General features: G+C 39.0%; 11 protein-coding genes and 3 long non-coding RNA genes across 18 annotated transcripts in view; 10 read left to right on the top strand and 4 right to left on the bottom strand.

The window, feature by feature from the left end:
* LOC127142401 (uncharacterized) overlaps positions 1-532 on the top strand; it is a 14,986-nt gene extending 14,454 nt beyond the window's left edge. Inside the window, exon 3 of the long non-coding RNA XR_007813141.1 lies at positions 413-532. This is a non-coding gene — a long non-coding RNA (uncharacterized LOC127142401). The remainder of the gene's footprint in view (positions 1-412) is intronic.
* A 784-nt stretch (positions 533-1,316) lies between these two features.
* On the bottom strand, positions 1,317-5,644 carry LOC127142397 (uncharacterized). Its single transcript, XR_007813093.1, has 3 exons — positions 5,336-5,644; positions 4,209-4,272; positions 1,317-3,991 (listed from the first exon to the last, which is right to left on the bottom strand). It is a non-coding gene; the product is annotated as an uncharacterized LOC127142397 (long non-coding RNA).
* A 19,740-nt stretch (positions 5,645-25,384) lies between these two features.
* tpt1 (tumor protein, translationally-controlled 1) lies at positions 25,385-29,765 on the bottom strand. The gene is made up of 6 exons (XM_018682031.2): positions 29,598-29,765; positions 28,882-28,949; positions 27,358-27,542; positions 27,117-27,222; positions 26,697-26,813; positions 25,385-25,864 (listed from the first exon to the last, which is right to left on the bottom strand). The coding sequence occupies exons 1-6, from the start codon at positions 29,623-29,625 to the stop codon at positions 25,862-25,864; spliced, it is 507 nt and encodes a 168-aa protein (XP_018537547.1). The 5' UTR covers positions 29,626-29,765; the 3' UTR covers positions 25,385-25,861.
* Positions 29,766-30,125: 360 nt separating this feature from the next.
* Positions 30,126-53,727, bottom strand: LOC108886906 (alsin). 3 transcript variants are annotated; one of them, XM_018682027.1, is made up of 41 exons: positions 53,512-53,727; positions 52,341-52,538; positions 51,356-51,516; positions 50,865-51,089; positions 50,452-50,642; positions 50,169-50,201; positions 49,877-50,071; positions 49,535-49,659; positions 49,187-49,422; positions 48,531-48,618; positions 48,195-48,376; positions 46,618-46,786; positions 46,105-46,201; positions 45,929-46,006; positions 45,449-45,676; positions 44,744-44,915; positions 44,446-44,641; positions 43,847-43,912; positions 43,526-43,685; positions 43,122-43,253; positions 42,586-42,714; positions 42,175-42,198; positions 40,691-40,761; positions 40,161-40,227; positions 39,888-40,066; positions 39,625-39,690; positions 39,295-39,393; positions 38,783-38,947; positions 38,263-38,374; positions 37,816-37,893; positions 37,581-37,717; positions 37,302-37,457; positions 37,084-37,198; positions 36,034-36,191; positions 35,441-35,539; positions 35,069-35,248; positions 34,837-34,882; positions 34,592-34,653; positions 34,277-34,426; positions 34,056-34,152; positions 30,126-33,599 (listed from the first exon to the last, which is right to left on the bottom strand). In XM_018682027.1, the coding sequence occupies exons 2-41, from the start codon at positions 52,358-52,360 to the stop codon at positions 33,561-33,563; spliced, it is 4,983 nt and encodes a 1,660-aa protein (XP_018537543.1). In that variant the 5' UTR covers positions 52,361-52,538; positions 53,512-53,727; the 3' UTR covers positions 30,126-33,560. The 3 variants fall into 3 exon arrangements, with proteins under 3 accessions (XP_018537543.1, XP_018537544.1, XP_018537545.1); XM_018682028.1 differs by having other exon boundaries at positions 37,302-37,454; XM_018682029.1 differs by lacking the exon at positions 42,175-42,198.
* A 12,908-nt stretch (positions 53,728-66,635) lies between these two features.
* On the top strand, positions 66,636-71,731 carry LOC108886905 (frizzled-7-A). Its single transcript, XM_018682026.2, has one exon. It carries the CDS (start codon positions 67,562-67,564, stop codon positions 69,266-69,268), a length of 1,707 nt encoding a protein of 568 aa, XP_018537542.1. The 5' UTR covers positions 66,636-67,561; the 3' UTR covers positions 69,269-71,731.
* A 4,992-nt stretch (positions 71,732-76,723) lies between these two features.
* LOC108886917 (olfactory receptor 10H4-like) lies at positions 76,724-77,891 on the top strand. Its single transcript, XM_018682041.2, has one exon. The coding sequence runs from the start codon at positions 76,947-76,949 to the stop codon at positions 77,889-77,891; it is 945 nt and encodes a 314-aa protein (XP_018537557.1). The 5' UTR covers positions 76,724-76,946.
* A 694-nt stretch (positions 77,892-78,585) lies between these two features.
* LOC108886916 (olfactory receptor 6N1-like) lies at positions 78,586-84,528 on the top strand. Its single transcript, XM_051070246.1, has one exon. The coding sequence runs from the start codon at positions 78,996-78,998 to the stop codon at positions 79,941-79,943; it is 948 nt and encodes a 315-aa protein (XP_050926203.1). The 5' UTR covers positions 78,586-78,995; the 3' UTR covers positions 79,944-84,528.
* Positions 84,529-84,541: 13 nt separating this feature from the next.
* LOC108886915 (olfactory receptor 4S2-like) lies at positions 84,542-85,567 on the top strand. Its single transcript, XM_018682039.2, has one exon. The coding sequence runs from the start codon at positions 84,585-84,587 to the stop codon at positions 85,455-85,457; it is 873 nt and encodes a 290-aa protein (XP_018537555.1). The 5' UTR covers positions 84,542-84,584; the 3' UTR covers positions 85,458-85,567.
* Positions 85,568-85,587: 20 nt separating this feature from the next.
* On the bottom strand, positions 85,588-96,610 carry LOC108886904 (uncharacterized). 3 transcript variants are annotated; one of them, XR_007813165.1, is made up of 5 exons: positions 96,411-96,610; positions 95,647-95,718; positions 92,656-95,342; positions 87,867-88,063; positions 85,588-87,784 (listed from the first exon to the last, which is right to left on the bottom strand). It is a non-coding gene; the product is annotated as an uncharacterized LOC108886904 (long non-coding RNA). The 3 variants fall into 3 exon arrangements; XR_001961515.2 differs by having other exon boundaries at positions 87,867-88,068; positions 92,660-95,342; XR_007813170.1 differs by having other exon boundaries at positions 92,660-95,342.
* Positions 96,611-97,946: 1,336 nt separating this feature from the next.
* LOC108886912 (olfactory receptor 6N1-like) lies at positions 97,947-98,876 on the top strand. Its single transcript, XM_018682036.1, has one exon. The coding sequence runs from the start codon at positions 97,947-97,949 to the stop codon at positions 98,874-98,876; it is 930 nt and encodes a 309-aa protein (XP_018537552.1).
* Positions 98,877-101,010: 2,134 nt separating this feature from the next.
* Positions 101,011-101,907, top strand: LOC108886911 (olfactory receptor 13F1-like). Its single transcript, XM_018682035.1, is given in 3 exon segments — positions 101,011-101,292; positions 101,294-101,381; positions 101,384-101,907. Coding segments are annotated over 3 exon segments (894 nt in total).
* A 1,606-nt stretch (positions 101,908-103,513) lies between these two features.
* On the top strand, positions 103,514-104,464 carry LOC108886910 (olfactory receptor 52E8-like). The gene has a single exon (XM_018682034.1). It carries the CDS (start codon positions 103,514-103,516, stop codon positions 104,462-104,464), a length of 951 nt encoding a protein of 316 aa, XP_018537550.1.
* Positions 104,465-105,527: 1,063 nt separating this feature from the next.
* LOC108886909 (olfactory receptor 11H6-like) lies at positions 105,528-106,472 on the top strand. The gene has a single exon (XM_018682033.1). It carries the CDS (start codon positions 105,543-105,545, stop codon positions 106,470-106,472), a length of 930 nt encoding a protein of 309 aa, XP_018537549.1. The 5' UTR covers positions 105,528-105,542.
* A 526-nt stretch (positions 106,473-106,998) lies between these two features.
* LOC108886914 (olfactory receptor 142-like) lies at positions 106,999-110,327 on the top strand. Its single transcript, XM_018682038.2, has one exon. The coding sequence runs from the start codon at positions 108,924-108,926 to the stop codon at positions 109,905-109,907; it is 984 nt and encodes a 327-aa protein (XP_018537554.1). The 5' UTR covers positions 106,999-108,923; the 3' UTR covers positions 109,908-110,327.
* The last annotated feature ends 1,247 nt before the right edge of the window (positions 110,328-111,574 follow it).

The raw sequence follows: 111,574 nt of genomic DNA, 5'->3' as shown, positions 1-111,574 counted from the left end.
GGCGTCAAAAACGCTCAAAAAATGTCATAGTATAGCATGGCGTCAAAAACGGTCAAAAAATGTCATAGTTTAGTATGGCGTCAAAAACGCTTAGAAAATGTCGTAGTATACTAAGGCGTCAAAAACGCTCAAAAAATGTCATAGTATACTAAGGTGTCAAAAACGGTCAAAAAATGTCATAGTATACTAAGGTGTCAAAAAACGGTCAAAAAATGTCATAGCATAGTAAGGCTTCAAAAATTGTTAAAAAATGGCCAAAAAATTTCATAGTTTAGTATGGCGTCAAAAATGGCCAAAAAATGTCATAGTATAGTATGGCGTCAAAATTGCAATATTTTGTAATATTTGTAACAAAGTTTCAGGACTTGAAAGTTTGGAAGGTTTCTGTGATTAGCATGTTCTGTCTCTGCAGGAGGGGGACGAGAGGACTGCATTGCTTGAAGAGGACAATAAAAGTAATAAAAAAGTAGAAATGTTCTTAGAGATGTATTAATGTGTCATCTGTCATTGTTGTGGTTTGTTAAATCTTGTCTGGAACAGAATTAATAAAATTTTGTAGCTTCACTTTTGAGTTGACTTTCTCTATTTTTGAATTAATATCACAAAAATGATTTTGTAATGCAGAAATGCCAACTCTATTTTCACCTGGCATTTAAATTTTATAATTGAGGTTAGAAAGTCTAATCTAAAAGTGGCTAGAAAGCCATAACCCTAACCCCTAACCCTAACCTCTGATTAAAGACCATAACCCTAACCCTAACATCTGGCTAAAAGTGGCTAGAAAGCCATAACCCTAGCCCTACCCCCTGGCTACACGTGGGTTAAAAGAAACCTGTAACCCTAACCCTAACCTCTGGCTAAAAGTGGCTAGAAAGCCATAACCCTAGCCCTACCCCCTGGCTACAAGTGGGTTAAAAGAAACCTGTAACCCTAACCCTACCCCCTGGCTACAAGTGGGTTAAAAGAAACCTGTAACCCTAACCCTAACCTCTGGCTAAAAGTGGCTAGAAAGCCATAACCCTAGCCCTACCCCCTGGCTACAAGTGGGTTAAAAGAAACCTGTAACCCTAACCCTAACCTCTGACTAAAGGCCGTAACCCTAACCCCTCTGGCTAAGAATATTCACTTTCATGCAATATTGATAACAGACCAACAAAATATTCAGTGTTCAGAAGTATTTATTTGAGTAAGGCTAACAACAGGAAAATTCAGTGTTGCAGCAGCAAAAATAGAAAAAGGCATGTTACAAACAAGAAAAAATACAAAGTGAGTTCACATATTACAATATATGCAAAGTATAAACAATAAGAACAGTATAAACAGGACTACATAGTATTATTTATAGTATATAGTACAGCAAAATACCAAAATTAAATGGCAAACACAAAATCAAAGATAATCCACACTGTGTAGACGGGTGTGTGTGTGTGTGGAAAACAAATGTAAGATGCTGTTTTAAGACAGTTCCTTTGTCTTCAGCTGCATGTCACAATAAAGTAAGGCGTCAAAAAATGTCATAGTATAGTAAAGGGGTCAAAAATGGTCAAAAAACATCACGGTATAGTAAGATGTCCAAAACCATCATAAAATGTCATAGTATAGTAAGGGGTCCAAAACCATCATAAAACGTCATAATATAGTAAGGGGCCAAAAAATGTCATAGTATAAAAAGGCATGTTACAAGCAAGAAAAAATACAAATTAAGTTAACATTACAATATATGCAAAGTATAAACAATATGAACAGTATTAATAGAACTATATAGTACCATATATATTATATTGTACAGTATTAGATTGGATTTGAGTACTGATCTTGCACTGTTTGAAAAAGCAAAATACCAAAATGAAATGGCAAACACAAAATCAAAGATAATCCACACTGTAGAGGGGTGTGTGTGTGTGTGTGTGTGAATATGCGTGTCTGTGGAAAACAAATGTAAGATGCTGTTTTAAGACAGTTCCTTTGTCTTCAGCTGCATGTCACAATAAAGTAAGGCGTCAAAAAATGTCATAGTATAGTAAAGGGGTCAAAAAACGTCACGGTATAGTAAGATGTCCAAAACCATCATAAAACGTCATAATATAGTAAGGAGTCAAAAAATGTCATAGTATAGTAAGGCATGAAAAACTGTTATAGTGTAGTAAGGGGCCAAAAAATGTCATAGTATAAAAAGGCATGTTACAAGCAAGAAAAAATACAAATTAAGTTAACATTACAATATATGCAAAGTATAAACAATATGAACAGTATTAATAGAACTATATAGTACCATATATATTATATTGTACAGTATTAGATTGGATTTGAGTACTGATCTTGCACTGTTTGAAAAAGCAAAATACCAAAATGAAATGGCAAACACAAAATCAAAGATAATCCACACTGTAGAGGGGTGTGTGTGTGTGTGAATATGCGTGTCTGTGAAAAACAAATGTAAGATGCTGTTTTAAGACAGTTCCTTTGTCTTCATCTGCATGTCACAATAAAGAAAGGAGTCAAAAAATGTCATAGTATAGTAAAGGGGTCAAAAATGGCCAAAAAACGTCACGGTATAGTAAGATGTCCAAAACCATCATAAAACGTCATAATATAGTAAGAAGTCAAAAAATGTCATAGTATAGTAAGGCATGAAAAACTGTTATAGTGTAGTAAGGGGCCAAAAAATGTCATAGTATAAAAAGGCATGTTACAAGCAAGAAAAAATACAAATTAAGTTAACATTACAATATATGCAAAGTATAAACAATATGAACAGTATTAATAGAACTATATAGTACCATATATATTATATTGTACAGTATTAGATTGGATTTGAGTACTGATCTTGCACTGTTTGAAAAAGCAAAATACCAAAATGAAATGGCAAACACAAAATCAAAGATAATCCACACTGTAGAGGGGTGTGTGTGTGTGTGTGTGAATATGCGTGTCTGTGGAAAACAAATGTAAGATGCTGTTTTAAGACAGTTCCTTTGTCTTCAGCTGCATGTCACAATAAAGTAAGGAGTCAAAAAATGCCATAGTATAGTAAGGCATGAAAAACTGTTACAGTATAGTAAGGGGTCCAAAACCATCATAAAACGTCACAATATAGTAAGGGGTCAAAAAATGTCATAGTATAAAAAGGCATGTTACAAGCAAGAAAAAATACAAAGTGAGTTAACATTACAATATATGCAAAGTATAAACAATATGAACAGTATAAACAGGACTATATAGTATTATATACATTATATTGTGCAATATTAGATTGGATTTGAGTACTGATATTGCACTGTTTGAAATAGCAAAATACCAAAATTAAATGGGAAACACAAAATCAAAGATAATCTATAGAGGTGTGTGTGTGTGAATATGTGTCTGTGGAAAACAAATGTAAGATTCTGTTTTAAGACAGTTCCTTTGTCTTCAGTTGCATGTCACAATAAAGTAAGGTGTCAAAAAATGCCATAGTATAGTAAGGCATGAAAAACTGATATAGTATAGTAAGGGGTCAAACACCATCATAAAACACCATAGTATAGTAAGGAGTCAAAAATGTCATAGTATAGTAAGGCATGAAAAACTGTGAAAATTTTAGTAAAATAATCTATTAAATTATCCTTAATAAAGTCATTTCAGTAGAATAAGAAATATTAGGAAAGGTAAAAACTGTCTCTCATATGTTTGAAGTTTCAATTTCATTGAAATTGGGGGCAGAGACAGAGAGAGGAAGACAGGGAGCTGATGTTTAAATTCTACATTTTCTTTGAACTATACATTCATGAACTATGAAAATATATTTGAATAATGAGTTATGTCTTTTTGTGACAAATTAAACTATTCAGACTTCAGATCAATTACTGAAGATATATAATTTCATGTCAGTGCTCTGTGTTGGACAGTTGATGTTAAACTGTTTGTGAATTACCTGGAAGCCTCAGTCCTGATCTCAAATAACTTCTTCATTGTACAAAGACTCTCTGTGATCGAGGATAAAGTGGTGAACCTGGAGGAAATAAAAAGAGAAATATACAAAGGAAAAATATCAATACATCATGTACACTACTGTGAAAAGCATAATAAAAACTTTAATTAGTTATTATTATATTCAATTCTAAACTTATTAAATACCAAGGATTTAAACAAGAACACTATTACTAGCATTCATAATTCAGCTCATCAACACATTTTTCTCAGACTGGGTAAATCTTTAGGACACATACCTGTTTGGTCTGAAAGGTGAGAGCTGGTGTTCCTGTCCAGGCTGCAGCAGCTGAAGGAGTAAACCTGGAAAACACAAGTACAACACTTGAAAAACAAATAACATTACCAATAAAAAAAGTGCACCTCCAAAACTTGAGCACTGTAGAAGAATACAACACTGAAAACCTAGCACTAGAACCTTGACAATCAGAGTTTTGAGGTGAATAAATTGTTACTAGAATATGACTTTATTGATCTCAGAGAGATCTAGTTTTCAAGCTTGTGTGTAACACAAAATTGAGCTCAATAAAGTCTCAAGTTATCACCAACAAATGTCTAATCAATAATATATACAATAAGGGAGCAATGGGTGGCTATGGACGGGCAGATTGCTACTACATAGATACAAAGACACACAAAACGACAAAGAGACTAACTGAACCGCAAGATGATCACAATGAGAAGCTTAAATGCTACACTGAAACACAAAATGGCCTACAAGAAACGTTAAATGCCCCGGAATAGACACAAAACAACAAACATGCAATACTATGTTGAACAACCACAAAGAAGCTGAACATAAGTTGATGTAAAACAGTCACCCAGAAACGTAAAACGATGCCATACCACCACAAATAGACGCAAAATGATCACATCGACATCATAATCGGCCATAAACTGACTTAAAGAAAGCCCCAAAGACAGACAAGGCTAATGCTAACGCTCAAAGCTAATGCTAGCGTTCGAAACTAATGCTAATGCTAACATCCACGTGTAAAGTACACAAGCAGAGATGCATAATTATATAAAATGACCACAAACAGCAAAAAGCCGATGACAAAGACGTGTTAAACCACCATAAACTGATTTAAAATGATAAGGATGGAACACAAAATGAGATGTAAAATGTCGGTAAAGTGAAAACAAATACTAACAGGGATTTACACCGATTATCAGATGTCCATTGTGTTCTCATCAATCTACAACTCATGCCAGGGACGCCTCAGTCACAGAAACACAAACAAACTCTTACCCACGCGGTATAAAGGACTGAAATTGAATCAAACATATCATTGCAAGGTAATGCTAATGCTAGCGGTCGCCACTGATGCTAACGCTCTCCGATAACGCTAACGCTAGCCGCTACCTGTTTGCCTTATTTCGCGCTGCAGGTGTGTTCGGCGTCCAGTCTCACTCGTGTTAAACAAAAACTGCAGCTCCTGTGTTTGTTTTAGCATCCAGACATCTTCATTAACGTGAAAAAACTGCTCCAGAGTTTGTATTAGCATCCACACCTCTTCGGTTACGACGTTTTCTAACAGTAGTAGCAAACAGAAGCAATGATTCAAACTTGGTTTAAATCTGTTTACCTACTTCCTTTCTCCGCCTCTCTGCGCTCCCCGGAAGTCTATGGCCAATGAGAAGACACGTCGCGACCAGTGACGACATACGTCAGCTCGCATTTGTAGGAAAACGCTGATTGGCCGGCCCATTCTGGTCCGCCTAGCAACCGCCTCTGATTGGTCTTAAAATACATCCACTGTTTCCTGTCAAACTGGACATGAGCCACACGTAATTTGTAAAAGCCAAGCTGATGAGCATGCGCCTGTAACACATATGTTTAATGTTGTTAGCTACAGCAGCTTTATAGCCCGTGATAATTTGTTTAAGGGTCTGAAACATACTTTTTTACTCGATTTATTTAACTGTCCCGGGTTAACAGTCCTCCACTGGCGCCTGTGGGAAAAATCACCTATAGTGTCATATCAGTGAATCCTTACAACTAATATAGTGATAAAAAAATACGTACGAGAACAAGGGACTGACGACTGACTGATGAATGCAACGCTAAACCACAAAAGAAAATGAAGGCCCGGCTTTCAGTCGTTTATTCAGTTTTACCCTTAATATCACACATCACACAGCGTCTGCTATAAGCTAGCAAGGATCCTCGTTCCCGATATACCACATGACCGCGTGTACAGTGCGCGCGCACGGCCTGACGTCACTCAGAGAACTTTTCTGACTTTTGAAAAGTTTCACAAAGATTAAAACTCCATGGCTTAAAAATATAAAATACAAAGAATACTAATTGAAATTTTGAGAGTTAGGCTCATCCAGTTGAGAAACTGTATGTTATAGTGTTAATTGTTAAAATCTGGATGAGGGATGTTTGATGTTGTTTTATTTTTCATCTTTATTTTTCACTTTTCTCCCTGAGTGACTGCAACCATTGCATGGTCGGGGGGTGGTGGGTGGGGGTGGTTGTGTACCTCAGTGACCTTAGGAGCTATTCCAGCAGAAGCTTAGTCTTCAGGTGGGACACCCAGGCTGGACCGGTTGTAGGATCGAGGCCTGACACAGTGCAATCCACTTCTCCAGGTCTGGGTTTGGGTACATAGATAATAACCCAGTTCCATGGAGAAAACAAACATTCCCTCCACTAAATGTCTGTAAAATACTCCCCCAGAATATTGTTGTTGTAACGTGTACCCATGATACTCCCTTCACATTTCACAAGAATTAGTGGAAATATGCAGCACACTCATTTTAGTCCACAGAAGGTCAAATGCACAGACCAGACGTGCAGAAGTTCTCCACCTGTTCAAATACAGTGTTTTAAATTTACACATGAAGATAACAGAACGTGTCAGTAATAACACTGATGTAAGTACAGAGTGACCTACATGTTTTCGCTCTTTGTTGGACAAAACAACACACAGACAGGGGTGGGGAAGACGTTTACAGCTCCTCCATGCAATAATTATGCAAGAAGTCTGCAGGAGGGCAGGCAGACATGTTAACATGAACACATGTGTGATACAACAGCTGTCGTTGACTTTAACAGGGGAAATACCTCAGATGTCATTCTTGTATCAGGGAAGCCCATTAAAGGCAACATTTATGCACAAATACAACGTAGAAATACATGTAGGAGATGCACAAAGGCCATGTGGAAATGTGAACTGGTGTAGAGCAAAGCTCCCAGTTGTCTATTGTCACTTCAAAGCATCTCCACTGGAAGAAAAACCCATCCACAGTAGCCCTGTTTTTGAGTGTAACATTGAGAATATTTGACCTAAATTCTGGTTTGTTTACCTCAAACCTGCTCCCCTAATTATAGTCGAAACGCACCCTGTGGAGCAGAAACATGTACTTCAACCACCGCATGAGAGAAGAGTAAACAGAAGTTAACGCTAGCAAAACAAACGTGAAACGTGAGACATGAATTCAGGTAAAGAGAGACGAGGGTGGAGCGGCGGTGGTGGAGAGATGGGGAAGGAAATGTTTGATGTCTGCATGTGAGGGTGTGACATGAACAAAATAAGCTCTGTATGAAAACATATAGGTGGGTCGCCGGGTTGAGGCTCATTACATCCAGAACAAGCTCCCTACTTTTTTCTTTTTGATTGCCGGGCTCATTTGCTCGCCACGCTCCCTGCCGGCCTTGATGCTGCTGAGCCAGACAGAGCTTCATCTGTAATTTTATATACAGTAGCTCACACACACATCTAAACCTGACATAATCCACACACACACACACGTTCTGTCTATTTTATGTCAGCAAACAGCAGTAATGTGCTGCTGTCATGAACAGGAAACAGCACTGACACTTTTCCTGCCACACTAGCACAAGTCTTGTCCAGTGCCCAGGATAAGCCATGATGGCTTCCAGGCATTTTTTTTCTTTTTTCTTACACAGGTAGCTTGAAGGACTTCCACACCCAAAGGGAAACCTGTTGTGAAAAATATTTACTACTAACAGCAACCAGAATATTCCAGTGAGTTCAAAATACCCACCATACTCTGAGGCCATAATTTTTGCTTTTTAGATCGGTTTTTCAAACTGCTTCACACCATTTTATCAGGCGAGGACGACACTGACTGTCTGACATCTGCTTTCTGATGAAAGACTTTTGTTCTATTCATATAACAGTGTAACCTTATAAAGAGTGCACAGAGGACAGAAATGAAAAGTCATTCATTTAACGACATGATGGTCACCTTGGCTGAAAGCAGCCAAAGTTGCTTTGGTGAACTGAGTGACTTATTACCCGATTGATGATTTTGTAGAGACAAACAGAACATAATGCTAACTTAATGGCTTCTAAAAAAAAGAGGGATTTCATAGTGAGTCACTGGTCTGGCCTGAGATAAGAACAGTGAGGCATGGCGAATGAGGAAGCAAAAGAGAAGAGAATATCTGTGATTTTAATAAAAATAGATCAATGTGAAGGTTCTGCTTTGCACACACACACATACACACACAATTCCTGACAGGAGGTGATGTATCTTTTTTTATTTTTATGTTTTCATTTTCCAAAAAGGTGATGGGGAGTCCAGTCACTCCTCCAAAACAAAGAAAACCAAGAGGAGCAGGACACACTCTGGCATCACATCATTTGATCAGTTCACCTCCTCTGCAACTGTGTGACCCACTTTGAATGCCCTACTTGAGGACTGTCTTGAGTTGTGTGTCTGTGTCATATAGGCTACTTTTAGGGACTAATTTCAGACTAAAGACCAGTGTGTATGTGTCTGTGTGAGTGATTGCACACTCAGTTTTTCCACATTAGCAGTTTAAATGCATGTATATTAAAACAAGAATCACAAACACACACCTGTCAAAGAGCAAATATCAACTAATAAAATCATAGAAGCAGAATATCTACAATATAAATACAAAATACATATTAAATAATCATGCATGATAAATAAATAAATAATATGCAAAACTTACGTAGACATTTCTAAAATTAGAACATTTTTGTTCTTGTACGATTTACATACCACTGTTCTTTGGAATAAGCAGGTTATTTTAGTTATTTGAATACATCCTGTGTGGCTCTTAACCTGGATATCCAGCATCTCCAGCCTCATTAAGCAGGATTAAGGATCTCAGTTTTAGATTAATTCATTCATGATTTAAGCAAGTTAGAATGTGTTAATGAAGTGGCTTTGTATTTTTGGTAATGTCTTCCTGCTTCTAGGCTTTGAAATGATGATGATCTTCTCCTCTGGTTGAGGGTTTGACAAAACAAGTATTTACATAAATGTTCGATTGGTGCTTTTGAGCTCTGAGACTAAAGCAGTAATTTAAAGACACTCTCACATTTTCCTGTTTGATTTTCAAACACTTCTGAATAACCATGACATTTTAGGCAAATTAGTTTGAGATGCACCACAAGAGACAACAGAGTCACGGACTATGTTAAAACAATTACGTTTAGTGCTGCAAACACTTCAGACCTGGAACCAAACCTGAATGTGACGCCTGCAGGTGAACTTCTTGAGTTCCTAAAAAGATTCCTGGAGGTTCCTGTGGTCTAAAATAGTAATCTGAAACCAGATTGATACACAAACATACACCCACATGCACCTGCTCATGCCAAAGTGTGGAGTCACCTTGATCGGTGGCCCCTGATTTGCACTCTGCTTTTCAAACATGACTTTAATCTGACACCAATGGTTCGCTCTATAGGGTGTTAATCTGCTCTCACGGTGACCTCACACATAATCCAGCCAATGACAGACACCGTGATGACTCAGTATCGCTTCCTCTCACTCATCCATCTTTCAACAACAGCCACTCATCAGATGAAGGTGCTAAAATGTGGGTATGTGTGGTCTAGGTATTTCTCAGGTTGTGGGGATCTAAATCTGGTTACACAGGTACATTACTGGGGACATAAAACAAGTCCCTGTAATGTAAATTACGGTAAAGACTTTTAAAAGTTAGATTAAGGTTAGAATAAGTCTCCAGGAAATAAATGGAAGTCATTATACTGTCCACTGAAGTCATGACTGGTGATGGTTGTGACAACAGGTTGTTAAAAGTGGAAGAGGGCTCCACTACATTACTGTCCAATTATCCTTCATTGCATTAAGTGACTGCTTGTCTGTCTTGTCACTCAGACAGTGCATGAAGCTGTGCACATTGGGTTCATCTTTCTTATCAGTGAATTTAGAGTGGTTTAAACTTGTGTTGATGTGATATTGGTATTTCAGCCAGAGGCCTCACCTGGCCCCTGCAGGAGACGGGTTAGGGTGTTTTTGGTGATGGAAGGGTTCCTCATCCCTCTTTGTCCTGACGATTAGTGCTCCCAGCACTTCTTTGTTTTGGGTCTTCTGGTGGTTATGTGGCTTCAGCTCACTCTACATTGTCCTGCTGTATTGAGACACAAAACCACTGTGCTGGTTTAGCAGCTAACCGCTGATGTTTTACTGACCAACCACTGGGAAAACAAAGCAGCTGCAGACAAAAGCAGCACAATAACTGCAAGCCTGAAAACCCGAGAGAGCACAAGAGCAAGGGGCAGAGGGCACACACACACACACACACGCATATACACACTTACAGTATGTATGTGAGGGCAAAGATGCACACACACATCTCACATGCACATGTACTGACATGTGGGGACAAGCCCCAAGTGTACACATGAAAGCCAGCGAGGACAGTGAAGGGCCTCATAATACTGAACACAGGCGAGTCAGTAGCACTCTGTTAACAGCCAGCATCATGATAGATACTTTATTTTAATTCCAGAGCCCAAAGTTTCTGTTGATGGTTTTAATGTCAAATTATCAGCAGATAGTGAGGATCCATCATAATGTTGTCAGACAGTGTGTGATAACGCATCTGGTGCCCACAAATCAAAACAAGCACCAAGGACATACAGTACACTGATTCCTTAGCAAAAACATATTTTCATTTTGCTTCAATAACCTCGACAGAGCCTGAGAGGCCCTCCAAAAGTATTTCTCCCCTGATAGTAGTTTTCTCACTGTAGATACTTGTAATTAGATTACAAATAATGTAATCTAGTTTTTAAAACAAGTACCTTGCAGATTCAAACACAGCTTCAATTGCTCAGTTTCAATACGTTTGACCAGAACAGATTTGTATCTCACTGACAAATAAATGGCAACCCACTGAGGTGAAGACATTTTTTTCATCAACAACCCAATATTTATCATATATGTGCATATGTTACATAGACAAACATAAATTAAGCAAGCCAGAACATAATAACTGAGTGTTTCTTTTTCTTTTTTTTGGCTAAGTGTGTATTAAAGCTGCTGTAATAAAGTGATACATGTGACATGTGATACAAACTTTAAACAAATGATTTTATAAATCTGTTTTATTCTTTAGTGAATTGAAATAATTGAACAAACAAATCATACTGGAGAAATACAGGCCTGTGTGTAATGCTACACCCTCATTGGATTTAACATTTTAGATTAGGTTTCAGTGAATTTATGAGCATCACAACCTGGGCTCTCCTCCATGTTAATGTCCTCCCTGATGAGAGGCATCTGTGAAATGGTTTTGCATTTTAATGTGGAATAAAAAGACCTTTTATTAGTTGATCTTCCTACATCATTTGAATATTCCTCCTCTAGGAATTCCATCATGAATATGCAAATGCCTTGCACACACACTCACACAAACTGTAGTCAGGAGTAACATAGTTATTCTGCACAGATATTCTTTCATCTGTGTGTGTTTGTGCAGATTTAGCCCTGCACATGTTTTTGCAGCCATGAATCAGACAACATACATGAGCAGGACGCTTCAACAAAAGTCAAACTGAATCATCATCACCGACTAAAGAGCACACGCTTGTTTTTATCATGAGAAACTGTGTGTGTGTATGTATGTTTTGGATAAACATGCTGGAAAATCTCCTTCCAGGACCAAGGCCTGCCGCAAAATAGTCCTAAATCTGTTTAAAGAACGCTGAGTCCCTGTTTTAGACAGCCAAGGTCAACACACACACATACACACACACACACACACAACAGAAAAATGCCAGTAGCAAGTTTCTATGGTATCCTTCACTTGTGGATGTGCAGATTCAAACACAATCACATTGCTGCTTTTTGGTTTGTGAGTGTGTGTGTGTGTGTGTGTGTGTTTGTGTTTGCAGTTGTGTGTGAATGACTCTGTGTGCACCCGATTTTTGCTCACAGGTGATGCCAACCCAACGCAGAGAAACTGGGTCAGCACTTAGCGCCCCCCCCCCCTCGTCTTTTGAGTATTTTCCTGAAAATCCTCTGCGAATTTCATAGAAATCTTTCCAGCAGTTGTTGGGTTGTTGTTCTCTGAACTCGTCTTTTTAGGAATCCTCCAGACAGACTTGATGAATGTTCACCTTTGAGCTTCATTCAGGAGTTCGTGGTAGAGGCCTCGTCCTTGTCACACTAGGTAAATACAATGTGGATTGTTTGCTGTAGCTCATTATTCTCCTCGCCAACTTAACACGTGACCACAGCTGTAACAACACCCCCTGGGAAAACAACTGACGTGTAGTCAGGAAAACACAACCTCAGAGAGGTGTGTGTGGTGAACTTGGTTCACTTGGTGCGTTGTGGATGTTGGACAGTCGGTGAGAAACTGCAACGGAAACACAAAGGACACTGTTTGTCCTGATGACATTACTGTCTTCCTGTCTCGTTACATGAGGACAAAATTTAATTTACCAGTAGCATGAGTGCATACATGTTCAACAGCAAGACAGAAACAAAGGCGAGAGAACACATGGCACAAATTTTCAAACATGTTTGAATGAAAACAGGTTACTATAACAAAATGTGGCATGTCACAACGGGAGAAAACACAGGTGTAAATAATAACATTAAGTTGGGCTCAATTCCATTTAGCTGCTTCAGTGTCAGAGTCCTGGTATTGTTCCTGTTGGCTCAGTGTCACCCTGATCAACACCCGCTTCAGGCAGTAACTGACCAACTGTATGGATGTAAGAACTGCAGTGGCATTTTGTGCGAAAAACCAAATGCAACACAGCGAGAGACAACCCAGAATTCTGTGCTGTTACTCTTAACAACCTGATGAACACTTTTAGCTTTAGATGTGGTCAGATGACAGATTCAAGCATACTAGCGAACAAAAGGTGACCAAAAGGTGATTTTAGAGGAATTTCAACAGTATCCCTGTTGTGTACACTCCCTGGTCACTTTATTAGGTACACCTGTACAATCCAAAGCAATTCAGCACAACAGTTCTGCCACATTTTTTCTGTTTGGTGTTAATTAAGCTATATCATTATTAGTGAGGCTGTAGTCAATGGTGGTGTTATACTACTGTTGTAAATGTCTTTTTAATAGTCTGGCCCCCTCATGTTTGTAAATGTGGTGGATAAAACATAAATAAAGTTTCATATCCACACAGCTGTAACCTACAAGCTCAATGATGAACAAACAGAGAGATTAATACCTGCTCAAAACCAAACATTAGGGTCTTTGAAAAGGTAAAATTTAAAGCTGAGCTGTTGTACTAGACTGCATTAGATTTCACAGATGTAAAGGTATACAGCTGAGGAAACACCAAAATACAGAGCTCAGAAGTCCAAAATCACTTTATAATTTATGCACATATTCTGCTCTGTGGTATAAATTACTATATAACTGGATGGAAATACTGTCAGTGTAACAAAAATAGTTTTATTACTGATGCTCTTTTTAAGTCACAGAGTGAAAACTTCAGGTGAGTTTAAGTTGTAATATTGTTAAGATGTTAAGCAACAGCGTGGTAGAGATTCCCCCTGGAGCGTGATGGTGTACGTAGAAACATGCCTCCGTCAGCAGCTACATTTGTAACAGTGGCACCTCTGGGGTAATATTTAGCTTGATCATTTGTGTGTGTGTGTGAGTCAGTGTGTGGGTAATGATTAAATCAAACATTCCTCATCTGGACATGAAAGAGGAACCCCCGGGTATTGTGACATTTCAGGGGGTGGCTCTGCTCAGGAATGTACACTCCATCTCCTCTTACAGCGTTTCATTTCTGTAGATGTTGTGAGACACAGCTTCCCGTCAGACCTCTGCGTGACAGAGACAGTCGTGTAATTAATTAATGAGCGTTGTCTCCCTGGAAATGCTCAGTTGACGTTTTTCATGGAAATGAAAGGACTCACCACAGCAGGATGCTGCTCAAAACAAACTGTAGATGTAGAGCAAAGTGTTTTCTGCTCAACTTTTATAAAGGCCACATTTCATTTTGTGCAGCAAAAGAATATCTTTGATCATCAACATTACTACACACAACAAAAGTTCAAAGACCAGCTCTTCTTGTCATCAGCTATCAGTAGCCAGTCTCTTTGCTCTCTTGTTTTTCCGTGGGTTTGACCTGGCTGTAAAAGTAACACCGCCTGTAGCTGTTTCCCTGTTGTTTTATTGTTTAATGTGCTCAAAAACTACTTAAGGAAAACATGACCTTTATCTACATTCATTTTAATTCACAATACTTTATCAGCGCTTGCTAGCGAGCTCCGTTTGCGTGTTAAAACTATCAGGTCCTGCCAAGCACTGGCAGATTAAGCACACTGTGAGCTGCCCACCATTTCTCAGAAAAGAGTGACTCAGGCAGGTGAGCAGAATGAACATGTGTATGTGTCAGGAAAAAAAGGTGGCAGGGAAAGAAAAATCTACTTCATATACTCCAAATGTTTTTGCCGTCAGCTGTTTAAAGTGTAAGATCTTAATCAACATACAGAATAAATACAAGGATGAAAAAATGACATTAAAAGGGTTCCCTAGGTAGTATTAGCGTTGTGAGGCAGGTGAATATGTTCAAGCACTGTACAGGTAGTGATGAAATGAACAGATCCAGAAGTCTAATGGTGCATTCAGATGGAACGAGAAAGTCAGAGGATGCACAAACACATCCGAAAGCAGTGTTTACTGTAACAACACAACATGTTGTCACAGTAAACTGCAACATCAGTTTTCCTCCGCCATTTTCTTGGCTCCTGCAGAGACATGAAACTTCCTGGAGATACAGTAGACAATTGCAAAAGTAGATAAACTGCTGCTGGTGTGTTGAAGGACGTTCTGGAAACAGATCTTGTCAAGTCAAGTCCCCAGGTATGAGAAAGACAACATTGCAAATACACAGACTAAGTCAAAAAGTAAATAGTAATAATAATAATAATAATTATTATTATTATTACTATAATAATTATTATTATTATTACAATTTACTTTTTTACTTTTTTATTTGCAATGTTGTCTATAGCTAAAAGAATAATAATGACACTAATAAATGTCATAATAAATTGTTGTAACATCATCAGTTGAGCTGGATCATGGGAGCAGCAGAGACTCTACAGCTCCGGAGGCAGAACCCTGTAGTAAGAGACAGTAGAAGAAAGGGAGAGAGAGAGAGAAGCACAGCCTGGGCACTAATGTGCTTGAGGGAAGAAACACACAGTTAGAGTGACTCAGGTCTTCAAATATCAGCTGGTGAACCAAGGACATCATCTTCATTTGTTGGTAGTCAATCATAGTGAAATATCCCTCCACAGGCTTTAGCGCCGTTAGCGGTGCAATTTCAGATGTGAGTTACCAGCAGTTTTGTTCCGATTCATGTTTCAACCTCAAATAAATTTAAAAAAATCCTTCTCCAAAAACAATTGTCTCTGCACATACAGTGTATGGCTGACCACACATAAACAACAATAACAAGACCTGCCCTACTTCATGCTGTCCTCATGACAATAATCAAATCTGCTAAAAAAAAAAGAAAAGAAAAAAAGGTCACCAACAACTTAATGGTGTTTACAATCTGCATAAGACAAAAGTTTCCTTCAGCCAGTCACAGTAAGAAATGTTACACATGGTAACAACAGTGGTGGATCAGTTTAGTGTTGCAGCAGCTGACACTCTTTGACAAAGCCCATTAAAAAACCCACTCAGATATTAGCACGCAGTTAGCAGTAAAATGAGAACATGTGTTCCTATAAATAGATGCTTATGGTCCATGAAAGTGCAAGGTGTTGCCACCTGTTACTGTAGATGTTAATATTCTTGATACACACATTTTTCATCCTATTTATTTATGACATGCTCTTTGTAAAAAGGTCTTTACTCGTAATATTGTTTTGTTTGTAAAGCTAAAGCACTTTTGCGGTTACAAGATTTTTGTCTGAGCAAAGCAATGTGTTTCCTACTCGAATGACAATCACCAGCCAACCTGCACACACACAGACACACACACACACACACACAGAGCTCTGCGAGGGCCACCTCGGGCTAAGCTTTCATGTGATGTTTAGGTGCTTTGGTTTCACTCGGTTTCACTGGACAAAAAGCTATTGTGATCACAGAGTGTCATGTAGATGACACAGCTCAAAAAATCAGCTCTTATCCAGTAGCTCATAAGGCTGCCGTGTGTATGTGTGTGTGTTTGTGTGAGCTTGTGTATATGTGTCCTTTGGGAATGATACACAACACCATGAGTGATTACTGAAAGAAGCAGTAATGAGCACATGGCGTGGGAACAGCTAATTAACGCACAGCCACCAGCTGACTCTTCTTTGTCTCTCGCTCATCTCTTCTAGTCACTAATGTCATGTGAGAAATAGAAAACTTGTGCAGACATACTGCAATAAAAATAATTATCTAACTTAATAAATAATCAGCAGAATACATTTAAAATACTGTTTGTATAAAATATAAAAAACCAAGAACCAAGCCAAAAAATATCAAGATTACCCTTCAAAACAACAGGACTTTGAGTTAGACAATTTGAAGCAAGACATTTGGTTGCATATTGAACCTACTGACTATTTATCAAGCTGTAGCTGTCCAGAGCTGAAAGGGAAAACTAACTGCAATATGTTTTGCATTTTACAAAACACTAGTATCACATCTCCTCCAAAACATTTAACAACAATGCAGTTGTGTTTGTAGTGCCACCTCTTGATATTGTTACACAGAGCTGCTGTGCTTAATGAAGAGTTAAGAGTCAAAATACCACAGCGATAAGTCCGAGTGCGTCTGTCTCCCATGAGCATTCACACTGTCACGTAGCTGCCAAGGTGTGGTGTCTGACCTTTACATCTTTACACAGCCCTGATTTCCTTGGCCTAGAAAAACACTGAACCCTGATCAATATGAAGGCAAGGTGTCCCAGTGGAGCGAGGTGATGCCAGGGCATGGCGACACTGAATACAACTTTTACTTTATCATAAACACACAAATCTTACTTATATACTGCTTTTTGTAAACATATTAAATTTGAAATTAAATATGAAATTTTAAAGTGTAGTTTTAAATTGAGAGTTTCATTAAAACATAACCGTAACCCATAACAACTTTAACTGCTTGGCTGGTTTGACCCAAGTGATGGGTTTTTACCAATTAGCCAGACCTAAAGTAATGTAAAGAGACATTTAACTCCACCTGGTTTTGTGATCACCTTTAAAACTCTACAAACTACAGGCTGCCGAGGCCTCACTCTGTTGCTGTGTTATCCTTCGAGGTGCGGTGGTGAGGTGAGACAATGTGTTAACTCTGATGACGTGTGACTCACAAAACTCTACATATCCCGACACCTCCCTTGCTCTTTTCTTATTAGCACGTCACATGCTTGAATGTGCTGAGTCCATCTGCAGATGTTGAATTAAATTTACAGAAGGACAAGAGTTGACTTTGTGCTTTATTCATCAGACTGTGCCACCACACTGTGTATTTCAAGCTGTGTAAAGCTCTCCACGTCTCCAACATCCAAAATGTAGAACACCTCATGACGTCTGATTAATGTTAGTCACACTGCATCACTTAGCTTTGCTCTCCACAAGTAAACAGCTAATGTTATGGAAACGTTTTAATTTTATCTTACGATTTAATGATACCATTAAATTACCATTATGGACACCTAAACATTATTTCTGTGATTTTAGAATTATCGTCATGTTGATTTTCTGTTCAGGTGGCAGGTAAAATAACTGACTTTCATTTCATATCAACATTAAATTTGTGATGGCCACTTTAGGAGCTAATGTTACTGTCACATCAGATTTGTGGAGGCCAATGTTAGCAGCTAAAATCATTTAAAAGTTCATTCATTTTAATTGGCCAAACTTTTAATGACCCAACCATAATGAACCTCTTACGAACTCTTTGCCCAAGCAGAAACAACCCAGCACTTTTTAAAGTTTATATTCCTTGTGGTTCCTTTTCCGATGACATTAAAACTTGAAGTTAAACTTGAAATAATAAACTAGGTTAGGGTGTGGGCCGCCTCTGTCACAAATTATATATGGTGGATGACAGGCAGCAGCCAATATCTGATTTTCACCAAAATCTAATTAGTTTTTACTTGTATGTAAGTGCCCACATCACGTGCATTTTATTAACATTGGTTTGGGTAGACATTTTTTTTGTATTGTCACTGTTTGTATATAATTTGATGTGCATCCAGCACAGCGTAGGCCCAGACCAAACAGAGCTGCTCGAATAAACACAAAGACACTCTGTTTAAGGTGTTGTGCACATGCACATTCCTCTAAACCTTCCACAAGCACTGACTCACATTTCAGATACAGCAGCACATATATAATGTACAGGATGTGTGTGCACAAAAATACAAGATACACAAGCAGATTAATGGATCGGGCTGAGAGAGGGGAAAAGTGAAGGCTCTCTGCTCGTAGTAATGACGCCCCGACAGCGCCAAAGTGAGAAATTTGAGTTGGTATCAAATGAAAATCTTGGTGGAGGTTAAGAGCTAAACTTCACTGTGAGGAAAGATCAGTTTGCATTTCAAACTAAGCCTGGAGGCCGAGACAACAGACTGTTTCCACCTGGATGGAAAATGTTGCAAGAAGCTCCTTAGAGCAGACATCCTCACATCTATGTGACCAAAATAAACTGAATGTATTTGTATATATATCAATGTTACTATGGTAAATAACTGCCAACTTACTAAACCATGACTGCCCTCTTATTAAAAATATCTGATATTAGCCAAGCAGTGTTACTGCCTCTGATATAAATGACTGTGACGTGTGTGTGTGAGGACCGACTGCAGATTTGTGTTTCTCTGTGACCAGTATAGGCCAAAGGAACAACTAAAGCAACATGTGCTTAATTTTTTAGGACGTTTTAAGACATTTCTGCAGTGGACTTTTTTAAATGCACAAACTGAAAAAACAATGTGCATCATTGATCTTTCATAGGCAGCACTTAAGGAGTGGAGGGTCCAGTGTGCCTGAGACAAACTATGTTATATGACAAGACAACTATGACTAGGTTTTGCATCCAAAATTGCTTCTATACAGAACCTGTTTTGAACTGCCACGCTTGAAGGAATGGCAAAATGTCTGCTCCTAGTGAGATGTAGCACACTAAGTTCCTGATCTTGTGCTTCAAGAACTCTGTATCTTTGACATCTCCACGCAATGAGTTGCACAGATGGGGATAAGGGTGCACACTTTCATTAGTCTCATGGTGTTTGAATGCATTAACAGGGACGAAGTAGCGGCAGACTTATTTTTTTCTGTTTAATGCACTCACTGTATTTGCACTTACACTAATCAACAGACTCCCTGAAACTGGCTCCAAGACTTTGTAATTTCAGCCTCATGTTGGAGCAAATGTTCTCCCCCAAACAGAGATGAACAACACCACATTTTAGTTCCTTATTTTGACGTGTTTTATTAACCTCCTACCTAAATAATCCAGTTTGACTGGAGATACTGTATGAGCTTATTTAATCAATTTCTCTTGTGCCTCTCTCTAAAATTAATTTGTTTAAAAAAAAAGATTAAGACATTTGAGTCTTTAAAAGAGTCATGTATTTCTGTTCAAGCTGCATGGTAAAATGGATTGCTAAATGTAATTTCTAATGGACATAAATGGCCTCATTGGCAGCTTCACTCTAAAATACACTGGCATTACACCTCAGCAACACATTGATTTACCTCAAAGTACATATTCTCATATGTGTGCTCTGTGGAAAGAACTTTGCCTTTTAGGTTTTTTTACCTTGTAATTTATGTCCCTGGCACATTCATCTACACTCATTTCACTGAGATGGAAAGTGTTGATAGGTGCATGAATGGTGATGGCAGAGTTACTGTATGTACAGAGGTGCAGTCAGCTGTGCCAGCTGTTTAGTCACGGGAGGTAAATGGGTCAACAACAACCCATCCTTCAACTTGCTCCTCCATTCCTTACCCACTGCTGGATCTCTAAGACAGAATGAGGGCCAGAGAGAAACAGAAACAGAGAGGAGAGAGCAGAAATAAGCCTTTTATAAGATTACTTCTCAGCAGCATCAGCTTTGCCTACAGAAGTCTCCTCTGCTTTTCTTTCTAGCTTCATTCCTAACTGGCTTACTGCTGACCCTTCCTCCCTCCTAAAATCAAACATGTTTGGAGCCATTTTCTGTTTCATGATTCTGAATTCAAATGGAAATTTTCCGGCATGTTAACCTCCATTGGAGCATCTAACGTGTGAAGATGTCTCTGTTAGACGTTACACTTCCTCTTTTTTAACATGTGGTTGAGGCTATCCATTTCTTTGTCAGATTCCAGGGATGAGCTACTGCTGGATTACAGTTATACCTGGTATTTAGTCTTTCTATTAGATGGTTACTTACACACACACACACACACACACACACACACACACACTTTTCTCCTCTTGGTGCTGGCAGCATTCTGCTAATAGAAGGATTTTCAACTTGAGGAGTAAGAAGGTTAACGTGATGAGACTGTATCTTTTTCTTTCTTTCTTCTTTGTATTCTCCCTGTGCCCTCCCTGTCTGTCTCTCTTCCGCCTTACTTTCTCTCATCCTCTCTGCAGACACAGCTGAGACACGGGCACACGACCAAAATGTGTGTGTGTGTGTGTTAGAGACTCTGCCAACCTGAACCTGCTGACCTGCAGCCTCCGACAGACTCTCAGCTCTCTCTCTCTCTGCAGATGAGCTGGATGTCAGGACTCACTGTATGACACAGACAGAAACATGAGCAGGCCTCTTTGTTTTATTGTCCTGCCTTATTTGATTTACATAAAACTTAAACTTAAGGCTTAATCAGATCAAACTGGTGTCATTTTTTTCTCCCATATCGACTGTTTCGGCACAAGATCCATCTGACGCTGCTCAAGTTGCTCTTGTTGACAAATGCACACCGGGTGATTTAAGAGGTGTTTTGAGAAGATTCACATTAATGTTTCTGAAACTCCATAACAGTTAACACCAGAATGGAAAATACATAAAACCCAATATATCAGTTAAAGAAATAAACTACACCCAGTGTGTGAAGCATCCTTTTTTTCCTCACAAACACACAGTAGCAGGAGACATCAGCTCTTCTGCATTCAAACACAGCAGAATGCAACAGTTTTAACCTGCCCATAGTTTGTCAAATGCCCGTGTCTCCTAAATATTGCAAGCAACCACATATGGGGACGATCAAGCCTATAACATCAGTAAATTGCGACAACAGACTACAGAGACCATTGATTTTCCTCTAACCCTCAGTTTAAAGATGCTACCAGTGTTATTTCCTTTGGCTGCAGATGAAAACTGTAAACCTGCAACAGCCAGGAGCTCTGACTGTGACTTCTGCTCCTGAAGGTCATAAACTGCATGTGTTTCCACATCCACTAATAACAGCTTCCAAGGCTTTCCAAAACAAAAGGCAGCAGGTTTGATGTTTTTTAAACACTCTGCAGTTCCTGTTTCTCTACGGAACAACCTCCGGCTTTGACACCTGGTTACAGGTCACTGACACTGAACTGAGAAAAGGTTTAAAGAAGTAATATTTGTTGCGTCACCATTCATCAAGTTCATTTTCGGCTTGTCAAAGTACTGTTGCATGTTCAACTGTTTTTGCACCTTAAACGGAGTCCATGATGTCCCCTTAAGCAATGACAACTTTCTTTAAAACATGTATATACTGCACATAAAACTGTATCTGTACATGTTGTTGTTGTGCCGATTTTGATTTCTTTCGAAAACTACTTCATGTTCAAAGACGCGGTTTAGTTTTTATACTTATCAGGTACAACTAATCCATAAAAAGCGAGGAGAAATTAAAAATCAGCACTCGGCTATCACAGGAACATCACATCACACACATCTTCACCTACAACACATCAGAGAATAGCTTCTTACACTCACTATTGAGAAGCAGTAGATACACCCAGAGTCAGCTGCCCAAATTAAATTCTACTCTTAGATTGATCAGTATTAGTTGTTGAGATTTTAGAGGAAGATACAACGTCAGCATCTAACTCAATGTTCCTGTATCAGTCCATTTTATTAAATCAAACCACCAGCAAAGACCCAGAGACTCCTGACCTAAAACTGAAATGTAGAACATTAGATTAAACTGCCCTCATATTCTGCTCAGACCTACATGTAACAGACATAAATGCACTCTGAGAGCCTTTGGATGTCAGAGGTCCAGCGGTAGAATAAGGATACGTCTCATTATCTTTGTCACACACATACAGGTGATGTCATTAAGAGAGTAACAAGAGCATATATTAATAATGAAGACCTACTCCCGTTACAACACAGGTGCTAATCTATGATCGCGCTCAGACAGGTGTAACATCAGGCTGTTCAGGTGACACACTGAAGGTTTTGATGGCACCAACATCTGTTGTTTGTGGAGATGTGTTGCCAAAACAGCCCTGCTGATTGGGGGCATGGAGACCTTTGGAGGTGTTCTGTGGTGTCTGGCACCAGGACATCGGCAGCAGATCCTGGTGGGTGGGTCCTCTGTGGATCTGACTTGCTCCAAATCATCCCACAGAAACTGGATCAGATTTTGTTTGGAGTCCAGGTCAACAAATTGGACTCTTTATTTGTCAAGACATTTCCCAGCAGTTTTTGTGGTGTGGTGGGAGCATTGTCCTGCTGGGGGGGTGTGCTTGGTCTACAACAACGTTTAGGTGGGTGGTACATGTCAAAGTAGCATCCAGATGAATGAAGGACTCAAGGTTTCGTATTGTAACGAAATGATCAATGTTATTCAAGTAAGACATCTTGTACTTTTTAAGTCATGGCAAAGCAGAATGATGTACGCACCTGCTGTGAGTTACCAAGCAGACAGCTCAGTAATGATTACTTGGCAACACCTGGGCCACTGCTGTCCCACCATGATTCTGGATAGTCTGCAATTACACACCATCAGTGTCTACACACTAATATAAAAGCAAATGGCTCCCTCTTGTGTCCATTTTGTGCCATTACTTTACCCCATGGCAACTTCGCTGAGATGCGGTGTAGCTGTGTCTGTAAATCTTACCTGTTTATGGATTTTTGAGGGTCAGCATCCACCGAACTGGAAGATGGTCTGACCCGGAAACACACCACCTGTGGGATCTGTAAACAGAAAATAAACACCAATGAGTGTACTGGCAGTATTGGCAATACAGATACTGACTGATCCTGTCATAACTCCTTTTAAGTAATTTGTTAATTCACATTTAAATGTGCAACTAAAACAGGCATGAATACAGGTGAATGAGATTTTAAAAATTGTATTATTTTATTAAACAAAAAAGAGTAAACAATATCCCCTTTTAAGAATGACTGAGAGTACTGACAGAAGTATCGATCAATGTGAAACTCACACATCTACAGGCTGGGACTCCTGCTCACAGCTCATCATCACCGTAAATAGAGATTTGAGTTACGCCGCCACCCTGAACCAAAGTAATCAACGACTGTCAACATTTTGTCTTATTTTCTCACTTCTTCACTCCAGTGCATTCAGAAGTGAACCACATTTGTCTGATCAGCCACTACTACGGTTAATGCATTTATTTAAAAATTAAGCATTAAGAATTGTATTCTTGTTTTTGTTAAACCAGAGGTATATGACTGAAATTAGTAAAAACAAAAAAAAAAATTGTCTGTGTAGCTCCGGCACAGACACAAATCACTCTGCACTTGTGTATTTTGTTAATTTGACATTTGTCTGTGAATAAAACTGAGATCGTGCTAACACCAAACTGCAATGGCTGCTGTTTGTCGCAGCCTTTCAGTCTCAGTCTGAGTCAATAAACGCAGTTGACTCAAAGTGATGACTTCAGATGTGATAACTCAGCTAGTTAGCTTTCATAAGGGGGTCCTTCGACTGTTCCAGTGGGGGTGACTTGAGGTTCATTAAACTGTGAAGTTAAAATGTATTATATGAAAGTAAGAACAGGAACAAAGGAACCAAACTCTGGAGAGCAGAGATTCAGGTACAGGCTACAACTAGGAACAAATAAAGTTACTGACAGAAATAATTGCATGCACATCCACTAACTTTCTAACCATAAGTAAGCATCATAATCTCACCTCTGTTCAGAGCCATTGAATGCAGAAAAACCTGAACAAGATACAAGTTTCTGTGCAGCCCCAAAGTGAGCACTGACCTCGACCTGACCACACTGTCAGAAACCGTCTGGCAACGTTTCGGAGTATTAAAGGAGCAGGTGAATTTCTGTTTAGATTCCACCACCATTTTGTATCCACTAACAATAACAACCTTTCACGTGGCTTGCTTCACCGGTTTAGAGAAGGAAGATTGTTTTCAATAAATACTCTAGTCATTCAAGGACCAAAAGCCACATCTGGACAGAGAGTTCTTGAGGGAGTGGTTAGTTCAGATGTCTGCACAACTGGAAAGATGAAAAAATGATCAACCTGTAACTGCAGCTTCTCCTGCTACAACCAGACCAGGTATAAAACCACCTCTTGATCTTCACTGCAGATATAAAACCACTGAGCTTTGACAGTCAATGTGTTTGGTGTGGGTCTGCACTGGTATGTTAAATCTGAGAAAGAGCTGTCTTAGTGTGAATGTTCCTGCTTTATAAACAACTCTCAACAATCAATCACCTAAAAACCACGACGATGAGGAGGGCAGTGGTGAAGAGGAGGCTCCTAATAATGTGGACGTTCACTTTGAATCCGTTTCTAAACATTAAATTGAAGTTTAATGATTGAGGACCACAGCTCATCGTGTCTCACAGGTGGAGACAAAAGTCTCGAGAGGAGGACGAGGACGAACAATCAGTTTTGATTCAAACTGTTTTAACTGTGCACTCATTTCCTGCAATTTTCTCAGACCAGCTACCTGAATCTCTTACTTTCTTTTGCATAAATATTAGAAACCGCATGTTTGGCATAGCTGTGGATTCAAAATAATCATCATTTAGCAGTAAGACCAAAATATGCATGCACGTTGAAAAAAATGGTTATACATTTCTCTTCACACGGTCATGTGTAACCACAAACAACTTTTGTTTGCAAAAAGCATCAACAATCACATATATTTAAGGTTTTTGCATTTCTGATTCATAGCTGTAATTCTTTTTTCTATAATTGAAGTGAGGGCTTTCTCAACATCCCACGAAAATACAACAAAACTGAAAGTGGTGGTACTACATTTTATTTTCAAATTAAGTCTTCACTGTAGATGGAATCTTATTTAGTGCAACCATAAACACAGAGGTCTGAGGAGGTCAACCTTTATGGATCATTGCTAAAACAGTATACAGACAGAAGAAAAAAAATTGTCTTCTCTCAGTCAAGAGCTTCCACACTGTCCTGCCTTTTACTTTAAATCGAAAAAAGTGAGCCAATCCTGAGGAAAAAAAAAAAGAAAAAAAAAAAAAGAATTTCAAGATACTGCAAAAGCCAAAAAGAAAAAGTTAAAAACTGTTGTCAGTGACCAGTCACGTTTGATTCACCCAGTCTTGGGAGTGGTACTGTGGGCTATAACGGGAATATTTAAGAAATTGTACAAGAATGTTTCTGTTCAGGCATGATGCAAAATAGTGCTCTTCAGTCTGCTCTTGGGGCCATTTTGGAAGCAGCAGTCATTTGAAAAGCAGATGTAGTTCCAGGTAGTTACTGCAAGAAAGAGAAACACACATCAATATAATCTTATCAAGCAACAATTACTTGGGGAAATAAAAGTCAGGTTCTGTCATAGCTTATTGTTAATACAGCTCATTGCGTAAAAACAGCTGTATAATGTAGGAATCAGGACTGTCTGATGGCAAGCCATGTGGCAAATTAAAAATACAAAAAAATTAAGTGATAATACCAATTTTACCTAAGTTGTGAATTAAAACAAACTGCTGGTTATCATATTATATGATATTATGATCATATGAAGTGGTTCTATTGAAGCTCAGCCTCCTCTTTAAGCTGCTGAGTTGACGTTAGTGAATGCAGACTGAGCAGACTTGTTCTGCCAAAGATCCTGAATGAAGTGATTAAACATATTCATGTGATTTAAAGTACAACGTTTGAACTGTGACCATGATTTTCTATCTGCTAGTGTGAGCAGTTAATACAGTTTACAGACCTCAGACTGAATTGTACACAGTGGAAAGCAGTGGAATGACCTGGTTTTCTGCATTAATTGGTCATAAAATGTGACCCGATCTTCACCTGAGTCACAAGTAGCAAAAAATGCAATATGCTTAAGCCGGTCAGAACTCGTATGTTATGTAACAGCCAGTTTTACTTTGCAGAACTCACAAAATAAATGATACAGCTCATAAAACCTAAAAATGAGAGGCCTGCTAACAGCTCTGATCCTGCCTATGATTTGAAAGCTAGGGAGGGTCTAATCAAAGACTGGATAAATGGGACTTAGCCATCACTGATGTTTATCTATTTACAACTGTGCTTTTCCCACTGTGACGTGTCAGAATGAACTCCGCTAAGTACTTACACATTTCTCAACCTCCAGACCATCCTTGAAGAAAAGCATGTATGGTGTGATGCCGTCCTCACGGTAATCCAGCAGACCCACCATGCCCTCATGGTTCATGGACTCTCCCGTGAAAAACTGCGAGGAGACAAAAGACAACGTGTCAGAAAACAGCGGCCGAAATTCAACAGGAGATGCAGGTCTTTCATCTGTGACCGTGATTCTCCTCTTGGAGAGTCATCCAAATGGAACTGTTTGGATGATTCTCCAACTTCTCACAGGTGTAGTGGCTGGTTTCAGTGTTAAAATGCTTTGTGAATTTCTCATAAGAAACTGAAGTCAAACTGGCATGCTGTCTCTCACAACTTGGCTAACTGGGACTTAACTTTACACTTAATATGTTTTGTGAACATGCAGTGTAACTCAGCTCTGTATAGCTACCTGGTAGTTATTGATGTTTCCCAAAATCTTCTTAACTTCAGATCCGGCACCAGTTGTGAAGGCCTCCACTCTCTTTGGATTGGTCTCTTCCAGCTTGGCTTTAATCCTGGACATGCAAACAGAGTTACGTTCTTGAGTATTTCTGTGTTGGGGGAAACTAAGTACGGATCCAGTATCTTTGATTCAGGTATTTGGATCTATGCTTATCTAATCTTTTAAAATCTGAATGTTTTGTACTCACGCCTTCATGTAATCCTTAATGTACGCTGTGTACTGCTTCTTGTTAAAGCTTGTCTCCTGCAGCTTGTGGTTGAGCACGATGTCCACGCCGCTGACGGAAGATGTCTCGTTGACCTCAGTCACTTCCTCAGCAGAGGCGTTGGCCCCAAATAGAGAATCGTCCAAGTCCTCTGTCCTGATGATTGTCTAGGAAGCAGAGAAGACAGCCATAAAGGGAAAGAACATCAGGTAGAGGACTGGCTTCATTTCACTTCTTAAATTAAACAAAAACTCTCTAGCAATTAAAGTCAACTCAAATTCCTGAATCCACCTTAACTGGAAAAACATACAACTGTGGGGCAATGTTACAAAGTAGAGCTTCTTTATCTATATTCTTAAGGCCTTTTCACACTGAGGGTATTTTTTTCCACGCAATTAATTCGCAGGTGACAAAAAAAGCGCAGACAGGAGGTTGATTTTTCTGCACTTTTGCACTGCGAATAAAGGCATCACAAGCACACAGACTGACAGAGGCTGGTAGTTGGTCCCCTGCCTTCTCAAATGAGAGTCGCATCCCTAACAGGACCTCAAACTGTCTGCAACTGGCTGTGCTTCAGCTTCTGTATATTCACAGGCAAGTGTCTTGCATTTTTGCATTTTAAATTTGTGTCACACTGTATGCGAAGGGGCCTTTAGTCTGAGTAAAGACAGAGCATGTTAACCAGAACACTGCAGAGGTTTAGTTTTAACTTTCAGTCAAGTTATCAATGAAATTGAACCAGTCAGGGGCTGATAACAAAACCTGCACTGCTCATACTGACAGAAGTGAGGATAAATATTTTTGAATGAGAGACCTGCTAACGTCAGAGCTTCACAAACCCTGGTGCTTTGTCAGGGATGATTCATTCCCCGCCCACTACATCATCATCATCATCATCATCAGTGCAGTAATGTCATGTCAAAACAATGCCATTCACATCAACGTGGGCACAGTGGGTCACATGACTCAGAGATAAACCCATATCTCAGGTGAAGAAGGAATAACAAGTGTGATTTAGGATTAAAGACAAAGCCACACAGGCCAGCAACCACAGAACTTAACTTATCCCACCACTGCTGGGCTGTTTACATCTTTACACTTTGTTTCTGTGTCTTAATTAACTGTATCACTTAAATAGGCAACTACATCATGATCAAGCCGCTCGTTTTTCCACGTCTGGTGAGTAACAGTTGAATAGCCTTTAGCCAAACATACACCGCTCTCATCTAGCTACTGTATGGACTAGAGTGACAACTAATGATTATCTATTAGTTTTTTTGCAACTAATCATTTAAAAAAAAATGCCTGTCAGGGCTTCAGAGCTGAACATTAAGTTCACAAATGTCATGTTTTGTTTTGGACCATAAGTGCAAACATATAAAAATAGTTTACGGTGAAATGTGACAAAGAGGAGCAGAAAATCCTCTATTTTGGTTTCAATAATGAATAAAACATACAATTAATCACCTCACAAATTAATCGATTAATAGTTTCCGCTCTACTCACCTTTCCTTCAACCTCGTAGAAGAAGTCGGATTCTGTTACTTTATAGATGTCTGAGAACATCTCATCACCTGGAGAAAGAAACAGTTATGACTGTGATGAATACAAACCACATCTCCAGGATACCAGGTACATATTCACTGAACGATAATGGAACTTGTAGACAGAAGCTGACATCGATGTAGCTAATGCTAACTCTAGAAAATTCTACTCGTCAGGACATCTCACCATAAATAAAACTACAGCTAGCAGCTACATGATGCGGAGAGGCCACATGCGCCACGTTTCTCTCCCATGACTGACGCTTCATTTATATCCTGGACCACCGTCCGCCCCGTATCACATACACCCGGCCGAGAGCTCCCGCGGCAGCCACACTTTCTCACCTATTTTTAAGCCAAGTTACCGGCAGCTGGACCGCGGCCAGAGCTCAATCTCTGCCGGGCTATAGCATTGGCGGCTAGCGGAAAGGGTGGCTAACACTTGGCAGACTCGTCGGTTATCATTATAAAGTTCTCCGTTTTGTTTGAGAGGGGGGAGAAGGGGGGTGATGGGTGGGGGTTGGGGCTAGCTAGCGCTGGCATCAGAATAACACGAGTTAGCGCGCTAGCCTGGCTAACTCTCTCTCACCAGAAACAGACTAACACAGCCAAAATAACCGTCGCGACCGAGATGCCACCTGAACGACACGAAAGAGGGCAGGAAACACGTTTACTTACCGCTGATGATGCACTTGTAGATGATCATTTTGCTGCTTCGGTGTTAAATCTTTCCAGAGACAGAGTAAAGGCCTGCCGCCCTAACAGCACGGGAGAGGTAAAAGACCGATCAGGCCGCGAGGCGGTGCATTTACAGCTTGCTGACGTCACCGTGCGGAGTCGGTCGGAAGTAGAGGAGGAACCAACGTTTATAGAATCCTGTTTTTTCCTGATAGCGTCACCCAGCGGATTGGATGACTGCAAAAACTACAACCAAGGCAGTTAGGTAAGGAGTAAGGTCTAAACCTGCTCTATATGAGTGTGTCGAGATAACTTATGTGATTTTGCGTTATATAAATAAAAACTGACTTCACTTGAAGACATTTTGACATGTTGCAACAGCAGAAGCACGTGTAAATACTAAAATTCAGTATCACTCTTGAACAGAAAAGAGTCAGTGTCCTGCTATGACAACTCAAAATGTCTTTTTTTCTATTGCAGTCTAGTCATGAATCCAAGTAATAAAGAAATAATTTTCACCGGGAGAGATTTTTCAGAATTAAAATCAAATTTATTGATCCATTATAAGCACATTTATTAAGTTGCTATTTTTTTCAAAACTAATTGACATTCTACAATCAGTTCCCCTGATCACCACTTCACACAAATGCATGAAGTTACAAAAATAGATTTAGTTAGAAAAATTATAAACTCAAGTCATAAATTCAATCTGTTTAGTCTGCAACTGGCTGACTAAACAGTTTAATTTAATTTGCTTAGCCTGAAACCTCCATTGAAATTCAGGTTTTTACAAAGGATTATAACATGTTTTAGTCTTTTAGTTACAAACTACATGGACCTGACCATTTAAGAAATCAAAACTGTTTTTTTTAATTGGTTTTACTTCATTTCAGTAACAATATACCAAGAGGGATTCCCTCCTCAAACTGCATTTTCATATAAAACAATAATGTGATTAATAATAAAGGAAATAAATCTACTTTGCATGATGTATTTAATAGAAAATAACTGGCAATCCTGAAAACTGCAGGCAATTTGTAGTTTTGAGCTAGGACATGAAAAACATTTATCTTGTCCTTTAACCTGGTATTACTGGAGGCCAAATGCTTTGATGTTACATCTGTATTATACTACATGGCAGTGGTTTTAATAGCAAGAAGAACAAAAAACATTCAATGCACTGTCCCAACACATTCTGCAAAAACATGAGTGAGAATAAATACAGTACAAACACAATTCGGTGACAGCTGAAATGCTAGAAATTAGAGAAAAGAATCCAACAGCTGCTTTTCTGTCATTTTGGCAAGTTGTTGTTTGTTGCATTCTGAAGTTCATCCTGAGTGTTTTACAGTCTGTTTTATTCCTGACATCAACACAACAAGCTCAGTTAATCAAGTCAGTAACATGATGGCAGTGCTGTAAATGTAGTTAATGTCATTTTATGAGTCTAGATATCAAACAATATGTAATATGACTGTGACTCTGTGGGGAGAGCAGGCCTCATTACGCAGAGGTGGTCTTGGAAAATTTAGAATATAATGTTCTTTGATATATTTCTCATTAATAATTTCATTTACATTTTAATGATAAATAAATAAATTAACATAATTAAATTATCACTGATTTGGAGGTTTAGATGTGCTAACACACATCACAACTCTACTGGTTAGGGTTGTATCGATTCTGGGACTTAAAAATGTTTTTGTTTTTGAATTAAAAATAGAAGATTATTTTGATGTCCCAACAGGCCTTTATAACACATACAGATGGATTCAGAGGATCAATGCATTTGATGTTGGAATTTTCTTTTGCAGGCTTGTTAATTAGCTATAAAACATAGAACAAATTCAGTCTGGCTCTGCATTAAAACACAGTGATAGACAATCATGTGGCATATTCTTTCCTTTATGTGAGTGCAGTGGTTGATTTTTATAATAGTCTCTCATAATGCAAAAATATTCCTTTAAAAATGAGTGGATACACATCAAATAGTCAACTCTTTTAGGGACTAACCTTCCACCACATTTCATTGAAATATATCAGAAAGTTTTTTTTATAAGTCCTCTGTACAAACAGAACAAAATATAACCTCACAGATGGAGATAATCTATATATACATCTATATACTTTCCTTTTATACAGAAACTAACACTTTCCTGGAAACTGCAACATTAAAACTGTTATCTGTCAGATTTGTTCATAATATGTTCATTCTCTCTCTCTCTCTCTCTCTCTCTCTCTCTCTCTCCCTCACACACACACACACATATACACAAAACACTAAATGAAATACCATTAGAGGAGGAAACATTTCTTTTACACGTGGCTACACTGTGTTAACTCATCAAATTAAGTCAAGCACAAATCATTTCCCAGAGTAGCGACGTGTTACCATCCGATGATGAGCTAACTGGATATTAGTTATGAATATCAGAGGACCAGACCTGAGACAAAAAGCTTCAGGGTTTGTGTTTTAACATGCCGGTGCACACACAGGTTGGATTTGTATTACAGGAGGGTAGAGGTCTTAATAAATACGTAATAAATAAACGGTCAGAAAACTGGAAGTCTGTTTAGTGTGATGTTTTGACGTCTCCTGCGTTTAAAAGATATAACACAACAACGAATAACAACACTTTGAGGAGTGAGAAGGGGATGTTATGAGCAAAGTAAGTTAATTGCATATATGTTTTGCAGGAACATACTGTTACAAGATAAATAGCATTTTTCCCTTTCTATTACCTACAGTTTTCTGAACTGGTGATTTTGGTTTGACCTATTAAACAACGACTGAGACATAAAGTGCCTGAAGCAGTTTTGTCTCTGTTTTCACACAGAGAATATAACTCAGCAACTTTGTAAAGTTCATCTTGTTGGAAAAGTCAAACTTCTCATCCAGTCTGCTCTTCAGCTGCTGCAGCTCAGGAGGCGAGTTTGTCACTCTGAGATCAGTACAAACTAATGAAAACACAGCGCTCACGTCACTATGTAAAATGCTATGAGTGCTGAAAACGTAGTGAAGTGCAAGAAAATATTTTCAGTTTTGGTTTTACAAAACACCAACCAACAGTATAGCGAGCTTCTGTCAGTCTGTCTTGACAACCAGCAATCTCAACTGCTCATTTTTAAGAAAACAGAAGTTACCACATTGAGTTAACTACTGTACACAGTTATAATCGTTACCTACAGGTGGGCTTCATTAAATTTGGACACATCAACAGTGTATTACTGTGATAAATGCACTGTTAATTGCTACTACTGACCCATTAGAAACATATTCAAATTTTACTTATTAGCCTGTGATTTTCCCTTTAAACTGTGACCATGTTTCAGACCCAAGAGGTTAGTTACCTTTGCCTGGAGTGTTAGAAAGTTCTTGTAAAAAGTAGATGAAAAAGGAAAAATATACAGTACAACACTTTACTGTTTATCCTAATGAATTACCTTTTAGGAAAATATTTGAATACTGTACATAGTATTGAGAAGTAAACTGCACTGTTGTTACCTTTGTCTTTGCAAAGTTTTTCATGAAATACTTCCAAAAATGGAAACTGAGCTGATGTATTAGAAAGTGTTACTGAAATCTACAGCAGCAAAATGTTACCATGTTATGAAGATGATAATGCAGTTGTCTAACATGTCCACAAGATGGCGACATGCTACTGAATTCTGTCTTTGAATGAACACTGACTTCAGTAGAAGAAAAAGAACTCTGGAGTGCTGTAACATACCAAAAGGATCAACAGTGAACGAGGCGTCAGACATAATTTCCTGTTTGTGGACAGAAGGTGAAGGTGTTACAACTCTCCCCTGCCTCTCTGTGCAGCCTCAGTACAGCTTCCACCAGAGGAATACTGCTGGTTTGAGTGGCTGGTTTGTTCTGGCAGCTCCTGTGTGCGCAGCAATGTGCCACCTCTGCAGTCTCCATGTCCTGTCGACCGCAGGGTATCCTCCCATTCACTCCTACATAGTCGACTCATGCTGGGTCTGGATATAGCAGGCCTATGGCAGAGAGATGTGGACATGTTTAAAGGTACTGAAATGAACAGACCTATCATTTAAAAAAGATGAATAAACAAGTGAATTATTAAGTACATGAACAGATACAGGAATAACAAAGCAAACTGGAGTAATGAGTGAACTTAGTGAAACAACTAGTGATTAGTAATAAATAGAAATAACTAGAAAGCACGGCATGTCCTCCTGCACAGTGTCCAAAATTTCACACTTCTGAATTTGAATCTGCACCAAAAGACACAGCAGTAGACAACCAGGTGATGTGGAGTGTGAATTCAGGAATTATGTTTATTATAATATTAAGTTTATGTAAAGCAAACAATACCAATAGAATTTACTGGTGAGATGATAAAGTGAATAAATTAATGAATTGCTTCAAGTGTGATTTATTTTCAAACACACTGTGTGTGTGTGTGTGTGTGTTGGGGTGGCGGTTCCCACCTTCAGTGTTGTGAACATGAGTCCCATCTCTCCGTACTGAACGTTGGGATCCATCAGATCTTCTATCAGACTGACCTCAGCTCCCAGGTTCCTGATCCTGGAGAGCAGAGCAGTTAAACAGTCTGCAGCCTCTACTCAAATATGTGTCATGACACCAAAGCTTCTCAGCTTTTACATCTGCTAACAAAGTATGTGTGTGTTTGAGTGTGCAGATAACTCACCTGGCTCTGAGAACCACATAGAGGAAGAGAGGGAGCAGGTCATCCATGCACCAAAGGAAATCACTATCCAGCATAGGTTTTACTTCCTGTGTCAACTCCTCAAATGTTTTCTGGATGACCAGGAGTTTATCTGATGGGGTGAAGGTGGTGCTGCATGTACAGGAGGACAAATATGTTAATGTTTAACTCATTATTCTACATATGAATGTTTTTAATTGTGTTGCATGATTAGTGTTAGAATAATCCAGTCATGTTATATCAAGTCAGTCATTTAATATGAGGTCTTATCATGTTGTCAATTCACATGGCAGCAACCTAATTTGTTGGAGTGTCTCCACAGCAGAAACAAAGCAGGCATCTTTACTGCTGGACACAATCTGAGACAGAGGCAGAGAAAAAGTGTTAAAGATGACATTACAGCATATGCAACTGTAAACAAATACAGCATATCTTCATGTGTTAAAGTAATGGACAGATGGACTGAAAGCTGGTGGATGGAAATGACTGAACATGAGTGCAGAAAATGAGAAAAGATACATGAGGAGAAAACAGTATCTGACCTGCTTTTTCTCTCCTAATATTGACATCCACACTGGCCAGAACTTCCTACAAGAGGAAAAGAAATTATGACGGCTACAACAAACAATTAAAAACTAATTTTTGCATTAAGGTATTCTGAAAAACTCAATAAAATATAAAGTTTCAGTGGAAGGAAACTTGTGTATCTGAGATTAAAGTTATCCAATAACCAGAACAGATCACTTCTCTGTGTGTGTGTCTGTATAAACTCACTCCTGCACTCCCAGGAAGCTGAGCAGCGCCTGGTCGGGCTGTTTGTTGAGTCGGAGGATGCGCTCCCAGTACTGGGCCTCCTCCTGCTCCTCCTGCAGGCAGTACAGCGTGAAGAGAGGAGGGTAGAGTCGAGGGAGCAGCAGAGGGAGAAGCAGTGAGGAACAGCTCACCACTACAACACTGGAGCACAAAAGTGGAGGAAGAGGAGAGAGAGAGAGAGAGATGAAGATTTAATATACAACTTGTCTCTTTCAGCATCACAGAGACAGATGAGCTGACTAGCAAGCAGCTAACCACTGTATCTGCTCAGATAACCATGACTACCTTCAGGTCTATTCTTGTGTGTGTGTGTGTGTGTGTGTTGACACTCACCCTTGTTCTGTTGTGTTAGAGTTGTGTCTGCTTTTGGATGGAGAGGTGGGAGGGTCTGGGATAATGCCACCATCATCTGGTAACCCCGGAAACAGAAATCTGCAAGCAAAAATGTGTGGTACTTAGTGTAGTTTTTAATTCTGGGCTGTACATATCTAAGATTTTATATTCTTTTATACTTTATTTAAAATGTCCTTCTTGTTCTTTGATGCCTCTGGTTTCTCTATCATGACAACGTGCTGTACTTGTGTTTTCTGCTTGTAACTCATTAGTTGTAGACTAAAATATCAGTGTCAGCATGATATACTGATAATATCAATACCAACTCTGAGGGCAAACAGCAGCACACAGCTGTGTAGGCTCCTAACTGTTCTTAAAGGTGTGTTCTTCTCCTCCTCCTTTTCGTCTGAACCTTGAGCCAGTTCATGACAAGTGCAGTGAGTTGTTTCCACCAACCTCCTTTAGCAAACATGAAATAGCTCGAGCCAGCGAGAAGACTACAGCTGTTTTTTCACACCCGAACCAGGTGAGTTTCTCTTGGCTTTATGTTCAGATACCCTGCTGAAAGCAAGAAAGACAGGAGCTGAATCTACCTGACGATGCTGTAGTAATGTGTGAGGTAAGCCTGGACCTCCTGGACAGCCTGCCTGAGCAGCCTGCGGTTGGATCCCACACCGACGTACGTCATCCTGTAGACTGTCACCAACGTCTCCACCAGCCAGCCCAGAGGGTGGAGGGGAGTCTCACATGCCTGATGTAAATCCACAGAGACATAAATACTTAACATCAGTGGGTCAATACAAGTCAGCGTGTGATGCCAACTTTTCTAACAAAGGTAACCTGTTCCCAGTGACTATAAATCAACACATCCTGCAGCTAACAGCAATAATCAGGTCTCATCACTGGAAGGTTTTCACTGTGCAGCAGCTGCAGGGCATTCTGATGTTACATTAACAACATAATAATTACTATAATAACTATAATAATGTGAAAGGTTAGGGTTATTCCTCTCATTCCTCTCATTCTTAAGCAACGCTGTGTCCCTATGACATGTTGTACACACAATCAGCTCAATTTAAAGAGTTAGAAAAGAAAAAAAGGATCATATAAACAAGGAAACAAAAGACAAGAAACATTTGGGTCCTTCTGAAGATCCAAAACTATACTAAAATCGCTGCTCTGGAAATGTCAGGAAAGATCAGACACTTTTACAAAGTGATTTCTTTCCAAGGTGATGTGATTGGGTTATAGATACCATGAGTGTAATAGGCTTTCAGGTGACATACAACTCCCTCTAATGCTCTTTGGTTCAACAGATTATAATTGTAAACATATGTGCTATGATTGAGTGATTTTCTAGATAAAACAACCAGACATGAATAAGAGTTATCAGCAAATCACTTCACAATCACTTTACTGTAACAAACACCTGGTAAACAATATGGTTAATGTTCTGAAGGTTGACAAACTGCTCTTGTTTAACAGCAAACAGTGCATCACCACATCGCCCAACCCTATTTCTTCCTGAAACACAGGCTGTTGTGACCTATTCTACTGGATACTCTACTGATATTTACTGTTCTTTATTGTGAGCTCTCAGTCAGATCATTACAGTGACAGAGGCACAGAAAATTCATTTGTACCTTGGTGAGATATCTTCGTATGTTGTCGTAGTTTGCAGTGGTGACAGGTTCTCCATGCTGAGGAATAAACTCCAAACACTCCAGGACTTTGGTCTGAGACCTACTGAGGTCTGGGCTACAGACAAAGAAACACACACAGAGACACACTTATTTTAATATAGAACACCGCACTTAGAAAACATACAGTATTGTTTCTGTGTGTGTGTTGCTGTGTCTACCTGTGTCGTCGTGCGGTTGTTATAGTCACAGCGATGTTCTCCCAGGCTGCGATCCTCTCTCCCCTCCCAGCTGCTTCACAGCCCAGTCGACTCCAACATTCATTAAACACGCAGGCCCACCTCTGACCTGCAGGCACCACATGCTGACCCAACCTGCTGTACACACACACATTTTTAAAAAATATTTTTAAAATACAGAGAAGAACATAAAATTCTAGATGATAGCTGCTCTAGCTGCTCAATAGAAGTGAATCCCAAATAACAGAAAGTAAGACTCACAACAGACTGCTTCTCTCTTTGTTGTCAGGTTCATCAATAGCTGGTTTGGTGTACGTCCCAACCACTTTCAGCCCTGTGCTCCACTCTCCACTGAACAGACCCTCTAAACAATCACCGTTGGCCAGGGACAAAACACCCTGAAGAAGAAGAGGAAGGAGGAGGAAGAGGAGGAGGAGTCAGTGTGTGTGAAATTATACAGTCTTGCAGAGATAAAAGGAGACAGGTTTTTTTCTACCTTCCCGTTGACAGTCCAGTCATCAGAAAACTCCCCATGGAAAGCTGTGTCGTCATCTGACACCAGCAGCCCTGGACCCTGATAGAAAAAACACACGGCATCAAACATTATACAGTCATATTACAAATGCACGTTACATATACAAATGCAACTCAATTTTCAATCTAATCTTCGTGTTTTTATTTATATTTGTTTAGTAAAAATGTAGTAAAGTCTATGCCCTGAAGTTGCTTATTTGAGACCAGTTATACAGAAGTTAATTTATGGGAGCAATGAAAGTGGCTGCAGTAACAACTCTCTGTCTCAGCAGGCACACCTAGAAAAAGAAAAATGTAAAGAAAATATTCTCTGATATCTTTTAACATTAATGTCTGTACCTCCTCAGAAGTTGGATCCAATCATGCATATGTGAGTATTACGTGTATACATACTTAAGGGTAAACCTACACTCATCTTGTTCTCCTTGAAGGTCCCTTCATAGTACACACCGTACTGGGTGACGACCACAGCGCTGCCGTTTCTCTGGTCGTCCAGCCACAGTCCCATATACTTCTCACCTCTGGTAGAAACAAACGAGAGCAGGGACTAATGCCAGCAGTTTGTCTTTTGCAAATGAAATTTAAATTCATCCACTGCACATTTTTTTAGTACAGTCAGAATAACAAACAATTTGGGAAACTGCACGTTTGAAGAAATTATTTTAAGGAAGATTCCACTGAAAAACTTTGGACAAATAAAAAAAACAAACTCTGCTAATTATTCATATGTCAACAAGTACATTTTTCAAGGGCAGATGTTCTAAAATTGTCAAGTAATTTTTTTTCCTTTAGGACACTCAAGAATAACATTGTCCAATTTCATTACAGGAAAACAAGAATATAATTCAGCCTAAAATGAAACTTCCTTCCAACTTTTAAATGCTAAATAGGAAGTTTTCTCGTGTTTGAAGAAGAGAAATTAATCATACTTGGTAATGTCATCGTAGACTCCATATCCTGTCTTCCTGTCCTGGACCCACTGACCAATGAAAACGCTGGAAGAAGTCCTGGCCTGTTTACCAGAGCTCAGCATGCCATAACCGTGCCGCTGCCCATCACAGAAACAGCCCTCGTACACCTCACCGCTGGCATACCTGGGCAGAGTGCACAGGGGCATGAACACAACCACACACAGGGAACAGCCCTCTATATGTTCATGTGTAGAGAAATGCACTGAGACTGCCAAGGTGCTGGGCTCAGTCTCCACACAGGCCACTCATTCAAAACAGAGACAGAGCTGATGACTCAAGACTGAATACTGTCCTTTACATCAGGGACTTGGTGTCAAGTGTTGCTGCTTAACACCAGATGTAACATCAATGATTCAGCTATGACTTAACTGATAAAGACATGACCTCTGTGACTTGGGTATGAGTAATGTTACTGTATGTTCAGTGCTACTCTACCGTATTAAAAAGTCAATAGAAAGCAGTGTACTGACTTGTACTTGCCAAAACCATGGATCTTGCCATCTTTCCAGTGTCCCTGGTAGGTGTCTGGTTTATTCAGCACTTTGTTGGGTATTATACACTCCCCATAGCTGGAAATAAATATAACAATGATGCAGGATGTTGCAACAACAGTTTAAGCTTTGGTTAATCACACTGTTGTAAATGGCAAAAATCTGCATTTGGTTTCGGTGAGTCTGCGGAGGAATGGCAGATTTAGGCTGGATACCAACGTTATTTTCTGTTCCTGAATCATTAATATTTTAACTTCTCATTATTTGATTCACATTGTAAATTAATAACATACTAACAAACATACTGACCCATCCTCCAGGCCGTTCTTAAAGTTTCCAGTGTACGTCCGTCCGTCTGGCCACTTCATGGTTCCTCTGTAAAAGCAATTAGAATTTACTATTTGCACTCTGTGGTTTTTTAATTAGCTACAACCAGGTAGAGTGAACTTAAGCCTTCAGTCTAAGAAAGTCCGGAATGAACAACGAACACACCCATAAGCAAACATTATTCAGTGCACAGTTGAGCTGCAGAGTTGGAGATGAAAGAGGCACACACACACAGTCTTTCTAACCTGCCATGAACTCGCCCTGCCAGCCAGCCCCCCGTGTACTGGGCATCTTTAAACCGTCCCTCTCCAGTGAACGTGTAGGAGGCGGTACGAGACATCGCCGTCATCCCCGGTGATGACCCCTGACCTCCGCCACCCAACACCTGATCCACCGCCTGGTTCAGAGATCGTAGCCACTTATTCTACAGACAGAGAAAGAGAAAATGTAAAACACTTTGAGTGAAAACCAAGCTCCCATAAGTGTGTGCATAAAAAGTGTATAAACTATAAATGTACCTTCTCCTGTGGTGTTGAAGCCACCAAGGTGAAACTCTCCTCTGGACATGTAATTTTGATGGCATAGCTGAAGACACACAGGACAGACAATGATTAACATGATCTGTATTAACATATATGCTAAACAAAGAGTTTTCCAAGATGAGAAAAAATATTTTTTTAAAATCTGGAAATATTGTAACATGGTCATCAAGGACACTTTGATACACACAATGTTGGTGCTGTAACTGATCATTAAGGTCATTACACATTATTTTGCACAACCCACTGCCCTGCACTTTGCAATCTTCTCTGTTTACATGAATGTGTGTGGTATATAATTTATAATTGTCCAGTGAGTATGCAGTATGGTTGTACTGTGTTTGCAGATTGTTTGTACTTTATAGTACATCAAATGGATGCACCGGATTTGTTGAATGCATGTTTGCTGCTGTTCTTTGCTGGACCATATGAAATGTTATATACGTTTAACTGTATACTCTGTATATGGCAAACAACATTAAAAGCTAAAAGCAAAACAACAAACTCACAGTCCACTGCTGTCTTCAGTGACTGGTTTCACCCACAGACAGGTCAGAGGATAGACATGATGTGAGGAGAACTGGAGAGGGGTACAGACAGAGGGAGAGCACTGGTTAAAGCATTTTATTACCATCTTTCTGCATATATGAGTCTTAATCATTCTCACATTGGCTAAGATCACACAAAACTACTGTCTCCAGAGATTATGTGTGTAAGAGTGTGTCTAACTGTAGTTTTTTGATGTAGAAGTTGCACAAAACACAGTGTATGTACTCTCAGTTTTACTAAATGTGGATGTGAGGAATCTTGAGATGAATGAGCTGTCACTATGCACCACTTCCTGATTCTAAACAAAAACCACATACAGTATTTGTCAGTTATGTCCATGCAGTTTTGGCCTTCATGATATTTCATTAATGTTTCAACACCACTTTTGCTTTACAGAACAGACTAGACAAAACTAAACCAAACAAATGTTTTTACTATTATTTCCTATTATTTAACCTAATCATAAGCAAGACTGTCATGAAGGTTGAAAACCAAAAAAGTTACAGTGTACGTTTATGAATGATTAGCAATAACACAAAGTATATATGATTTATAGATAACAAAACATTCAAAACGTCTAATATACTCCTTTCAGTTTACTTTTATTTTATTGATTAAGCTTTATTTAGCTTTACTATGTTTCACCACTATCTGCTGTCTATTAACACACCACCCCACACCGAGCAGAAAGGCAGGCAAACTATTAAACCTTAGTCAGGGTTTAGAGTTCGAACACTGAGTGAAGGGGAAGAGACAAACAGGACGAGGTAACAGTAAATATGTTTTCCTCCAAGAATGAAGAAGTTGTCATCTGGCACAAAGCTAGAACGCAGCAGTGAGTCGCATCCCTTCACCAGCATCTTTATGAGGTATGAGCTATCAGGACCATGACCACGTCTATTTTCACCATTAACTGACCAATGCTACTGTTGCAAACCCAAACACACAAACACACACACACGCAGAGCAGCCTGTTTAGCGGGAGCTACAGTTCAGTTTGGAAAGAATTAGCCATCAAAATGACATGCATAAAATAAATACATTTTAACACAGAAGATCTGCAATGCTAACGGTTACAATGCCCAGTGTTTATTCAGTTAGTTCACCCCCACTGATATAAATGCAGTGGACAAAATATTAGAAACAGACTGCATTAGTTTTGGTTTGATGTATCAAATAATCTGGTGTCTGAGGGTATAACTAGTACCTGTAGATCAAAACTGTAGCTGTTTCAATGGGCAAAGGTTTGGGCGGACAGCCCCTTTAACATTACACAATGATCTGTGTTAATATTCATTTACTTTCTAATACCACATGAACCTCTCAAGAGGTGTGAGCACTGAACAGAGGCCAGCCCACCTATGCTGCTGCAGCACAAAGCTCAGGGTGGTTAAACTGGTTGGTTGGAGGTGAAGTTGGGTAAACTGGTGTCAGAAATACTTACAAAGCTCTGAGAGGGAATGGCACCCTGAGTGAATGAAAGACACAATGTACACATTTAAACTTTATGTGGTAGATGTCCAGAAGCACCAGGAAGACAAACACACAGACCCTGTGGAAGTTTTGTCTGATCTGAGCAAGGCCGACAAAGATCCTGTGGATTTTCTCTGATGTTTAAGCAAAGGTTGTTGTTGTTGTTCACTGTAAGATCCTTAATATCAATAAATGTTGGACAGATGGGGGCATTGCTCCCTGATGTAGGCATTGTTAGTGAACTGTAACTACAGTCCATAGAGAACTTATGCTGTCCAGCATGGACTTAAACTACCTACAATTAGAAGAGAAAAACAATAATGTAATGTAATGTGTATGTAATTTTCTGGATAGATTTTCTGTGTTTGCATGTGTTGTGTACCTGTGTGTGCACCAGTGCATCGTTGAACAGTATGAACCAATGGTTGGAGAACCGCCCGGCGTTCTGCAGGGTCAGAGATCTGTTGCTGCTTTCACAAACTACACGACGCTGCGGGAGACGCAGCACCTCCTGTGGAACAAAGTGCGAACTGTTTTCTACTTCAGAAAACTAGTCATTGATAACAACACTTGCATATTTTTAATTTAATAGTCAAAGTGATTAGCTTCTTGATTGATTTGCATTTTCACATCTTGATGACCTTTCTCTTGTGTTTCACAAAAACATTTTGCAATACGTGGTTTTTATGATACAGAGCCATGTGTTGTAAATCAAACTTTTCCCTGTGAACAGAAACTTCATCATCCCTGAGTCACAAGCACAGCTGCTGGTGTGGTTTAACACCTCAGAGAAGAGTATGCAGTCTTATGTGTATCATATCTTGGGAATGTAACATCTCTGAAGGTTTTCTCATCAGAACAGTACAGAGAAGGGGAGATATTGCAGGTTATAATAACAAAAAACAGAGTCATGCTCACGGTATGTTTTCCACAGTGAGTCTTCCAGAAGAGGAATGTGGTCTCAGCCTCCTTCTTCCTCCTCAACAGGGACAAAGACAGGGACTCAAACTGAATACAGCCCTGATGGAGGGACTGATACTCTATAGTTAACTGGAGGAGAGAAATGGACAGTTAAATTTTTTTTCTGTATATTTGAACATACAGGAGTGGCAGTGCAGAATCCTTATAGCTAATACAGTTAACGTAATAAATTACAATATAAAAAAGTTACTCAATCGTGGGAAATACAGAAGGACAGAAAAAGTAGAAAGTGAAAGAGAGGGGATAAAAAGGAAGATCAAAAGAATGTTTGAGTGAAAAAGGGTAAAAAAAAGAAAAAAAAAGAAGAAGCACTCTCCGCTCTCACAGAGTTTCATCCTCACCACATCATAGCAGGCTGCCAGTTTTAGCAGGATTCGGCTGTAGTGGTGGAGCTGCTGCAGAGGCCAGTACAACAGTGAAACCAGGTCAAGTTCACCACTGCCAGACTGATCTGAAACACACAGCTGAGCGAGCGTGGTCTGCTGAGAGCCTAAACACTCACTGGACAGAAACAGAGAGAGGCAAAGAGAGAGAGGATACTTTCAGGATTTCATTATCTTCAGTATTTTCTTCTACTGAATATGTGTTTGTTTTCACTTAATGGTGGCTAATCCATTTACTTTATTACAAGTAAAACATAAAGACAGACTAAAGAAACTTACAGTGAGAGTTTATGGAGTGACTGGAATCCACCCATCACCTGGAAGTGACCTAATGCAGAGAAATATCTGGACAGAGACAAACAGAAAGAGTTTATCAGATCAGCGAATTTCATTTTAATTCACATACTAGATAAAGCAGAAGAATGTCAAATGAACAACTCATAACCTCTAGCTCACATCTGAGGTATTCTTACTTTTGTTGACATGTTGAAAGTATTTTTCATCATTCACTCCTTGCACTATCTACTCTCAAGAGAAACTTGACAGGAGATAGTCAAGCTTCAGCTTTATTTGCTCTGGCAGCCACATTGCAGATTTGTGTCTTATGCTCATCTAACAAGATTTTCCCTGAAACTAAAAACTTGTTCAGTTTACCTGCTGTGTGACTTAAATAACCCAAGGTTTGTATTTAAACAAAAATGTGCAGTTAAAGAAACATAATAAAAGAGCAAGAACAGACTGAAAACAGAAGAAAAAACCTGTGTGAAAAAGTAGAGCAGGAAATTGAAAAAAATAAAACAAAAATAGAATTACTGCCATGTTCTGGAAGAAAAGTACAGTGTGGATTTTTTATGCTGATAAAAAAGGGCGACTCTTACTCTTTATAAATGTCCAGGAAGTGCTCAGTGTGCGTCAGCAGTGGAAGGGAAGTGACATCACGGCTCTGCACATCATGCAGGAAGTAGCTGAGGCACGTGGAGTGTCGACCGATCAAGGTGCTCAGATGAACAAAACTCTCGCAGAGAGAGAAGAAGAGATGAGTGCACGGCTCACCTAACAATGGGCACACGCCCTCTGTGGAGGATAGCACACATACAAATCATGCATGTATCAGTTTACAGATAATTTGTTGTATTCTGTGGACACTTTGCATTACTAAGAGGGAGACAGTCTCACCTCTGTTACGTAGCGGGGTGAGGAGGAGCTTCCTGACGCTGCTCAACCAGCAGTAGAAGTGCCTCTCTCTGGAGGCCAGCTCGTGGATAGCTGAGATGAAGCCCATGACGTTCTGGTCAGCCAACACCGCACAGCTCTGACCACCACTGCACACACTGCTAATGTAACCCATCTATATACACACACACAGAGGAAACTGACATCAACAGTGATCATGTTTTTGTTAAGATCACACTGAGTTTACAGAGACTTACTTTGTTTTTGTCATTGATAAAAACCACACTTTCTCTGACTTCTCCCTTTGTTCAGTTCATTTCCATGAGTTGATTTAAACATGGCCACTGTAAATTATTACTGCCACTGTGTTATGTTCATGGTACTGCCAGTGCAACACATAACATTTCTTTTTCAGCACGTCTGCTTGGACCTTAACCATAGTGAACTATTTCCAATGTAGAATAAAAATAAACACACCCCTGTGATGCAGTTACACCCATCATCTTACTCATTCCCTCCTGTTGAAAGATGGTAAATTAACTGTATCCTTGTTGAGTTTTTGTATTTGTATAAAGCCTATCTAGGGACAGGCATTGCAAATTAGCTCAGGCTATTAAATGCTATGGTTTATGGCCTTGATCTGTACTATATAATTATCCCCACAAAAATAAGCATTCAAACAGTTTTGTGCATTTTTGACCTACAAACCTCCATGCATAGCGGCAGCAGGGTGGGTCTGACTGTATAACTCTCCGCCCTGTTAGGTGACCTCTGGTATGACCTTTGATTCTGGTGTGACCTCTCACTCTGCGCCGACATTGGCTCTTGATGCTGGCCGCAGTACAAGAGGATCGGCTGGATGCAGTCTCCGTCAGCCAAGAGGAGGGAGTGGCTCTGACCGGCCGACACGTCCCAAACCCGTAGACCCTCAGACAGCTATGGCAGCCCGCCAGAGACAAAACATACTCTGTTATTGGGACATTTACTGGCTTGTATGTGTGTATTAATATTTGGACGTTGTTGAAAATGTTTCAGTGTTGCTGACACCTTTCAACTGTTGGCCATAATACGCCATGAGGATTTGATTTGATTGAGAATAAGAATGACTGAACTAATTTCAGTAAATACTGGATGTAGAAATAAGCATTTGAGTGAATATATGGAGAGCATGACTGCAGATTGCTGTACCTTCGCCTGTTGAGGAATAGTGACAGGGCTGTTGACATGTCCGAGCTGCCCGCACATGTTGCTGCCCCATGAAAACACCTGAAGCACGTAAGGACAGTTTTAGGGTGTGTGAGTGTGAGTGTGTTTGTGTTCTCCTATGTAAGACCTTGAAAATGTGTGGTGTGTGTTTGTCTTACCTGGCACTGAGCGCTGAGGGCCAATGAATGGTGTGATCCTGCAGCAACTTTGATCACTTCCTCGCCTGTCAAAGACTTGATACACAGAGGCTGGAGTCTGAACACACAAACATACAGGATTAAGTACATTTCATGCCATTTATGTCAGTATTTTATCACAAAATGACAGTATCTCACTACTTACTACTTGATATAATAATAATGATACAAATGATATGTGGTAAAATGTTTATGAGACATTTACAAATGCTATTTCTATGTCCTTACATTATGTTTGGAGACGTTTTTGGATCAGGTAAAAGCATTCTTAAATGTGTGTGTTACCAAAAGACTAATAATTTGTGATGCTCATTATAAAATAAGGAGAGTTTAGGTATAGAAAAACATAATTTAATAACACTGTAAATTTATTCAGGGTCTTTTAATGAGAAAATGCTTAACATGACAACAGAGTTTGAGAACATATTTACACAAGACAGCCTTTATTCTAAGTGTGTGTTTGTGCATTCAGACCTGGCAAGCTGATCTCCATGGCCTAGTTGCCCCTCAGACCCACGGCCCCAGCTCCACACTTCTGTCCCCAGAGACGGCAACCTGTCTCCTGCCTCCTCTGGTGCTGAAGCCTGTGTACGACCAGCAGAGGACGGTCTGCAGGCACAAGGCCGTCGTCGCCGTGGAGACCCTGAAAGAAAAAACACATCATCAAATGGTAAAATCCTGGTAACAGTGTTGTTTCGTGTACAACGTAAATGTATTTAGTGTTGTGATCTCTCTATAGACTGCAACAGAGTTCAAAATACAATGTTGTCATCAGCTAAACAGACAGGGAAGCAGTTGAGGTGAGGTCAGTGAGTATAGAACAGAAAACAGCAACAACAACAGAAGAAAGCAGGAGATCCACTGTACGTTGTTACTGACACCTTTGTTCAGCCACACAGGTAAACAAAGGTTAGAAATTGTTTATCGATAATCAGTGACTACTAAAATTGAAAAAAGGTCTACAGGCTGGATGGTTTTCAGGTCTGTGTTGACTGGAACAGACTTTCATTCTGAAACTTCTGGCAAACCAAAAAATGAGAAGTTAGTCTGCTGCATCTGCTCCCTGAAGGTCAAACTGTGTTTCTCCCTGTCTAGTGTGTCACTATATCACTAAACTTCAGGTGTAGTCATTTTTATTTTCTTCTGATAACGGGTTAATTATCATGTTATCTCAAGAAAGCAAATACTGTTATCTGCAGATAGCAACAATAATTTTATCACGTGATCATGCGCATGCTGTAATCTTGACTTCTTTATCAGTTGATAAGAGCTGATAACAGATCCAGGAGGAGCCTATTGTCATCAAAGTGAAAGGCATTGTGTATTTCTGCTCAAGATAATACTTATATTCTTCTTCCCTGTTAGCAATGCAGGAGGAATGCATTTCAGTGATGCTGCCTGTAGCAGATAATGTGTGAGGTGGCACATTCTGTATTTTTATGTAACCCAATTTCTTGATGTCAAAGAGAAGCGCTCCAGACAAAATCATAATTATGCAAAAATGGCATCCATAAAGCCTCCACAGTTTCTTAGTATTTATTTTTGCTGTTGTTTCCATTTCTTCCATTTCCTTCTTGTTGTAGCTGTGACTTCCAGCTGAGAGGCTGCACCCTCACAGGAATAACAGTTAAATATTTTAGAAAATATGTTTATTTGCCTTCTTGCTGAGAGTTAGATGAGAATATTAATAACTCTAGAAGCTAGAGCCAGGAGACGGTTAGCTTAGCACAAAGACTGGAGGCAGTCTTTGAAACAGTTAGCTTGGCTCTGTCTAAAGTTCAACACTCCCATCAGCACCTTTAATGCCAGTTTCAGTATTTTATCATATTGTTACTTAAAGGCAAAAGCTAAGTTATAGTTTCACAGGGAGTAAAATGCTTTGAATATTTCCTTGCGGACTTCGTCCAGTCTTTATGCTAAACTAAGCTTACAGTCTCCTGGTTCCATACTTAGCTCAGGGTATCAACTTTCTTATCTCACTCTTGGCAGAAAAGTAAATAAGCGCATTTCCCAAAAGTGTAGTCAAGTTGTTCACACCCTGCCATTCCTACCATGGGTGGGTGTCCCAGGCAGTGAACGTCTCCTGTTTACTGCCGTGTTCCCCTTCTGGTTTATATTTGTAAGACTGGAGCTCTTCTGCCCCTGCAGTGCCTTCTTCTCTGTCTCCAGACAAAGTCGAACCTCTTCCAAGCACACAGGGGAGGAGGAGTATGGCCCAGACACTCCACTGTTACTGTAGGAGAGAAGATCAGGCTGAAAATAACACTGTTGGAGAGTCTTTTTGGTATGTAGATAAAGCACCAAAATTCAGGGTGTGTATCTGCATTGCTAAAAATTCCACTACTTTCTCATGCTTGTGCTTCAGTGTCAACGAAACTTGGTCGTACTTGGTGGTCTGACTGTTAAGTGATGATTCTTCCTTATAACTGGAAGTGAACAGATCCATGGAAGGAGTTGAGGAAACACAGCTGTCATCTGGAGAGAGAGATGGAGGCAGAGGAAGAGAAAGTTACACAGCTCAAAGTGAAAAATAAACAATGAAATGAAAGAATGAATAAATGAGGAATCCAAAAAAGCAAACTTAGGAGCATGAACACAATGGAACAAAATCAATGGCAAACAAGAAGCAAAAAACAGTTTTGGACAAATAACGAAACTTGAGAGAAAGAATCAACAAATTCACACATTTCTAAACATAAACAGGGACAAAGAGATGAATGAAAAAATAAATGAAAGAACAAATAAATAAATGGTCCCACAGTTGTAGAAAGTGAGATTCCAAGTGCTTTTTGATTATAAAGCAGCTCTAGGTGATATATAAATACTGTGAAATTGTTTATGAACATTGTTCTTACTAAAGCTCTGGAGAGAAGCGTGAAGAGGAGATATAAAACTAAATCTGAGATGGTTTTGGTACTCAAAACTGCAAACATATCTTGTTGGATATCAAAACTAAAAAAAAAAGAGTAGAGTAAAATATGTGAGCTTTAAGAACAAAGCAATGAAAATGAACAAAAGACAAAGGAAATGACACATAACAAACCTGAAGTGTGACTGCTCAGTGAGTCAGTATCCCCTGGTCCAGAGGTGTTTTGCATTTCCAATGAGTGACCAGAGAGTTTCTGGAGGAGATTCTGGAGCTCCACCTCATCAGAGAAAGCAGAGTTCTTGCTGGCTCTCCAGCCTGACAGTGGGTGAGACTTGGGGCTCCCATCCACCTGAGTTAGATGGTTAGTCTCCTCGTCAGGCTCGAGATCGGCGCCAACTGGGAGATTCTTCCTGAAGTTTTGTAATAGAGGGAAAGGAAAGAGAGAGAAGAAAAGGAAATATTAAATGCAAATAAGCAGAAATTAATGGATAAACAAGTGGCCCATAAGTTATAATACTGTACTGTTTAGTGGTAGATCTGCCCTCCTCAGAAAACGGGCATGAGCCAGCTCCAGAGCCAGGGCTGCTGCCAGCTGACCTTCCCCCACGTTGGAGCCTTCGTCTAGGGCCTCTTCTCCTGGGAGAGGTCTGGGAATGCAAACGAGACAGGAGCAATAGCCAGTGCTGGAACAGCTGAACCTCTTAAAAGGGAATAGATACTTGCAGATATGATGTGGTGTTGTAGTGTTATAGCTGCTGAAAGATCAAAGATCCCATAGTAACAGATCACAAGACTGGAAGGTTTAAGAGTTTTACTCATTCATGACCAGATTTGTTTGATTCCTTCTTTTTTGAATATACTTACCTCGCCTGTCAAGACTTCAGACAGCTCCACCCCCAGCGGACAGTAGTGAGCATCATCAACTGTATCCTCCCTCTCTGTCACTGTGTAGTGAGGTGACTGGCCCCGCTCCCTCTTCTCAGGGGTGTTCTGGGTACTGTAGTTCTGAGGAGGTAAACTGCGCACCAGGGCTAGGCTGTGGTAGGCGCCACAAGCAACCTGCAGGAAATAAATAGAGCTGGTATTTCTGGAGGTAGATCATAGTATTTTTGTTATTTAAATGTGGCAATGTAACGATAAAAGGAAGAGAAACTACCTGAATCACATGTCTGCCAGCCAAGTGCTCCACCTAGGCCACAGATGGAACATGCACAGGTGTACAAAACATTAATTCACCATCAACCAGTACACATTTGGTCAGACGACTAAATATCTTAAGTTGGCAGCATGTATGCTCAGCCAAACAAACTGTATAAATACAGATCAAACTCAATAAAATAAAATAAAAAAAAAAAAGTTCAATGTGCACGATAGGGTTGATTTTTTGACATCTGATCAAATCATGAATGCTGAAATTCATTGACCTTACATAAACTTACCTTCTGTGGTCTCCACACAGGGAACGTGTTTGTGACCAGGCCAAGCTGGCAGCCACTGCCCCAGGCCCACAGCTCATTCTGGGAAGACAGAGCCAGACTGTGCTCCCGTCCACAGGCCAGATCCACAACCCGAACCACTGCTGGAGGAACGACCTCACTGTCCACAACACTGACCGGGCACGGCTCTGAAACTGACATGGGGCACGTGTATGTGAGGCATACACATACACTGTCTAAATACTGCTGGAGGGACTTTTACAGCAAAACTAGAGAAACCTGTTTTCATGTTTTTTTAAATAGCTCGTACGTATTAACACTGTTTTTGGCAAAATCAAGTACAACAATGTGCATTCTTTAGCTATAGGACATCAAAATACCTGGATACAGCATTAGGAAATGTGAGGCTGACCAACCTGTGATGTTTGTGACTGTGCCCTTCTCAGTCAGCCCACACTGTCCTGCAGTGTTCTCTCCCCACATGTAGACGCTGCCCTGCTCACTCAGCGCTCCACAGTGGAAGCCGCCGGCAGCCACACGGACCACTGTCTTCCCCAGCAGAGACACCTCTAGCACGGGAGCAGACACTGGGATGCTCAGATCCCTCCACAACAGCTCTCCGAACGAATACACCTGACCACCTGGAAGACAACATTAAAATGTTTCTAAGGCAGCCAAAACTGACACTGACGTAGCACAGGCACAGAAGAAAAAACATCCCTTCCGATAGGGATGGAGCAGTTTAGGCAAAATATGATGATAATTAATACAAGTTAAGTATATATCACCATGCACAACAGCATCTAGATATGGTAATTTTTAATTACAATACAATTATGCAAGTCCTCAAGTTATAGCATTTAACTATTGCTCAGCCCTGCTTCACCACAGACACACACATACTCACCCTGTGTAAGCAGGAGCCCATGATGTTCTCCCAGGGTGGCCTGCAGAACAGGTCTGGAAAGCAGCACTCTCTCTGGACAGAACTGGTCACTGGGGCCCGCTGACTGCCAGATGTGGAGAAGTCCTCGCTCGGGAGGTGTGGCGGCCTGCTCATTGGCAGGGCTGCAGTACAACACACAAATGTATTACGATTAGAGCCTGAATTGGACCCTGAACTTAAACTAGACTAGATCTCAGCCTGAACAAACTCTGTCCAAATCCAAACCAGCTAATTCTGAACACAGCAAGAGGGCTCAGAAACCACATGTCACTTCTAGTATTGAGATTTGTTCTCATTCATTAGTTGTGGTTTAGTGACACACATTTAAGTTGTCTGAATGTCTGATTTCCATTTCATTCAACCATCAACCGATAATTGGTTGTTGAGCAAGTGCAGGCCCTGGCATGAAGAAATGTTTTGAGGGAGGAGGCCTGTAAATACCTGAATAACGATAGTGTACACAATGTTCAAACTGAACACAAATATACTGCAGAACTACAATGCAGAGATGCAGCACTGGCCAGACCCTCTTCTGATGTGGGTCTCATTTTGCTGCAGGTCAAAACAACAGCCCACGACGGAGCTTAGCCTATCTATAGTGGAGCAAGTTAGCAAAGATGATATATCCAGAGAATTTGTTTTACTTGGAGTTTAAATTCCCAATATTTCAGTATTTGTTTAAATATATTTTGTAAAGGCTGACACTGACCGAGGCTGACCATTTGTAATATAAACATATAAAACTAACAAACATTAATTAACAACTCTGTTCATATTTAAAGAACTCTGACCTGTACTAACAGTATAAAAGTTGCCATTTACAGTAATCTAACCTTAACTGACTGTTAGATTGAGGCACCGGTTTCAGATTCAAAATATTTGCAGAGTAAACAGGTTACTGGAAAGATATAAACAGAACAAGAGCAGCTTAAAAGTGTGTGTTTACCTTTCCTCTCTGTTTTCCATCACTTCAGACTCTCCATTCCACTGGACAGTGAAGGCATCTTTATTATCATTACTTCAAAGCTGTTTGTGTCCTGTTCACGTTGAACAACATATCAGTTTGCAGGTAGCAACAGGTGAGTCTTCTGTCCTGTTTTGACGCCTCTTTGGTTCATCTGGCCTCAGGTGCTTGTTATAATACCTGGTTGTCAAAAAATCATAATAAGCACTTTATATTAGATGTGGTGCATCCAATATTCACCTTCAACTATCCAGGAAAGGTCTGCTTTCACTTCATTTTAGTTCTCTGCAAATGTTAAGCCTGTACTCTGAAACTTGGTTGACACTGGTAATGCATCTCATTCAATATTCAGTCACTATACTATTGTCGTAACATTTCTGTTTCATGATAATATAAATAGGCTGCAATAAATAATCATAGTTTGTGTCCCGTTGTGATGTCACTGCATTTAACATCAAATGGATCACTTTATATGTGATTCATGCCTCAGTTTAACTCCATGTTGGAAATACACTCTTGTTAATATTTTTTGTTAGTATCATGATATTAACTCAGCAAAAGAATCTTAACTCAAGGTTTACCTTCTGGCTTTTTCTGTGGCTTGCAGTCTTGACAAACTTATTTTAAAGTTACAAAATGAACTGTCACGCTCTAGTGATATTGATTTCAGCCATATTACCAAACTCCCATGGGGTGATGTGGTTTCTAATGGTTCCACTGGGAGTGGGAGTGGTTTTATTTAATCTTTTCTGCTGGGTTCTTATGATCCGTAAAGGCACTGCTGTCACCCAGTAAAGCTGAGAGTTTAACAACTGTTACGTGCTGATATTACGTTAAAAAAGAAAAGCTATACCACACATTACTGATCTATTCCTGTACTTGTGGAAACACCACATAAACACAGAGCCCTTAAGTTAATCACTAAATCTTTTTACGTTCACACAGACTGATTAGCTAACACGACAGGCATGCTTGTTAAAACAGAAACAACCGACACTTTCTTGCTATAGGCATTTCTACAAGTAGCGTTTTTACCTCCCTTAAAATAAAGTACAGAGGTCATGTATTGTCGCTACTGTATATGGTGGTTAAGCTAATAAACTGAAGTTGGCTAGCTCCGTGCTACCGCTGCTAAAGGCTAACTTAAACTTACCAACTGCCAGTTTGGACTCGGGAGAAAGTCGCGGCGACGTGCGAAGCGGCGAGTCTGAATGAAACCGGATAACTATGTGTAACTGTCGCGGCAGAAACACTGACCTAGTACATTTTTAATGTATTCAAATCAGTGCATCGCAGTGAAAGCAGAAGTTGTGTCTGACAGTTGAGCGTTAATGTTGTTGTTGGGAGGCAGCTCTCTGATGGCATCCGGGTAGGGACAAACAGTACGGGGTTGCCACACCTGTGGGTACTTGCTCAGAGAGGCGATAGTGATGGAGAGATGTGCCACTCTGTTGCTATTTCCAGAGCTACAGGATTTTAGCTGGGGTTTTTTTTTTCATGTTGTCTACTATACTTAAAAAACGTGTTTCACTATTAACTTGATTAAAATTGCTCATAACAACGAACCCAAACCCATATATCCAGAGTCTGTAGGACTATCCTCAGTGACCTGAGGTGACCCTGATCTCAAACATCATGAAGTCAGTTTGGGATCACATGAACGGACAGAAGAGGACTTAAATCCACAGAAGAAATGTGGCAAGTTCTCCAAGATGCTTTGGAAAAACTTACCTGCCAAGTACCTTTTAAAAAAGTGCACAAATGCATCAACTGGTGCTGATTTACTGCACTTTGTATTAAGGTAATTGATGAAAACTATGCATGCCATTATTTTAGAAAGCATTGCATGGTTTGTTTATTAGCCCACAGGGTCCTCTGCTGGGTTTTGGAACAGCATAGGTGTATCTACCTATCAGCTACACTTGTCCTGTTTGAGCTCACGTTGAGTCTCACTGTTGAGCAGCAGGACCTGTGGTATGACTTCACTGCACATCACATATGACACATATACACCTGATGATCTCTGTAGATGTGTGCAGTCCTTAAGAGAGGGAAACTTCAGTGTTTCCCTGGACCTGATGCCTGCAGGCTAAATGGCTTTATCAACGCTCATATAAGTATTTATTCTAAGACACTAGCTGCAGCAGAGTGTGGTGTTCGAGGACCCTCACAACAGTGATATTATCATGATATTAAATAACCCTGTGGTTCCAAACTGGGCTCCACCAATCCCTTTATTAGTGGTGGATGCCAACTGTATACTTCACTGATTTATGTGCCGAGTAGTTAATTAATACTGTGTTGCTTCTCTAAGGGTCTGAGCTGTTCCACATAGACATACGCTCTCTCCCAATATACTATATATACACAGTATATGTATACATGTGTATGTGTGTATTGTCCACTGCTACCTCCTCTATTTTTTCCTTTCCTTTTTTTCCTTTTCTTCCCCTTCCCTTCACCCATGTTCGTGATCAGCCCTTGTTTGCCGTTTTAGTGTTCTCTATATAAAAGTGTCCAGCAGGTTTTGGCTTCGACTTTTACTGCCTGCAGTAAAACAGGAAAATAAAATGGAAAAAAGGAAAAGCGGCAGGGAATGCAGGGAGAGAAAAGAGAGTCTAATATTTTTTTGCCTTCTTGGAGCTGAACATGAGACATTAAAAGGATCGGAGCTGCTGGCTGTAGCTTCTGGGTTCTTTGTGCTCCTTTTTCTTGCTAATCTAATATTCAGTTTTCACCACACAAACATCTTACAGCTCACAGTCTATCATCTAATAAGACACATGATGTCATGTTTTCGTGCTTTATCTTCAAACCCTCAACCATCATATTGGATCACTGAAAGTCCACTTATGGTTGGGCGACCATGGCAACATCTTTTTCACCAGCTCGGTTTAAAAATCGAAAGTGTTTCTCTGTTCAGATGATCGCAGGAAACTACAAAAATGTAGTTTAAGAACATAATATTTTGCCTTGCCAAAAAACAGCTATAATCAAAAATGAGCATCAAAATGATCATGTGAAGTGGGAAGCTAATTACATTAAAAAGGCTTCTATTTAGAGATAACTCTCACATAACAGATGTTAGACTTCTCACCAGAACTTGCACCCATTCCATCAACAGACTTAGAAAATAGCCTGTGCTTTCAGCTGTATTACTGTGATATAACGATGATATTTTTTTTCATTTTTCTCAGACAAGCTAAAGTCTCAAACTGTACAGAAAAGAAACTATGGTGGACTAGAAGACAGAGAAAACACATGGCAGGTTGGAAGTTGGAAGTAATTTAACATATACAGCATGTGTATTAAAGGACTTTAAATATGGGAAACTCTGATGTAGTCCTTTAAATAAAGATTGGGGCTGTGTGATCATGCAACAAGCTACAGCTACAAGCAGTTCATACAAACATCATGTTGGACGCAGTTAAGAATCATATATAATCCATGCTTACCCACACAAACACTGGCATACACACACCCTTGGTAACCCCATGTCGTGACCTGAGCAGCCAATATTCCCCTGTCCAAACCCTTATAAAGTTCTACTGCTGCTGGAAACAACACAACCTGGATTTACAAGACTGCAGAGCCAGTGTGTGTCTGTGTGTGTCTGTATGTGTGTGTGTGTGTGTGTGTGTGTGTGTGTGTGTGTGTGTGTGCGGTGTGTGTGTGTGTGTGTGGGTAAAACCATACAGGGTTGCAGCCAGGCCACAGAGACAAAGCAAGTCTAAGAGGCTGGTTTGATTGACCACAGTGTCGTGAGGCGTAAGTAACGCACACATGCACTCACACAGAGAGAGAGAGCTATGTATACAGCTGTACAGGAGAACCAGTTCAAAACGTTCATGATTCATGTAAATTTATAGATTCAATACACTCTGCTGCTGACAGCATTTTTACACATTCACTGCCAACGTTTTTCTTCAAGAGCACAAAGTCAAAGGAGGAGCGAGCCATAATTACAATTACTGATTTTTTCTTATTATCTGCCAACCTTTTTAAATCTACAAGTCCTAACTTTATTCCAACTTTTGCAGGGGAAGACTTTCCAGCTGCCTCCAGGCTAAAAAAACAAACAAACAAAAGAAAACAAAAGTACTGCTCATTTCCAATCGACTGAAACAAAAGCAGAAATATAGTTTACCCTCAACAGGTGAATCGTGTTAACTTGTGTAATGTGGAAAATCCAACTGGTATTGGTATTGATAGTGAGTTCATTACTATTTATCAATTTTCTAATCATAAGTAGTCTGATCCAAAAAGAGGAAAAAAAAATTAACTTTGTCTCCAAGACAACAAGGGAGGGGTTTAATTTTAACTATCTGGCACTGGAAGTACTGTGCATATGTGTGTGTATGTGTGTGTGTGTAGACAGTGTATTTAAAGAACATTGGAAACACATGTTTGAAGCTTGATAAAAAATATTTTAGGCACTGGGTAATTTGGCATGATCTTTGCTCACACACAAACAAGCTCCCCTGGATGTAAGTTTGACCTTATGAAAAGCAACATGTACATGCATCAAAGACACTGAAAAACGTCAGTATAAACTACATTTATATAGACCTTTACTGATGTGAACACTTTTAAACTGTTTAAATTACTCATTTGTGGGTTTTGATGACTAAATCTAACTGTGCCATAATAGATGTAAGACTAAATCAAGCTTAATTTAACAAAATGTAGAAAAAAAAAAACTTTCTTCTCTCTCTTTCTTCACTTGCAGTAATAAAAGCTGTAAAATGTTGTAGATTTGTGTTTTAAAAAATGTCTCTCTTTATTCAATGTATGATAAGAATATCCATGAAAACCTGTGATGGATCCTACATATAAGTGTGCACATCCAACTAGTATTTCATTGTTTTGAAACAGTGACAATAAAGACTATTCTATTCTATTCTACAGGTAGATACAGGTGCAGGAAAACAAAGAGCAAAAGTGGAAAGTGGAAAGTAGAAAAGTCATCCACACACTAAATAATGCAGGTTCCTATACATTTAATGAGGCATTTAATGGACACATATTAACACATAAAATGCCAGTTCCACTTAAAATTGGAGATCATATAGCACAAAAATAAAAAATCTAATTTTTTACACTGTGAATGTGAAAATACAGCACATGGAGAGGAACATGGCAGTTTATCTATTTATTCATTTTAGCTGTGAAAACACATAATGAATTGGTTATTTAGGTAGCACATTACTGCCCAGGCTGTGCTTCTCTCTCTCTCTCTCTCTCTTCTACTGTCTCTTACTGCAGGTTCTGCTCTGAGCTGGAGAGTTTCCTGCTGCTCCCATGATCCAGCTCAACCCATGATGCGACAATAATTAAACATTTATTAGTGTTAGTGATAGTGTTAGTGCTATTAATGTTTCACTGTTTGTCATTATTATTCCTTTAGCTGTAGTGGTGGTGATGGTGGTAATAATAATAATAATAGCAATATATTATTATTATTAGTATTATTGTTATTATTATTATTATTGTTGTTGTTGTTGTTATTATTATTATTACTACTACTACTATTTACATTTTGACTTAGTCTGTGTATCTGCAATGTTGTCTTTCTCATACCCCCCTCTCTCTGTCTAAACCCAACCGGTCGAGGCAGATGGCCGCCCACCTTGAGTCCGGTTCTGCTCAAGGTTTCTGCCTCTTAAAAGGAAGTTTTTCCTTGCCACATTCGCCTAGTGCTTGCTCATGGTGGGATCTGTTGGGTTTCTCTCTGTAAATTTTATAAGACCTGGTCAGGTCTGTACAGTGTATGTACAGTGCCTTGAGATAACTTCTGTTGTGAATTGGCGCTATATAAATAAAATCTGACTTGACTTGACTTGACATTACTTTCATCAAACAATTCAATGACAGGTCTAAAGTGAGACTAAGATAAACAGTCCAGTGCCTTGTTTTGGAACCTGGATCATGAGGAAGACAAAAAAAGATGGAATAGCATTTTTTGCCCTTCTCAGGCCGGAGCCACAGGTGAAGTGGAGGGGCAGGCAGAGAGACAGTAGAGGGAGACAGTGTCAGCCACCACAGAGATCTGCATCATCCTGAGGAAGAGACAAAACTTTTTCTTCTGTTGCATTTATTTTAATATGAATGTGAAATTGAACAGAAATTTAAAAGACCTGTGTTTCATGCATCACACTGAACAGATGATCCTTCCTCAAACATTTCCATGTCCTAGTTTCCATTGCCTTATCTATTATTATTTTTGGAAATGCTCCACTATTGAGACCTTTTGTTTTGTTTTTACAGCATTAACTTCAGGTTAATCACAAACTAAGGGCATTCAACATGAGTGATCACAAAGAGGCACCAGAAATTTACTTTCTTAATACACAACTCCCTGTAAAAGCATGTTATTGATACGTAATTGATTTGGCATTGTTTGCCTCATTCACACTACAATGCAAGACTGGTGTTTTGAAATGTATTCGAAAAGCAGTGTTTCTTAGGTGTGAAAAATGCTGGCTTAGTGTGGACACGACAGAAAAAGAGAACCGTAAAAAGAGAGAGCAGTGACCATCTGGCTCAGGTCAAGCTCCTACAGAGTGTGATGATCACAGTAGAGTGTGTGTGTGAGAGAAAGAGGGAGTCCCCTGCAGTGAAAGGTGATGACCACAGCTGTGTGTCTGACCCAAAATCCATAGGGGGGCCTCCCCCCTCCTAATCCTCTTCCTTCTCCACTTTTCCTTCCTCCTCCCTCTGCTCCTATGCTTTATTTTTTCTATCTTTTCCTTCCTCCTGCTGTTTTTTCTCAATTTAAATCTCTACTCCCATTCTCCACCAAAACACAGCATCAGAACACACTGAGCAAACTCACTACAAGCCACGAAAGCAAAAAAGCTCTGTGTTGAAGCTTAGCATGGGGCAGCCATTGTGGCTTCACCTCCTCCACTGTTTTGCATCAATTAGCACATCACCCCCAAGACTTTTCTGTGTGTGTGTGTTTGTGTGTGTGTGTGTGTGTGTGTGTGTGTGTGTGTGTGCGCGCGCTATGGGGGAAGGGAAATCAAGGGCTATTGTGTGTTGTCAAGAAAATTATAGAGATTTCCCATGTTGTTTAGCTCAGTCTAAAGAAAAAAAACCCAGTCTATCTGAGTGGTGATGCACAACATCAGTACAGTTGTTATGGTTACCTACAGTCTAATATTGTCATAAGTTTCCATGACAGCCCTCTGAGACAAGCTTTCCCAAATTGGTTGCATGTTTTATGTATGTTTTTATATTGGCTGTTTATTTTAACTGACACTTAAACAAAATGATGGACAAACTCTTATTCACTCAGAACTGACTTACAACAAGTACCAGCCATAAATTCCCATTTGTTTACACCTCTATGCAGAACACAGAAAAGGCTTTAACCCTGTCTTGTGTAATTCCAGCTGAGGCTCAGTCCTTTGAAAAATTGGACAAACTGTACACTTGAAATAATTTACAACATGATATAACTTTGCTTGATCCAGCATTGCACAACTCTACAGTTCAAACAACTGGATTCCCTGTTTACTGACATGACATAACTCTGTTAGATATTTAACTCACGACGGGATTCTTATGTAGCAATATTAGCATCACACTGCTCAATGGAGGTAATTTAATAGTGTATAAACTGAAAGGTAAGACTCTTCCACCTCCCTCAAGGATTCAGCTCCATTACTATGACTATAGTTTACATTCCATCACAAGCAGACAAAGCTAACACCACGGATGAACTGTATGATAGTATCAGTAGCTCTGAGAATGCCCATGTCAAGGCAGCTTTTAGTTTCAACAGGCCCCACATTTTAACATACCTACTACAGATGAGTGCATGTTGGACCACTGCTGTGCAGCCTTCCCACGCCTTGCCTTTGGGAAAGCAGATCATATCTCCATTCTGCAGCTCCAAGCCTTCAAACACAGACTCAAACAGGTTAAACCAACTCTACACAACTGTCCAGTGTTGAGTGACAAACATCACATAGTTATTCCTTGGCCACGACTGTTTCGAGACTAAAGACTGGCAGATGTTTGACTCATCTGATGCATGTAACAGTGACTCTGTTATAGGTTAAATCACAAAGTGCACTAACAAGCACTATACCAGAATAAATGCACAGTCATTGCCCGGCCGGCTGGCAGATTGATTAATGGTGAAGTCTGGTCTAAACTGAGAGCACTGGCCTGGGACATGACACCTCCCACTGCAGCTGAGTCCTTGACTTCCTGATGAAAAGGCCTAGGAGAGTGAGAACTGGCCACCCCACCTCCTCCTCACTGACCTCCTTGCTGACGGTGAGTGACTTGGACTAGGACTGTTGTGGAAGACCTAGTGAGGGGCTGTGATGACAATAGCCTCTGCCTCAACATAAACAAGACCTGCGAGATGATAACTGACTATAGGAAGCTGCAGGAAGTGACCACATGTCTGCTGAGAAGGTCAGCAGTTTCCAGTATTTCGGTGTGGAGTGCACATTAATGCCTGACCTCTGCTATTCACACAGAAATGATGCTTCAAATTGCCCATTTCTTCTTTCTCAGGAGACTGAAGACGTTTTAACTCAGACCCAGCTATCCTCCCCAAACTTTTATAGAAATGCTGTAGAGAACATCTGACTGGTTGCATCTCTGGTTTGGCAGCTCCCGGCTCACAGCCACAACTCTCTCCAGGGATCGGTGGGAACAACAGAGTAGACCGTTGGCAGAGAGTTCGCTGCCATTTAGGACACTTACCACACACATTGTCTGTGTGGAAGGCCCCGCATGATGATCTTGCCACCCAGCGCACAAACTGTTTATCCCTCTGCCATCTGGCTGACAGTATCAGTATCAGAGCACAGACCTGCAGACTGGGTGACAGTTTTATACCCTCAGGTCTTACTGACTCCTTGACATTTAAGATCTGCACTGAAGTCACTTAATACTCATCTGACATTGAATACTTTTGTACTGCTGCTTCTCATTCACCACGTGCCTTTATGTCAACATGCCATAAGTAATTAATGTTAAATTAGCATGTGCTACTGATGTCAGGTGAAACTGCAAGTAATGTTTTACAATATAACTATATGTTCTCCGTTGTCACTCAGTTGTCAGTTTATTAGGTACGCCTAGCTAAAAACTAATGGCAATAAATTATAAAGTTATAGAGCCATCCGGTTTTTTTTTTTTTTGGAACTGTGTTGAAGAGGTGCTGATTCAACTGTATAATCATTTTGGAGGCTGCAGTTTTGGGGGCTGTTGAATTCTATTACTTTCTATTATTTTGTCCTGTCCATCCATTGCGAGTTTAAATTTTGGTGCTTTTCGTTACTTCTATACATTTGATCATTTTATATATATTCCTATCATTGTGCTTATTGCCTCATAGAGCCTGACTGATAAAACAGTCACAGTTATTATATTATTACATTATATAGCTATATTGCTGTATATGCTGAAGGTAACAAAAAATTGCAGAACAGAAAAGACAAAGATGTTTGAAGGTAAAAGGTAACTAATTATCACAAAGATTCTTCATAATAACATATTTAAAGCTGAAAATCTGCATCATTGTCATAATCTGTACATATGATTGTAATTAGTCTCAGAATTCTGGGCAATCTACTGCTCTGTGTCAGTGGTATAAATACACCAAAGCTTACCCACAACCCCTTAACTCTGACTGCATTTCATTTCTATTCTATCCAACATCTTGTTGTGATGTGCTGCATAGATTTTTCTGGTCACACACTCTCATATAGAGTTTTTGTCCAAGTAGTTGAGACATCAGCCAGCGAGCTTCCTGCTGCCTGCCACCGGACCAAACACACACTCTGTTGGTCCAAATAAATCGTTCTTTCATCACTGTGCTATGTATGTGTGTGTGTGTGTGTATGTGTGTGAGTGTGTGTGTGTGCATGTGTGCGTGTATGAGCAGCCCAGTACTGTAGGCTCTCTGTGTTGCACTGACAGACACAAACCAGCTGCCTGCATTCCTCTCTCTCTCTCTCTCTCTCTGACCTCTTAAGGTTGATCTCCCCTCCCCCCATTCAGGCCAATGTCTCATACATACTTCTATAATGCTATATATATATGAGCCCACAACACACACACACACTAGGAAACTAGGAAAGAAACAGCTCAATGAAGTAATGTATGGTAACTAGAATAGAAAAGAATTTGTCTCGCAACTTTTACTGCAACTTTAAAGCTGCAGTATTCAACACTTGCCACTAATTGAATCTCACCTGGTCAGAGTTAAAGTAGAAAAGATCAAAGCAGACATTCAAAATGTCCAACCTTGTGCCCTTTCTTAAATCTTGAATTAGCATACAAATCCACACTTTTTGCTTCACAAAGAAAACATAAAACCAGACCCCTTGGCCACCAGGGCACCCAGCCAACAGTTGATTTTCAACACACAAGTCTGGAAACATTATGGTATATGCTTTGAAATTCAGGCACCCAAATCATTTTCAGATACACTTTCAAATGCAATTGTGATAACAAATAATAATCAGTGCATAACACACATAAGCAAACTCTAAACTCTTAAACTCTAGCTCCCTCCTCAAAAACACTTAACATGCCGGTTAGACCAACTTGGTCAGCCAACATGTCCTGTAAGCCGTCCTCAAATTTGAAAACCTCCTCAGACCAAACTAAAAAGCTTGTGTTTTTCCACCTCAGCCCCACATCTAAATAGTTGTTCAGTATTGGGTTTCACACGGTAGCTCAAATGCTTCGCATGGCGGTCACGCTTTTGGCTCTCCTCAAACTGAGCAAGCACAGTGCAAACCATCAAAATCTTTTTTGTTAAGTTTATTTCAACCTTGGGCCTACTGTAAATCTAGTTGTTGTTTGTGTAACTTTTTTCCCTCCCCTTTCTCTCCAGCAGATGTCCAGCTGCAGCAGACCGCAGACCAAACAGTGACTGACTGTCTGGAAAACCTGCTGGACTGCCTGCATCTGCTTTGACCACTGTAGACACTATCCACAAACATTCTTGCACACACAAACAAACAGCTACAGTTAAACACGATGAAGTGCCTCCATTTGACCTGGTGTGGCTGCTAACTGCTGCGTTTTGCACACCACAGACAGGAACAAGGAGTGTGTAAGTGTGTGTCATCTTGTTGCAATCATTTGTAAATTTGGTTTAAGATGTTTTACCATCAACTAACAAACTGCATGTATTACACACTCATCTTACCATTACTTCAAGGCAGTGGTCTGTAGCCGTCAACCAAATTCATTAGTTTTTAAGTATTTCTCAAATCTACAAATCATGCACATCACTAATGTACACAAACTTATTATGGACAGACCTCCCAGTTGGAGCTCGCTGAATTTGTTTTGCACAGTTTTGTTAACCACCCTAGATTGAGCTGTTGCTTTCATTTGGTAAAGAATGTGATGTGATTGGATGAGTGTTTAAAATGTTGGCATCAGTAGAGCTGAGTGAGTGATCAATCAGTTTTATTGTTTATTATCTTTCATCAGATTCAAATTGTGTCAAATTGTGCTTTTTTTGGGCCCAAATTAAAGATTTTGAAATAACTGCATTTGAAAACTAACAAACCTGTTGTAGAAATTTTTATTCTACATGAATGTACTGGGACGTTCATTGCCTAAAACATTAGTTTATATACGTTAATGTGCATTTTACATTAAATGTTGCATACATTTACCATAGTTCGATGTGCACAGATTTTGGAAAATCAAATAATTTGAATTATAGCAATGCACGTGGTACTTTCCTGTGCTGCAGCTGTTTTCAGGATGCATCTGACAAATGCTCCCATAGGAAATCACAGTATACTAACAACTTTCTCAATCAATACATTTAATAGCTGGATCAATGCAACTAGCGAAACCAATAATGCAATTAGCACTGACTAAAATTTATTCATCCCTCAGACTAATAATTAAACTGTCTAAAGCTCTCAGCAATAGCCTTGGCATTTATGTCTTATATTTTCATGTGATCATGAAGCATTTTCTTGGCATACTTTAAAACAGAGACCATAGATTTGACACCTACAGCATCCATGTGTCATTGAACATCTCAGAGCCCTGATGAGGTCTGGTCATTAGCATCCCAGAAAAGCTTGTTTAAACTGTTGACAACCAGAAATCACATTGAGTGTGTTTCTGGTGGACCAACCTCCTCCGCTTTTGCTCATCAAAATCATCTACTTTTCAATAATCCGTGTACTGCTGGGTGTAACGCAGTTGAGGTCAATATGCATTGATTATATTAGAAACAGAGATTGGGTAGATTGATAGAAACATCACAGTCACCAGTGAGGTTATCTCACTGCAACGTGCCAGTATGATTTTAAACAGATTTTATTACAAAATCACTGCAGAAAAAAAGCCTGTATCTGTCTGCTTTTTAAAACTAGCCACATAAAGCTCTTATATGCAGTTTAATTGAATACATATAAAATTTTCCTTGTTAATTATTTTTATTGTTTAGGTTTTTTGCTTTGTTTAGTTTTGGCATAGGAGGATAACATGCAACAAATGTCCTCAGCTGGATTCAAACTGCAGACATCACTGGGTGTCCAAGAGGGATACCACTAAGAGTGTGGACACCCAGGGCACCTTATTAGCAATTTGCCATCCAGCCAACCATTTGCAGAGTTGTTGGAGAGGCAGTCTTGCCTTGGCATGTCACTTTGCATTTTGCAAAATGCAAATTGACAGATGCAGTTACATTTCACACACAAAAATCAAACTACTTAACATAATGTATAAAATGGGTTAAATAATAAATGCAGAATAAGACATTAAAAAAACTAAACGGACATAAAACAATTTTAAAGTAAAAAAATTTAAAAAAGAGAAATATAATGAGCATGTACAAACAAGGTGGATAATGAGTATCTAAGATTCAGCCAAAGGCAGTGGAGAACAGAGGAGTTTTTAACCTGGTTTTGAAGTCGGAGCCAGGCTCACGTCTTGTGGAGGTTTATTCCTGCTATGTGGAGCGCAGTAACTAAATGCTGCCTCTTCATGTTTAGTTTAGACTCAGGGAGTGGAAAGGAGACTGCTACAAAACGAGCTTCAGCTGGTTCAAATGGTAACAAAGAGCCAGAGGTTTACTTTGGTCCCCAGATCCTTTAGGGGATTATAACGTTTTAATGACGACAAATATAAGGTTTGTCATGTTGATAATGCTGAGTTAATGAGAGACAAAGTAGTCCCTGTCCTGGAGGAAGGTCTGAAAAAGTCCAATACCCTTCTCTAGTTTGTTTAGTAGTACTACACAAAGATCCTTGAAGACCAGGAATGATTTTCTACCTGCAGTTTCTGGATGAATATCTTTCTTTACTTGTTCAGAAATCTATACTGGCCTACTTTAGTCAAACTTGTCCACTTTATTTCAAGCCAGTTTACAGCAGGCAACTCTACCGATTTTTCCTTTTGGTTCAGCTTCTCTTCCTGCCCTGTCTCCTTCTCTTTCCCCCCCTGCCCTCTTTGACCTTCTCTCTTCTTCCTGTCCCTTCCCCCACCTCAAACTACCCCCACCCTCTTTATCCAACTTCAGGGTAGAAACACACCAAATGCAGCGAGGCCACGAGGAACCGCCCACACCTCCCACACTCGCTGGCCCGTGCAAATTACTGCCGCCGTGACTGTTGGTGCTCTTTATTCCCACGATGATACAGATTGATTCAGGAGCTGCACTTGATTGTTTTCAGTAAAATCCTTAAAGCTGTGAACAGCAACACGCACTTGCTGTGATTGAGTGGTTATGATGCTGGGATCCATTTGGATTTCCTTACATTTTTGTCATAGTTTTCTCACTGTGCTGTGATTTTGTGAGGAGATGGAGAGAACTCAGCTTCACAGCTGCACACTACAACAGTGTAGATGGGAAAAAGCTTAAAAGTAAACAGACTTTTAACTTTTTTGTCGTGAGCACAGGAGGCCACATACTGCAGGGTGTGTCGCTTATGTGGAAAATGAAACGTGATAGGAAAGAAAAATTAAATCATAATAAATAAAAAAAAGGGTTATCCTGATGTTCTATTACAACAAATATATTTGTGAATTAGAAACTGACCTGGTTTGCAGAGATAGGTAATCTGACTTTGTTTGTAGTCTGCTAATCAGACTGTGCTGTCATTTCAGTTCATCATCAAGTATTTGAATCACTGAAAACGCATGAAATGTGGGCAGAACTGCAGAAACCCCAGAGTTTCCTATGATAATCTAATGTATAGGCTGTGAGTACATTTCACACAGGAGATTTGCAACTTTGCATTTTAATGCTGTACTTTCACATTACTTTCAAAACTTTCCTTCTTAAGTAGTACAGTAGAACTAAGGAGGAGGTTACACAAGAAAGAACCAAAGAATATGACAGCAGACAAAGTGTAAGATAATGTTATCCCGGATTTACATACTTATTTTCTGTTTGTTTGAATGCAAGAAAAAGTCGAATTTATTTTTAGTGTCCTTAGCGAAGTCTAAGTGCTCTACCCAAACGAACCTATACGCAAATTGTTTGAAAGTCGACACAGAAAAATAATTATGTTTGTAAAATCTCTGGTGTAATGTAATTACTGTAACATATTTTCCTTCGATGGGGAGTAAAGGCCAATCAGAACGGGTCCTGTAGGGAAAACAAACGCCGGGATTGGCTCAGACGCGGCATCGGTTTCAAGGCGCCCTGCGTTCTGTCGGGAGGGTGAGGGGGCTCTTGTGAATGGAGGGGGCGCCTGGAAACCGGTGGAATCTGCACGGAGTGAGGAGAGCGAGCCTCTGGACTTCCAACCGCTCAGCATGTGAACCGACGCGCCGCACGAAGTCAAGTCGAAAAGAAAAAAAAACCAATGGAAATATAATCCGTTTTTATTGTTTTTAATGTTTCTCGTTTTGCGTTGAGTAACAACGCGCTGGAATAATTTCGGGGTTTGCTTTACTTAGAGAAAATTGGACTTTTGAGTGTTATTTTCTCCGCATTGAGAATGAGAGTGGACTGCTTGGAGTCACTTACAAAGACCATCAAGAAGTCATGACACGACGAACGTTTCACTTGGATTTATCTTCGTAAAATACGAGAAAAGTCGACTGCGGATATTTCAACTTGAATTAATTGGCCTACACGCTAAGTATCGGGACAGTTGCTGCAGATTTTCTTCGCTTTTCAGCTGTTTTTAAGTCGTCCTACTTGGATCAAAGTTTTTCCTTCCCTCCCCCCCTCCTCCTCAACTATGGCGGCGGCCAGGTCCACCACTGGCTCCGTTTTGCTGCGGATCATGTGGCTGGTGTGCGGGCTGTACTTCTCACCCACTTCTGCTCAACATTACAACAGTGAGAGTGGAATATCCGTCCCAGAACACGGGTTTTGCCAACCCATCTCCATCCCGCTTTGCACCGACATCGCCTACAACCAGACCATCATGCCGAACCTCCTGGGCCACACGAACCAAGAGGACGCCGGACTTGAGGTGCACCAGTTCTACCCGCTGGTAAAGGTGCAGTGCTCGGCGGATCTAAAGTTCTTCCTCTGCTCCATGTATGCGCCGGTATGCACCGTGCTGGAGCAGGCCATCCCCCCTTGTCGGTCTCTGTGTGAGCGTGCACGACAGGGATGTGAAGCCCTGATGAATAAATTCGGCTTCCAGTGGCCGGAGCGACTCCGCTGCGAGGCTTTCCCCGTCCACGGAGCCGGCGAGATCTGTGTCGGCCAGAACACATCCGAACCCGGCAGCCCGGCCTCCTCGTCTTCCCCCTACGAACCCGGACCGGTGACCCTCCCCCCAAACATTGGCCGGCCGAACCAACGCCCGCCCCAACACAACCAGCACCACCAGTTCTCCTGCCCTCTGCAGCTGGAGGTACCTTCCTATCTGGGTTACCGCTTCATGGGGGTCAAAGACTGCGGGGCCCCGTGTGAGCCCAATAAACCGACCGGGATCATGTATTTCCGGGAGGATGAGGTGAAATTCGGTCGGCTGTGGGTTGGCATATGGTCCATCCTGTGCTGTGTGAGCACCCTATTCACGGTGCTCACTTATTTAGTGGACATGAGAAGGTTCAGGTACCCCGAGAGGCCCATCATCTTCTTATCCGGCTGTTACTTCATGGTGGCGGTGGCCTACGCTGCTGGATTTTTCCTCGAGGATAAAGTAGTTTGTGTGGATAAATTCAAGGAGGACGGCTACAGGACCGTGGCCCAGGGGACTAAAAAGGAGGGCTGCACCATCCTCTTCATGGTGCTGTACTTTTTTGGCATGGCCAGCTCCATCTGGTGGGTGATTTTGTCCCTGACTTGGTTCCTCTCTGCCGGGATGAAATGGGGCCATGAGGCGATTGAAGCCAACTCCCAGTACTTCCACCTGGCCGCATGGGCTGTCCCGGCCATCAAAACCATCACCATCCTCGCCATGGGCCAGGTGGACGGCGACGTCCTGACCGGGGTGTGTTTCGTGGGGATCTTCAACGTGGACGCCCTCCGCGGGTTCGTCCTGGCCCCGCTGTTCGTCTACCTGTTCATCGGCACGTCCTTCCTCCTGGCCGGCTTCGTGTCCCTGTTCCGGATCCGCACGATCATGAAGCACGACGGCACCAAGACGGAGAAGCTGGAGAAATTGATGGTGCGGATCGGTGTGTTCAGCGTGCTCTACACGGTACCGGCCACTATAGTGATCGCCTGTTACTTCTACGAGCAGGCCTTCAGGGAGCACTGGGAGCGGACCTGGCACATGCAGACCTGTAAGCGCTTCGCCGTACCCTGTCCGGTACACAACTTCGCCCCCATGACCCCGGACTTCACCGTGTTCATGATCAAATACCTGATGACCATGATAGTCGGGATCACCTCGGGTTTCTGGGTCTGGTCCGGGAAGACGCTCCAATCATGGCGGAGGTTCTACAAACGCCTTAGCAACGGTAACCACGGAGAGACAACAGTGTAAAGTTGGAGGATGAAAAGGCAACAAAGCCACGGAGTTTTTGGATCTAACAACCACGAAAAAGAGGTCAAATAGCTTTCATTTTTTTAAATGCTACTTTTTGGACACATTTTTGATCGGATTTTTGTGTTTTCAGGGTTGTGACAGCAACTCAGGCTTTTGAACACAACCAAACATTGATCTATATTCGGTAGAAGTTGGATGAATTTTCTGTATATTTTCTTTTTGTTCTCTTTTGTTTCTGTCATCATCAGTCAACCCCCACTTCTGGCATTTGCATCTTTTTGGAATATAAACCGGTGTAAATTGCCACACTGGTCCCTGAACTGTAACACAAGGCCGGTGAAGTTACCTTTAATATGAAATTCCCTACTTATTATCGATTATATCCTTAATATTACAGTTTGAATGTACCTCTTGTCTACTCTGGTGAGAGTTTCTCAGTGGAAAACAGCTCAACAGAAAAGACTGATGGGTAATGCAGTGTGCTTAATCTGTCCATGCTGCAGCAAAAAAGGTCATGGGTTTGATCCCTACAGCAGCCACACCCTCTGACTGTGATTTCATTGTTTAGAGAAGCTGGGACTATACATGTAAGTTTATGTTACTCTGCTTTTAGTTGAAAGACTGAAATGCTTTAATACTGTGTTAAATATTGCAGAGTACAATCTTGCCTGTTTTAATCCGAGGAATAACGTATCAACTCTGCCGTCATGTGCCAAGTGGCTGCCCAGAAATCAAAACTATTTTTCCCCATTTTTAAAAACTTTTTGTTTTTCAGACTGATGAATATTTGCTCCTGTATTGAATGTTCACTCCGAAGGTGAATGAAGTTTTGTATTGGTTTGCACAGCTATCCTAAAGGTTACAAGTGTTTTAAAATGTCTGATCCACCATAACATGACCTGGATCTAACAGTTAAAAGAGACCACACACACACACACACACTCACCGGCCTCCACTCTCCGTAATGGAGACACAACAGCTCATTGTTTGTCTCCGTGTGTGGTCTCTCAACTGTTGGATCTCCCATCAAAAACACTAAGCTTTTAAGACACCCAAAGCACCATTTCAAAGATCCAGATTTAATCCGTGGAGGTGGAAATGGCTGCTCAGGATTTCTAATGTTATTTTATCCTGGATAAAGATGACTGTACACATTGACACCTGTTTTCTGCCCACTGTTATGGAATCTGCCTTAGTCCTGTATAGTTTTACTCAGTGTTAAAATGGTTTCCACAAACAGACTGAACATTTTTAAAGAAAGAGTTTTTAAAGAATTATAGTTTTAGTGTCTACCTTACAAAAGCCTTCAGAACACATTTATTTTCTCTTTATGTAGGAACCAGATTTACCCTGTTGTAGCAAACACTAAGAAGGAGGTCAAAGGTCACAAGCATGTAGGAATTTTTTTTTTCTTTGAGAGAGTGCAGTGGAGACAGACTGTGCAGCAGAGGTGGAGTCTTTTTACCCGGGACAGAATCAGTGGAGATAATGTAACAGTATTGGTGAGATTAAACATTCAATCTACTTCACTAGTTCATAAAAAATATTTTCAAAAATTCATTTCTTTTGATAGAATTGCAGGAAACCTGTCAACTAAATGCTCTTACCATTAAAATAACATAACCCACCACTGTGTTTCAGAAAAAATTGAGTCGTGGAAACTCAAGAGTTTTAATTCAAGTCAGGGAAAAAGTTACTGGCAGTAATTTAGTCTCACTATTAAATACAGTACATTAGCTATTTGAGCTGGTTTATTTGTCTCAAGTATAAAATAAGAAAGAGTTTGGAAACCTGAGCAGAAAAAGCATGTTTTTATCTAGACTGAGTCATCTGCAAAGCAGCATACGATCAGCAGAAGCTTTTGTTTCTTGTGGTATACCACATTTTCTCTACATACATCACATAACGATGTTAACACCCTGCAGCAATGAGGGAAAACTGACAGCAGTATGACCATATACCTGGTGCTGTAGTCATTTTTAATCTCTAAAACTGTGCTCCCACATCCACACATGCTAATACTAGAATAGACTACGTGCCAATCCTCATAAAACAGTCTGTATACAAAAAAAACATCACATCTCCCATGTGAACGTACTACATACCTCAAACCCTGGTTAAAATTAGCATGTGGGATGGAGCACTTCATATGAATCATCTCTCATCCATCGTGCTCTTACCGAACAAGGCAAAAACATTTTGTGAGCTGAGATCTGCCAATGTCAATGATACCAGGCCAACCTGTTTGTCTTGTACCGAGTTTTCAGAAGGAATATGAGAGTGTTTGTGTGTATTTTTTTTTATCAGAGCATATGCAACCTACCAAGTAAACACAGACTGTTTTTTAAAAGGCATATTGTATTTATGGGGATACTCTTTTTTTGTCTTTTTTACTTGTTTTTTTAATCAGGATAAGCCTGTTGTACGTGTACAGTTTGAATAAAAACGATAAGGTTTGTATTGTTTTGTCAGCGTATGTGTTATTTGTTGTTAAATAATGCAGCAGTGCATAAACAGGGGTGCAACTACATATCACACTTAGAGCAAGATGGTGCTGTGTTTTTGACCACCTACGCCTACAAGTTGGGTCTTTATTACTTTCACTTAACACCTAAACGTTAAGGCACACCAGTAAAAATACTTTTCATGCATGGACAGGACACATGATTGTTGAGACATTAGCAATGACACAAGCAGTATTGTGGGGCAGTGAAGCAGGGAATGTGGCCGATGAGTGAACAACACAATTCTTACAATCCTCGAAATGTAATCAGTACCGAATTTATACCCATGGTTTTGTGTTAGTACCAAATGGCAGCGCTGTGTATCATGACACTTCTTTAATTGCACAAAAACAAGTTATTGTAGGTAAATGTGAATACAGTAAACTTATCACCTTGTTGCTTATGTTTTGCTGTGTTGTTCTCCAAAACTGCCTCACTCACAGAGCAACACAACTAATCTGACAACAAGCCTGAGGTTTATCTGCAGAGAGGGTCCTCATACTGATGCTGTTCTCCATTGAAAAAAAACCTCTTGAGGTGGCTGAGCAAATTGGATTAGTTTGTGATACTGCAGTGTCCTCTACAGATCAACACATACAAGTACACTAATGAGAATCTCTGTCAGTGTTGACCAGAGGGAAAAGAGCAAGACTGAGAACAGAACTAATTTATTCACTCACACAGAAATTCTGCTTCCCTGTTTAAAGTTTACACAAGCACAACAGTGATGCACAAAACTTATGAGGTAGCAGCAGCTCTTTAAAAGTGCCAAGGAGGGTATACAAAAGCTGTGAATATGAATACCTCATCTTAACTTCTAATCCAGTTTTGAATGTGAATGATTAAAATGCCACAGCACCACCTGCTGTTGTAGCTAAATACTGCAGTATACTATCTGTTTTCAGTTGTATTGTAATAAATCCCATAAGCATCACTTAGGGTGGTGACTGTAAGATAATAATGATACAAAGATAATATATCTATTCTACTCTGCATTTTTTGAAAAATATAGATGTTTCTAACAGTCTATTAAATTTATTTTATATTGTTTCCTCCATTATTTGAATATATCATTAGAAACAACAGGTTTCATCCTGAGAATAGGCGACTAAAGTGCTTGCTTCAAATTGTGTTGTGCTCTAAAAAGTCCTTGTAAAATCAAAATCACATAAAGGTGTTTATGTTTAAGAGAAAGTGATGTAGGCCAACAATAAAACTCTTCCATCAAGACAGCACAAACAACAAATGTTTATTTATTTATTTATTTATTTAAACATAGATCATCCGTTCACAGCTGTAATCTGTTAGTGGAGATAAACAGTGAAAATAAAATACACCTTTTTTGTCCCTTACTACAGGATGTGTATTTTTATTCATATCATACCAGCTGTAATATTTGCCCCAACTACCTTGGTACAAACACTGGGATAATAACCTGGTATGTCTTTATACATGTGGGATTTTACTACTTAAAGAACTAAAACCTTTGTCCTTTATTTCTACAGTGGATGAAGCGACAGTACAAACAGGGCTGTAGAGATAAGTTTGAACTTTTCATTAAGTTCAATGTTAAACAAAGTAGTAGCTGTAAATCACTGCACTGGCAGTGTTTGAGCACACAAGCTGGAAAAACTGACCTCTGGTGGCCACAACTAGAAATGCACACAGTGGTCTCTTTATCAGCAGTTACCTGGCCTGCTCTGACTTTATATGAGATCATATGAACTTTATGTTTTTTCAGGCTGTTAAACTTATTTTGTCAAACCCTTTTCATTCTTTTGTTCTATGATTTGAGTTTACCTGGTCAAGAAAATAATAATCATTTGATTGAATCTGGGGTAATACATACTGAACAACTTTGTTTTAGCATTAGCCTGTTTTTTAGTTTGCAGAATTGCCTCATTTTTGAACGTGCAACCACAAACTGATCCTCTGAATGGTTCAGGTGGGAAATTCAAACTTCTCTAACAATCATTTCTTGAGCAGCGGCCATGGCTTTACTGTTGCATTATGGAGGTGGCCTGTTAGGTGTTGTCTTTCCTTTATCATAACTGAGATGTTTGTGTGATTAAAACTGACTATTAGATTAGAGACAAAAAAACAGAAAATACTGCATGCCAGACTTTATAGACTTCTGACAGCAACTAACACGTGAATGTCTCTGTAAGGGCGCAAATATTAAACTATTCTTCCCACTGGATTCTATTCTTCCATTTTAAGATCAGTTTTTGTCTGTAGGAAGATGGGGTTGAGGCCAAACAGCAAATAAGGGCTGAGAGGAAAGGAAAGGAAATTTCAAAAGGTAGAGAATGAAGTAGCATTGAAAGTGGCAGGAAAAGAGTGTAACAAGCAAAAGTGGAAATAAAGTGGAAGCAAATAGTAGCCATAAAGAAGCAAAATGGCATCAAGCAGAGAAACCAAAGAAAGATAAAAATGAATGCAACAAATAAGAACATATAACCTATACATCTGAAATGAGGTCCAAAAAAAAGGTTCCAGTTTTTAAGTGGCACCACACAGAGCTCCAACCTCATGTAATAACCTTAGGATGAACTGGAGAAATAAGTGTGAGCCAGGCCTTAATACCTAACCTTTTTGTGTTTTGCACTTCAGTATAGTTCATATTGTTATGTACTGTAAATCATTGCCCCAGTACAAATACCAGTGTTCTCAGATCTCAGCAGAAAAACTTGATAAGTATAGCTGTATTATTGTCAACAGGGATGGTGGTCAAGGTGATAAAAATAAAACCCAGGTTGTTGGATCTATACTTTACTTTGTGTTGCTTCCCTGTAAAATTATGAAAGACAGATTAAAAAGTGAATTGTTAAAATCAAAGCAGCAGAATTATCACATAATTTAGTACCGGACTTAAATAGTTAAATTACTGGATACTACAGTGTCAATAATATCATGATTCATAATATCATGATTCAAACAGGTTACACTGTAAGGCATATTTCTTTTATTATGTATTATTCTTTATTCCATACTGTGTTTATGTGACACACAAAACTCTTTCATAAAAGTTTAGGTTGGACAAACAGTGGCCTGAGACACCAACATATTTCTTCTGAGACAGCCTGACGTGTTCAGTCCATACACATGAGATTATGGTGTTATTGAGATGAAAACAGTTAGCTGATGTAAGTCTCATCTATTGTGATGCAATGTCACAGAGATACAGAATAAACAAGATGATTAAGCCTCAGGGTCATTAGTCCACTAAACCTCTGTATCCCCAGGACATTTTATTGTTGACGTTATGCTCTGAGGCCAGCCGTCTCCATGCAGATGTAACTGTTGCAAACTCTTTACACAAAGAGAAGGTCACTGATGTTAGATACTGGATTAAAAAGGCCCAGAAAAACAGAATACCTATATGTTTTGATGATGATTTCTGATGATTTGGCATTGGATATATGGGATGTATATTAAGACTTTCAAAACACTTCATATTTGGATAAAAAAAATGGCAGGCAAACAGAGGGGATGATATAGAGGAAAATAAAATGTTTGTCTCCATATATGCACAATAATCAACTTTGTTGAAATGAAGGTCCAAGGGGTTTGTTCACAATCAGTTAGAAATATACTAAGTATTAATAAAACACTGAAGTTTTGTTTTTGCATGAAATAAAACATGTTTTCAGTGTGAACAACAGGCTGTATTTACAGCTTGGATCAACAGATCCTGGATCAACAATGATGATGAAACAACCAAAATTAATATTTTGGCATGATCACTAGATACAGTACAGTTTTCTTACAAAGTTCACTTTCCAATCTTATGTTTATTGTACAGTCTATCCATTCATAGGATCCTTGAATTAACGGTACCAGCTTACTGTCTGGTCAATCCTTAAACTTTCCTGCAATTCAATAACAACAAATAATGTTGTTGGATTTATTATCATATTTTTCTATTTTGGGCATGACCTTTTCATTATGTGTTCATACATGCAGTTGGTGAGATCAGCTTTAAAATCCAGAGAGGACAGGAGAAAGTTTATGCAGACATGTGTGCCACATTTATTGTGTTTGCTTAATGTCACAACTGCTCTGCTTTTTGACCTCATGTACGCTAGATATGGATCAGTGACTGTGCCACAGAGTGTAAAGAACTTCATGGCCATTCAATTTCTCATGCTTCCCCCTCTGCTCAACCCCATTATTTATGGACTTAAACTGACTCAGGTTCGCAGCAGTTTTTTAAGTTTGTGTACATACAACAAACAAGGCAAGGGATTAGGTTGATATATGATGAAACTGTGTTTTTGTGTCAGCCACTCTTTCTTAACAGGAGAAAGTAAATCATCAGCTTGATGTTTTTGACATGTGGCCTGATCTGTCTTTCAAAGCCAGGGAGTATATACAACTACATGAACCCTCTCTCTATTTCTGCTTCCAGAATTTGGTTGATGGCTAAAAACACATAATGCTTAGAGATATGAGCTCACATATTGCTGTATTTCTCACATATTCTTAAAACATTTCATATAGGTATTTTATGTGAATATTTCATTAGAAAAAATAGCCCTGTTGATGTCATGATTTTCCAGCCGATGCAAATTTTCCAGCCGATGCAAATTCTTCACCTCCACTGACTGCTGAAAAAATGTATATAATAGTGATATATAATATTTTTACAACATTTAGGCTGCATTTTAACAATAATCAAAAAACTTAAACTCATTCAAGTTTGCAACAGTTTTTTTTTTTTAAGTTTGTGTGCATACAACAAACAAGGTCAGCCATTCTTTCTTTTTCCCTGTTACACAGGCATGTTTTCAGAGCTACAGCTGTTGTGTGCTGATTAAATATTTTCTAAAGTTTGTTAAATTGCAAATAATAACAATAACAACAACAACAACAACAATAATAATATTAATAATAATAGGAACAGGCTACTTTTTTTTTTTTTTTTAGACAGACAGACAGGTGGAGTTACAGCAGCTAGATGTGACGTCAGGACTTTATGTCTCTATCACACACCTGAATTTAAGGTGGAGCTGTCTTCTCTAATATCTATACTCACAACTCAGCTGTGTCTAACATTGATGCAGTTGGACATATACTGACACAGTGAGCATTTCTACCAATGCATTGCCTCATGTCATCTAAATGCTGTTTATCAGTTTGACAGTTTTGTGTTGGTGTACTCTTTCAAAATGACTAATACATCTAGTATAGCTGTATTTTCACTGTCTGGCTTCAATGCTACAGTCAACTATAGAGTCACACTTTTCTCTCTCACTTTATTATGTTACTGTGCAATTTTGTTGGTAAATGTGTCTCTCATTTTAACCATAATCCTGGATCAAAACCTACATGAACCCATGTATATTTGTTTGTGTAGCTTGTGTATCAATGGACTTTATGGGACAGCAGGCTTTTACCCAAAATTTGTTTCTGATCTTCTGTCTGATATTCATGTAATAACATATGTGGGATGTTTTTTGCAAGTCTTTGTTATATACTCTTACGTAAAGGTTGACTACTCTACTCTAGTTCTAATGGCCTATGACAGGTATGTGGCCATATGTCGACCACTGGAGTATCACTCTGTCATGTCTGTGCAAAGGACTGCTGTGTTAATTTGTCTGTCCTGGCTTGTTCCTCTCTGCTGTGAGGTAATGGTTGTAACTTCGACTTCCAAACTGAAATTATGTGGCTCCCACATTCAGAAACTTTACTGTGAGAACTGGTCAATTGTTAAACTTGCTTGTAGTTCAACAACAGTAAACAACATCGTTGGACTGTTTGTTATATCCTTCTATTGTGGGCATGTCCTCCTCATTTTAGGTTCATATATGCAGCTGGTAAAATCAGCTTTGAAGTCAAAAGAGTGCAGGAGAAAGTTTACACAGACATGTGTGCCACATTTATTATGTTTGCTTAATGTCACATCTGCTCTGCTCTTTGACGTCATGTATTCAAGGTATGGATCAGCATCTGTAGCACAGCATGTAAAGAATTTCATGGCCATACAGTTTCTTATGATTCCACCTCTACTCAACCCGATTATTTATGGGCTGATCCTGACGAAAATTCGAAGTAGACTATCTTTGTTCATGATGGCAGGTCAAAAGTCTAAACTGAGAGTGAAGGTTTGACATATGTAACCCCTACACAATAACTCTGTTTGACTAAATAAAGTGTTGTTTTGTTTGTGCGATTCTCCTGTTGTTCTGTCAGGCCTCTGTAATGTTGATGAATTCAAATATGGCACACTTTTTACTTTTCCACGTCATTAACAATGATACTGTTGTATTCATCATTATATGTATTGATTTGGTTGTTCGCTATTTATTCTTGTTTGTTTAAAAACAGCTTTAACATCCAAAAAGGATTAAAAAGGCAGAGATGACGTGTTTGACATATACTCCTGTTCCTGTATGTCAACTAATTTATCTCCATCTATTATTTGATTGAGTGACAAAGAGTCATTATAATTTTTGAAATGCAGAATTAAACATCAATCAAACAAAAAGCTGCTTGTCTTGCCCCAGGCCACTGTCATTGAAAGCAAATGTATGCAGTAATAGTGCAGACTATACTAAGAATAATGCAAGATATTGAGTTCTTATATTTTGAAAACAAACCTATGCTCTTGTGTTGGTGAAAGACAGGTCAGTAGTCGTACCTGTTGAAGAAAAAAAAAACTACACAGCAGGAAAACACTATCAACCTTATAAACCACATTTTAAAAATATGTTTATTTTTAATTTTTAAAAATACATTTATAATTTGTTTTTTTTTAATGCTCAGTCATATTCAGTGACATAAAGCTTTGACTGGTTTGTGCAAATCTAACGACATACAACAAAAGCTTCTGAATCTAAATTATTGACTTTAGAACAATCAATTTGCAAAACTCTTTCATTAAGGCTTAAAATATAAATATAACCTTTTAGGCTGATCGTCCCAGCTGCACCATTTTTCTTTTTTCTATGTACCCATGTAAAATGAACACATGCGGCCTGGACCTGGAAAAGGTCTCATCCTTGGTTAGCCTTTAAAGTGTCAGCCAATCAGACACCAGAAATAAAAACTGTAACATCCAGTCATAGATTTCTCATTTAAGCTCTGTTCAGCATGACAACATTTGGACATATAATGGCCAACAGTGAATACCATAACCTTTTCAAAGCATTGTATTGATGTCTTTTAAATACTTCTCGTCACTTTGACAATTTCTTTTTAAGGATTATACTAAAATGACTAATACATCTAGTATAGCTGTATTTTCACTGTCTGGCTTCAATGCTACAGTCAACTACAGAGTCACACTTTTCTCTCTCACTTTATTATGTTACTGTGCAATTTTGTTGGTAAATGTGTCTCTCATTTTAACCATAATCCTGGATCAAAACCTACATGAACCCATGTATATTTGTTTGTGTAGCTTGTGTATCAATGGACTTTATGGGACAGCAGGCTTTTACCCAAAATTTGTTTCTGATCTTTTGTCTGATATTCATGTACTATCATTTGCAGGATGCCTTGTGCAAATCTATGTCATATATTCCTATGCAATGGTTGACTATTCTGTTTTAGCTCTAATGGCCTATGACAGGTATGTGGCCATATGTCAACCACTGGAGTATCACTCTGTCATGTCTGTGCGAAGGACTGCTGTGTTAGTTTGTCTGTCCTGGCTTGTTCCTCTGTGTGCAGAGGCCTGGATGATATCTCTGACTTCCAAACTGAAATTATGTGGCTCCCACATTCAGAAACTTTACTGTGAGAACTGGTCAATTGTTAAACTTGCTTGTAGTTTAACAAAAGCAAATGACATAGTTGGACTGATTTTTATTGGTTTCTATTGTGGGCATGTTCTCTTCATCGTGTGTTCATATGCACAGGTGGTAAAGTCAGCTTTCAAATCCAGAGACAGCATGAGAAAGTTTACACAGACATGTGTGCCACATTTATTGTGTTTGTTTAATGTCACAACTGCTCTGCTTTTTGACATCATGTACGCTAGATATGGATCAGCTTCTGTGCCACAGCATGTAAAGAACTTCATGGCCATACAGTTTCTTACAATTCCACCTGTTCTCAACCCGATTATTTATGGACTGATCCTGACTAAAATTCGAAGTAGAATCATGTATTTGTATGTAATGACAGGCCAAAGGTTTAAATTAAGACTCAAGGTCTGAATTGAATTAAATTGAATTGAAAGTCTGATGTGTCAGTGTTCCTCTATTATGAAACACAGCTGACAACATTTATCACTAACTTTTTTCTGTTTTGGAATTGACCTATTCTTTGTGTGTTTCTATGATCATGTTATTAAATCTGCATTAAAATTCAAAGAGGTCAGGAGAATGCTTTTGGAGAAACCTTTTCCTTATAATATCTGCTTATTGCCTCAACAACTACTAACAACATAGTTGGATTAATTATTGTCCCCCTCTATTGTGTGTATGTCCACTTCATTGTGTGTTCATATGTACAGCTGGTAAAATCAGTTTTGAAGTTAAAAGAGGGCAGGAGGAAGTTTACACATGCCACATTTATTGTATTTGTTCAATGTCACAGCTGCTTTGCTTTTCGATATAATGCACTCGAGGTATGGATAAGCATCTATGCCACAGCATGTAAAGAACTTCACAGTTTCTTATGATGCTCGATTATTTATGGCATGATCCTGACTAAAATTTGGCACAGAATGGCAACTTTGTGTGTGATGGCATGTTAGAGATTTAAATTGATACTGGAAGTTTATTCATAAAATCACTTTACTGTCTTGGGGTCACCAAGACACCATACTGTCATGAGGTCTCAATGTACAGACAAAGTAGTCAGTTTCTACAATCCAACCTGAATACTCTGTTGTGGTCTACTCACACATGGAGCTCAAGTATAAATCTGGAGCCTCTGTGTACAGCATCTGAGTCAATGTATGTTCACCTTCTATTGGCTGATTTTATTTTAAATAACGCCATGATATTGCAATAACACTGGTATGATCATGGAGACAGTGCCTGTGACCCTATGTTTTTTTTTTAAATACCTCTTTCAGTAAGTATGTAAACAGGGTCATGGGAGATGTTTAAGACTGATTAACTGAAGTCAGTTTCATGTATTTGTAATTAATTAATCTCACTATCATAATGCTGTTTTTGACATACTTTTTTATGTATTTGATGCTTTCTTATGTAATACTGTAATACTAATACTGTCACAATGACAGGAAGAGAATAATTTAATGACAACTACAGTGGCATATGTGTCATGGTGTGACGATACACTCAGACAATACATGATATTGGGCTCATGAAAACGAGACAAGATTTTAACACTATTTTTATGAAAACTTCAATGACAAAATATATGACTGCAAAGACAGTCTTTTATTTGACTCAAAGTAACAAAATGCAAAACAATGCAGGTGCATTTTGAAATGTCTGTGTATGAGTTTCTTCTTACTGAAGCTGTGTGTGAACCTCTAACTGAACTCCTTTCCACAAATGGAACATAAGAAATAAAGACAGTATAAGAAAAACAAATAAAACTACATTTTCCTTATCCATTTATCTTTAGTTTAGTCTTATTTTTTAAATACAAATAATAAGGTACTACTCAATACTGTGCAAACAGAGACTGACCAATCTTTTCTAAAAGCATGATACACAGCTAAGAGATGGTTACAGCTACACAGCCCAGCCAAACAAATGGTCATGTTCTTTTTCAAGAATGGGTGTCTTTGCATACTAATTGCCATTTATTTTTTCTACTGGGTATCCAAAATGTTGTCACACAAACGATTTAAAAGTGGAGGGGGCATCTGGTCATGCTAGCTCTAGCTGGATACCGTCTCGAGAGACAGCTTTTCACCTCGACAAGAAATATCATCATGTTTTAATATCACAAGATCTTGTGGCACGAGATCTCGTCCCACCCCTAATGGACAGCAATTTACAATGATGATGATGAAATACAAGTGATGTAATTACCAGTGTCCGGACTGACTTGCATATCTTCACCATACTGTAAAGCTCAGAGCTGATGAAAGGCTGCTGTTATGGGTATCATTACTGTGACCTCCCTGGTGTACCTCACTGGAAAACAACAGGCCTCAGGGGACAGGGTTGGCTACAGCCAGCTAATTATGATCCGGTCATACATGTGTCTCACAGGGTGGCCTGCTAAACAAAAGCTTTGACACTTTTTATAATTAGAGAAAAGACAATTTAAATTATTCACAGTGTCATATTTTTACAATTTACCAGTGCTGTGATTATAAGATAACACTGAATTTGACAGCTGTCAAAGATCATCACCCTCAGAGGGGTTACTGAAGTTGTTGTTTTTAAGGACTGACGTAGACTACATGTTGTTGTTATGGTAGAAGTGGTCAACAGGTCACTGGCTCCTTTCTCCTCTGAGAGCAATTAGTAGAACAACACCACTCTGGAGAGCCAGATCTGGGCTCTAATTCACACATACAGACCCTTAAGCCAGTGTACTGTCAGTCTGAAACAGTAATACATACATCAAACCACATTTATGTTTTATTCTCTTTTATACTGTTCATTGAATTCAGTTGCTAAATTTTCATGGGTCTGGCTTGTTAGTTAGTTTATGCAAACCATAAAACCCAGAAACAATTATTTGCGACAGAACTGTGTTTAATGCAGTCAGTATAATAACCACCCTAAGCTACAGCAACACAATGTCCATAGAGCTGATTTAACACATCTCAGACACAATGTCAACTTAACATTACAAGCGCCTGTACTTCAGGGCTTTTATATATCTGTAATTAGTTACTTGCTAAATAGATCTTGACACATCTTTATATGGACTGGGATCCTATCAGATGGGACTGCTCCGGACTTATCACTAGATGCTGAACTATCCAATACCATCAAAAAGTATCAAACTAATGTCACTGTCGTCATAGTTTATGGTGTTCTGACACCTTCTTCATCACACAGGGTTACATGTTATCACTGCATCTTCGGAACTCCTGGCCCCCATTTTCCTGTCAGCATAAAGCTGGTGTTTTGGAGCAGCAGAGGTTGTGTTCATACTGATCCGAAGAAACTGAAATTTTGTCTCTTTGTGTTTCCTATTGCAAATGCAAAGCATTTTTTCTAATTTTAGTTGGAAGAGCTGTGGACGTACATTTATCAAAACACCGATTACGAAACAAATTTTCATTGATAGGTGCATCAAATTACAACTTTCAATGCAATCAAAATTGAATCTAGGGTTGATTCAAGGGATTAACAAAGCAGTAGATTTTGATTAATCTACACATGCACTGTTCTTCGGGCCACATCCTGCTTTAATTATAGTCCCCCTAATTAACCATGTTTATATTCTTTCATTTACTCTGTGACATGAGCAACAGCAGCCCACATACTTAAATAACTGGAGTTACATCCAGGCAGTATCCTGTCTCAGAGATCTATGACTGTGATCTATATAAATTCATATCAATTACAGTGGATTGTAATGGACAAGGTTTCATGTCAAAGAAAAAAAAAGTAAATCATATCATATATTAGAAAATTCTCAATGACACCTGGTGATTACTGTGCTGTAAATGGTAGTCTGTCTCTGGTTTGAGTGCAAGTAGTGCATTGTAACGTTTTGATCATACATATTAGAATTCATTGTATTTGACAAGTATCCATTCTGATATGGCTGCATTTCTTCATGAAGGAGCAACCTACAAACTTGGATGTGTATGACTTTTTGTGTATAATAAAAAGTCCATGAGAAAAGACACTTGTGTGAAACAATACATTGAGTGGTCTAGCTGTGTTGGCAATGCTATTAGATGAATAATGTTAAAAAACATAATGCTCTGTCTATTAAATATACTCTATTGATTAGGCCTGTGTTGCACTGCAGTTTACATGTTTATACCAAGACCAATCAAGTAATCAAACAATCAAATCAATCTATCACTCACAAACTTCAAAATACAGAACAACAATGACAACACAATCTTGGGCCTAATTGAGTGGTGTGCAGTGAGCTAGGACCACACAAGGGACCACTGAGCTACTGGTCTGGACCAAAAAGTGGACCACTGGTTCATATTTATGGACAGTTAAATTAAATAGATAGCATAATTGATAGATAAGATAGAGAAATCACTAGCGTCCAGTTTAGCATTAGTCACTGGACAAACAACTGGATTGGCTACAACCCTGCTAATACTTTCTATTGACTTCATTTTGTACAATGTACAGCTTTTGACATGTGGCTAGAAGAGAGCACTTAAGTACCTACAACCTAATGTGATGCTTTGTGACATTTTTATTGGTAAAACATATGGAGATGCCTGGAAGTCATACAAGCTTCCTTTTGAAGTCTGATGATGTTCTAAGTTATTTCATCTTACTGCGTCAGTGTATGGCAGTGAAAAATAGCAGTTCCTCACCTTTTCTTTTGTGAATTAAGAATTCTTTTCCTTCTCATTTTCAGTAAACTTATATATATTGTCAAAAGATTATAGCCATGAGTTACGTGGTTAGTTGTTTCTGCATGGCTGTAGGAGGGAGGACATGATGAAATGCTCCAATAGTAAAATAATGTGGTAACACCTACCAGGGCAGACAAGTTAAAAGTGGCTGAACACCTCCCACAACCTTCAGTTGTGTTTATCTATGTATGTACTAAATGTACTAAATAGCTTGACAGGTGTAATTCTTTTTGTTTAAAAAAAATGTGTGATGCTGCCTGTTTAGTTCATTTAGATTGCTGATTGTGATAAGAGATTATTAGAACAGATATAGTTACTTTTTCTCTCACAACAGAGAGGTCCTTTGACTTAGAGAATGGAAAACAACACTCTCTCCTACTTTAACCTCACCATGTTCATGAACATTAGACACTACCATTATCTAGCCTCTGTCTTTTTCCTCCTGCTCTACAGCTTTATTTTGTCTGCAAATCTTTTCATGATGTTGATAATATCACAAGAGAAAACGTTGCATGAGCCCATGTATATTTTCATTGCATTTTTGTGTTTCAACTCTCTGTATGGTTCTGCTGGTTTCTTCCCCAGATTCCTCATGGACCTTTTATCTGAATCTCACTTGATCTCACGTCCAGCTTGTTTCACTCAGATCTATGTTATTTACACATATGCTTCCTATGAAGTGACTATACTCAGTATCATGGCTTATGATAGATATGTTGCTGTTTGTCATCCTTTACACTATCACAGAAAGATGACCTCTAAAACTGTCTATGCATTGGCAGTCCTTGCTTGGATATGTCCAGCCTGTAATCTTACAGTAACTGTTGTTATGGTTGTCAGGCTTCCTCTGTGTGGTAACAACATACAGAAGGTATACTGTGCCAGCTGGAATATTGTAAAATTATCATGTGTTACCACTGCTGTTAACAATCTTCTTGCTATGTTGGGGGCCATAACTGCAGCCTTTCTTCCCTTTGCTTTTATCTTGTATACTTATCTGAGAATTGTTCTTGCTTGCTGGAAAAACTCAGGGGAAGTCAGGGGAAAAGTATTACAGAGTTGTGTTCCACATGTTTTGTCATTTGTGATTTATTCCATCACTTCATTTAGTGATACAGCCTTGAGCCGACAAAATATGGAAGAGATTAATCCATTTGTAGGCCATAATGTTGTCAATAGAATTTCTTGTCATTCCTCCAGTTTTGAATCCTCTCATATATGGCCTTAAATTACCAGAAATTAGAAGACACATTTTCAGGGTGCTATGTTTAAAACCCCAAACCAAGAAGAATTCCTCTAGAACATTAAAAAAAATTTCAGGGGCAAAGTGATCCACAAAACTCATGAGGGATGTCTAAGTACAATGTATCTGATGTCTTAATCAACTTACACTATGATCAGAACTAAGCTAATTTAAAATGTGTCTCTGTTTAGTTTGACTACAACATTATAATAATAGAAGTCATGGAATAGTATGCGGAGTGAAATGTGTGATGTACATGAGCCTTTGCTTGATGTGCACTGATAAATGAGGGTGGTTTGTTTCCAGTTGAGATTGATGTGAATTTTAATTTTCTTAAACTTGCTTAAATCATGATGTCATCCACACATATTGTATCTCATTCATAAGACTACATCTAGTAAATTGATTCTTTGACATTTAAATCTTAAACTTAGCACTTGATGTGTACTGATTATCAGGAGTAGGAGTAAAAGTAAAATGATGGTGCCTACTGTTATTCCTTCATCTCTGAATTCTCACATATGGCCTTAAGTTACCTGCTGTTAGAGGACAAATTTTAAGACTGAACTTTAAAAAAAAAAAAAAAAAAAAAAAAACCAATAGCTCAAAACATTTTGAACAGGTATAACTGTAACCTTTGTCATAAAAGAAATAGGAAAACTATAAGATGAATGAACATGTCACATTCTCTTGGTTTGCTATATGTTAAATGTATAAATAAAAATTACATTGTTTGCCTACGGGGTTGCTAAGACCACAGAAGCACACAGAAAAGGTTCTTTTTGGAGGCATGCATATGATAAAGTGATTGCAGCATTACCAGGTTCTGGTTAAATTCTGTTGAGAGAGGCTATGTTTCAGTGTTGAATTTTACTGTTGTCAGCATACTAATGGAAAAATGAAACAGGCAAAACAACCAACTTGGGAAATTAGCAATGATTTTACTTACTACTTACAGAAGCATTTGTGCAATACGGATACCAATATAGATTTTAAATGCAGTCACAAGATATTATCTATGAGCTAAAACACCCACTTCCACACATCAGCATCACCTATACAGCTACATTGGCCAAAAATCAATATTTTTTGCTTGCACTTTCCCCAGATAGGTATTCATCTTGTGTTGTGTTGAGTGTCAAGCCCTGTTCGAGTGTTGTAGTGGAGTGATGTGTTGTTGATTATTGTGTGTTGTGATCCGTTGTACCCGTCTTGAATAATACAGGGGTCAAAATTGACAGCACAGGGGAACATAGTTAATGTCAAAGAAATAAATTTCCATAAACACCTATATCACCAAATCTGTCCCTAAACTATGTCAACATCCAATTGGTGTATGCGTCTTACAGTAAGATCATAATAGCATACCACAGTCAGCTGATTCACAAAACCAGATGGATCCTTGTCTGGTTTTGGAAACTGCACAACCATGGCACACAACTCAGTGGGGGTCCAAGGCCTATATGTGGACTTGTAGAGCTAGTCCCCCCCAAATTTCTTAAAAACCTATAACTTACTTAACTCTTACCAGTACAGCTTTAAGACAGAATCAGCAACAGGGTCTAATTTAGAGATGACTATTTACAGCACAGACTTCCTCACACACAGAGAAGAAGGGGAAGGAGAAAAGCCTTGCCTTCTTATATGATACGAGTCGACTCTGTTGACCTTGTTCTCTGTAGTGTTAAGATGTCCAAGCTCAGTCCTGCTTGCAATTAATAAATGTTGGTGATTCTGGTGCTGTGTTTTTTAGTATTGTGTGTCGTGTTCTTACACTTGTGCTGATCAGTGTAGGGGAAATTTAATTTGACAACACGGGAGAATGTAGTTAACATCAAATACAAAAATAAATACTTATCTGTGTGTATACACATACAATGGTCCTGTGAAATCACTTTTGCAATGTTTCTATGTTGTGTCTTATCTGTAGGTGACAGTTTAACTGTGAGTGGAGTATGGCTGTTTCAGTCAGTGGAGGATACTGGCTGCTGTGGCACTGTAGAGTCTGGTGGCAAGACAGCAAGCACTTTGAGGCATGTGGTTGGATGAATCTGTGACTGTTTAGGTGGTATATAGTTAGCGCAAAAGCTTGCAGGACTTGTGTTCCCAGAACATACATCTTGTCTGAGGTTCACATTGTTCATTACTGGCCATAGTTTGTGTTTGATCACCAGGTGAGTTGTGAAAAGTTGGTAAGCCAATTTTCATAGATATTCAGACTTGTGCAGTCGGGATGTCAAGGCAGTGTGCAGGGCTGGGTGAGCTTAGGTCAGGCCACAACATTCCAGGCTTCCTGAAGGTTGGATAGCTGACTGAAACAAGAAAAACACAATCTGTTAGTATGACGCAAGCAAAGATTATCAAGAAATGGATAATATGTCTGAGAGGACACACCTGCAGCCATCAATCCTGTGGCACAGACGCATCATCATAAAGGAGCGTTTTGGTACAGCTTGACCTTCCTCATCTTCACAGCTGTCCAGGACACAACTTCTCTGGGTCACAGCATCCCACATTGAATTTTCTGGAGCCATGGGAAATTTCTGAAACTGCTGCAACCTCCAGCACCATATGGCTTGGGCAACCTACAACTATTCTACCAAAAAAAAAAAAATAAAATAAAATACAATGAGATGTATTCATTTTCCCGTAATTTATCAGATCCTGTAACAATGCCTCTGATCTCTTTGAGTGGAGTAATCAAATTCTGCAGGAACAAAGTTCTTTTGTTTAGATACTCCAATAGGATCATTGTTTATCAAATTTGTAGCCACATAGAAAACACCAGGGGAATATCAGATGCTGGCATTGGGAAGTAAAGAAAATAAAGACTTTCTCATTGGGCTCTGGATGTCAAGGCCAGCCTTCTTAGCACAAGTATTAAACTTTGTATTAGAAAGCTTACTTCAAAAAATTCTGTCTGATTTAAATTGACAGGACCCTTAAGACAAGGCTGAATTCTCAGAACTCAACAAGAGTGTGAGTACCACAGCTGACCTTTTTGCTACAGAAGGGATTTTGGTATCAGGGCTTCCTTGAGAATACTGGAGAAAATTCATGTCCACTCCCTGGGAAATCCTGGGCCAAACTGAGGCCTGCCACAATAGGCAGTGGCCACCATATGCATAACACCATCATTGTCCATCAATCTGACACTAGCCAGAAACAATACCATGACAGGTAAGAAACAACGCAAGAAGCAAGACATAAGATTTCTTGAGATTTATCCATCCCCAGACCAACTGCTGCTTCAAATACTCCAGTGGCCAAATACTTAAAGATTAGAAGTTGGTTGATTTTACATGTGAAATTTGACCTATATCCTGAATCTGAGTGCACTGACTACAACGTAGTTAGTAAAACACTGAAAAGGTTCAGTCTAGGTTTGTCAACTGGATGATAAAAATAAAAAAAAAACCTGTACTCTACTGTATAGTGTTTGATCCTTTGATCTCACCTTTTATTTGACTAATTTGCAAACCAAGACATCTGCCTGAAAGTCCAAAACATAGAGCTGACAACCTACCAAGATGACCAAGCAGGATTTGACAAATCTGAACTACATGTTGGATAACATCTGAACCTCCCTCCATCATCACCTTTCCAACATCAGCTCATAGGTGTCTGTGTTGCTCATCTGTAACTTCCAATAAACAATCTGACAGACACTCCACGCCATAATTGGCCAACTTAGCAAGTCTTTCAGGACAAAGCTTAATCCTGTGTCCTGGTTTGTTACACAGGAAACAGCTATCATACCCAGTTGTCTAGACAAAGTTCGTCCTCAGCTCCCAATTCTGTAGCCTCCCTAAAGTTCCTCCATCTGCATTAACCCTCATTTGGCTGCACATCAAACAATCCCACTGCATTTTCCCCAGGTCTCATTTTGTCATCATGCAGCCTTCCAACATTCACTGCTGCTATTGTCACATCTGCAAAGGGCGTCAACAGTGTTTTTAACATGTTTTGTAAGATGCAGCTGTAGACCATTGACAAAATAGACAACTTGAAATGCTTGACCCTGATTCGCCCAAATGCTTCAGACTCCTCACGCTATCTTCAAGTGGTAATGCTAAACATGCTTTCTTTCTGGCATATACATTAACTGGAGTTTTATATTACCCTTATACAGTTCTCTCTACAATCATCTCCAGTTGTTGTATGCGTTTTGGAGTAAGATTATAATAGCATACCCTGGTCAGCTGATTCACAAAGCCAGATGGATCCTTGTCTGGTTTTGGAAAATGCACAACCACAGCACACATCTCAGGAGGGGACTTACTTGTAAGGCTAGTTTTTTTCTTTAATACCTTTAGGTCACTTGTCAATTATATGTACAATTTTAGGACAGAATCAGCAACAGAATCTAAGTTTGCAATAATTCTACTTAAAGCACAGAATTCCTCACACACAGAGAAGAAGGGGAAGGAGAAAAGCCTTGCCTTCTTATGTAACATGAGTCGACTCTGTTGACCTTGTTCTCTGTAGTGTTAAGACATCCTAGCTCATTCCTGGTTGTAACTGCCAAATTTGGGGGAAAAAAAATATGTGGTTTGAAGCTTGCTCCAAATGTTGCTGATTCTGTCAGATTATGTGCACACAGAGAGAATTTAAGATCTCACTCTGGTATTGCCAGGCTAGGGTCTCTCAGAGTTAGCTCTGAAGACGTCCTGTCCAACCATGTCAGAAATCAAATGTGTAGACACTGACTTATGGTCAGTGTGAAAGAAGAGTCTGAAGAACCATTTGGACAAATCAGGGTCACACATTTCAAGCTATCTACTTTATCAGTAGTCTACTGTCACATCTTACAAAACATGTAAAATCAATAATGCTGAATTAGAAAATGGCTCCCTTTGCAGGTGTGATGAGCAGTAGTGAATACTGAAAAACAACATGAAGAGAAAAATGATACCTTGACACAATGAAGTGGGATTGTTTATGCACAGCCTAACAAGGATTAATACAGAGAGAGGAACTTTAGGGAGGCTACAAAATCAACAGCTGAGGAAGAACAGTGTCTAAACAACTGGCTAACAGCCGTTTCCTGTGTCACAAACCAGGACTGAGGATTAAGCTTTGTCCAGAATGGCTCTCAAAGCTGGCCAATTGTGGCATGAAGTATGTCAATCAAACCATCAGTTCTGGAAAATTACAGATGAAGGGCAACATATACCTGTTAGCCAATGCTTGAAAGGTGTAAGGGGGAAAGAGAGTTTCAGATGCTATCCAACCATCCAACATGTAGTTCAGACATATCAAATCCCACTTGATCATCTTAGCAGGATTGCCCACTATGTGTCTTGGACTTGCAGACAGACATGCTGAAATGCAAATTTGTCAAAAAAAAAAAAAAAGAGGCAAGATACAAAAGGGATCAAACAACAGACAATAGCATACAAGTTTTTCATCTTCCAAGTGACAAAGCTACAATAAAAAGAAATGAAAATGAAAATAAAAATATATCTTCCACAATGGAAATCTTATTTCCTACAAGTCCAACTTTATACCAGCTGTAACTCATTTAACACTACAGCTGTCTCCTGTAAATCTCATAAAAAATGATATAGGGCCAAATTTCACCTCTGTTAATGATGACAATACTTCATTTAACACATGTACTCTCCCTGCAGCATCTGGCTCTAATTTCAAGGAAAGTCTAAAAGCTCCAATTCTATGCCGTTTCTACTTCAAGACAACACCTACTGTACTAACCTTAAAACCTTCTCTAGAATTCAGTTGACAGTATAATGTTTCTATTTCCAGTATGTCAATACCAGGTAACTCAGTAGAGCAAATCGTAAAACATGGTGACAACTTGGTACACTTGACATCAATTTGGTTCTCATAGCTGTGGTTGCAGTCAACTTCATCACCAACTAGAATCGAAGAACTAAGCATACACCCAAATCAGGTGTCCAGTAGCTTCTTCAAAATCCTATTAAAAGATATCCGAGTTGTCTCTCTCTCTGCCAGGTTTACTTCCTCCCAGAGAACCCAAACGCGCTACTGCCAGGTAATCCGTCTACCAGGCGATCGATGCAAACATAGCCTAGTGGCATAACGCTTTGCAGGGGTGGGATAAAATTCCCCTGCTGGGAGGCCTCCCAACATGCAACGCAGCTAAAGACTGACACAAAACGCTACCTGTCCAGTCCTACTTGAGATAAAAAAGTTCTACTAGGAGTCTCCATTTGGAATTAAACTTGGCACAGTGAGACAAGCAAGTCTATAAAACTTCATAATCCAACTAAATGTGATGTACAAAAAACAATTGGTATTAAAATTTGGTGGTGATGATCTTGAAAGCAGCACAACTACACTAAAAATGAAGTAAATCAAAGGATACCCATTCAATTAATATATGTAAAAATGAGAAAATGCATCACACAGATGCCAACACAGATTTTAAATGCATTCATATTAACACATCATCTATGGGCTGAACAACAACTTGAGAAAGCCAATATCACAAGCAAGTATAGTGATGTTCTATTAATTAACAGCTCAGGAGTAGCAAGGGAATGATACTCTAATATTTAAAATAATCACCAAGTGCTCTTTGTATTAATTTGGAATGCAATCTCAGATCAAATGCAAAAAGGTAATGAGAGGAGAAAGAATATCATGCAACATCAACAACACTGTACAGAAAACACCACATTTATCAAGCACAAGCTATAAGAGCAAGTGCCTTAAACAGATTCAAAACATTTATAAACTACAAATGAAACTATGAATTACTTAACTTTCATAGTACAAGGTGTGCGAAGAGAAGAACTAAGAAGTAGTCTGAAACCAGTCTCAGATGGACAGAATTTCCTCCAGCAATCACAGACCCCGACTATCAAAATATTTGACTTTTTATACCTCTAGGCTGCATGTGACCCTGAAGTTTTGGTGGTACATAGTGCTAAAGTCTTGCCATAGACAGACAAAGACAGTTAAAGAAAGATAGAGACAGACAAAGAGAGACAGACAAACAAACTAGAGACTGAGAAAAAGACAGAGACAGACCAACAAACAGACAAAAGAGAAAGACAGAGAGAGAGAGAGAGAGAAAAGACAAAGATAGTGAAAAATAAAGTTAGAGACAGACACTGACAGACAAACACAGGCAGGGTGGCTCAGACGGCACAGTGAAAAAGGATTTCTTTTTTTTTTTTTTTTAAAAAAAGGACACTTACTTTTTTTTTTTTGAAGATTCTCAGTCATCCAGGCCATGGTATTTCTAAGTGCTATACAAAGACAACTGAATAGAATTAAAGAAGCTGTTCAGATGAAAGAGCTTCAAGAACCTTAAGGCAAGTCCAGTTCCCTTCATATAGCACTGAGAAAGAAAAAAAACAAAACAAAAAAAAAAAACTTCTTGTAGATCTACCTGAAAATAAGAAGTTGATGCATCAAAGCTGATCTGAGCTGATTGGACAGAGAGAAATAAATAGACATGGCACATGCCATGTTCATTTATTTAGACTCATTCCTTCCATACATTAATGATAAATGTTTCAGTCCTGTATGAGTTCAATTGGTGGTAATTGTTATTCAAAACTGTTTATTATAACTGAAAGGACAGTTTATATTTGTAAAGTGTTTATTGCAAATTATCTGTAAATGCTAATTTTCTGTACTAGGTTTAGTAATATAGGTTTCTGATGTGTCAGCCCTTGACAGCTGGTCAGTTCAATAAGGCTAATTTGACAGTCAGTCAGTAAATCAAATAAAGTCAATTTGATAGTTGGTCTATCAGTCCAACAAAGCTTATCTGTCAATTGGTCAGACACAGACTGATGAGGCACATGCACAGTCCAATAAAGCTAATCTGAAAGTCAGTGAGTCAGACTGAGACAGACGACAAAGACAGACAAAAGACAAAGACAATATAATAAAAGGTAACTTGAAGTCAGTCTGGTCAGACACAGATGACAAGACAAAGACATACACAAAGACAGACAGTGTAAGTATCAGTGTGTGCGTGTTTATGTGAGAGGCGCAGCGGGCCAAGACAACAACAACTGGAAAAAGACCGTGGATAAGGAGAGTGTGAGGATCAGTGTGCATGCATATGTGTGTGTGTGTGTGTTAGTGTGAGAGGGGGAAAGAAAGGGCTGGCATGGCGGCCATATTTAAGCAAACATGGGACCTACTTGTTTGTAGATTCACTAGAAAAATAAGACACCGATTACACAGACTAATATAGGTAGTCGAATGAATAGTCAGTCATCTTGGATGGACAAATGGCGAAAAAGGAAATAGGCAATCATAGTACTATGGCTTTGCTTCACACAGCGGCCAAGGAAAACCACAGCACATGGTCGACAGATGCGCAGACATAAATTGATAGAGACAAGCACAGAGGCAGAGAGGTGCTGCCACAGGTGAGAAACAAGATAGACAGATTTAAGACTACTTGTAACTTCTTGTAAGACTTCTTGATTTAAGACTTCTTGAATGGGTGAGAGACACATTCCTGCAGTCATCTATATAAAAACAAATGGCACTTTATAGGTTTAAAAATATAGATGTATAGAAGATTATAAGGACAAAATAGTAACTGGCGGACAGCTACATTGAATGGATAAACGAGGAAAAGGATAGATCGTTAGAGATCGGCGTGGCAGCCGAAATAAAAGGGTGAGGGATAGAGTTTGGAGATGGCATGGCAGCCCAAAAATAACAAAAAAAATAACAAACAAAGACGCAATCAGGAAAATGTTGGACGATGGATGTGCTGACACATTGGACTGACAGACAGACGATCATGTCAGACACACGATCCAGTGATTTTGACAGAGCTTTGAATTGTTTGACATTTAAACTGCATGAATAAACTCCAGTTCTAAAGTAAGACAGTTCGCATTGTGTGTTTAAGGCCAATTAATAAATCTGGCCATGGTTCTTTAATCTACTTTATTTCTATGTAGTGAAAATGAGAAACTATAATACAGGCTGGTAGAAATGAGTTTGTGTGATGATCCATTGACAGAAACAGACACAACCCTGATGGATTTATACTACAGTCTAAAAAACACAACTCTAGAGGAGGGCTGAAGGATTTTGCAATTATTAGTCTACCACAGAGACAGATAAGCAGGAAGGCACAGCGACCATCCAAAAACTGTGACTCACCGATTGTAGATTTACCTAAAAAGGAAAGGGGTTAGTGCATAAATATTGATCCAAGTTTACTAATAAGTTTTAACACAAGTCTTTGTTGTGTTAAACCACACTACAGAAACTCTATTCTTATCAACTGCAGCTCTGACCCTAAATTGCACACTATCAGTATCTTAGCATATTCAGAGCCAGTCTTACTACATGTTTAGGTGCAAAACAAACAAACAAGGGGCTTACATACATTCTGCAATCCTCTAAATAAGTTCACTATCCGAACAACAGGACCTCTAAATGCTCCAATTGTGTTGGAAAGCCATTCATCCCGACACAATAAAGAGATCTGATATCTGTTCCTCAACACAGAAGAAAAACTAAGAGAAATAGACAAACAGAGACAAACGAATGGGTGGCCATGTTGGACGAAATAATTTGGTGGGCATGTTCAAATTGGATGCGCAGACTATGGCTATGTCGGTCAAACGGGTGTTGTTAAAAAAAAAAAAAAAAAAAAAAAAACAGTCGTGGTGCAGCAGCCAAGCAAAACCACCAAAAAAACATTTCAAGCTGACAAATAAATAGCCATGACACAGCAGTCATGACAATGCACCTTCAATACACAGCAAAGAGAAAAAGAGGGGAGGATGTAAAAGTCAGTGTGTGTGCATGTGTGCGTGTTTGTGAGAGAGCGGCGCGGCGGCCATCCAAAAACACAGAATAAATAGAAAAATGAGTCTTACTGGTTCGTAGATCTACCTGCGGCAAAAAAAGAGAGCGAGAGAAAAAAAAAAACGTTAGTCAGATTTCTCAAGCCTCTGACCTTTTGGTAATTTTCTAACCTTGAAATTCGCTTTGGCATCTGTGCGTACTAAAGATGTACAGACTATGAAATATTATAAAAGTAGACATTACATGCTGCAAAGATCTGCAATCCGAGTGCAGTAAAGTCATCACTTTACTCTCAACCACTATGTTAATGAGCCGAACAGGAATCAAGACACCTGACAGCAATCACATTAACACTATGCTAACTCGTGGCTGCTTCAATTGCATCACTTACTTTTCTCGGTGGGTTTTAAAGGACGAAGTTCTCCCAGTGTCTTTTCCCCACAGCTTACAGGAGGGCGTTGTTCTGCACATTAAAAAAAATAAATTAAATTAAAAACTGGATTATATTGGGTACACCGTACATGCTCAATGCTACCTGGAGAGGCCTTTTTCTGTTTGTTTGATTGCCTGGTCTATATCAGAATTGCGAGACCAATAGTATGACTGAATGTATTAAACACAACACACTTTCAAGGTATATTCACTTAAAATTAATAAATCTATATGCAAACAAACAAAGCAGTCAATATTCATCCTCTGTCGGACATTTTGCACCTATTTGAACCAAAACAGTGCACACACTTGAGGCTGGGAGGCCTTACTCATTGTTGTGTTTGTGTGGTTAAAACAGGCCAAATCTATTTTCTCCAGCACATTTCACCCTCTGAATTTCATCCAGTCCGAATTAATAAGTGTTTAAAACTTTGCGGGTAAACCCCTGTCCCTCTGAGCGACCACACACACACACACACACACACACCACTGCCGACTTTCCTCTGCTAAATTCTATGAACTTGTATATAAATATGCGGCTTAATGAAAACAAGATATTATATGGTGCAAAAGCCGGCGTTCCCACAGTGAGGTAAACAAGTTACTCTAAAGAAAAACAGTAAGCTACAAACTACAAACAACGAGCCCAACACTCGCCGACACACCTGACATCAATGACATTAACACCACGCTAACTAAGGCTAATTAAGAAGCTTTACTAACCTTTCTCACGGAGTCGCCGAGCTCCTCCTGTCGTTGAACGCGATCGTCCCGGTGTCTCTTAACTTTTCCAAACATTTAAGACAAGAGCAGTTGCGCTGTTAAGCCCCCGGGATTTTAAAGTTTGAGGTCGTCCTGATGTTTAAATTGCGGCGTCTCACGTCACATCCTTATAGTTCTAAGGCGCGTGCGCCGGTGCGTTAAAAGGATCACGGAGGGTCGTAAAAAACAAAACTTTTCCCCCACGGAAATGTTTGGTGCTTTGTCAAGCTTTGAGAGATTCTCGGGGCTCTGTTCCCTTACAGACGCCATGCCAGCGATTTTTATGGCCGCTTAAAACAGATTTAGATTTTGTTTTAGTTATCTTTGTAATTGTTGCAATTTATCATTTCATTCCTTTGTAATAATATAAAATATAGGGCTCACTTCCACCGGTTACAATTATTGGTACTAAACATTCATTAATGGGAAAGACTGCATTTTATTTAGAGCTCTTCTAGTCAATATCAACCTCTGAAAGTACTTTATACCACAGGTTACATTCACACAACCATTCAGACATTCATTTGAGGTTCAGTATCTTGCCCAAGGGTCAGCACACAGACTGGAGGAGCCTGGGATTAAACCAGTGACCTTAAGATTAGTGGGGAACCTGCACTACCTTCTGAGCCACAGCTGCCCATGTTCATTATCAATGCAGATTGATTATAACTGGATTTTATTAACATAAGTCATCATTTCACTGATGATAATTATCCTGTTTTCCACATAAAAATTCCACATTACACATTTTTAGTATTTACAGTTCATAATCTATCCATTATCATATCTGTGATTTGAGAATCGTCACCAAAGGTTTGTTAGTAGGCTCATCAAAATCCCTAACAAAAGGTACATTGCAATGTCTAGTTTGTCCCTTCTCCCAATCTCACCATCCACAGCCAATACATCCTTTTGTATATGATATAAATGGGAGATTTTCAGTCAAAAAGAACAACATTCCTCAAAACATTAACATGTTAAACACAATAACAGTTATCATGCAGAGGACAGTAAACTCAATAACCCCTCATCAGTGCATTCCCCCTGTTTAACAAAAACAAATCACCTACTGATGGTAAGTTATAATTATTATATTGCAATGCTGCACTGAATGTCACTGTCAGAATTCTCCAGAGTAGAAAAACTTTGACAACGCCCAAAGTCAGACAACATAAATTGTTCCGAACTCATCCCTATTACCTGCACTTGTGGTATGTCTACAGCTCTAATCAAGAGTAAAATGTAGAGCAGACCTTAAGGTGCTTGACTCCTAGTTTGGTAAGTAGAGTAAAACTACTATAAGTATGACCAATATTATATGACATTATATTTCAGTGCCTATATTTAAGTTAGTTGGCATCACACAACTGCTTAAATTTTTCTTTTCACAGATGCTGTCAAATCAGATCACTCTTCTTCTCAACACAGGAATGAGGGTTTGTCTCACAGCAAAAACCAAACTACTGAATTTTTTGTTGCTGATTTAGTGTGAGTGGAATGGAAAACAACACTGTTTCCTTTTACTTTAACCTCACTATGTTTGTGAAAATTGGACACTACCACTATCCAGCCTTTGTCTTTTGCCTTCTGCTCTACAGCTTTATTGTCTCTGCTAATTTTGTCATAATACTGGTGATATTGCGAGAAAGAACGCTGCATGAGCCCATGTATATGTTTATTGCTTTGTTATCTGTCAACTCTCTGTATGGTTCTGCTGGTTTCTTCCCCAGATTCCTCATGGACCTTTTGTCTGATTCTCACTTGATCTCACGTCCAGCTTGTTTCACTCAGATCTATGTTATTTACACATATGCTTCCTATGAACTGACTATCCTCAGTATTATGGCTTATGATAGATATGTTGCTGTTTGTCATCCTTTACACTATCACAGAAAGATGACCTCTAAAATGGTTTTTAACTTGGCAGCAGTGGCTTGGGTTTTTCCAGCCTTTGGTCTTATAGCATGCATTTCTCTGTCTGCCAGGCTTCCTTTGTGTGGTAATGAGATACAAAAAGTGTTTTGTGCCAACTGGAATGTTGTAAAATTATCATGTGTCACCACTGTGGCCAACAATATTGTAGGTATGCTTTTGACCATAGCAACAGTTTTTCTTCCCCTTTTTTATGTGCTGTACACCTATTTGCGAATTGTAATAGTTTGCTGGAAGAAATCAGCAGAATTCAAAGGGAAAGTATTACAGAGCTGTCTGCCACACATGGTTTCATTTGTTATTTACTCCATCACAGGATTTTGTGATATTGCCTTGAGCCGGTATGATGTTCAAGATATCAACCCATTTGTGGCTGTAATTTTATCACTGGAGTTTGTTGTCATTCCTCCAGTTCTGAATCCTCTTGTGTACGGGCTCAAGTTACCAGAAATCAGAAGACACATTTTAAGGATGTTACCAAGTTATAAGCAATAAACAGTTAGAGCCACACCACTGCATATTGTATAACTATGATTCTGTAATCACAAACTATGTGAACACATAAGTGTACAGAACCTATGAATAGTGTGGGAACCCTAACAACAATATAATAAAAAACAACATAAAAATAATAATATGATCAACTTATTTTACATTTTTCTCACATATAAACGTTGCCAAATCTTATCCAGGGTAAGCATTGTTGGTCACCGTTAAAAGAAATATTCTAGAAAGATATTTTTTAATACATGAATAAAGAATATAACAAATGACTCTCCTTAAGCATGTACATCACACATACTGCATTTTATTTAAGCTGCTCATTTCACCTCATAATTTCAGGACGTTAGCAGTAGATGAAAGTGTTGACATATAGTTTGCTTTTAACAATATCTTTGTCCTTATTAGACCTGTACACCTGCTTATCATGTAACTGTCCAGTCAGCAATCATGTGCAGCAGTACAATGCACACTGTAAAATCATGCAAATGCAAATCAGGAGCTTCAGTTAATGTTCACGTCAAACATCAGAATGGAGAAAAAAATGTGATCTCAGCGACTTTGACTGTGGCGCTGACTGTCAGTGCTGGACGGGCTCGTGTGGATCTCCTGGGGTTTTCACACACAACATTTACTAAGCATTCCCCAGAAAACAGCAGTGAACAGCAGTTCTGCAGACAGCATTGTTCAGTCATCAACAGCATGAATCCATAGACCCAACCTGCCTTGTGTCAACAGTCCAGGCTGCTGGTGGTGGGGTAATGCTGTGGTGAATATTCTCTTGCACTTGGCCCCTGAATATCAATCAAGCATGATTTGAAAGCAGCAGCTTATCTGCTGTCACTGCTAACCATGTGCATCCCTTTATGGCCACACATTCATCTTCTAAAGGCTACTCCAGTATGATAATGCATCATGTTACAAAGTAAAAGCTGCCCCAATCCAGTTTCATGAACAAGTGAGTTCAGTGTTCAGTGTCCTTGCTAGGTAAGTCATTCAACCAACCCCAGCTGTCAGTCTGCAATGAACAGATTAATTCAAACTCAAGTATATCAACAGTGAATATTTACAGTTATTATAAATTGTGTGTGAAACTGATCCACCCTGTTTAGCAGACATGGATTAAGTAATTCAAGTGAATTGTTTTATGTTCAAATACATTATTTTCTTGCATGTGTATACATTGCAATGTGCCTCTGTCTTGCAACTTTGACATCCTTACTACATCCTGCATGCATCACACAGAAATGGTCAAAGTGCAGTTCCAGTCTGAGAGCAGAGTTGACGCATGAAGATGCCACTGACGTGGGATTTTACATAAAATACAAAGGTGTTAAAATGTGTATTATACACAGTGCCACAATACCAGGAATAGTACATTTCTCAGGCCCCAGATGAAGAGAAAGTGAACAAAGCATTGCTGCATGTACAGCAGGTCTTCATCATCTGCTGCTTGACAAAACAATGTTGTACAATGTTACTGTAGCTTAGACAAACTGCAATACACAATCACTCAGTGTATCCAAGCAGACATGCATTAGGTAACTTTGACAAACAGGTCATTGACTGCTATGGAACATTTTACACTCTAAAAGCGAGACAACTGAATAAATTCACAATCATACCATTTCTCATTAATTGCTTATGAAATGCTATATACTTGACTACACATTAAGAGTTGTTGGATACATTTTGGTGAAAAGATGTGGCTGAAAAAAAAAAACCCTGGCAAATGTAGCGCCACCTAAGGTGTTATTCCTCTGGGCCTTTATTTGGTAGCAGTGGAATCAGCCAATCTCTGGTTTCTAGTGTACTCTTCCTGTTGCTAACTCCAACATATAATATGAAGAATTTTAACTTGTCCAGCAAACTCACACTCAGGGACTCACCGGCAATATGTGTAACATAACATAATAACATTATTTGTTTGCTTTAAAAAACACTTTCTTTTTACAGCTTTCAGGACCTCACCATGAGAGGAAATTATTACTCATTATTATTTCCAGACTTCCAGAAACAATAATGAAAGATATAATTTCAGGAGGGCTCTAAGGATTTTTTTAAGGATTGTTCAACCTAATTGTGTGAAATGGAAAATGGCACAGTAAATTTTCAATTTAACCTCACCATGTTTGTGAACATAGGGTCTTACCGTTATCCAGCCTTTGTTGTGTGCCTCCTGTTGTTTTCCATTATTATCTCTGCTAATCTTGTTTTAATACTGGTGATATCACTGGAGAGGACACTTCATGAGCCCATGTACATATTTATTGCATTTTTGTCTTTCAACTCTCTCTATGGCTCCTCTGGTTTTTTCCCCAGATTCCTCATGGACCTTCTGTCTGATACTCATTTAATCTCACGTCCAGCTTGTTTCACTCAGGTCTATGTTATTTACACTTATGCTTTCCTACGAAATGACCATTCTGAGCATTATGGCGTATGACAGATATGTTGCTGTATGTGACCCTTTACACTATCACAACAAGGTGACCCTAAAACAGTCTGCAGGCTGGCAGCCTTTGCTTGGATCTGTCCAGCCTTTTCTGTTGCAGTATGCCTTTATTTGACCATCAGGCTTCCTTTGTGTGGCAACAAGCTTGTTAAGGTATACTGTGCCATCTGGAATATTGCTAAAATTTCATGTGTTACCACTTTTGTCAACAATATTGTCGGCTTGTTTGTAACTGCAATCACAGTCATCCTGCCCCTGATCTATGTTTTGTATACTTACTTTCAAATTATGGTTGTGTGCAGGAAAAGCTCATCTGAATTCAAGAGCAAAGTTTTCCAAACCTGCTTACCACATACTATTTCATTTGTCAGTTATTCTGTCACTATTTTTTGTGATATTGCCTTAAGTCGTTTTGATGTTGAAAAGCTAAACCCAGTTTTTGCTGTCATTTTATCATTGAAGTTCGTCACGATTCCTCCACTTCTGAACCCTCTTGTGTATGGCTTGAAGTTACCAGAAATTAGAAGACACATTTTCAGGATGCTGTCATGTTTAAAAACATTTTCTTAAACTTACTCTTTCTGAGAAAATTCTTTAATATTTAAATATGTCATCTGTGAACTATTCTCTTTTAAAACAGTAAGGTCTGTCTGCAACTGACAAAATAAAAGTTAATGTAGTGTGTCAAATTAAAAATTCAATTAAAGTGAGTAGAGCATAACAAAAGTACAATCGATGGCACAGTCTACACATTAAAAACAGTTGGGAAACCAGGTAATATTTTCAAATAAGAAACTAACTTTCATGAATAACTGGCATGCATGCAAAGTATATTATGTTTATATTTATTTCTAATTCCTTCTGATAAGCACTGTATAATTAGTCATATACTATTACACTGTTGATACAAACTCAACTCTCCCTGTAAATGTTTAAAATTAAAAGCCTTCTAGTCTTTCAGCTGACAGAAACCCTTCATTTCTTAACAGGAATTTTATAGTGAAATATTTGCATACCAATAATTTGCTATATTTGGATACCATATGCAACAACAGGATTAAATGATGACAAAGCAAAGTGGATCAGAATTAAATGATCAATTGATCACCTTATTTTTCTAGGCCTATATCTGGGGCCCAACTTGTTGACCACGCTCGCTGGCCATTATCAGATGTTCACACATTATTGTAAGATATTTACCTCTATTGATATAATCACACCACATAAATATTCTTAACTAGCTGTTTATATTGTGTTTCATGTTTGTAGCAGTGTTTAGGAGGTGGCGGCGCTTTTTTGCCTTTCAAAGCCAGAAACATAAGAGCAGAAGTGTAATGAATGCTTTAAGCAATGTGTTTGCCTGATCTAATGTTAGCAAACATTAGCATGCTTGGCTAACTAGCTTATTACCTATACAGTATTGTAGCATGACATCGTGAGACATTAGCAAACTACAGTTTTGTTGGGGTTACTGGTCACATAAAAAACTAATAAAAACAGATACCAGAGATAGCATTAAATAACCAAATATAATCTTAACCTAATCACTTTTTTCTTGTAAAAGTGGAACATTGAAAATTTAAAAAGAAATAAAGCAGAAATCACTTTTCTATGGTAAACATCCAAAAAAGAAAAGGGCTAACCTATCCAATATGTGAAGCTATACAAATTTAGGACCCTTTTGTTGGGTTTGTTATTTAAAATGCAAGACAGGGTTTTGAGTAGACCTTGAGTAGACCTTTTTAAGTGTGCATGTAGCACTGGTTATGTACTATTAGTCACTTAAGACATTTGTCCTATTAAACATTTTGGGGGACCCATTAGGGCCAGGTTTGTATTTCATTCAGAAAGTAGAAGCTAGCAAAATTGGTGGTGGATGTCCCAGACTGCAGCAGTTATTGTACTTTGCAATAAAATGGACATATTCTCTTTAACCTAAGTTTAAAAGAAAATGCTATACATTTACATATAAGCTTTTCAGTGAAAGCAACTGCCACATCACTGACTGGAGGTTTGAAATCCTACATAAACAGCATTATTGAGTGTTACTGCCATGTAAGGGATGAGCAGACACTGATCAGGATGCCTCTATTTCCCTCCCACAAGTTAGATTGTGCAAATGCAATTCATAATGTGCTATACTGAAATGACATAAAATGGTAAACGGTAACATTTTATGATGGATAATGTTTCAGTAATTACTATGTTTACTCTTGCAGGGTTAAATGGCACAGCAAACTACAGAGTCACTCTTTTTGCTCTCACTTTATTGTGTTACTGTGTGATTTGGCTGGTAAATGTGACCATTATTATGACAATCATTGTGGATAAAAACCTTCATGAACCCATGTACATCTTCCTATGTAATCTGTGCATCAATGGACTCTATGGGACAGCAGGTTTTTATCCAAAATTCCTCAGTGATCTTTTATCTTCCACTCATGTTATCTCTCATGCTGGATGTCTTCTGCAGGGTTTTGTGTTGCACTCTTCAGCTTGTGCTGATTTCTCTCTTCTAGTACTAATGGCCTTTGACAGATATGTGGCTGTATGTCGACCTCTGGTATACCACTCTGTAATGACTAAGGAAAAAATTAGTGTGTGTCTGTTTTTTGCTTGGCTTTTACCAATTTGTTTGGTGTTAATGAGTACAATAACAACATCAACATCAAGATTATGTGGCTCACATATACCAAAAATCTACTGTATTAATTTTTTGATTGGTAAATTAGCTTGTTCTGCCTCAATAGCAAGTATCATTATTCCAGCTTTTAATTATACTTTTTATTTTTTTCATGTTATTTTTATTGTTTGGTCTTATATGCATCTAATCAGAAAATGTATTTTTTCCAGTGAGAATAGAAGTAAGTTTATGCAAACGTGTCTACCACATTTATTGTGTTTAATTATTGTTGTTGTGTGTTTGCTTTTTGATTTGTTGTACATACGATTTGGCTCAAAAGAGTTACCACAAGGAGTCCAGAATTTTATGGCGATAGAATTTCTCCTTATTCCTCCACTCATAAATCCGATCATATATGGTTTCAAACTGACACAAATAAGAAACAGAATTATGCAACTTTTGTGTGCTAAAGATAAACATAGGTTTTCCAGTGGGAAGAACTAACATGTCAAGTTGTTTCAAGTTATCATCTGCCTAAGTTGTTTAGTACAGAAATGCAAAGAACACTGCTGAGATCAAAGAAACAACAAGGAAATATACTGTAGCATAGTTACCAGGTGTCATGTTGCTTAACTTCTCAGTAATGTTTTTCAGAATCATTTAATTTAGATTATTTGATTTTTTAATACATTTTCTATGTCAGTATTTTGTCTTATCTTAAGTAAATGTACTATTAATGTTACATGTACATGTTGGTCTGTAATCTGTGCATTAATCTATTTATACCTATACACCTAAAACTATGTGTGGCTCACACCTACAGATCTACTGTGTTATATGATTATTTTTTTATCTTGCTTGTTCTGCCTCTATAGCAAGAATTGTTAGTCTGGTGACCATTATTGTGACAATCATTGTGGATAAAAACCCATGTACATCTTCCTCTGTAATCTGTGCATCAATGGACTCTATGAGACAGCAGGTTTTTATTCAAAATTCCTCAGTGAGCTTTTGTCTCCCACTCATGTTATCTCTCATGCTGGATGTCTGTATGTTGAATTTAAGTTTTAGATTCAAAATTTAATTTGGATTAAAGATTTATATCTCTAGCAACACTATGGAGCTGTTTTTCTATGAGTGGGTCCCTGTTCTGTTTATTTCATACATACGCATGAGGACACACATATATGGTTTCACACTATTCCGCTGTCAACCACTGGTGGTAACATGCCTTGATATGCTATATGCTAAATATGTACCAGCAAAGGCAGGAAACAATGCTTAATTTAAAATATAAAAAAACAAATCAGCTTTGCAAATACTTTCTGAGTAAGGAAATACATTCTGAAGCTTGTCAAACTAGCTCTGTGTTTTGTTCCCTTCTTCGCTTGCTTTACAGGATCAACAAAATTCTTATTCTCTTGTGTGTTTTGTTGTTGTAGCCAAAGCAGGTATTAAGGTGCAGAGGAAGAACAGACTTTCTTAGGGATGTAACAACAGCACATTTACTCTGTAACCACTGATGCTGTGACACAAGGAAAGAAGATTTGAAGAGAGAGGTGTGAAAAATTCATCTCTGACCATGAATAATGTTTCTTTAGTAAACATTTTCATTCTGACAGGGTTTAATGGGATGATTAATCACAGAGTAACACTTTTCTCACTTACTTTACTGTATTACTGTTTGATTTTGTTTTTCAATATCTCTCTCATCATTATCATTATCTTAGATGAAAACCTTCATGAGCCTATGTACGTCTTATTGTGCAGTTTTTGCATTAATGGCCTTTATGGGACCACAGGTTTCTACCCTAAATTTCTTTTTGATCTACTGTCGTCTTCTCAAGAGATCTCCTATGAAGGATGTCTTTTACAGGCTTTTATCATGTACTCATTTGCTTGCTGTGACTTGTCCATTCTAGCAGTTATGGCCTATGACAGGTATCTGGCTATATGTCGACCACTGCACTACCACTCTTTCATGTCTAAGAGGAGGCTCTCTCAGCTGGTGTGTTTCTCCTGGCTCACACCTCTCTGCATTTTCTCCATTAATGTTCTGCTCACGTCAAGACTAAAGTTATGTGCTTTACATATTAAGAAGCTTTTTTGTGCAAACTGGATAATTGTTAAGCTTTCTTGCCCTGAAGCTGACACCTTTTCAAACACTGTCGTAGCATATATTACAATTATCGTCTATCTGTCTCATGGCTTTTTCATAATTTGGACTTACATGCATCTTATTAGAACCTGTGTGACATCCAAAGATGACAGGGTCAAGTTTATGCAGACATGTGTGCCTCATTTAGTTTCTTTAGCTACATTTATTTTTGTAATAATTTCTGATTTAATGTACATGCGATTTGGCTCCACAGATTTACCTCAGAGCCTTCAAAACTTCATCGCTATAGAATTTCTCCTCATTCCTCCACTTATGAATCCTCTGATATATGGATTTAAACTGACCAAAATACGAAACAGAATTCTGTGTTTAGTTCAGGATGGAAGAAACTAACCTTCTCCCTTGACTGAATAATTCTTTTCTTTAATGACACAAAGACCTTACCTTTGAACATATCATGATCTCTGGGTTAAGCTCTCTCTGAAAATATCTGCAGAATAACTACACACCTGATAAATAAAAGATTCAATATATGTCAGTTAACAAAGCATTTAACTTTACAGTTTTTGTTAAACATCAACCAACATGTTGTGAACATTGGTAAATATGAGTTTTATATAGCTGGCATCAACCTGGAAGGCCTGGAAGTATTTGCCTGATATTGACCTGGTAGGATCAAAACAGTCCTTTTCTTCAGTGCAATAATGTTTTGGGAGATTTCATCCAGTATGTGTCTTGTCACAGAAGGTAAAGCACAGGTGTTACTAATGACTAAATATTATTCAGGTGTCCCAGTAAGACGACAGTGTGCAAAACCTGCAGCTACTGCAGCTAAAAGGGATTCAGTCTATTATCTACTGTAATGTGTCACAGTAACATTTAATGTTTATTAAAATGCCTGTTGTGGTTGATACAGATATATGTGGTTTATTCATATAAATACAACAGCACTGTACAATAAAAAAAAAACAGGTCAGATATGTTTCTACAGGAAGTGCAACATAAATTCTAATTTATTTATATAATATAAACTGAAATGTTAATTATAATTAAAACTTCAGTTTCTACAGTTATGAGTGGAGTGTTATGATTAAAACAAACAGGTGTTTTCAATAACTTCAAAAATGTTGTCATTTTTATTGGTTAGTTAAGTTTGGTGACTAGAACAGCTCCACTCAACTCCAACCTGGGCAGAAGTTGAATTAGCCAGAATAAGCAAGAGGTGATGGCTGCAAACACAAGATGGCAAACCTCAGTCAGGGAGGACTCACAACTCAAGTGTTGTTCTTTTTCATAGTTTTCAACAGCGCTCCCTGTGGTTTAGGGCATGGAAATGCACAACCTGCCATCACAGTCTCCATGTTACATTTGTCATCCCAGACAACGTAGGGGAGGGAAAGAGGATACTGGTTTGGAGGAACACAAAGACAAAGAGAACGATGCAGTTTTTTCCTGGCCCGTGGCTTCAGTGTTTAAACAGCACTGCACTTGCGCCCATTTGAGTGCCAATGCGCATGTATGTCTTAATACTACATGCAGTCAGGTGCATTGTTGGCACCTTGCTATCTTGAGGCAGCAGAAAGCTGCTGTGGTCTAAAGTCAGTGGCACAGTATTTCACAGTTATTTTAAGGGCACATTATCAAGATACTGATATGCATTTACATAGATGAGTGCATAATGCACACACACTCTGCTTGTTTCACACACACATGTGCAGCAGCGCACCAACATGCAAAAGATTAAAAATAAAAAGGTATGTAGCTTGTTGCACAGCACTGCCATGAGTCAGGGACGTCTCCTGGACATAAATGAGGACACATGACAGGACTTCAGAGATCATGTTGCTGCACGAGCAAGGAGAGATCAGCTGCCAGAAGAAACTGGCAAATCCACCGTTATAATGACAATCTGCCAAGGTGCAAGCACATGCGGCTGTTAAAGGGAATGAGTACTGGCACTCTGATTGGTTAACTGCAGGTTCATCATACCTGATCATACCCATGATTAAGTACGAGACAAAGTGCCACCTTTTTGAACCATGTGCCTAGTGCTGCTACTTTTTTCCTTTACTAGCAAAAATGAAATTGGACACATCCTAAATACACTTGCCGCATGTGCTTTAAACCATGTTCTTAGACTTTTGTTGACGTGTAGTTTGTCCCAGGATACATCAGAGATTTTTCAAATTTTCTTAGGGCAGCTATTGAGTTACTGGATTATCTCTGGCAAGGGAAATATAATGTCTGTTGTCATGAACACTATATGAATGGTAATTTACTATCTCAAAAAGGTGGGTTTAATGTTAAATTTCTCATTAAGAGATCTTTAGTATAATTATTTTGACATCACTTATTATTAGAACAAGTCCTCCAAACTAAAAGACAAAATAGTTTTTTTTAATTGTTGCCTACTATAAGGACCCATTTCAATAATTTCTGATTTTACAACCCTAGAACAACATGGCATGTCAGTACCATCCCAAACTGTTACGTATGACAGTTACAGAGATAATTCATACAGCTTTGTATGGTTCTTTTATCTGTCTTTACTCATGACAGACGAGCAACAACAACTAATAATTTCACAGATTATTAAATACTGGTAATATTTAGACAATTTACTAATAACTATGAGTAATAACTAGTTCTTCTTTTTAATGCAGATCTTTTTATCAAGTGATCAAACGTTTATGGACAGATGAATTTACTGGTTGTTTATTTCATAAGTGTTACGATGGTGTGAATTCCCAGCTGTTCTGACATCATAGTCAAGGCTGTTATTAATACGTGGCATGGAAGGAGAGTAGAGTAATAGTACCCCCTCAGTCTCTAACCTCTTCCTATATGTTAACACTAGACAGACAGGATTTTAGGATTGTGACAATTTGTTCTCTGATCATGGACAATGTTTCTGTTGTAAGAATTTTCACCCTCTCAGGGATAAATGAAACAATGAATTACAGAGGTACTATCTTCTCACTTACTTTACTGTATTACTGTTTGATTTTGTTTTTCAATATCTCTCTCATCATTATCATTATCTTAGATGAAAACCTTCATGAGCCTATGTACGTCTTATTGTGCAGTTTTTGCATTAATGGCCTTTATGGGACCACAGGTTTCTACCCTAAATTTCTTTTTGATCTACTGTCGTCTTCTCAAGAGATCTCCTATGAAGGATGTCTTTTACAGGCTTTTATCATGTACTCATTTGCTTGCTGTGACTTGTCCATTCTAGCAGTTATGGCCTATGACAGGTATCTGGCTATATGTCGACCACTGCACTACCACTCTTTCATGTCTAAGAGGAGGCTCTCTCAGCTGGTGTGTTTTTCCTGGCTCACACCTCTCTGCATTTTCTCCATCAGTATTATACTGACATCCGGACTGAAGTTATGTGGTTCGAAAATTCAGAAGCTCTTTTGCGTGAACTGGATAATTGTTAAACTTGCTTGCCCTGAAGCTGACACCATTCCAAACAATATTGTTTCATATGCAACAATTATCATCTATGTGTCTCATGGCTTTTTCATAATTTGGACTTACATGCATCTTATTAGAACCTGTGTGACATCCAAAGATGACAGGGTCAAGTTTATGCAGACATGTGTGCCTCATTTAGTTTCTTTAGTTACATTCCTTTTTGTAATAGTTTTTGATTTAATGTACATGCGATTTGGCTCCACAGATTTACCTCAGAGCCTTCAAAACTTCATCGCTATAGAATTTCTCCTCATTCCTCCACTTATGAATCCTCTGATATATGGATTTAAACTGACCAAAATACGAAACAGAATTTTGTGTTTGCTTCATGTTTTGAGAAAATGACCTCTTCATTCTAGTGACTCCAGTTGTGTTTTCATTTAACAGGAACAATTCAGAGAGTATAGTTAGTTTGATAGAGAGAAGTCATTTTGTAATGTACATATAGCATTTAACTAAAGCTCATTTAAGGCTCCTGTCCCTGATGAGGGAATTCAATGTGTCTGCTTCAAGATACGTTATGATGTCTGGGACTTTCCTGAAAAAGATTTTCCTAATTTCATGTCTGGTATGCTACATGTAACATGTACAAAAATATGGATGTTTCTGGTTCTGCCTGTGTATATAATGAAAATAGTAAATCTGTCACACTACATCATACAAAGTGATGTGTCTTGAGACACTGAACACTTGAGCCTCTCTCTCAATCAAATCAGATTATGTATTTTCTGTTTAAAATATGAAAAAGGGAAACTGTTGTAGATGTAACTTTTGGACTGTGCTTCAATATGAGTATAATTAATGGAAAATGTTTGTTTTCCCCACACAGCATAGGACAGCTCGTATATACACGATGTCAAAGCTCCTGAACCTCCTGTTTTCACATTCTGAGTATTCAACATAACTAGTAAACTGATTTTTATTGTAGAGTTTACATTGTTTTTGTGTCTTTTCGGCTGGTTAGATCGTCTCCCACAGACACACTTCACTGACAAATCCCTTATGTGTATTCACTTCTGGATGTGAATTGAGCTTGCCTTATTTGAAGCTCTTCAATAACAAGCCCAAGCACTGGATTTAGGCAACAGTATTTCTCAGGAATCCAGTTTTACCTTAAAAAGTTTCTCATGTTTGGATGCCTTTGAAAAATGAGAATGACATGCATGCATGAGGACAGGTTATGCGTCACAGCACTGACATATAAGAGCATTTTAAGTCAATAAGGTGAACTGTCAGAAAATAGCCGCCTATTTACACATCCAGAAAACATGGAGCAGCATTATTGTTCATCATGTTTCTGTAACTGATGCTTTTCTATTTTCTGGCTGTATGTGCATTCATTTGCTTTAGAGTCACCCCTCTTCAACTCTTTCCTTTCCCTCTCAGTTATTTTGGAGACTTGTGGTCACATAACCAACTCCATATGCCTTTATATTTCCCACAACCAGTGATCCTCTCTAACAGTTCTGACACCTAAGAGTCATCATCTTTTCCCAAACCGCTTGTGTCTTGCAGTGTGGCCCCTCAGCCTCTCATACTTTACCATCGAGTTTCTCCGGGTGTCATTTAACAGCTCAACAAGTCCCTCTACTGTTCATTCCATGCCCCTGCGAGCTTAAGAACTTAAGAAAAAGAAAACACTACTCATCAGCAGTGAAAATGGTTCATCATATCATAGTCCTGTCATAATTCACATACACCCCCAAAGTTGTTGAGGAAATCAAAATACAAGCAGACAGAGATTCCTGCATTTATTATATCCACCCATTAGCTACACCACTTAACCTTGAGGGTTGTGGGGGTCTAAAACCACACTGTTGGTCCTCAGTGTCAATCTGCACTTTAGTGTTTGACTTAGGTTTTTGTCTCATACTGGTGGTCAAAGTCCAACCAACCAAATCAATCATATAAGTTTCTGCTGAGGAGAGCTATCAGATGTAATTATCACACAGTAAACAACTCTGTAACAATATAATACCACAGATCAACTACAATATTTGATGCCAGAGTCT

The sequence above is a fragment of the Lates calcarifer genome, linkage group LG1 (assembly GCF_001640805.2).
Source record: "Lates calcarifer isolate ASB-BC8 linkage group LG1, TLL_Latcal_v3, whole genome shotgun sequence".
Classification (NCBI taxonomy): domain Eukaryota; kingdom Metazoa; phylum Chordata; class Actinopteri; family Centropomidae; genus Lates; species Lates calcarifer.
The sequence above is the reverse complement of the archived record's forward strand: the minus strand, read 5'-3'. Positions and strand labels throughout refer to the sequence as shown.

Bases quoted from the DNA above. Each gene is read 5' to 3' on its own strand.
- LOC108886916 (XM_051070246.1), top strand. From the start codon at position 78,996: ATGACTAATACATCTAGTATAGCTGTATTTTCACTGTCTGGCTTCAAT.
- LOC108886910 (XM_018682034.1), top strand. From the start codon at position 103,514: ATGATGGATAATGTTTCAGTAATTACTATGTTTACTCTTGCAGGGTTA.
- LOC108886917 (XM_018682041.2), top strand. From the start codon at position 76,947: ATGACTAATACATCTAGTATAGCTGTATTTTCACTGTCTGGCTTCAAT.
- LOC108886906 (XM_018682027.1), bottom strand. From the start codon at position 52,360: ATGGAAAACAGAGAGGAAAG. The intron at 48,619-49,186 runs GTTTGTTATGTG...CTCTCTCTCCAG, and splicing joins ACTGAGCAGTCACACTTCAG to ATGACAGCTGTGTTTCCTCA. The intron at 34,654-34,836 runs GTCAGATACTGT...CCTCTGTCTCAG, and splicing joins TATTAGGAGAGAAAAAGCAG to ATTGTGTCCAGCAGTAAAGA.
- LOC108886909 (XM_018682033.1), top strand. From the start codon at position 105,543: ATGAATAATGTTTCTTTAGTAAACATTTTCATTCTGACAGGGTTTAAT.
- LOC108886912 (XM_018682036.1), top strand. From the start codon at position 97,947: ATGGAAAACAACACTGTTTCCTTTTACTTTAACCTCACTATGTTTGTG.
- tpt1 (XM_018682031.2), bottom strand. From the start codon at position 29,625: ATGATCATCTACAAGTGCATCATCAGCG. The intron at 27,543-28,881 runs GTGAGTAGAGCG...TCTGCTTCCTAG, and splicing joins TCTACGAGGTTGAAGGAAAG to ACAATCATCAGGACAGAGGA. The intron at 27,223-27,357 runs GTGAGTACAAAA...TTGCATGTCCAG, and splicing joins ATTAAGGATTACATGAAGGC to GATTAAAGCCAAGCTGGAAG.
- LOC108886914 (XM_018682038.2), top strand. From the start codon at position 108,924: ATGTTAACACTAGACAGACAGGATTTTAGGATTGTGACAATTTGTTCT.
- LOC108886915 (XM_018682039.2), top strand. From the start codon at position 84,585: ATGGAAAACAACACTCTCTCCTACTTTAACCTCACCATGTTCATGAAC.
- LOC108886905 (XM_018682026.2), top strand. From the start codon at position 67,562: ATGGCGGCGGCCAGGTCCACCACTGGCTCCGTTTTGCTGCGGATCATG.